We start from the raw sequence: 111,711 nt of genomic DNA on the forward strand, positions 1-111,711 counted from the left end.
TCTACGCAGACAACACCATTCTGTATACTTCTGGCCCTTCTTTGGACACCGTGTTAACTAACCTCCAGACGAGCTTCAATGCCATACAACTCTCCTTCTGTGGCCTCCAACTGCTCTTAAATGCAAGTAAAACTAAATGCATGCTCTTCAACCGATCGCTGCCCGCACCTGCCCGCCCGTCCAGCATCACTACTCTGGACGGTTCTGACTTAGAATATGTGGACAACTACAAATACCTAGGTGTCTGGTTGGACTGTGGACTCTCCTTCCAGACGCACATTGGGCATCTCCAATCCAAGATTAAATCTAGAATTGGCTTCCTATTTTGCAACAGGGCATCCTTCGCTCATGCTGCCAAACATACCCTCGTAGAACTGACTGTCCTGCCGATCCTTGGCTTTGGCAATGTAATTTACAAGATGGCCTCCAATGCTCTACTCAGCAAATTGGATGCAGTCTATCAAAGTGCCATCCGTTTTGTCACCAAAGCCCCATATACTGCCCACCACTGCAACCTGTATGCTCTTGTTGGCTGGCCCTCACTACATATACGTTGCCAAACACACTGGCTCCAGGTCATCTACAAGTCTCTGCTAGGTAAAGCCCGCCTTGTCTCAGCTCACTGGTCACCCTAGCAACACCCACCCATAGCACGTGCTCCAGCAGGTATATATCACTGGTCACCCCCAAAGCTAATTCTTAATTTGGCAGCCTCTCCCTCCACGTCTCTGCTGCCAATGACTGGAACGAATTGCAAAAATCACTGAAGCTGGAGACGTATATCTCCCTCACTAGCTTTAAGCACCAGCTGGCAGAGCAGCTCACAGATCACTGCACCTGTACATAGCCCATCTGTAAATAGCCCATCCAACTACCTCATCCCCATATTTTTTTTTTTTTCTCCTTTGCACCCCAGTATCTCTACTTGCACATTCATCTTCTGCACATCTATCACTCCAGTGTTTAAATTGCTAAATTGGTGTTGAACCACAAATGGTGCATCATGCAAAATCATGCAAGGCTATTTACCACAACCACAAAGTCAAAATGGGTTATATCTTTTTTTTTTTTTAAGGATAATAAAATGTGATATTTGCTCTTAATTTAAGGTATACTGTTAGCAGTGTCGTTAGGGTTATGTTCAAAATCACATTTTAAGAAGATAAATGTTTTACTTTGTGGCTGTGGTAACTAGTGACGACCAAGCCAAAGGAAGGACTGTCCCAGAGAGGAAGACGCAACTGACCCAAAATGAAGGAAAGCTTTGACTATGTACAGACTCAGTCAGCACAGCCTTGCTATTGAGAAAGGTCGCCGTATGCAGACCTGACTCTCAAGAGAAGACAGGCTATGTGCACACTGCCCACAAAATGAGGTGGAAACTGAGCTGCACTTCCTGATCTCCTGCCAAATGTATGACCATATTAGAGACATATATTTTCCTCAGATTACACAGATCCACAAATAATTCGAAAACAAATCCAATTTTGATAAACTCCCATATCTACCAGGTAAAATACCACAGTATGAAATCACGGCAGCAAGATTGGCCGACCACTTGTTGCCACAAGAAAAGGCCAACCAGTGAAGAACAAAAAAAACATTTTAAATACAACCCATATTTATGTTGATTTATTTTCCCCTTTTAACTATTTGCACACAATATGACATTTGAAATGTATTTTCTTTTGGCACTTTTGTGAGTGTAATGTTTACTGTACATTTTTTGTTTATTTCACTTTTGTTTATTATCTACTTCACTTGCTTTGGCAATGTTAACATATGTTTCCCATGCCAATAAAGCCCTTAAATTGAATTGAATTGTATCCAGCAATCCAAAGGAAGGATAGACGCTAGGTAGACAGCCCGCCGTGCCGCTTTGTGGACAACGACTCTCATCAGTGTATCGATCATCTTTTAATGTACGTTTTGTTCTTTGGTGACGTAAAAGAGGTGCGACAAATACTTCCGCACTTCTGTGCGTCCCACGTGAACGGTATTTGTAAAAGCATGGCATCTCTCGGTGCCTGTGGAGAATGGCTTGTTTCAACCTATGAAAAAAAACTAATTGCAATACACACTAAAAATAGCAGGTTTGTACGAACAGATGTGGCTAATATTGTATTGTTTGTACAATAATGCGTCGTATAAGCTAAGCTAGTAGGCTAGTAGCGATGAGAAAGAAATAAGATAGCTAGGATGATACGGAGTTAACGTTAGTTAACTGGCTAACGTTATTAGCTAAGTTAGTCCATTCATAGACGGTAACGTTATACAGTGAGAGTACAACATATTTTCCATCACAGAATGACCAGGTGAACGCTATGACCCCCTTTTGACGTCACTTGTTAAATCAACTTCAATCAGTGATGATGAAGAAGGGGAGGAGACAGGTTAAGCCACTAGACAATTGAGACGTGTGTGTGTGTGTGTGTGTGTGTGTGTGTGTGTGTGTGTGTGTGTGTGTGTGTGCTAAGACAAAATATTGAACTGCCTTTGAACGGGGTATGGTAGTACGTGCCAGGCGCACAGGCTGCAACTCCAATATTAGGAAGGTGTTCCTAATGTTTTGTACTCAGTACAAAACAGGCTACTTTAGTACATTCTTGGGCTAGCCAGCTATGTGTATTAAATCACAAGTCCACATTTTAAATCATCAATGATTAAATGCTCCTTCCTCTTTTTGTACCAGAGAACCATTTGTGTTTGACTGCAGCGCAGCAGAACAGAAGCCAAAGGACCCAGAGGCCGACAACAAAAGGTAAACAACATTAGCTAACGATGTCTTTTCAGCCAACTGACCTCTCAGGAATGTATAGTATGTGTTGCCAACCCCTTGCGGTGTACCCATCATTGCTGAGTTATCGTCAGACTTGCTCGACCTAGATATGTGACTGAACTGCGTGTCACTTGTTTGATTTGAAATGTGTGTGTGTGTGTGTGTGTGTGTGTGTGTCACCGTGTGGTAAGAAGCAACTGTTTTCAAGGGATACGATTTCACCAGAAATGTACTGATCCCTTTCATCCTGGTTAGTGATGGATCAGAAGAGACAGGAAGTGACAAGATCCTGGCGTTTGCCGTTTCCTCCTCTGCGAAGCTGGTCGCGCTGACAGATGACACCAAACGCCTGGTTCTGTTCCGCTGCGAGCCCTCGTGGCAGGTCATCAGTACAAGGTATCCATAGGACAAGCAGATAAAAGCAAATATCCCACTTAACTGAAATCGGCAACAAACAAAAAAATCTTAATGTGTCGATTTGTCGCTCTCTTTGAGATGTTGAGTGAGACCGCTGTATTCTTTTCAGGTGGGTTGTGCGGAGGTGCACGTCTCTTGTGTTCACCGAGGCTGAGGATGAGGTGTGGGCAGCAGACAAGTCAGGTGACGTCTACTCCTTCTCTGTGGTGGAGCCCCAGAAGACAGGAGAGTTGAAGCTGGGACATCTATCCATGCTTCTATCAATGGTAATTCATTCACATGATACTTTCTTATTAAAGGGTAGGTTATTTTTCATAGTTGAATGTTTTTAAAGGGCATTTTCAGAAGATGGGATAGCCCTTACTTAGTCCCGTCTTACATCTCAGATTTGGCAGAGTTTGATGGGGTTCGACGCCTTCAATGGTTGTACATTTTTCACAATAGTAACATCACGATCAATGGCTCGCTTCAAGTGAACAACTCTTGGTGAACTGCCAGTCAGTTTGGGATATCTCCCCCACTCTTCTCTTCTAGACCCTGACCCCCAACGACAAGTATGTCGTCACAGCTGACCGCGATGAGAAGATCAGGGTCAGCCACTTGAGGTCACCACACAACATTCAGGCATTCTGCCTGGGACACTTGGAGTGAGTACAGCTGGCCTACCTAGCAATGAATGGCCACAGAATTTAAACATGAATTCATGTTTAACCAGTCGGTTACCACTCCAATTTCCTGATATTTCAAGTTTTTTTTCTCCATAGATTTGTCAGTTCTCTTTTGGTCCCACCAGGACACCCACAGTGGCTACTCTCTGGATCAGGGGTGAGAGATCTAGACATATTACAATTCTGCTGAATTGAGTGATATTACATACCGCTGGATGATCTTTCAGATAGAGGTATCACTTGTACCGGTTCAGATTAAGCTCTACTACTGCACACACACACAAAAATTCAATAGAGACTGGTGTGTCTGACTGCAGGTGTGTGTTGACAGGATGGGACCATGAAGCTGTGGGAGTATGAGTCAGGTCGGAGGCTCCAGAGCTGGGACCTGAAGCAGCTGAGGGACATGCCGAACTCGGACACAGAAAAGGAAAAGGTGACCACTTTACTTCTCACCCTATCAGTCCTGAGATACCAGCTAGTCAGTGACAACTGTTTGGAGTTTGTGACAGCGACTATGTGAGCTTATTACAGAGTTAAAGACGGTATGTCCTGGGATTTCCTACGATCTTCTATGTAGAAGACACCCCTTACAGTATCATAGACACTATGTCCTGGGGTCCTACAAGGGTAGAAACTCCAATAACATTTTAATTGATTATGATAGAGACATGAGGTTTGGACAATTGCTTTTCTTATAGGAGTTGTCTACACAATTAACATTTTACCCATTGGTCAAAATATCAGTTTCTGATTGGACAACCTGCATACTGTAGATGGCTATTAATACTTTTATCTCAAACCGTTTGGGCTCTATAGACGTTTAAACCCCCCGGGCCCCTTCAGGATCCGCTCTTGTCTTACTGAGTTGTAGCTCACACAGACTAATGGTTGGTGTCAGTGGATCAATAATATATGGACTTATCCAATAGTACAACCCCAAGAAGTCTGTAGTTCAAACACAATGTTTTAAAGGGGTCTGAAGTCTGAAATGCGCCGGCGTGAGACTGTAGCAGTTAACCAAGCCGCTGATACATGGAGTCATTCCTCTTCTGGGTGTGCATTTAGCAACAACTAGCAAACGTTGTCATTCATACTGTTACAAATAAAAATGCAATTTTAAACTCTTTGCAAAAAAAGGAACTGAGACCAGAAGTTTCAAGTGGTTATTACCAAGAAGCTGAGTGCACATTTTAGAACGCTCAAGTCTTATACTCTCCCCTCCCTCTTTCCCTCCCTCTTCCCCTCCCTCTTCCCCTCCCTCCCTCTTCCCCTCCCTCCCTCTTCCCCTCCCTCCCTCTTCCCCTCCCTCTTCCCCTCCCCTCCCTCTTCCCCTCCCCTCCCTCTTCCCCTCCCTCCCTCTTCCCCTCCCTCCCTCTTCCCCTCCCTCTTCCCCTCCCTCCCCCTTCCCCTCCCTCTTCCCTTCACCTTCCCCTCCCCCCTCACCTCCCCCTTCACCTCCCCCTTCCCCTCCCTCTTCCCCTCCCTCTTCCCCTCCCTCTTCCCCTCCCTCTTCCCCTCCCTCTTCCCCTCCCTCTTCCCCTCCCTCTTCCCCTCCTTCTTCACCTCCTTCTTCACCTGCCTCTTCCCCTCCTTCTTCACCTGCCTCTTCCCTCCCTCTTCCCCTCCTTCTTCACCTGCCTCTTCCCCTCCTTCTTCACCTGCCTCTTCCCCTCCTTCTTCACCTGCCTCTTCCCCTCCTTCTTTACCTCCCCGGCTATACATGTTATGACCCCAATGAGTTTCCCTCCTTTCCCCTGTGGAATGTCCATGCTCCTCTCTTGTTTACCTAGATGTCAGAATCCCAGCCCGTCCATCTTCAGGTCCTGACCTTGCTCTCTGATCCCATGCAATTTCCTCTTATCTGGTTTAGGTCAACCTTTTTCTAAAATTAGCATACACACAGTTTCATGACCTAAACTCCATTATTACTCACAGTAATCATTCACTAAACAGGAAACAAACAAAACTACAGTTTAACTTGAAACATGTTACATTTGAAGAGAATCCATCAATATGTATACTGAGTAGCTCTCCTTGTCGTCACTCTTGCGAAGCTTCAATCCATAGAGCTGGCTGTTTGTAGGTCACAGCCCCCTCTGTGTATACAGTACTGTGATAAAGTATCTGTCCCCTTATTTTCTCTATTTCTGCATGTTGTTTTTATCCTGAATGTTATCAGATCTTCATCCAAAACCTAATGTTAGATAAAGGAAACCTGCATTTACAAATAACAAAATAAATTGATACTTATTTAATTAAGAAAGTTATGCAAACACCCTAATTCCCAAGTTGGAAAAGTTATTGCCCACTACTCAAACGGGGCGGCAGGTAGCCTAGTGGTTAGAGCATTGGACTAGTAACCGAAAGGTTGCAAGATCGAATCCCCGAGCTGACAAGGTCAAAATCTGTCGCTCTGCCTCTGAACAAGGCAGTTAACCCACTGTTCCCCGTGTTCCTAGGCCGTCATTGAAAATAAGAATTTGTTCTTAACTGACTTGTGTGGTTAAATAACATATATATTTTTTTAATTCAACGACTGCAACCAAATGCTTCCTGTAGTTGTTGATCAGTCTCTCACGTCGCTGTGGAGAAATTCTGTCCCACTCTTCCATACAGCACTGCTTTAACTCAGTGACATTTGTGGTTTTTTTTAACATGAACTGCTCATTTCAAGTCCTGCTACAACATCTCATTTGGGACTAGGTCTGGACTTTGACTACACACCATTCCAAAACTTCTGTTTTGTTACTTTTTAACCATTTACATGTAGACTTGATTGTGTGTTTTGTATCATTGTCTTGCTGTATTACCCAGCTCCACTTTAGCTCACAGACGGATGACCTGGCATTCTCCAATTCTGATACAGAGCACAATTCATGGTTCCTATTAAAGCAACTCGTCCAGGTCCTGAGGCAGCAAAGCATCCCCAAACCATCACACCAGCACCACCACCATGCTGGACCGTTGGTATGAGGTTCTTACTGTGGAATGCAGTGTTGGTTTTCACCAGACATAATGGGACCCATTTCAGCAAAAATGGGGACTCAAGTTTGCCAAAAGAGCACCTGGATGATCTTGGAAGACTCTTGGAAGAATGTTCTATGGACAGATGAGTCAAAAGTATAACTTTATGGATGACATGGGTCCCATTTATGCCTGGCAAAAACCCAACACTGCATTCCATAGTAAGAACCTTATACCAACGGTCAAGTATATTTGTTCACTCAGGTTCTCTTTATCTAATGTTAGGTTTTGGTTGAATATCTGATAACATTCAGTGTCAAAAATATGCAAAAGTAGAGAAAATTAGTAAGGGGGCAAATAGCTTTTCACTCCACTGTATGTGGCTGTGTCCTGTATAGAAAGGCATAGAACTGTTCCCGAGAGCTGGTCCGTAGCCCGCTAATTAACTTCAATATATTTATGCCTAATTGTTTTTTATAACTCCAGAGTAGTAGGCTATTCCATGCATAAAATAATTTTGTCTTCAACATTTGGATAAAAGGAAAACCATGATGCCATGAATTAAGAACGATATGTTCTTTTCACAATGCGTTGGGGCACATTGGCAACTCAAACTGCTTTGAAAAAAAACTTTCTAACTAGCTTTTTTTCTTACCTAATGAAAGCCTATAGCTGACATAACCAAACAATACCTTTTGTTTACATAATCAAATGGTTTAATTGAGACTTAAGTAAACAATTCCCAGAATCTAATAGGCTGTAACAGGTTACCTTTTATTTAGCCTAGATTTATTTAGTAGGTGATTTAGATATCAGTCGTACAGGTTTAAACTTTCTATTGCCTGTATATGGTCTAAATTAACAAAAACCTACATTTTAATGTAATAATGAACTGTTAATAAACCTCATCTTAAACAAATACCTACTCGCACTTTTGCAGGCAGTCTATCCAGCTACCTGGTTGTTGTCCTCCTTGTCTACAATGACGCCAAAATCCTTCCAAACCGGGGATTTTACTCAGGCAACACCTGTTTCCATGCTGGTGTAATTTCACCATCATAACCTTTCATATTTTCTTCTCTCTCTTTTTACATTAGCCATTTTTTAGTGAGCTATAGAACATGGCAACATATTGTTGCCTGGTTGAAGTGAATATAAAGCTCTGCATGCTGAAACACAGGCCTACTAATGGAAAGTTCCCTGCTCTACTCTCTGGTGGCGTGGCTGGTAGCCTGGCTATGTCTGCCTCACCGCTAACATAGCCTAATGGGATTCGCAACATAATTCAACACAACAAGGATTCCTGGATTTGTAAAAAATAAATAAATAAAAATGATATTAATTGAAAACGTTTACAACCCGAAATATAATTGTTCTGCACCCGCCAGCCAACCCACGAGTTGAAAGAATGTTTTCATTCCACCTGCCAGTGAATTATTATTTTTAATGTTTTTTTTTATTTATTTTTTTAGGGTCAACTGTTGGTATTTGACCTGATGCAAGACCATAGCGTGTCGTCAATTCCCCCCCCCCCCCCCCCCCCCCCCCCCCCCAGTTATGTTTGTGACATCATCATAATTTGTACCTTTTGTTCCCAGAGGTCTGCAGTCAGTAGGATCGCTGGATCCCCCGGTGGACATCATGTGGCGGTGCAGTGTGAGAGGTCGGTGCATATATCAGGAGTTGACAGTGTACTGTGCACATAAATTACCCTAGCTATGTAGATCAGTGTATGTGGGTAACCTGTGACATAATATTTGTCCTGTGTTTTCCAGAGTTCCCTCGGTGCAGTTGTTTGGGATGGAGCAAGGGACAGAGGAGCGACTGATGCCCTCCAGCAGGTTGACCCTACCTCACTGTCCTCTGGATTTGACCTTTGACCCCCAGGGTCGGCTCTGGGTCCTGCTGGATAGCCGAGAGACGCCGTTCCTCGTGTACACACACACGCAAGACAGCTGGCAGGTACTGCTGTTCGTTGACAACACCGTAGTACCCTCCAAGCTCATCTCACACAACAGTATACTGTTCTTGTTTAGTAAACAAACACACCAGTGTTTGTGTTTTATCCCTTATGTTGCCACTGGGGTGTTTTGTTCTCTCTCTCTTTCTCTCTGCAGTGCGACAGTGAAAGCCCAGAGCTGAAAAGAGTGACGGAGGCCCTTCAGCCGCATTGGGAGGCACTTCAGGGTGAGTCATCACACGTACGGCACAACACTGTGCCCTCACATTACCCATCATCCTTCTACTCACTCAGTAAAGAGCAGTTCTAACCTGGGTTGTTTATGCACTTGGCTCCATGTCTGCCTCCTCCATGTTCCCCCGAGCTAAGTAGTTCTTAATGCGAAGTAGTCAGACTACAAGGAGACTTTACATGTCGTTTTTTTTTACTCTGTTATTTAGTGGATGCTCAGAGATACCTGCAACATAAACTTGGATCAAGGCTTAGAACAAAGGCTTTTGATTGGATATTCTAATAGTAATCAATCACCTGAACGAACTGTGCTACAATTTCTCTCACCGTCTCTGACCCTGCTTCTCCCTCCTTCCTGTTTCTCCTCACAACAGACTCAGCAGGGTTAGAGAGCCGGTTCCAGCACCTGTACAAGGGCAACTTTGACAACATGGCGTCCTACAGAGAGAAGAAACAGCAGAGGCTCCAACAGCAGAAGGATCAAGGAGGCAAAAAGAGAGGACCAGGGAAGGGACAGCAGTCCAACGGAGCTAGTAAAAAAGCCAAGAAAGGCAACCAGCCTGGGCCTGTGACCAAAGCCTCGAGCTGAAACGGATAGGACAGACAGATTCTATATTTTGGTTTAAAAAGCTATCTTTGTTTGGAGACGGATAGACTAACCATTTGAGTTGTGTACATTTATTATGATTTGTGATTTACCGAGAATTAGCCATTTCTTTTATTTTTAAATAAAAAATTATGACCGTTTGATGCTTAAGTGTCTCTTGCGCTCCACTAAATGTATAGTCCTCTCCAGTTGAACAAGAGCCAAGCACTGACCACTGGGGATTATCTTGGTAAAAGAGAAACGGTTACTAACAAGTCCTTCCACTGTCAGAAAGTGCATATCTGACCCAATTCAGGATCGGGGGCATTTGATTACATTTCCTACTTCACTTCAGAAATACTTCCTTGAACATTAACTTTCATATGCCTTAATTACCAACTTATACAGAGTCTGCATGTGAATAAAATGTTTAAATTATGAGCCTAATTTAGCAGAGGAAGCACTGAGCTATTTAATGAGAAAGGCAGGACCTGTGATTGGCTGAGATGTCTCCAAAGTGGGATAACAAGTTTTTTATCAAATTTCAGAGGTAAAAATGTCCCCTTGCATTAAAAAGCTTAAGGTGTTTCAACGCCACACTGACAGCTCTTCAAACCTTCAGAAGTAAACAAGGATGACTACTTGTTGCTCACCATCCATTCAGTCTGGCTTAATCACATGAACCATAACGTCTCCACAGGTAAGACTACTCAGTGAGCACTGCTGGGTTTGAATTTATATACTGAACAATAATGTAAATGCAACATTTTGAATGATTTTACTGCATTAGTTTATACAAGGAAATCAGTCAATTGAAATAAATTCATTAAGCCTTAATCTATGGATTTCACATGCCTAGGCAGGGGTGGAGCCATGGGTGGGCCTGGGAAGGCATAGGCCCACCCACTCAGAATACATTTTTTCTCACAAAAGGGCTTTATTACAAATATAAATATTCATCAGCTGTCCGGGTGGCTGGTCTCAGACGATCCCGCAGGTGAAGAAGCCGGATGTGGAGGTCCTGGGCTGGTGTGGTTACATGTGGTCTGTGGTTGAGGCCAGATCAACGTACTGCTTGTGGTAGAGAAATGAACATTACATTCTCTGGCAATAGCTTTGATGGACATTCCTGCAGTCAGCATGCCAATTGCATGCTCCCTCAACTTGAGACATCTGTGGCATTGTGTTGGGTGACAAAACTGCACATTTTAGAGTGGCCTTTTATTGTCCCCAGCACAAGGTGCACCTGTGTAATGATCATGCTGTTTAATCAGCTTCTTGATATGCGCCACACCTGTCAGGTGGATGGATTATCTTGGTAAAAGAGAAACGCTTACTAGCAGGGATGTAAACTAATTTGGCCACAAAATTGGAGAGAAATAAGCTTTTTGTGCGTATGGAACATTTCTGGGATTGGGACCAACACTTTACATGTTGCGTTTCTATTTTTGTTCAATATAAATAGTCTGAAACGCAAACAGTCCACATAAAAGGTTATATTTAAAATAAACATTTATTTTTGTAGGAAACAACAAAGGCAACAAAAAATCTGTACATCCTGGAAAGAAAAAACCCCATTTAAAAACAAAAGGCTAGACATAGAATCAAAATATTGTTCACTGAAGTAGTCCGTGCTGTTCAAGTCGACATTCCCTGATATAAGCTTTGGATTGTCCATCCAGCCAGTCAGACAGGCTTGGTCGGTTTCCCCTCTTCCTCAGAATGCCATACTGACTCGTCTCCACCATAGGACGTTTGAGCTGAAATAGAGGAACATACATTCATTTAAACACCACACCCATATTGTTTATAGAAGACCTTCAATGCAGCCCGTCAAAACACCTACCGTCGAGCTCTCATTTCTTCTTCCCCATAGTCAGGTTCTCACTTTTATTTTTCTGCACCTGAAGGAGAGAGACATTCGCAGCACTGTTCCAGTCTCTGCTGCACATAAGATCATGCTGACGTGTCCTCAAAGAAAACAATCAAACACACACACACACACACAAATATATCGGACCTCACGCATGGCATCGTCAATCTGCTTGAGCTCCTCGTATCTGTCTCGTGACTCTCTCAGAGGCTGGATCATCACTTCGTCAATCTGAGGGAACAGCTGAGAGAGAGACAAGAGGCCGGGTTTTTATCGTCATCGTCACAGGTCGTATTCTCATTTTTACAGTCCCATCCATCCGTCGCTCACCTTCATTACGGTCTCAAACATGGGGATGAGGACGAACTTGATGAATCCGATCTGGGCGGTGGGTTTGGTGACCTTTTCTCTGTCCATGAAGGGGGCTACAGGCAGACTCTCTGCCTTCTCCCTGTCACTCTGATGAAAGAATGGAGAAGAGAGAGAAAGTTCAGTGCAACCCTTCATTTGTAATGCAAAACGGCACATACATGGGGTCCGGAAGTATTGGATCCCTTGATAACGATGATTAAAAAATATTAAAAAATCAGCAGGTTTTCATCAGAGATCTCTCTGTACTTTGCTCCGGTCATCTTTCCCTCAATCCTGAATAGTCTCCCAGTCCCTGCCACCACCATGCTTCACCGTAGGGATGGTGCCAGGTGTCCTCCAGACGTGACGCTTGGTATTCAGGCCAAAGAGTTCAATCTTGGTTTTATCAGACTAGAGAATCTTGTTTCTCATGGTCTGAGAATCCTTTAGGGTCTTTTTGGCAACTCCAAGCAGCTGTCATGTGCCTTTTACAGAGGAGTGGCTTCCGTCTGGCCACTCTACCATAAAGGCCTGATTAGTGGAGAGCTGCAGAGATGGTTATCCTTTTGGAAGGTTCTCCCATTTCCACAGAGAAACTCTGGAGCTCTGTCAGTGTGACCATCGGGTTCTTGGTCACCTCTCTGACCAAGGCCCTTCTCCCCCAATTGCTCAGTTTGGCCGTGCAGGAAGAGTCTTGGTGGTTCCAAACTTCTTCCATTTAAGAATTATGGAGGTCACTGTGATCTTGGGAAACTTCAATACTGCAGAAATGTTTTGGTACCCTTCCCCAGATCTGTGCCTCGACACCATCCTGTCTCGGGGCTCTACAGACAATTCCTTCAACCTCATGGCTTGGTTTTTGCTCTGACATGCACTGTCAACTGTGGGACCTTATATAGACAGGTGTGTGCCTTTCCAAATAATGTCAAATCAATTGAATTTACCACAGGTGGACTCCAATCAAGTTGTAGAAACATCTCAAGGATGATCAATGGAAACAGGATGCACCTGAGATAATTGTCGAGTCTCATAAGCAAAGGGTCTGAATACTTATGTAAATAAAGTATTTATTTTTGTTTGTTTTTATACATTTGCAAACATTTCTAAAAAACTGTTTTCAATTTGTCATTATGGGGGTATTGTGTGTAGATTGATGAGGATGTTATTTGATACATTTTAGAATAAGGCTGTATCGTAACAAAATGTGGAAAAAGTCAAGGGGTCTGAATACTTTCCGAAGGCACTGTATATGGGGCTTTACACTGTAGGCTATGTACTGTATAAAAACGCATATACAGCACATATGGGGCATTACGTACCTGCATGAAGTACTCCTCCAGCAGACAGTCGACCCAGGGCTCAGCCACCTCCATGGGCCGCACCTCGTTAGAGATGTCACAGCACTTAATTAGCACCATCTTCAGCTAGGGGTCAAAGGTTACACAGAGCAGAGTTTAATATAGGGAGGGGGTCTACCAGATGGCCCACATAAATAGCAGCAGAAAGGACTAGCAAACACACCTAGGGAAGTTGTAAATATAGTATTACTGCATAGGGCAGTAGAACAAATACACAGATTTGCACAAACTGTAAGGTAGTGGAAAATATGTCTTCTAGGGGCAAATACATAGTCATGTGTATCCTTACACAAGTGACATGCTCTTCATCACTGAAGTCAAAGCGGTCCACTTTATGCTTGAATGAGTCCAGTATCTCGCCATGTCGTGCCATGTCTGTGGCCAGGATCAGTGTGATGATTCCCTAAGACAGAGAGAAAGAGATCAGTGTGATGATTCCCTAAGACAGAGAGAGAGAGATCAGTGTGATGATTCCCAAAGACAGACAGAGAGAGAGAGAGAGATCAGTGTAATGATTCCCAAAGACAGACAGAGAGAGAGAGAGATCAGTGTGATGATTCCCTATGACAGAGAGAGATCAGCGTGATGATTCCCTAAGACAGAGAGAGAGAGAGATCAGTGTGATGATTCCCTAAGACAGACACAGAGAGAGATCAGTGTGATGATTCCCAAAGACAGATCCGTGTGATGATTCCCTAAGACGGAGAGAGATCAGTGTGATGATTCCCAAAGACAGACAGAGAGAGAGATCAGTGTGATGATTCCCAAAGACAGACAGAGAGAGAGATCAGTGTGATGATTCCCAAAGACAGACAGAGGGAGAGATCAGTGTGATGATTTCCTAAGACAGAGAGATCAGTGTGATGATTCCCTAAGACAGAGAGAGATCAGTGTGATGATTCCCAAAGACAGACAGAGAGAGAGAGATCAGTGTGATGATTCCCAAAGACAGACAGAGAGAGAGAGAGATCATTGTGATGATTTCCTAAGACAGAGAGATCAGTGTGATGATTCCCTAAGACAGAGAGAGAGATCAGTGTGATGATTCCCTAAGACAGACAGAGAGAGAGATCAGTGTGATGATTCCCTAAGACAGACAGAAAGAGAGATCAGTGTGATGATTCCCTAAGACAGACAGAGAGAGAGAGAGATCAGTGTGATGATTCCCAAAGACAGACAGAGAGAGAGATCAGTGTGATGATTTCCTAAGACAGAGAGATCAGTGTGATGATTCCCTAAGACAGACACAGAGAGAGAGAGAGAGAGAGATCAGTGTGATGATTCCCAAAGAGACAGAGAGAGAGATCAGTGTGATGATTTCCTAAGACAGAGAGATCAGTGTGATGATTCCCCAAGACAGAGATATCAGTGTGATGATTCCCCAAAAAGACAGAGAAAGAGATCAGTGTGATGATTCCCTAAGACAGAGATATAGATCAGCACGCACGCAGACACACGCACACTCCTACCCCCTACCTGACGAATCTGTTTGAAGGCCTCAGCATCGAAGGTGGAGAAGATGTTGCAGTCAGGCTGGGAGAAGATCTGGAAGGCCACGGCACAGTGATGATTCTCCAGAGGAGAGATGTCATTGTAGCGTACCGCAAGCTCCGTCCGTGCGTTTATCTGGTACCTGAGAGAGAGAATTAGTCTCACAGGGCCATGCTTTCAAATCCCTTCTTGAATGAAACCTGGGTGTCTAGTTTCATTGAATTAGTATAGACAGACTGTGTACAGTTTCATTGAATTCGGATGGCCAGATGGCAGGGATAGAGAGAGAAGAGAAGCCTTACGTGTTGTTGTACCCGGGGTGCTGCAGATCGTGGCACACTGCAGCTGTCATCAGAATCAGAATGTCCACCTGGGTGAATATCTCCTGGGTGACACACAACACAGGCTCATTACGTCAATGAATGGGCCATCTGTGTACTGTGCGCACGTGTGTGTGTGGGTGTGTTTTCCCGGCATGCAAGTTTGCACAGGTAGGTAAATCCGTGTGGGGGGGGGGGGGGGGGGGGTGTGTGTGTGTGTGTGTGTGTGTGTGTGTGTGTGTGTGTGTGTGTGTGTGTGTGTGTGTGTGTGTGTGTGTGTGTGTGTGTGTGTGTGTGTGTGTGTGTGTGTGTGTGTGTGTGTGTGTGTGTGTGTGTGTGTGTGTGTGTGTGTGTGTGTGAGTGTTTGTGTGTGAGAGATCTTATTAGCACGTCTTTAACATGGCCGCCTCATAATCACTCATTATAGCCTTTGATGATAAATAAACCTCTCATGAATGGTTGATCACGACAACAGAGAGAGGATGACATAGCGTCTCCAAGGGAGTAGAATTTCTCTTCCAAACTCGTCTCTCAGCGTCTCTCTCTCTCTCTCCCTCCTCTTCAAGAAAAAAATGATTCCTCCTCACCAATCTCTCTTTCTCATCACTCCAGTATTATTGATGCCCTTTTATAGAGCTGAGGTTTATAGTCTTACTGTTGAATTACTATAGTGTTACTGTGAATTACAGAGGGCACGACAAAGCCTATTCATCCTCGGGAAACTAAAAAGATTTGGCATGGGTCCTGAGATCCTCAAAAGGTTTTACAGCTGCACCATCCTGACTGAGCATCACTGCCTGGTACGGCAATTGCTCGGGCCTCCGACCGCCAGGCACTACAGAGGGTAGTGCGTACGACCCAGTACATCACTGGGACCAAGCTTCCTGCCATCCAGAACCTCTATATCAGGAGGTGTCAGAGGAAGGCTCTAAAAATTGTCAAAGACCCCAGCCACCCCAGTCATAGACTGTCCTCTCTACTACCGCATGGCAAGCAGTACCGGAGTGCCAAGTCTAGGACAAAAAGGCTCCTCAACAGTTTTTACCCCCAAGCCCTAACACTCCTGAACAGGTAATCAAATGGCTTCCCGGACTATTTGCATTGTGTGCCCCCCCCCAACCCCTCTTTTACGCTGCTGCTACTCTGTTTATCATATATGCATAGTCACTTTAACTATACATTCATGTACATACTACCTCAATTGGGCCAACCAATCAGTGCTCCAGCACATTGGCTAACCGGGCTATCTGCATTGTGACCCGCCACCCACCAACCCCTCTTTTACGCTGCTGCTACTCTCTGTTCATCATATATGCATAGTCACTTTAACCATATCTACATGTACATACTACCTCAATCAGCCTGACTAACCGGTGCCTGTATATAGCCTCACTACTGTATAGAGCCTCACTACTGTATAGAGCCTCTCTACTGTATATAGCCTCTCTACTGTATATAGCCTCTCTACTGTATATAGCCTCTCTACTGTATATAGCCTCTCTACTGTATATAGCCTCACTACTGTATATAGCCTCACTACTGTATATAGCCTCACTTCTGTATATAGCCTCTCTACTGTATATAGCCTCTCTACTGTATATAACCTCTACTGTATATAACCTCTACTGTATATAGCCTCACTACTGTATATAGCCTCTCTACTGTATATAGCCTCTCTACTGTATATAGCCCCTCTACTGTATATAGCCCCTCTACTGTATATAGCCCCTCTACTGTATATAGCCCCTCTACTGTATATAGCCCCTCTACTGTATATAGCCTCTCTACTGTATATAGCCTCTACTGTATATAACCTCACTACTGTATATAGCCTCTACTGTATATAGCCTCACTACTGTATATAACCTCACTACTGTATATAGCCTCTACTGTATATAGCCTCTACTGTATATAGCCTCTACTGTATATAGCCTCTACTGTATATAGCCTCTCTACTGTGTATAGCCTCTACTGTATATAACCTCTCTACTGTATATAGCCTCTACTGTATATAACCTCACTACTGTATATAGCCTCTCTACTGTATATAGCCTCTACTGTATATAGCCTCTACTGTATATAACCTCACTACTGTATATAGCCTCTACTGTATATAGCCTCTACTGTATATAGCCTCTACTGTATATAACCTCACTACTGTATATAGCCTCTACTGTATATAACCTCACTACTGTATATAGCCTCTACTGTATATAGCCTCTACTGTATATAGCCTCTCTATATATAGCCTCTACTGTATATAACCTCACTACTGTATATAGCCTCTACTGTATATAGCCTCTACTGTATATAGCCTCTACTGTATATAACCTCACTACTGTATATAGCCTCTACTGTATATAACCTCACTACTGTATATAGCCTCTACTGTATATAGCCTCTACTGTATATAGCCTCTCTACTGTATATAACCTCTCTACTGTATATAGCCTCTACTGTATATAGCCTCTCTACTGTATATAGCCTCTCTACTGTATATAGCCTCTCTACTGTATATAGCCTCTCTACTGTATATAGCCTCTCTACTGTATATAGCGCCTCTACTGTATATAGCCTCTACTGTATATAGCCTCTCTACTGTATATAGCCTCTCTACTGTATATAGCCTCACTACTGTATATAGCCTCACTACTGTATATAGCCTCTACTGTATATAGCCTCTACTGTATATAGCCTCTACTGTATATAGCCTCTACTGTATATAGCCTCTACTGTATATAGCCTCTCTACTGTATATAGCCTCACTACTGTTGTTTTTATTTATTTACTTACCTATTGTTCACCTAATACCTTTTTTGCACTATTGGTTAGAGCCTGTAAGTAAGCATTTCACTGTGAGGTCTACTACACCTGTTGTATTCAGCATTTCACTGTAAGGTCTACTACACCTGTTGTATTCGGCGCACGTGACAAATAAACTTTGATTTGATATTACTGTAGTATTACTGTGGTATTACCTGTAGTATTATTGTAGTAATATTACAGTGTTACTGTGGTATGACCTGTAGTATTACTGTGATATGACTGTGTTATTACATGTAGTGTTACTGTAGTAAATATTGTAGTATTACCCATAGTATCACTTTGGTATTACCAGTAGCATTATTCTAGTATTATTCTAGTATTACTGTGGTATAACCTGTAGTATTACCCATAGTATTACTGTAGTATTACCCGTAGTGTGACTATAGTATTACTTGTAGTATTACTGTAGCATTACTTTAGTATTATTACTGTGGCATTACTATAGTACTCCCTGTAGTATTACTGCAGTACTACCGGTAGTACTCCCTATAGTATTACTGTGGTATTACCTATAGTATTACTGTGGCATTATTATAGTATTACTGTGGTATTACATGTAGTATTACTGTAGTATTGCATGTAGTATTACTGTAGTATTACATGTGGTATTACCTGTAGTATTACCTGTAGTATTACTGTAGTATTACTGTAGTATTACTGTAGTATGACTGTAGTATTGCCTGTAGTATGACTGTAGTATTGCCTGTAGTATTACTGTGGTATTACCTGTAGTATTACTGTAGTATTACCTGTAGTATTACCTGTAGTATGACTGTAGTATTACCTGTAGTATGACTGTAGTATTACCTGTAGTATTACCTGTAGTATTACTGTAGTATTACTGTAGTATTACTGTAGTATTGCCTGTAGTATGACTGTAGTATTGCCTGTAGTATTACCTGTAGTATTACTGTGGTATTACCTGTAGTATTACTGTAGTATTACCTGTAGTATGACTGTAGTATTACTGTAGTATGCCTGTAGTATTACCTGTAGTATGACTGTAGTATTGCCTGTAGTATTGCCTGTAGTATTGCCTGTAGTATTAGATGTGGTATTACCTGTAGTATTACCCGTGGTATGACTGTAGTATTGCCTGTAGTATTACTGTAGTATTACCTGTAGTATTACTGTAGTATTACTGTGGTATTACTGTAGTATTACTGTAGTATTACTGTAGTATTACCTGTAGGCTGCAGATGCAGATCATGCTGTACATCATCTGGGTGACACAAAAACAGTGACGGAAGTTATGGAAGGGATTCACCTGGTAGTTGTCATGGATACAAAGCTGCAGGGAGGTAGAGGGGAAGGAAGACGTGAGACCATCAGACCATCTACAACAAACCTGACACTAGTAACAAGTGGTGCAGCAATATATGAACAACAGTTGTAGATATCTCCAGATGTCTTACCAGCCAACTCTTCAGTGTGATGGGGTTCATGTTGAAGCCCTTGACCAGGTCCAGGTCATTGTACATGTGCTCCAGGCAGCTCAGCATCTGACCACATGAAGGAAGGTGGAGAAGTGAGACAGAGTGTGAGCAACAGTTCTATGGTAGTTGAACCTCTATGACAGTTGAACCTCTATGGTAGTTCAACCTCTATGGTAGTTGAACCTCTATGACAGTTGAACCTCTATGACAGTTGAACCTCTCTGGTCCAATCCCCTGTCCTCACCTCATTGGGCTCCCACTGCCACACATCAAAGGTGGGATGTCTGAGAGCTTCCACTGTCTCCTGAGATAGGTGGTACTACACACACACACACACACACACACACACACACACACACACACACACACACACACACACACACACACACAGATATAGAGAGAGGCACAGAAGAGGGGAGAGGGAAGAACAACAATGTTTTGGTGAAGTCAGCGTCGGACCTTGTTGGCCTCCCACAGCCAGAGGTCAAAGGGCAGGCTTTCTGAGGACGTCTATGGTCTGCTGCGAAAACATGTACTGCAAGCCACAGAGCTCCCAGTTTACCCAGTCTGTCTCCAGTGCGAGTTATGGGCTTACCTCTACATACCTGACCTCACCTGACCTCACCTCACCTGACCTGACTTCAGGTGTTAAACCAGCGCCGGAGACAGATGCTGGCTGTAATTCTTTAGGCGAGGCAGCTAGGGCCTTTGCACTCCGCAGCCACCTATGAAATCTAGGGGAAACACTAGCACACATGACATGGGTGCACTTAACTAGGGGCATGTTGTTTCTGACAGGGTGGAGGTACATCTGTCATACAACTGACTCAGGACCTACAGGTGGTGTTCTGACACTATGGGCCTACAGGTGGTGTTCTGACACTATGGACCTATAGGTGGTGTTCTGACACTATGGACCTATAGGTGGTGTTCTGACACTATGGGCCTACAGGTGGTGTTCTGACACTATGGACCTACATGTGGTGTTCTGACACTATGGACCTACAGGTGTTGTTCTGACACTATGGACCTACAGGTGGTGTTTTGACACTATGGACCTACAGGTGGTGTTCTGACACTATGGACCTACAGGTGACACTATGGAACTACAGGTGTTGTTCTGACACTATGGACCTACAGGTGACACTATGGACCTACAGGTGTTGTTCTGACACTATGGACCTACAGGTGGTGTTCTGACACTATGGACCTACAGGTGGTGTTGTGACACTATGGACCTACAGGTGGTGTTGTGACACTATGGACCTACAGGTGGTGTTCTGACACTATGGAACTACAGGTGACACTATGGACCTACAGGTGGTGTTCTGACACTATGGGCCTACAGGTGGTGTTCTGACACTATGGACCTACAGGTGTTGTTCTGACACTATGGACCTACAGGTGGTGTTCTGACACTATGGACCTACAGGTGGTGTTGTGACACTATGGACCTACAGGTGACACTATGGACCTACAGGTGTTGTTCTCACACTATGGACCTACAGGTGACACTATGGACCTACAGGTGTTGTTCTGACACTATGGACCTACAGGTGGTGTTCTGACACTATGGACCTACAGGTGGTGTTGTGACACTATGGACCTACAGGTGGTGTTGTGACACTATGGACCTACAGGTGGTGTTGTGACACTATGGACCTACAGGTGGTGTTGTGACACTATGGACCTACAGGTGGTGTTCTGACACTATGGGCCTACAGGTGGTGTTCTGACACTATGGACCTACAGGTGTTGTTGTGACACTATGGGCCTACAGGTGGTGTTCTGACACTATGGACCTACAGGTGGTGTTGTGACACTATGGACCTACAGGTGACACTATGGACCTACAGTCCCTGGTAACAGGCTCACTGATAATGACAAAACACTTGACACAATGAAGTAGGAGTAATTTGCAGACCACTGCCTTTACCTTGGGGTAAGAGGGCACGTCTCTCCGAGGTGTCAGCTTCTTTTTGTCATCCAGGAAATTACTACTGTACAAAGCAAGCAGCAAACAATAAATCAGACAGTGTGTGACCTTATCAGACGCCGTAGGTCATTAATAACACCGTATGACGCGGAACAATGAGCTTAACTAAATCCTTTCATAATGGTCCAACCTGATCCCATTGTTATGCCACTGATCTACCCTGATCCGTCAATACTTCCTCTACTAACTTACACTAACTAGGAGCTCAGATAGGGCTGTTCAAATGTCAGATGCAGAAAACACCATTCAGGCGTTAGACAACGTTATCGGGATTCAGGTCGCAGCTAGAGGTAAACGTTCAAAGATGACGACGTAATAAGGTGACTAACCTGTTGTTCAAGGAGGCCATGTCCTCCCTGAGCTTCTTGATGTCGCTGTCACACTTCTCTATCTCCACCACTTTCATCCCCTCCACTGCAGAGAGAGAGGGAGGGAGGGGGGGAGAGGGAGGGAGGGAGGGGAAAGAGAGAGGGAGAGGGAGGGAGGGGAAAGAGAGAGAGAGGGGGAGAGAGGGAGGGAGGGGAAAGAGAGAGGGGGAGAGAGGGAGGGAGGGGAAAGAGAGAGGGGGAGAGAGGGAGGGAGGGGAAAGAGAGAGGGAGGGAGGGGAAAGAGAGAGGGAGGGAGGGAGGGAGGGAGGGAGGGAGGGAGGGAGGGAGGGAGGGGAAAGAGAGAGGGGGAGAGAGGGAGGGAGGGGAAAGAGAGAGGGGGAGAGGGAGGGAGGGGAAAAGAGGGAGGGGAAAGAGAGAGGGGGAGAGGGAGGGAAAGAGAGAGGGGGAGAGGGAGGGAGGGGAAGAGAGAGGGAGGGAGGGATGGGAAAGAGAGCGGGGGAGAGAGGGAGGGAGGGGAAAGAGAGAGAGGGGAAAGAGAGAGGGGGGAGAGGGAGAGAGGGAGGGGAAAGAGAGGGGAGAGAGGGAGTGAGAGAGGGAGGGGAAAGAGAGAGGGGGAGAGAGGGAGGGAGGAGAGAGAGAGGGGAAAGAGAGAGGGGGAGAGAGGGAGGGAAAGAGAGAGGGGGAAAGAGAGAGGGGGAGAGAGCGAGGGAGGGAGGGAGGGGAAAGAGAGAGGGGGAGGGAGGGAGGGAGGGAGGGAAAAGAGAGAGGGGTAGAGAGGGAGGGAAAGAGAGAGGGGGAGAGAGGGAGGGAGGGAAGGGAGAGGGAGAGGGAGAGAGGGAGGGAGAGGGAGAGGGAGAGGGAGAGGGAGAGGGAGAGGGAGAGAGGGAGGGAGAGAGGGAGGGAGGGAGGGAGGGAGGGAGGGAGGGAGGGAGGGAGGGAGAGGGAGGGAGGGAGAGAGGGGGAAAGAGAGAGGGGGAGAGAGTGAGGGAGGGGAAAGAGAGAGAGAGGGAGGGAGGGAGGGAAGGGGAGAGAGGGAGAGAGGGGGAGAGAGGGAGGGAGGGGAAAGAGAGAGAGAGGGAGGGAGGGAGGGAGGGGGGAGAGAGAGAGAGAGGGGAAAGAGAAAGGGGGAGGGAGGGAGGGGAAAGAGAGCGTGGGAGAGAGGGAGGGAGGGGAAAGAGAGAGAGAGGGAGGGAGGGATGGGGGAGAGAGAGAGAGAGAGGGGGAGGGAGGGAGGGGAAAGAGAGAGAGAGGGAGGGAGGGAGGGAAGGGAAAGAGAGAGGGGGAGAGAGGTTAATGTATCCTATGATACCAATAGTTTGGTGCAACACCTATTTCCTCCTTGTCTGACATCAGAAACACCTGTTCCAGGCCTTCTGTACTGTAAAAACTATTAATATCGACTAAGTCTGGGATCTATATCAGTCAGATGACCTTATTGATAAACATGACGATGAGAAACCCTTATCAGGACTCTTTGGACTCATCGCCACATCTTTCATCTTTACTCCGTACACAGAAACGCATACAGAGCTCTCCTTCACCCTCCACTTGGCAAATCTGACTTTATCCTCCCGATTCCTCCTTACAAGCAAGAGTCTAAAATGGGAAGTACCAGTGACGTAACCAATAGAGAAGTTGTCCGATAAAGTGGATGATAAGCTACAGGACTGTTTTGCTTAGCACAGACTGGAATATGTTTCCCGGGAATCTTCCAATGGCATTGAGGAGTTTACCACATCAGTCACCGGCTTCATTAATAAGTGCTGCGATGACGTCGTCCCCAAAGTGACCATGCGTACATACAGTACCTTCAGAATGTATTCTCTCCCCTTGGACTTTTTCAACATTTTGTTGAGTTACTGCCTGTATTTTAGATTGTTTTGTCAATGGCCAATACCCCATAATACCCCACAATACCCCACACACAATACCCCATAATACCCCACAATACCCCACACACAATACCCCATAATAACCCACAATACCCCACACACAATACCCCACAATACAATACCCCACAATACCCCACAATACCCCACAATACAATACCCCATAATACCCCACAATACCCCACAATACCCCACAATACCCCACAATACACCACAATACAATACAATACCCCATAATACCCCACAATACCCCACAATACACCACAATACAATACAATACCCCATAATACCCCACAATACCCCACAATACCCCACACACAATACCCCATAATGTCAAAGTGGAATTATGTTTTTTGAAAATATTACAAATTAATTCAAACTTAAAAGCTGAAATGTCTTGAGTCAATAAGTATTCAACCCTTTGTTATGTCAAGCCTAAATAGGTTCAGTAGTAATAATGTGCTTAACAAGTCACATAATAAGTTGAATGGACTCACTCTGTGTGCAATAATAGTATTTGACATGATTTTTGAATGACAATCTCATCTCTGTACCCCACACACAATTATCTGTAAGGTCCCTCAGTCGAGCAGTGAATTTCAAACACATATTCAACCACAAAGACCAGGGAGGTTTTCCAATGCCTCGCAAAGAAGGGCACATGTTGGTAGATGGGTAAAATAAAGCAGACATTGAATATCCCTTTGAGCATGGTGAAGATATTAATTACACTTTGGATGGTGTATCAATACACCCAGTCACTACAAAGATACAGGCGTTCTTCCTAACTCAGTTGCCGGAGAGGAAGGAAACCGCTCAGGGATTTTCACCATGAAGCCAATTGTGACTTTAAAACAGTTACAGAGTTTAATGGCTGTGATAGGAGAAAACTGAAGATGGATCAACAACATTGTAGTTATTCCACAATACTAACCTAAATGACAGAGTGAAAAGAAGGAATCCTGTACAAAACAAGACACTAAAGTAAAACTGCAAACAATGTGGCAAAGTAATTAACTCTTTCACCTGAATACAAAGCGTTATGTTTGGGGCAAATCCAATACAACACATTACTGAGTACCACTCTCCATATTTTCAAGCATAGTGGTGGCTGCATCTTCAGGATAAAAAAATAAATGGAATGGAGCTAAGCATAGGCAAAATCCAAAAGGAAAACCTGCTTCCTTCAGTCTGCTTTCCACCAGACACTGGGAGATCAATTCACCTTTCAGCAGGACAATAACCTAAAACACTAGGCCAAATCTACACTGGAGATGCTTACCAAGAAGTCAGTGAGTGTCTGAGTTACAGTTCTGACATACATTTACTTGAAAATCTATGGTAAGACCTGAAAATGGTTGTCTAGCAAAGATCAACAACCAATTTGCCAGAGCTTGAAGAATTTTGAAAATAATAATGTGCAATTATTGCACATTCCAGGTGTGGTAAACTCTTAGAGACTTACCCAGAAAGACTCGCAACTGCAATCGCTGCCAAATACGCTTCTACAAAGTATTGACCCAGGAGTGTGAATACTTATGTAAATTAGATATTTAATTTTCAATACATTTCTCTCACATTTCTAAAAACATGTTTTCACTTTGTCATTATGGGGTATAGTGTGTAGATGGGTAAGAAAAATTGAATCCATTTTGAATTCAGGCTGTAACACAACAAAATGTGTTATAAGTCAAGGGGTATGAAGTAATACTTTCTGAAGGCACTGTATCCCAACCAGAAGCCTTGGATTACAGGAAACAGCCACACTGAGCTAAAGGCTAGAGCTGCCGCTGGACTGGGACACAAGTGTTGGTCCCATGTTTCATGAGCTGAAATAAAAGATCCCAGAAAAGTTCCATGTGACCCTGGGTCTCGACCCTGCCCTGTGCAACTGGGTCCTGGACTTTCTGATGGGCCGCCCCCAGGCGGTGAGGGTAAGAAACAACATCTACCCCCCTCTGATCCTCAACACTAGGGCCCCACAAGGGTGCCTTCTCAGCCCTCCCCTGTACTCCCTGTTCACCCATGACTGTGTGGCCATACACGCCTCCAACTCCATCATCAAGTTTGCAGACGACACTACAGTGGTAGGCTTGATTACCAACAACGACGAGACAGCCTACAGGGAGGAGGTGAGGGCCCTCGGAGTGTGGTGTTAGGAAAATAACCTCACACTCAACGTCAACACTACAAAGGAGATGATTGTGGACTTCAGGAAACAGCCGAGGGAGCTCCCCCCTATCCACATCGATGGAACAGTAGTGGAGAAGGTGGAAAGTTTTAAATTCCTCTGCGTACATATCACAGACAAACTAAATTGGTCCACCCACACAGACAGCATTGTGAAGAAGGCGCAGCAGCGCCTCTTCAACCTCAGGAGGCTGAAGCAATTTGGCTTGTCACCGAGAACACTCACAAACTTTTACAAATGCACAATCGAGAGCATCCTGTCGGGCTGTATCACAGCCTGGTATGACAACTGCTCCGCCCATGACCGTAAGGCTCTCCAGAGGGTAGTGAGGTCTGCACAACGCATCACTGGGGGCAAACTACCTGCCCTCCAGGACACCTACACCACCCGATGTCACAGGAAGGCCAAAAAGATCATCAAGGACAACAACCTGCCTGTTCACCCCGTTATCATCCAGAAGGCGAGGTCAGTACAGGTGCATCAAAGCTGGGACCGAGAGACTGAAAAATAGCTTCTATCTCAAGGCCATCAGACTGTTTAACAGCCACCACTAACATTGAGTAGCTGCTGCCAATATACTGACTCAACTCTCTAGCCACTTTAATAATTAATAATTGGATGTAATAAATGTATCACTAGTCACTTTAAACAATGCCACTTTATATAATTATTACATACCCTATATTACTCATCTCATATGTATATACTGTACTCGAATACCATCTACTGCATCTTGGCTATGCCGTTTGGCCATCGCTCATCCATATAATTACATGTACATATTCTTATTCCTTCCTTTACACTTGTGTGTAAAAGGTAGTTGCTGTGAAATTGTTTGATTACTTGTTAGATATTACTGCACAGTCGGAACTAGAAGCACAAGCATTTCGCTACACTCACATTAACATCTGCTGTATGTGACCAATACAATTTGATTTGATTTGCACAAAAAGCTTATTTCTCTTAAATTTTGTGTACAAATTAGTTTACCAATCTGTTAGTGAGCATTTCTCATTTGCCAAGATAATCCATCCACCTGACAGGTGTGGCATATCAAGAAACTGATGAAACAGCATGATCATTACGCCGTTGCACCTTGTGCTGGGGACAATAAAAGGCCACTCTAAACTGTGAAAGTTTTGTCAAACAACACAAAGCCACAGATGTTTCAAGTTTTGCGGGAGTGTGCAAATGGCATGCTGACTGCAGGATTGGTCACCTGTTGCCAGATCGTTCAATGTACTGTACATTCCACAACCAAAAGTCTTCTCCAACATTGTTTTAGTGAATTTGGGACTACATCCAATTGGCCTCACAACCGCAGACCACGTGCAACCATGCCAGCCCAGGACCTCCACATTCGGCTTCTTCACCTGCGGGATCGTCTGAGGAGGGGGAGGAGGGGTGCTCAGGAGTATTTCTGTCTGTAATACAGCCATTTGTGGGGGAAAAATATTCTGATTGGCTGTGTCTGGCTCCCCAGTGCGTGGACCTGGCTCCCAAGTGGGTGTGCCTATGCCCTCCCAACCGGCCTCACAACAGCAAACCACGTGTATGGCATTGTGTGGGCGAGCAGTTGTGAACAGAGTGCTCCATGGTGGCAGTGGGGTTATGGTATGGGAAGGCATAAGCTACAGACAACGAACACAATTGCATTTTATCTATGACGATTTGAATGCACAGAGATACCGTGACGAGATCCTGAGGCCCATTGTTGTGCCATTCATCCAACGCCATCACCTCATGTTTCAGCATGATAATGCAAGGTCCCTTGATGTAAAAATCATGTATATTCTCCAAACATGTCAACCATTGAGCATGTTTGGGATGCTCTGGATCGACGTGTACGACAGCATGTTCCAGTTCAGGCCAGCAACTTTGCACAGTCATTGAAGAAGAGTGGGACAACATTCCACAGGTGACAATCAACAGCCTGATCAACTCTATGAGAAGGAGATGTGTTGCGCTGCATGAGGCAAATGGTGGTCACACCAGATACTGACTGGTTTTCTCATCCACGACCCTACCTGTTTTTTAAAGTTTCTGTGACCAACAGAAGCATACCTGTATTCCGAGTCATGTGAAATCCGTAGATCAGGGCCTAATATCTTTATTTTCTGCACTGTGCTTTTCTGCAATGCAAATTGTTCTGCGATGCTCCTCTGCAAATTGCGTTTGATAGAAGCATGTCCCAAGTAATCTCGCCCTCAGACGTCTCTCTCGAACCTGGGGACAAGGTTATGTCCCGAGTAGATAAAGAAATCCCTGAATCAATGTCTTTGATTGACGCCTCTCCAAGTCCCATTAGTATATGTAGCCATTAGGCTGACCTCTTGGGGGAGAAAACAAAAAATAATGTAGAGCAAAGGGGAGGATGAATCTTTGTGGACTGAGAGCTCAGTCTCCATGGGAGACCCGTCCGCTCGTACGTTGTCTCCGTAACAACCGTGGGGTTGCCACTGTGACTGAGAGATCAGAGAAGGTTGTTATGAGGACACGGGACCATTATGTGTTAAAGTGTGTATTAATGTAATGTTGCCTGTCAGTGTACATCATTTGCCTGTTAGCAGCTGTTGGCTTGTTTCCTGTTTTACGTAGGTGTCATTGTGAAATCTGCTGTTTGTAGTTCAGAATGTGGGGGATGAAGGGGTGAATTGAGTCGGAAATCTCACACACACACACACACACACACACACACACACACACACACACGCACACGCACGCACTCACACACAATTTCACAATGGTTTAAATCTGGGTTCAGGGTGTTCCACCAAAGACCTCGAGGCATCCAGTCAAACACCACGCGGCCATGACAGTAGCAGTACTTTACAGTGAAGGACGACGACGTAATGATTAAAGATTGATTACTGATTAAATGTTCCCACTGGACTGCACGGCGAAGCTGTGTACGGAACAAATTGTGACAGAACAGCTGAAGGCCGTAGAGGCCTCTGAAACTGTCATGTACTGTCATGTTGTCTTGTCTCTGTCCTTTCCCTTCACCCTGTCTCCCTCTGCTGGTCGTGTTAGGTTACCTTTTCTCCCCCGCTTTCCCCCAGCTGTCCCTTGTCTCCTCTAACTACCCATTCACCCCGTTCCCCACCTGTTCCCTTTTTTCCCTCTGATTAGGTCCCTATATCTCTCTCTGTTTCTGCTCCTGTCCTTGTCGGATTCTTGTTTGTTTGTGTCATTCATGCCTGAACCAGACTGTCGTCATGTTTGCTGTAACCTTGTCCTGTCCTGTCGGAATCTGCCGGTCCATCTGAGCCTACCCATGTTTGGTAATTAAAGAAGCTCTGTTTAAGTTGATTCGCTTTTGGGTCCTCATTCACGCACCGTAACAGAAGAATCCGACCAAGAATGGACCCAGCGACTTCGGATCCTCTCCACTCAGCCGTCGAGATCCAGGGAGCGATGCTAGGCAGACACAAGCAGGAATTGTCTGCTGCTCGACATGCCGTTGAGACCCTGGCCACCCAAGTCTCCAACCTCACAGAACAGGTTCACCATCTCCGCCTCGATCCACCGGCCACTTCCAGGGCTTTCGAATCTCCGGAGCCCAGAATCAATAACCCGCCGTGTTACTCTGGGGAGCCCACTGAATGCCGCTCGTTCCTCACCCAGTGTGATATTGTGTTTTCTCTCCAGCCCAACACCTACTCCAGGAGCACTGCTCGTGTCGCCTACGTCATATCTCTCCTTATTGGACGGGCTCGTGAGTGGGGCACGGCAATCTGGGAGGCAAGGGCTGAGTGTACTAACCAGTATCAAGACTTTAAGGAGGAGATGATACGGGTTTTTGATCGATCTGTTTTTGGGGAGGAGGCTTCCAGGGCCCTGTCTTCCCTATGTCAAGGCAATCGATCCATAACAGACTACTCTATTGAGTTTCGCACTCTTGCTGTCTCCAGTGGCTGGAACGAGCCGGCCTTGCTCGCTCGTCTTCTGGAGGGTTTCCGCGCAGAGGTAAAGGATGAGATTCTCTCCCGGGAGGTTCCTTCCAGCGTGGATTCCTTGATTGAACTCGCTATTCGCATTGAGCGACGGGTTGATCTTCGTCACCGAGCTCGTGGAAAGGAGCTCGCGTTCTCCGTTGCCCCCCTCTCCGCATCTCGACTAAGGAGAGGGAACGGAGAATCACCAACCGCCTCTGTCTCTATTGCGGTTCCGCTGGTCATTTTGTCACTTCATGTCCAGTAAAAGGCCAGAGCTCATCAGTAAGCGGAGGGCTACTGGTGAGCGCTACTACTCCTGTCTCTCCTTCAAGATCCTGCACTACCTTGTCGGTCCATCTACGCTGGACCGGTTCGTCAGCTTCCTGCAGTGCCTTAATAGACTCTGGGGCGGAGGGCTGTTTTATGGACGAGACCTGGGCTCGGGAACATGACATTCCTCTCAGACAGTTAAAGGAGCCCACGGCCTTGTTCGCCCTGGATGGTAGTCCTCTCCCCAGGATTCAGCGTGAGACGCTACCTTTAACCCTCACTGTTTCTGGTAATCATAGTGAAACCATTTCTTTTTTAATTTTTCGTTCACCTTTTACACCTGTTGTTTTGGGCCATCCCTGGCTAGTTTGTCATAATCCTTCCATTAATTGGTCTAGTAATTCTATCCTCTCCTGGAACGTCTCTTGTCATGTGAAATGTTTAATGTCTGCTATCCCTCCTGTTTCCTCTGTCTCTTCTTCACAGGAGGAGCCTGGTGATTTGACAGGGGTGCCGGAGGAATATCACGATCTGCGCACGGTGTTCAGTCGGTCCAGGGCCACCTCTCTTCCTCCACACCGGTCGTATGATTGTAGTATTGATCTCCTTCCGGGAACCACCCCCCCCCGGGGTAGACTATACTCTCTGTCGGCTCCCGAACGTAAGGCTCTCGAAGATTATTTGTCTGTAGCTCTTGACGCCGGTACCATAGTCCCCTCCTCCTCTCCCGCCGGAGCGGGGTTTTTTTTTGTCAAGAAGAAGGACGGGTCTCTGCGCCCCTGCATAGATTATCGAGGGCTGAATGACATAACAGTGAAGAATCGTTATCCGCTTCCTCTTATGTCTTCAGCCTTCGAGATCCTGCAGGGAGCCAGGTTTTTCACTAAGTTGGACCTTCGTAACGCTTACCATCTCGTGCGCATCAGGGAGGGGGACGAGTGGAAGACGGCGTTTAACACTCCGTTAGGGCACTTTGAATACCGGGTTCTTCCTTTCGGCCTCGCTAACGCTCCAGCTGTCTTTCAGGCATTAGTCAATGATGTCCTGAGAGACATGCTGAACATCTTTGTTTTCGTTTACCTTGACGATATCCTGATTTTTTCACCGTCACTCCAGATTCATGTTCAGCACGTTCGACGTGTCCTCCAGCGCCTTTTAGAGAATTGTCTTTTTGTGAAGGCTGAGAAGTGCACTTTTCATGCCTCCTCCGTCACATTTCTCGGTTCTGTTATTTCCGCTGAAGGCATTAAGATGGATCCCGCTAAGGTCCAAGCTGTCATTGATTGGCCCGTCCCTAAGTCACGCGTCGAGCTGCAGCGCTTTCTCGGCTTCGCGAACTTCTATCGTCGTTTCATCCGTAATTTCGGTCAGGTGGCAGCTCCTCTCACAGCCCTTACTTCTGTCAAGACGTGCTTTAAGTGGTCCGTTTCCGCCCAGGGAGCTTTTGATCTCCTCAAGAATCGTTTTACATCCGCTCCTATCCTTGTTACACCTGACGTCTCTAGACAGTTCGTTGTCGAGGTTGACGCGTCAGAGGTGGGAGTGGGAGCCATCCTTTCTCAGCGCTCCCTCTCTGACGACAAGGTCCACCCATGCGCGTATTTTTCTCATCGCCTGTCGCCGTCGGAACGTAACTATGATGTGGGTAACCGCGAACTGCTCGCCATCCGGTTAGCCCTAGGCGAATGGCGACAGTGGTTGGAGGGGGCGACCGTTCCTTTTGTCGTTTGGACTGACCATAGGAACCTTGAGTACATCCGTTCTGCCAAACGACTTAATGCGCGTCAGGCGCGTTGGGCGCTGTTTTTCGCTCGTTTCGAGTTCGTGATTTCTTATCGTCCGGGCTCTAAGAACACCAAGCCTGATGCTTTGTCTCGTCTCTTCAGTTCTTCAGTAGCCTCCACTGACCCCGAGGGGATTCTCCCTGAGGGGCGTGTTGTCGGGTTGACTGTCTGGGGAATTGAGAGGCAGGTAAAGCAAGCACTCACTCAAACTACGTCGCCGCGCGCTTGTCCTAGGAACCTTCTTTTCGTTCCCGTTCCTACTCGTCTGGCCGTTCTTCAGTGGGCTCACTCTGCCAAGTTAGCCGGCCACCCTGGCGTTCGGGGTACGCTTGCTTCCATTCGCCAGCGTTTCTGGTGGCCCACCCGGGAGCATGACACGCGTCGTTTCGTGGCTGCTTGTTCGGTCTGCGCGCAGACTAAGTCCGGTAACTCTCCTCCTGCCGGCCGTCTCAGGCCGCTTCCTATTCCCTCTCGACCGTGGTCTCACATCGCCTTAGATTTTGTCACCGGACTGCCTTCGTCAGCGGGGAAGACTGTTATTCTTACGGTTGTCGATAGGTTCTCTAAGGCGGCTCATTTCATTCCCCTTGCTAAGCTTCCTTCTGCTAAAGAGACGGCACAAATCATCATCGAGAATGTTTTCAGAATTCATGGCCTTCCGTCAGACGTCGTTTCGGACAGAGGTCCGCAATTCACGTCTCAATTTTGGAGGGAGTTTTGCCGTTTGATTGGGGCTTCCGTCAGTCTCTCTTCCGGCTTTCACCCCCAGTCTAACGGTCAAGCAGAACGGGCCAATCAGACTATTGGTCGCATCTTACGCAGTCTTTCTTTTCGCAACCCTGCGTCTTGGTCAGAACAGCTCCCCTGGGCAGAATACGCCCACAACTCGCTTCCTTCGTCTGCGACCGGGCTATCTCCTTTTCAGAGTAGCCTCGGGTACCAGCCTCCGTTGTTCTCATCTCAGTTCGCCGAGTCCAGCGTTCCCTCCGCTCAGGCTTTTGTCCAACGTTGCGAGCGCACCTGGAAGAGGGTCAGGTCTGCACTTTGCCGTTATAGGGCGCAGACTGTGAGAGCTGCTAATAAGCGTAGAACTAAGAGCCCTAGATATTGTCGCGGTCAGAGAGTTTGGCTCTCCACTCAGAACCTTCCCCTTAAGACGGCTTCTCGCAAGTTGACCCCGCGGTTCATTGGTCCATTCCGTATCTCTCAGGTCATTAATCCTGTCGCAGTGCGACTTCTTCTTCCGCGATATCTTCGTCGCGTCCACCCGGTCTTCCATGTCTCCTGTGTTAAGCCCGTTCTTCGCGCCCCCGCTCGTCTTCCCCCCCCCCCCCCCCCCATCCTTGTCGAGGGCGCACCTATCTACAGGGTCCGTAAAATCTTGGACATGCGTCCTCGGGGCCGTGGTCATCAGTACCTAGTTGACTGGGAGGGGTACGGTCCTGAGGAGAGGAGTTGGGTTCCCTCTCGGGACGTGCTGGACCGTGCGCTGATTGATGATTTCCTCCGTTGCCGCCAGGTTTCCTCCTCGAGTGCGCCAGGAGGCGCTCGGTGAGTGGGGGGGTACTGTCATGTACTGTCATGTTGTCTTGTCTCTGTCCTTTCCCTTCACCCTGTCTCCCTCTGCTGGTCGTGTTAGGTTACCTTTTCTCCCCCGCTTTCCCCCAGCTGTCCCTTGTCTCCTCTAACTACCCATTCACCCCGTTCCCCACCTGTTCCCTTTTTTCCCTCTGATTAGGTCCCTATATCTCTCTCTGTTTCTGCTCCTGTCCTTGTCGGATTCTTGTTTGTTTGTGTCATTCATGCCTGAACCAGACTGTCGTCATGTTTGCTGTAACCTTGTCCTGTCCTGTCGGAATCTGCCGGTCCATCTGAGCCTACCCATGTTTGGTAATTAAAGAAGCTCTGTTTAAGTTGATTCGCTTTTGGGTCCTCATTCACGCACCGTAACAGAAACAGCAGGGTGCAATCAAAAATCACTCTACTACCAGGACTTAACTGAAATGAATAATAGCAAACGATCTTTATCGATTTTATTTTAAAGGCCTGTTTACAATGTGATTACAGACAATTAATACATTAAATCAAAGAAAAGCCTGTGAGCACAGTGTAGGACAGTGTGTAAACTAACTTCCTGGCACACAACAAAAAAGGACAGAAATGGATTAAATGGGTAGAACTAGGAAGCAGCAGTAGCTTTAACTATAGGGTCAAGAACAGCTAGCATAGCCTTGATTTAGCTAACCTCCGTTATTATGGTGTTTAGTGGAGGCTAGCCATGTCAAGGCTACAGCTAGCGTTGTATACGTCTATGACAATGCATATCTCCCACTAATTCCACGGTATTTCTATGTGAATCCTGCATGTTCAATGTACTGGCAAATAACACGAGTCCAGAAGCCTGTTAAACTATAGTAGAGAACATAGCTAGTAACATGTGACCTAGTTTTAACTTCTCTAATCCAATAGTCTAGACCAGTGTTTCTCAACCCTGGTCCTCCAGTACCCCCAACAAGCACACCTGATTAAATTTGTCAACTAGTCAGCAAGCCCTCAATGAGCTGAATGAGTGGTGTCTGTCCAGCGCTACAACAGCAATGTGTACTGTTGGGGTTACTGGAGGACCAGGGTTGGAAAACACTGGTCTAGACAAGAGGAGAATAATAGGGGTATAAATGGATCGGGAGACAGGCGCAGTAATGCGTAATAGGGGATTTTATTGATCCAAATTACAGCGTGCCATGTCAAGGCACGGGGACGAAGACAAAAAACACGTAACAAAACACAGGGTTGAAACCCAAAACAAAAGAGCGAGGAGTACCTCAAATAAATAAACGGGGCGAGACCCGAAAAAAAACACAAGTACACAATGATACAACACGGGACGAGACCCGTAATCATTTGCACAATACACAAAACACGCGGCACAGAAGCTGAAACGACGCATAGCTACTCACACAACCAAACGGACCATTGGAACAATAAATCAACAGCCCAATGGTGAACCAAAGGGCACACTTATACAATTACTAATCATTGAGAAATGGGCACCAGGTGTACGTAATCAACAGTTCAGTTCCTTGAGGCCGGTGAAGTAGACCTCTGAAACTGGTGCACGGAATGAGCAACAGTACTGGAGGGGTCCGTGACAAGGGGAATGGACTCTAGAGAATGTATGACGTCAGGGGCAGGCATCTACCTGATATGTCAGTCTATTGTGTTACACAACAGGACTCAAAGATCAAATTAAAAGACCCAGATTCAGTAAGTTAGTGGAAGGTTTTGTTTGTAAGACCATTTGAAATGTCAAAATCACTGTATAACAACCACTAGACACAAGTAAGTTTTAAAGCTGAACAAAGTTGCATCGCTAAATATCTCAAACCTGATGACTGTAAAACTCAACAAAGAGCTGCAGTTAGTTTCAGAGTGGGTGGCAAGGAATAAGTTAGCCCTAAATATATCTAAAACTAAAAGCATTGTATTTGGAACAAAACACTCACTAAACCCTAAACCTCAACTAAATATTGTAATAAATCATGTGGAAATTGAGCAAGTATCTCAACTGCTTGGAGTAACACTAGATTGTGAACTGTCATGGTCAAAACATATTGATGCAGTAGTAGCTAAGATGGGGAGAAGTCTGTCCATAATAAAGTGATGCTCTGCCTTCTTAACAGCACTATCAACAAGGCAGGTCCTACAGGCCCTAGTTTCTACCTTCTTAACAACACTATCAACAAGGCAGGTCCTACAGGCCCTAGTTTCTACCTTCTTAACAACACTATCAACAAGGCAGGTCCTACAGGCCCTAGTTTCTACCTTCTTAACAACACTATCAACAAGGCAGGTCCTACAGGCCCTAGTTTCTACCTTCTTAACAACACTATCAACAAGGCAGGTCCTACAGGCCCTGGTTTCTACCTTCTTAACAACACTATCAACAAGGCAGGTCCTACAGGCCCTAGTTTCTACCTTCTTAACAACACTATCAACAAGGCAGGTCCTACAGGCCCTAGTTTCTACCTTCTTAACAACACTATCAACAAGGCAGGTCCTACAGGTCCTAGTTTCTACCTTCTTAACAACACTATCAACAAGGCAGGTCCTACAGGCCCTAGTTTCTACCTTCTTAACAACACTATCAACAAGGCAGGTCCTACAGGTCCTAGTTTCTACCTTCTTAACAACACTATCACCAAGGCAGGTCCTACAGGCCCTAGTTTCTACCTTCTTAACAACACTATCAACAAGGCAGGTCCTACAGGTCCTAGTTTCTACCTTCTTAACAGCACTATCACCAAGGCAGGTCCTACAGGCCCTAGTTTCTACCTTCTTAACAACACTATCAACAAGGCAGGTCCTACAGGCCCTAGTTTCTACCTTCTTAACAGCAATATCAACAAGGCAGGTCCTACAGGCCCTAGTTTCTACCTTCTTAACAACACTATCAACAAGGCAGGTCCTACAGGTCCTAGTTTCTACCTTCTTAACAACACTATCAACAAGGCAGGTCCTACAGGCCCTAGTTTCTACCTTCTTAACAACACTATCAACAAGGCAGGTCCTACAGGCCCTAGTTTCTACCTTCTTAACAACACTATCAACAAGGCAGGTCCTACAGGTCCTAGTTTCTACCTTCTTAACAACACTATCAACAAGGCAGGTCCTACAGGCCCTAGTTTCTACCTTCTTAACAACACTATCAACAAGGCAGGTCCTACAGGCCCTAGTTTCTACCTTCTTAACAACACTATCAACAAGGCAGGTCCTACAAGCCCTAGTTTCTACCTTCTTAACAACACTATCAACAAGGCAGGCCCTACAGGCCCTAGTTTCTACCTTCTTAACAACACTATCAACAAGGCAGGTCCTACAGGACCTAGTTTTGTCGCACCTTGACTACTGTTCAGTCGTGTGGTCAGGTTCCACAAAAAAGGCTACAGGAAAATTGCAATTGTCTCAGAACAGGGCAGCATGGCTGGCTCTTGGATGTACACAGAGAGCAAATATTAATAATATGCATATCAGTCTCTCCTGTCTGAAAGTGGAGGAGAGATTGACTTCATCACTACTTTTATTTATGAGAGGTATTGATTGACATATTGAAAGCACCGAGCTGTCTGTCTAAATTACTGGCACACAGCTCGGACACCCATGCATACCCCACAAGACATGCCACAAGAGGTCTCTTCACAGTCCCCAAGTCCAGAACAGACTATGGGAGGCACACAGTACTACATAGAGCCATGACTACATGGAACTCTATTCCACATCAAGTAACTGTCGCAAGCAGTAAAATTTGATTTAAAAAACAGATAAAAAACACCTTATGGAACAGCGGGGACTGTGAGGCAACACCAACATTGGCACAGACACACACACACACACACACACACACACACACACGATAACATACTCACTATACATACACATGGATTTAGTACTGTAGATATGTGGTAGTGGTGGAGTAGGAGCCTGAGGGCACACAGTGTGTTGTAGATATGTGGTAGTGGTAGAGTAGGAGCCTGAGGGCACACAGTGTGTTGTAGATATGTGGTAGTGGTAGAGTAGGAGCCTGAGGGCACACAGTGTGTTGTAGATATGTGGTAGTGGTGGAGTAGGAGCCTGAGGGCACACAGTGTGTTGTAGATATGTGGTAGTGGTGGAATAGGAGCCTGAGGGCACACAGTGTGTTGTAGATATGTGGTAGTGGTGGAGTAGGAGCCTGAGAGCACACAGTGTGTTGTAGATATGTGGTAGTGGTGGAGTAGGAGCCTGAGGGCACACAGTGTGTTGTGAAATCTGTGAATGTATTTTAGTGTATTTAAAAGTGTATAAACTGCCTTAATTTGGCTGGATCCCAGGAAGAGTAGCTGCAGCAGCTAATGGGGATCCATAATAAATACAAAACACTTCATTGAAACGCTACCAAATAGTTAAATCCCTCCTCTTTCAGGGGTTACATGACCTTAACATCCTCTCTTCATGACTCCATCTCCCGGGCTACCATTTCTATTTCCCATCCAGTCAAGTTAATGAGTGGCGAGTGAACCTATTAAAAAATGCCTCTCACATACATCAATGTTTACCGCACACTTTACTGCAGTTTCAGTGAGGGTTCGATTGCCCCATACACCACCGCGGGCACCACATACAGTTACTGAACAGCTAGGTTACTGAACAGCTAGGTTACTGAACATCTAGGTTACTGAACATCTAGGTTACTGAACATCTAGGTTACTGAACATCTAGGTTACTGAACATCTAGGTTACTGAACAGCTAGGTTACTGAACATCTAGGTTACTGAACAGCTAGGTTACTGAACAGCTAGGTTACTGAACATCTAGGTTACTGAACAGCTAGGTTACTGAACAGCTAGGTTACTGAACAGCTAGTTTACTGAACAGCTAGGTTACTGAACAGCTAGTTTACTGAACAGCTAGTTTACTGAACAGCTAGGTTACTGAACAGCTAGGTTACTGAACAGCTAGGTTACTGAACAGCTAGGTTAATCGCTGAATTAAAAAGGTGAGATTACTCAAATGTAAATGTAATACTGAATACGGTTTCAGGGCATCTGCTTGGTATTACGGTTTCAGGCCATCTGCTTGGTATTACGGTTTCAGGCCATCTGCTTGGTATTACGGTTTCAGGGCATCTGCTTGGTTCTCAGGGCATCTGCTTGGTTCTCAGGGCATCCGCTTGGTTCTCAGGGCATCTGCTTGGTATTACGGTTTCAGGCCATCTGCTTGGTATTACGGTTCTCAGTGCATCCGCTTGGTTCTCAGGGCATCTGCTTGGTTCTCAGGGCATCTGCTTGGTTCTCGGGGCATCCGCTTGGTTCTCGGGGCATCTGCTTGGTTCTCGGGGCATCTGCTTGGTTCTCGGGGCATCTGCTTGGTTCTCGGGGCATCTGCTTGGTTCTCGGGCATCTGCTTGGTTCTCAGGGCATCTGCTTGGTATTCCATTTGAGTTATTTTGAAAAGTCTCCTAATAACCAAAGCATCTTAAAGGACTATATTGCATTCTTCTATTGTCTGCATTTCAGGGTATCTGCTCTGCGGTCCCCTTACTATTCCCTGTGGCAGGTAACTGGACATGCACTGTGATATAAGAGGCTGCTTCCTCTCTGGGGAGAAACTCACTGTGATGTAAGAGGCTGCTTCCTCTCTGGGGAGAAACTCACTGTGATGTAAGAGGTTGCCTCTCAAAGGGAGAAACTCACTGTGATATAAGAGGCGGCTTCCTCTCTGGGGAGAAACTCACTGTGATGTAAGAGGTTGCTTCCTCTCTGGGGAGAAACTCACTGTGATATAAGAGGTTGCCTCTCAAAGGGAGAAACTCACTGTGATATAAGAGGCGGCTTCCTCTCTGGGGAGAAACTCACTGTGATGTAAGAGGTTGCTTCCTCTCTGGGGAGAAACTCACTGTGATATAAGAGGCTGCTTCCTCTCTGGGGAGAAACTCACTGTGATATAAGAGGCTGCCTCTCAAAGGGAGAAACTCACTGTGATGTAAGAGGCTGCTTCCTCTCTGGGGAGAAACTCACTGTGATATAAGAGGCTGCCTCTCAAAGGGAGAAACTCACTGTGATGTAAGAGGCTGCTTCCTCTCTGGGGAGAAACTCACTGTGATGTAAGAGGCGGCTTCCTCTCTGGGGAGAAACTCACTGTGATATAAGAGGCTGCTTCCTCTCTGGGGAGAAACTCACTGTGATGTAAGAGGCTACTTCCTCTCTGGGGAGAAATAAAAACACAGACAGACACAGTACTGTGTGACTCACGCTCAACTCTCTTCTCCAACATCGCCACGCGGTTTGTCACCTCCGTCTTCAGTTCGTTGATTTTAAACGCTCTGCAGAGACAAAAAAGTGATGGACAGAGAGAGCAAGAGAGAGAGATGGATAGAGAGAGAGAGATAAAAGGAGAGAGATGTACAGAGAGAGAGATGGACAGAGAGAGAAAAGGAGAGAGGAGGACAGAGAGAGAGAGTGATGGACAGAGATAGACAATGAGAGAGATGGACAGAGAGAGACAAGGAGAGAGATGGACAGAGAGAGACAAGGAGAGAGATGGACAGAGAGAGAGACAATGAGAGAGATGGACAGAGAGAGACAAGGAGAGAAAAGAAAAGGCAGATAGAGAGATGGAAAATAGAGAGAGAAAATTAGTAGAAGGATAGAGATAGCAAGGGAGGGGGGGAAGGGGAGAGAACAAAAGGGACAGAGAGCATTGATTATCTGAAAGCAGCACACGCATTAATATAGTAACAGACAAATAGCAAGCATTTATGAAAACCAGAGAGAAAAAAAGCATTTACGAAGACGCAAAATGTCCATGAAAGCAATATCAGTGCTCTTACCTGGAAAACTGCTCTGCCACCTGTGTCAATACATTCTGGAAGAGTTCCTCTTTATCTGTGGGAAGGAAGGTGTAGGATGGTACTACACAGAAAAGCTCAAACTCATACCACTTCACTCTGTGTTATAAAGACAACACTGCACACAGGTCTGATACACTCAAATATCTGACTGAAGCCTTCACTCAACTATCTGCCTGAAGCCTTCACTCAACTATCTGCCTTTCATTAGAACTGAGCCTGGCGGTGTAACAGATATTGATTGGCCCTTCTCTCACACTCAAACACACACACACACACACACACACACACACACACACACACACACCTTATGTAAACCAGTGGCAACGAGAGAATGAAAGCGACACAACAGATGGCAAAAGAAGAGGGAGTAATTTTTTTTTTTGTCTAACTACTGAATACAGTAGTGGTGTTTGGTGATGGTGCCAGCTGAATACAGTAGTGGTGTTTGGAGATGGTGCCAGCTGAATACAGTAGTGGTGTTTGGAGATGGTGCCAGCTGAATACAGTAGTGGTGTTTGGTGATGGTGCCAGCTGAATACAGTAGTGGTGTTTGGAGATGGTGCCAGCTGAATACAATAGTGGTGTTTGGAGATGGTGCCAGCTGAATACAGTAGTGGTGTTTGGTGATGGTGCCATCTGAATACAGTAGTGGTGATGGTGCCAGCTGAATACAGTAGTGGTGTTTGGAGATGGTGCCAGCTGAATACAATAGTGGTGTTTGGAGATGGTGCCAGCTGAATACAATAGTGGTGTTTGGAGATGGTGCCAGCTGAATACAGTAGTGGTGTTTGGTGATGGTGCCATCTGAATACAGTAGTGGTGATAGTGCCATTTGAATACAGTAGTGGTGTTTGGAGATGGTGCCAGCTGAATACAGTAGTGGTGTTTGGAGATGGTGCCAGCTGAATACAGTAGTGGTGTTTGGAGATGGTGCCAGCTGAATACAGTAGTGGTGTTTGGTGATGGTGCCAGCTGAATACAGTAGTGGTGTTTGGAGATGGTGCCAGCTGAATACAGTAGTGGTGTTTGGTGATGGTGCCAGCTGAATACAGTAGTGGTGTTTGGAGATGGTGCCAGCTGAATACAGTAGTGGTGTTTGGTGATGGTGCCAGTTGAATACAGTAGTGGTGTTTGGTGATGGTGCCAGCTTGATATCTTAACAAGACACTTATAACTAACTGACAAAAACACAGCCCTGCTATTGTTGCAGAGCAAAGTGGTGGCCAAAGTTCACCTGAGAGGCCAATAAAAGTGCAGGTATGTGAACTAGTAAAACCACCGGTTGGCCGGGTCCCATTGTACACCATGTCACATTAACGCCATCCCGTTGTACACTATATCACATTAACGCTATCCCGTTGTACACTATATCACATTAATGCCATCCCGTTATATACTATATCACATTATTGCTATCCCGTTGTACACGAGTGTCACATAAACGCTAGAACACTGTTTCACCAGGGGTCAGAGGTTAGGACCATCCTAAGCCTCGCCTCCACGACAGCCACAGATAGTGTGTGTCTGTATCACTACCCAGAAGGTTACATCGTTGTAATAAAACAACCCATTTGAGTGATGTGGAATTGAAACAGGTGACTGCAGTAAAGATTGGGGACAAAGACAAAAACCTGTTGTTTATGGACTTTTTCCCTCCCAGATGTTGAGCTGGTCTGTCTGTGTGCTCTTGTGTTTGAGTGATGAGGACAATATGTTGTTGTAACCAAGCAAGACAGTTAATGAAATAGTGTGTGTGTGTGTTTGTCTAAGTGTGTCTATTGCCTAAACATGTTATTGATTATGCTCTTTTACATGCTGTTTGCACGTCAGGTATGTGGGTAAGTGTGTGTGTTACTTTCGTAAATATATTTGTCAAACACCTATATTTCAGTGGCATTTGACGAGATGATAACTGACTAAATAGTCCCAGATAAACAGATTTTTTATTTCGGCTGACTAGATTTTGTCTGTGACAAGATGTTTAACTAGTAAATGGACTGGACAAGATGTTTTAGAGAGATTGAGAGCTTTTCAGTGTTATTTGTTTGGTCCAATCAAAAGCATGCATGGCAGAACTGTAAGGCTTTCTCACTGCAATGTTGCAATGCTGTAATTGGTGGAAAATAAATACCACGCCCAGGTTACAAATCACTGATGCAAATAAGGCAACGCCATGGCTACTCTCCTGGTGGTACAAGCACCCGGTAGAAACAGGAGCCACTTCACTTATCGTGTCGATTCAAACAAGACCGAATGCAATGACTGATAGGGGCGCTATGTTGAAGTCACCGTGCCTCCATCTTGGCTCTCCCTCACCAGTGTGTTGAAGTCACCGTGCCTCCATCTTGGCTCTCCCCCACCAGTGTGTTGAAGTCACCGTGCCTCCATCTAGGCCCTCCCCCACCAGTGTGTTGAAGTCACCGTGCCTCCATCTTGGCTCTCCCCCACCATTGTGTTGAAGATACCGTGCCTCCATCTTGGCCCTCCCCACCATTGTGCTAAAGCCACCGTGCCTCCATCTTGGCCCTCCCCCAACATTGTGCTAAAGCCACCGTGCCTCCATCTTGGCTCTCCCCCACCAGTGTGTTGAAGTCACCGTGCCTCCATCTTGGCTCTCCCCCACCAGTGTGTTGAAGTCACCGTGCCTCCATCTTGGCTCTCCCCCATCAGTGTGTTGAAGTCACCGTGCCTCCATCTTGGCTCTCCCCCACCAGTGTGTTGAAGTCACAGTGCCTCCATCTTGGCTCTCCCCCATCAGTGTGTTGAAGTCACCGTGCCTCCATCTTGGCTCTCCCCCACCAGTGTGTTGAAGTCACAGTGCCTCCATCTTGGCTCTCCCCCATCAGTGTGACACCTCATTCACATAGGGTTTATCAGGCTGTTGATTGTGGCCTGTGGAATGTTGTCCCACTCCTCTTCAATGGCTGTACGAAGTTGCTTGGATATTGGCGGGAACTGAAATACGCTGTCGTACACGTCGATCCAGAGCATCCCAAACATGCTCAATGGGTGACATGTCTGGTGAGTATGCAGGCAATGGGAGAACCGGGACATTTTTAGCTTCCAAGAATTGTGTAAAATGGTCTGGGAAGAACATTGGTATGGCAATTCAATAATAGCCAATAATGTATTGAGCCTCTAGCCTACTACACAAACCTAATTGCTACAGTACTGTTTTTAATAGGTTCACGATTTTTATTCTGAGCGGTAGATCTCGACCTGCATTTTGACCCAGAAAATGATCTCGGGCTCAGAAAAGGTTGGTGACGACTTCCTTAATATATACTATTATATTATGTGAGCTAAAACATATAAAAATAAGAAATGAAAATATGTAAAAGCATTTTCCTCAAAGTATAATGTTTTTGAGATGACTATTGTTACTGTCCCCACGACAAAAATAAATAAATAAAAATACATACATGTAATTTTGTCTTCGAAACATTGAATTGAAATACTGAGGAATGCCAATATGGCCGACCGGTGGATTCAAAGCCTCTCAATGACCAATAAATAGCATCAGCAATACAGGGTTTAAATACAGAGCCTTCGGAAAGTCTTCAGACCCCTGGACGTTTCCCACATTTTGTTACGTCTAAAATGGATTAAATAAAACAATTTCCTCTAGAATATACATACAATACCCCATAATGACAAAGCAAAAACAGGTTTTTAGACATTTATGCAAATGTGTAATAAAAACACCTTTGCTATGAGACTAGAAATTGAGCTCAGGTGCATCCTGTTTCCCATTGATCATCCTTGAGATATTTTTACAACTTGATTGGTGTCCACCTGTGGTAAATTCCGTTGATTGGACATGATTTGGAAAGGCACACACCTGTCTATGAGGTCCCACAGTTGACAGTGCATGTCAGAGCAAAAACCAAGCCATTAGGTCGAAGGAATTTTCCGTAGAGCTCTGAGACAGGATTGTGTCGAGGCACAGATCTGAGGAAGGGTACCAAAAAATGTCTGCAGCATTGAAGGTCCCCAAGAACACAGTGGCCTCCATCATTCTGAAATGGAAGAAGTTTGGAACCACCAACACTCTTCCTAGAGCTGGCCGCCCGGCCAAACTGAGCAATCGCGGGAGAATGGCCTTGGTCAGGGAGGTGCCCAAGGCCCTGATGGTCACTCCGACAGAGCTCTAGCGTTCCTCTGTGGAGATGGGAGAACCTTCCAGAAGGACAAACATCTCTGCAGCATTTCACCAATCAGGCCTTTATGGTAGAGTGGCCAGACGGAAGTCACTCCTCTGTAAAAGGCACATGACAGCCCGCTTGGAGTTTACCAAAAGGCACCTAAAGACTCTCAGACCATGATAAACAAGATTCTCTGGTCTGATGAAGGGGGCAGGGACTGGGAGACTAGTCCGGATCGATGAACAGAGCAAAGTACAGAGAGATCATTGATGAAAACCTGCTCCAGAGCGCTCTGGACCTCAGACTGGGGTGAAGGTTCACCTTCCAACAGGACAACTACCCTAAGCACACAACCAAGACAGCGCAGGAGTGGCTTTGGGACAAGTCTCTGAATGTCCTTGAGTGGCCCAGCCAGAGCCCGGACTTGAACCCGATCGAACATCTCTGAAGAGACCTGAAAATAGCTGTGCAGCACCACTCCCCATCCAACCTGACAGAGCTTGAGAGGATCTGCAGAGAAGAATGGGAGAAACTCCCCAAATACAGGTGTGTCAAACTTGTAGCATCATACCCAAGAAGACACAATGCTGTAATCACTGCCAAAAGGTGCTTCAACAAAGTACTGAGTGAAGGGTCTGAATACTTATGTAAATGTGGTATTTCAGTTTTTTTTTTTTTATGAATTATGGGGGTATTGTGTGTAGATTGAGGAAAAAAACACTGCAATACATTTTAGAATAAGGCTGTAACGTAACAAAATGTGGAAAAAGTAAAGGGGTCTAAGTCACTGTACATCATTGGGAAAAATACTACCAACCTGGAGAGACATCTGAAACCTCACTATATATCGTCGACCCCATCCACGCCACACAACACCGAGAGGTAGGTGCTGTCCCATTCACATTTAGAGCATAATACGCTCAGGTAATAACAGATAGATAATTCAATACCTTTATTTAACTAGGCAAGTCAGTTAAGAGCAAATTCTTATTTTCAATGACGGCCTAGGAACAATGGGTTAACTGCCTGTTCAGGGGCAGAACGACAGATTTGTACCATGTCAGCTCGGGGGTTTGAACTTGCAGACCACTACCACTGACAGACCTTTGATTACAATACAGCTACAGTCTGTCAAGGGACAGGGCTCCAGACTGCAACCATTTAGTGGCATTTTGCGACCCATTGACTTGGCTGTGCGAGTTACATTTTTAATTTATTGGTCGTATCAGTGTGAGCTGAACATTCATTACACGGCCACCACACTCAAAAGTTTCAAAAACATTCAGGATCCTTATTTTAACAGTAACAATAATAAGGGTTCTAACTGGAAACAAAAGGGTTCTTCAAAGGGTTCTCCTATGGGGACAGCCGAAGAACCCTTTTAGGTTCTAGATAGCACCTTTTTTGTTTTAAGAGTGTAGGACAAGGCGATGTGTGTTTGTGCTCATGGAAGTCAGTGATTTGTGTTTAATATAGGTTAATGAGGCAATACAAATGTGATGTGACTAAAATAAAAGGGCATTTATTTTAGGAGCCCGCGCGCTCCCGAGTGGCGCAGCAGTATAAGGCACTGCATCTCAGTGCTGGAGGCGTCACTACAGACACCCTGGTTCGAATCCACAACTGGCTGTGATTGCCCCGTAGGGCGGCGCACAATTGGCCCAGCGTCGTCTGGATTTGGCCGGTGCAGGCGGTCATTGTAAATAAGACTTTGTTGTTAACTGACTTGCCTAGTTAAATAAAGAAAAAATATATGCTAATTTGGTATGTGCTTGTCAGCCTATGTGTGTTTATTTGCGTAGCGTGTGAAAAACCCCTGGCCCACTAGGACTCACCAGCTAGCTGTCCACCAGTCAGGGGCACCACGCTGTACGGTGACCTTTAACACACACACACACACACACACACACACAAGTTTAGACAGGAAGTGGTGCGGCACTCAAATACTGTACATCCGCACCCCTTCCTTCTAATTAGACGTGCTGTCAATGTCCTCTCCTCTTCCTCCCACTGTCTTACTCAGCTTCTGAAGTGTGAGGACACGTTGGTGGATGTGTGTGTGTGAGAGTGAGCAGTATCTGGCTCACTGTTTCACCCTGACATTGGATCTGATAGTGTTTTTTTTTTTTACTAACCCTGGGCCATAGGGCACAATCTGGGATATGTCCTTCTGTTCAATGGACATTTCAATGATATAACCATTAACCCTTGAAGAACATCATTTATTATGCTTGTGAGCTTAGGCTGCTGAAATTACAGATTGTACCTTCACGGACCAATGTGTAATGTTTTTCTATAAATGTGAACGCGACAGCTTCTACCTCTCGGTGTTGTGTGGCATGGTGGGGTCGATGGACACCATGGCTCCTGTGGAGTCCAGCAGAGACAAGGTGGTGTTCCTGTCCAAAACAGACAAAGCAGGAACACTCTCTCTGAGGATGTGTCCCACTAAAGTTCAATGAAGAGGGTGTAGGCGTTTGGCACATTCCAAAAATATCAATCAAAGAAACCAAGCGAGAGATAGTCAAGACTACTGGGACCTATGACCTTGTATCCTTTCATTATGGTTGTGTACTCATCTAATAGAAGTGATTGTCAAAACAACAGAAACTGGGTGGTTTGAGCCCTGAATGCTGATTGGCTGACAGCCGTGGTATAGCATTATTACTGCTCCAATTACATTGGTAACCAGTTTATAATAACAATAAGGCACCTTGGGGGGTTTGTGGTATATAGCCAATATACCACGGCTGCGGTCTGTATCCAGGCACTCCGCGTTGCGTCGTGCGTAAGAACAGCCTTTAGCCGTGGTATATTGGCTATATACACCACAAACCCCCAAGGTGCCTTATTGCTTAAGTAGAAAACCAGTCAAGAGGAAAATGAAAATGAAAGGATCAAAGACAAATACTTAAGACTAAAGAGAGGAAAAAGAGAGCTGATTTGATTTGATTTGGATTTGATTTGATGTGATACCTTGGGATACCCAGAACGGTGCAAAACAACACTCTGATATCGTACGGGCTGCAGAACCTGCTGAAGACCACCTACGGGAACAGTAGCCAAGACATGACATGCAACAGAGTGAAAAATATATAATGATGTAAAATGTAAACAGAGTCCGCACTTAGTACATCATGTTTGGCACGTGAGGCAAAACGTTCATGTTCATATAACAACCATCATGCGTGTGGATATAAAGGGAGAAAGCATTTCTAGAATATATTGAACATGCTGACACATACAGTGTTATGTAAATAGATGTTGGAGATGCTGATGCTGTTTCTAGATGTGGAATACTTTCCTAATGATCAGGGTGGTACAGAAAACCAGTGTATTTAGTCAGCTTGTTCTACAACAGTCCTCAGAGTACGTTGTGAGAGAAAATGGACAAAACCCACCATCGGTAGCCCCTGTAAATAACCTCATTATTGTTGTGTTCTTGCGTTACTTTTTAAAATGTTACTTGAGTTTATTTAGTAAATATTTTTTTTAACTCTATTATTTCCTTAAAACCGCATTGTTGGTTGTAAGCATTTCACGGTAAGGGTAGACCTGTTGAATTCGGAGCATGTGACAAATACAATTTGATTTGATTTGACTCTGCCTGGTGTCTGCATTGGCAGGTCTCCCATTCTGGGCTTTTCTTTTAATGACAAATATGCAGATTCCCCCTATCACCCTTCTTCTTTTAATGACAAATATGCAGATTCCCCCTATCACCCTTCTTCTTTTAATGACAAATATGCAGATTCCCCCTATCACCCTTCTTCTTTTAATGACAAATATGTAGATTCCCCCTATCACCCTTCTGCTTTTATTGACAAATATGCAGATTCCCCCTATCACCCTTCTGCTTTTATTGACAAATATGCAGATTCCCCCTATCACCCTTCTGCTTTTATTGCCTTCCAAACAAGGTTGAGCGCCGTCATCAACAGTGACAAGTCAGTCAGTCATCTCTAGTGTCAACCCCAGCCCCGAGCTTCTCTATCTCTACTGTCAACCCCAACCCCAACCAGCTTCACCAAGAGAGATGACTTTGACCCAGAATTGTTTTTATGCGTTGCTTGTTTATATAAATTGTAAAGACATTATCATTTGCTTTTTTTTTTTTTGACAAATTTGTTCTGCAGTTATCGGAGTTATATGTGTTATATGTGATTCTATGTTTAGCGGAGATCTTCTGTGTATAAAGTGATGCGGGAGGGGGAGAAAAAAAAGCATACAATGACGCACTTAGCTGTTCTATAAGTCAGGCGTGAGATCAAGAGCGTTTTCAAGTGCAACGTTAAAGGGCAATTCCGCCACTTTAAAATCTCATAATTGTTATCTCCAGAACGAAACCAGTGTCTACATATGTGAAAACAGCGCGTTTCTATAATATGAGGTTATAAAGATAAGGTCCTAGAAAATGCTTCTCTGTGACATCACAGGGTAGGATTAAAAGAAGAAAAAAAACTCAGGTGATTTTCCAAACGTACAGTTATGAATATAACTATTGTTCTCTGAAGAAGGGAACGAGGTATAGCATACTATGGGGAGTCAACGACCAATCATATTCACCTGAAGAAACAAATCACGCCCAACTAGCCAATGGATGCCGAGCCCACCATCGGAAGCCTTGCCTTCCTGGCTATAAAACCGTGGCTTGCATTAATTTCCTCAATTCAGTACCGCTCTTCAGCGAGCCCAAACCCCAAAATGTGCTATACCCAGTGGGGATTTTAGCGTGTAAATCTTGGTGGGGAAAACTTTTTTTTAGATGCATGCCAGCAAAGCCACTACACAACAAAACACTAAACGATACATGAATTGCACTATAACGGTGACAAACGGTGCCCACAAACTGTTAGGGCCACATAAAGCTGTTCCAACAGCAGAGTCCCAACAGCAGTCCCAACACCTTACCACTACTACAACTGGCTATCAGCAGAGCCTTGTCTGGCAGAGAAACAGTTCATTTAGTCTCATTTACTGCCTTTTAAAAAACATAGCTGATATGGCTGACTTGCTTAAACAAATGTGGTTTCTACTGACAATTGAGATGTACAAACTATGGCATAAGGGAACGATGAGGGGATAACAGGCAATCCGTAATTTTGATTACGACATTAATGAGCGAGCTAAGATGGACGTTGTCAATATAACTATTTGTTCAGCACTTTTGAAATGTACCGCGACAGAATTCAGAACATGGGCCGTTCTTACAGTGTTCTCCCTGTACACCAAGTCAGAACAGTATTATAAATAAAGGGGCCATATAAGCAGACAATGAAAGCTCTTACAATATTCAGTGATTCAATTTCACTAAAACAGGCTATAGGCTACATGTGCACCACCAAGTCAGAACAGGGACCAAATTATTAGGGGGAGGCACATGGGCTACTAGCGTCTTACTACACAACATACACTGAGTATTACATTCTTAGCCACAGTAACATATCTCCCTGTCATATTACATCATTTAAGCAGCAGCATACAAGATGTTTTTGGACTCACCTTGTTGTGCTGTGCTCACTTGAACAGGAAGGTGGCACGGCAGTCCTTCGTGGGCAAATTCTGTCATCAAAGTCTGGCTGGCATTCTCTGTATTTATGGTGCTTTCAAGACAACTGGGAACAAGGAAAAAAAACAAGGTCGATTCATGATGACATCAGTGATCTTCAGGTCAGAGCTCTAGAAGAGGCCAGAATTTCCAACTTGCAATTCCGAGTTGGAGGACCGTTCAAAATGTATTTTCCCAGTCAGAACAATTTTTTTCTGAGTTCCATTGTCTAGAACTCATGGAAGTCAGATTTCCCAGGTCTGAGTTTACAGTTGTTTTGAGCACTGCAGAAGTTATGCTGGATTGACAGCATTGCCAATGTTGAATGTTTATCCTTTTAAGCTTGGAAAAGAGACCCTCAAACCCAAACTTGGGACCACACACCCACTCCACTGAATAGCAGGCTAGTGATGGCTTTCCAATGCTTGCCACTAATTCCTTCTAAACCACTCATTGTTGAATTTGTGATTTCCAAATTGTTGTCCAATGAGCACCAATATGTTATCTACAATTTATCTTCATTATTTATCTTCATATTACAAGGATTAAAAAGCATTTGCCAGTAGATTGTCGACTTGATTCATGATGATAACTGCTAGATTGCTAGCTAAGATTTTGAAAGTATCATGTTGACAGTCCAATTTTATCTGTGGCCAATGACCTTGAGCCTTCTTGGATGGGCACTTCTAATGTAACTCTATGGCAGCACCCAAGGGGCTTGAATTTTCGAGCTCTACCCTTAGACTTGGTGGTGACGTAGTGTCCCCATGAGTGACAGAACACTGAGCCAATCACGGCGCAACTAGAGAACATTACCCAATCACGGTGCAACTGAAAACATTACCAACCCCTGCACTGTGTATTTTCCGCTGGCTGCCCCACCATCACAGAAAGCACTGAGCGACGCTGAAACACCTGTATTTTGGAGCTGCCTTACTCAAGAAAGCAAAAAAGAGAAGTTTGTATGCCGCTTTATTACATTGTTTGCAAATTGGTATGTGACACGTATTAATGTCAAAATAACATGCTAAAAAGGTGGGGCTCAAAACAGGTGGGGCTCTGAATGAAGGGTCGCCACTGGTTATACCTCATTCTCTCCTTCAGGGAACAGTAGTTATATTCAGAACTGTGCATTCCCTTTCAGTCCTTCACTCTGTAAAACATACTATGGGGGACATACAATCACACCTCAAGCCGGCTCAGAGGGTACCAAACTAGGAGGCCCACAGCAGCCCAAGCACACACAGGTTCCACGGGCTCAAAATAGGTGTGACAGAAGCCACCTTTTTCACTAATACTTAGCCGAGAAGCCTGAACTTTCAGAGCCTCATAAAGTGAACCAAAACCTACTGCAACTTGGCTATGCGGACTGACACGTTGCCACTGCAGCTCAAGTCCATGGACACCACGGTTCCAAGGACAGTACTTACCTTGCGAGCCTGAACTGTCAGAAACCGCAAGCTGCTGCAGGTGGGGCTGAGATGTTGGCCGGGCTAGGGGTAGCCAGGTGGAAAGCATGGCCGTAGAAAAATGCTTATTGATATTATCAATTATCGTAGATTTATTGGTGGAGACAGTGTTTCCTATCCTCAGTGCAGTGGGCAGCTGGGAGGAGGTGCTCTTATTCTCCATGGACTTCACAGTGTCCCAAAACTTTTTGGAATTAGTGCTACAGGAAGCAATTTCTGTTTGAAAAAGCTAGCCTTAGGAAAGGAGAGAGAGACAAAGGAGAGAGAGAGAGAGAAACAAAGGAAAGGAGAGAGAGAGAGAGAGAAAGGAGGGAGGGAGAGAAAGGAGGGAGTAAGGGAGAGAAATAAAGGAGAGAGAGAGAGAATGTGGGTGTGAGAGATTGATACCAGTAACAGTATGAGAAAATGAAGCGTCACATAGACAAGCAAAAGAGAGAGGGAGAGAAAATGACATCAGGAGAGAGAAAGAGAGAGAGAAAGGGAGAGAAAATGATATCAGGAGAGAGAAAGAGAGAGGGAGAGAGAAAGAGAAAGAGAGAGGGAGAGAAAGACAGCAGGAGAGAGAAAGAGAGAGAGAGAGAGAGAGGGAGAGGGAGAGAGCGGGAGAGAGAGAGGGAGAGAGAGAGAAAGACAGCAGGAGAGAGAAAGAGGGAGAGAGAGAGAGAGAGAGAGAGAGAGAGAGAGAGAGAGAAAGACAGCAGGAGAGAGAAAGAGGGAGAGAGAGAGAGAGAGAAAGAAAGAAAGAGAGAGAATGACAGCGGGAGAGAGAAAGAGAGAATGACAGCGGGAGAGAGAAAGAGACAAGGTGCCATATTTTTTCCCAAGCAACAACTGACCAATGACAAATTGGAACAAACAGATCAGCATCAGAAAGAGAACAACAGCTCAAACACAGAAATAAATGAATCTCTCTCTATGAGCTCACAGATGTGGATTCACAGACTACTAGCCTATACACCACAGCATATCCTATAACAACTGGCCAAACAAGCTCACAGAGAAACATCAAAGAGAGACCTATAGAAAAACTGTAGAAAAAGTGACACGAACTGCAATAAATGCAAAGAGCCATCGGAGCATCATAAAAGGTGTTTATATGGCTTCTTTATGGTCCTGGTCTTCAGTCTCCTCTACTCCACTGGGTGTAGGCCTAAGTGTAAACAGACCTCTGGACGGGGTCTACACCCACTATACCGGCTGTGTTTGCGGAGGGTAGTTCACATGGAGTACAACAGATACAGACTGGATGAGATTAGGGAGTTCATGACCACATTATCAAAATTTGGTATTTCTGCCAAACCCCAAATTAGATGCATGCATGTCATATAGCAAGTATTCCAAGCGATTTAATCAAAGGTTTTAGATGTATCTCAAGTTAAGATTTGCTGAGGTTTTGCTCGAGTAAGAAACCGGAATAATCGATGCCTAGAATCCAGCATGGCGGGTATAATAAAGAGATGTACACTACATGTGTTTTAAAACGACAGAAGATGGGCTTAAAGTATGGTAGAGGCAGTCTACATAGACAGTTGCAGTACATTTCCAGAACTGTCCCAGATCTATTCCAGAACTGTCCCAGATCTATTCCAGATCTATTCCAGAACTGCCCCCAGATCTGTTCCAGAACTGTCCCAGATCTATTCCAGAACTGTCCCAGATCTATTCCAGAACTGTCCCAGATCTATTCCAGAACTGTCCCAGATCTATTCCAGAACTGTCCCAGATCTGTTCCAGAACTGTCCCAGATCTATTCCAGAACTGTCCCAGATCTGTTCCAGAACTGTCCCAGATCTATTCCAGAACTGTCCCAGATCTATTCCAGAACTGTCCCAGATCTATCCCAGAACTGTCCCAGATCTATTCCAGAACTGTCCCAGATCTATTCCAGATCTATTCCAGAAGTGTTCTAAAACTATACAATGGTCCAGCAAAGTAGACCCAGTAAAAAGCTGGTCATCTCATGTTAATCCTCAACGGAGTTATTCTTCAACCTGTACTCCCTCCCTCTAAGCAACCGCAAAAACTATTAGCTCTAAGACTGCCCACTTAAATGATCATGCTGTCACCAAAATGTTACTCTATATCTACAAGTAATTTTGCCATTCCACGCAGGTTCCTAAACATACTGCAATGTTTCAAAACGTGATTTGCTGAAGAAGCAACAGAAAGAGAAAGTGTGTGTAATGTTTACAGTACATGTTTTATTGTTTATTATCTATTGCACATGCTTTGGCAATGTACACATATGTCTCCCATTCCAATAAAGCCCTTAAATTGAATTGAAATTGAGAGAGAGAGAGTGTAAGGGCGTTTCCACACAGTTTTGAGTGGCAGTAGGAATCACCATTTGTCTCATGCAGCGTGACACATCTCCTTTGCATAGAGTTGATCAGGCTGTTGATTGTGGCCTGTGGAATGTTGTCCCACTCCTCTTCAATGGCTGTGCGAAGTAGCTGGATATTAGCGGGAACTGGAACACGCTGTCGTACACGTCGATCCTTAGCATCCCAAACATGTTCAATGGGTGACATGTCTGATGAGTATTCAGGCCATGGAAGAACTTGGACATTTACAGCTTCCAGGAATTGTGTACAGATCCTTGCGACATGGGGCGGCATCATGTTTCACATCATGCTGAAACATGATGCGATGGAGGCGGACGAACGGCACGACAATGGGCCTCAGGATCTCGTAACTGAGATTTATCTGTGATGAGCACACTTCTCCAGCGCTCCAGTTGCCATCGAAGGTGAATATTTGCCCACTGAAGTCAGATACAACGCTGAACTGCAGTCAGGTTAAGAACCCTGGTGAGGACGACAAGCATGCATATGATCTTCCTTGAGACCGTTTCTGACAGTTTGTGCAAACCCACAGATTCATCAGCTGTCTGGGTGGCTGGTCTCAGACAATGCCGCAGGTGAAGAAGCCAGATGTGGAGGTCCTGGGCTGGAATGGTTACACGTGGTTTACGATTGTGAGCCGGTTCTACATAATGCCAAATTCTCTAAAATGACATTGGAGGGGGCTTATGGTCGAGAAATTAACATTAAATTCTCTGGCAACCGCTCTGGTGGACATTCTTGGAGTCAGCATGCCAATTGCACGCTCCCTCAAAACTTGAGACATTTGTGGCATTGTATTGTGTGAAAAACTGCACATTTTAGAGTGACCTTTTATTGTCCGCAGCACAAGGTGCACCTGTGTAATGATCATGATGTTTAATCAGCTTCTTGATATGCCACACCTGTCAGGTGGATGGTTTATCTTGACAAAGGAGAAATACTCACTAACAGTTATTATGTAAGCAAATTTGTGCACAACATTTTAGAGAAATAACCTTTTTGTGCATATGGAAAATGTCTGTGATGTTTTATTTCACATGAAACATGGGACCAACACTTTAGATGCTGCGTTTATATTTTTGTTCAGTATAAAATTCCAAAACAAAACCACGTGTTCATGCAGGTAATTTGTTTATTGGACAAATATGCTCAAGTTAAATAAATTTATGATTATCATGAAGTATCACTTGTGTGTCCCAATCTATTATTTCACTTTGGTCGTTCAACAACATGATGTACTCATCGTCATACTTTGACATCTCTGAAACATTATGTGAGTTGCAGCGCATAGATGAGCGCATCCGATACAGATTAGGGGAGAGCTATATCAGGGATAGGCTACTGAATATAGACTATTTACGTCGCATTTAGAGCGGCTATTGCGCAGTTTCCTCCCGCATGTTGTTGGAAGACCAAATCGAAAGTTTAAATGAAGTGATGCTTCGTGATAGTCATACATTGATTTAACGTGAGCACAGGCCTATTTGTCCAAGAAACAAATTACTTGCATGAACACGTGGTTTAGTTTAGCAATTTTTGTTCGTTTGACATTTGGCAACGTGAAACCAGCCAGACCTAATGACAAGAATACAATGTAACACAGTCAAACTCGGACTAGAGCTCAGAACTATGAGAACTCACCATAAGAAGCTAGAGATTACTGTGAATGTGTCCAATGTACAGGATTTTCAGAAAATGTGTTTTTATGTTTTTCTATATGCATCAACATGTGCGAATAGTTTCATTGAATTATTATTAATAGTATGATAACTGAGGTTATCCTATATAAAGCAAAACTATCATTGCACCTTTCTTCCTAATTTTTCTCATGCAACATTGGACCTCTTACAAGGTACATGAAAGGGTGTAGTAGTTGATGATGAAACAGGCTGACACGATATAAAACGGTTGATTGACAGTTTACCTTCTGAATTCTGCCATCGACGTCCAGGTTGAATACTCGGTACACCGACGAAGCTGATCCCATCTCTCTCTTTCCTCCCCTCTAGCCTGTCTCGCCGTCACCTAGGTCGAGGACTCGGAATGTGAGATATAGGCTACCGCTCCGCTCCGTCGGTGACCGAGCTGGAACCCCCCCACCCGAGAGCGGTCGGTGCGTCTCTGAATGGGGAAATTAAATTAGCGTTTCAACATCATCTCTCTCCGTCACTTACCTAGCTCTCTCTCATCTCATAAACTCCCTTTCTTCTCCCCCTCCCGCCCGTCTCAGCCTCCCTCAACAATCGCACATACACTGGAGAGCAGGAATTATAGTTTCCCTCTGAGCCAAAACTGCTTGAATCAACGTTGTTTCCATGTCATTTAAACCAAACAATTTCATGTGATGACGTTGAATCAATGTGGAAAACCGATTGGATTAGCAAAGTCATCAATTTAAGAGAATTTCGTATCTAAAAAAAATACTTTTAACCTAAATCCAATGACAGGGTGAAATGTTTGATTGATTTCACGTTGAATTCACGTTAGTTGACAAGTCAACCACATGAAGGCCTAAGTCAAAACTAGACGTTGAACTGGCATGTGTGCCCAGTGCGTTTTTTCGCTCTCATCGCCATAGTTACTGGGTCTCCTGAAGGATGCAGGCGCGGCTGGTACAGGTTTGCCTGCAGGTCGCCCACTCAACCCCCAGAACGCAGTCGATCTGTCTGTCCGCTACGTCCATTCAACTTTTAAAAACACAGGCTAAATTCTACCCTGAGTATGGCTATTAAAATCATCTAACTAAACTGTATTTATTTGTCAAGGAATTTAAAAAAATGATGAGCTAAGGAGAGATAACCAAAGCCGGGAGCAAGCACTGTGAAAAGGGAAGTTTCAAATTGAATTTAGTTTCTTGCGTGGGCACCCGCCTGTGAGATTCACTCGATAACATATCCAGTTTTGCAGACTCGAGTCAGCTCAGATGTTTTGTGATGCATGTCAGATGAGTCATCGACGATCAAAACAATATACTAATTATACCTTCAATAAAGACTAATTGAATTTAGCCATATAATCCTGAATAATTACCTTCTGGTTTATTTAGGCACAACATGTGCAGCTAACCACCAGTTATGACTAATTTGTTAAGGACTGTTAATGTTTATTACAGGACGGTTTCAGAAAATAATAAATCATGTGATTTGTCCTGCGAGAGGAGAGAGAGAGATAATGTGTCAGTTCAGTGGAGGACTAGTTGTCAATAGTGTACAGTTTTTTTTGTTTACATCTGCCCCCCCCCCTCCCCCCAGCTGAGACAGCTAGAGACTTCAGACCACTCTTCACCCTGACTGGAACACCTTTAGCTTGGTTGACAAAACAACTCAACATTATGCTTCAAAACCAAGATTGAGATATTTAGCTTTGGTTATAGAGGCTTCCAGAGAATTTGGTAATACAGACATGCCATCATTTTTTATTTATTTACCAAGAGGTCATTACAAATCTACAATTGTCACCAAGACCATGTAGCTATAGTGATCAAGTAAGGCTCACACATACGTCACTGAACGAAGCAACTGCCTGACAAAACAACAAAAGGCACACAGTATTTCAAGTACTACCACTGAAGAACTTAGATGAACGTTTTATCTTCCTCCACGATGTGCTCTATCTTCACATAAATAAAATGGACATGTTGTTGGATGGGGTCTATTCCACTTGAATTCTGTTTAACACAGGAAGTTAATTGGAATTGACCACAGCCTCTGCATGTGCCATCATGAAAGTTAAGAATATATATATTTTCTTATAAAGATGATTATCACCTACATTTCTTCACTCATTTGGCATTTTGTGCTTTTTACACTCTAAACGGGACTTGAGTTAGCAGGCATTAGTCAAAAAAGAACACATTCAAAATGTTCACATTGTAGAGGCAGAATAAATGAACTCACTTTTATATGATCATTTAAGGTTTGGGACGATGGTATTTGATATTTTCTACATCTACATAAAACATCATCACTAACGTTTTCAACATCGCACTGCCTAAAGAAAAGCTTATTCAGAAATTATTGATCCTCCTCATCAGTTTGAGTATGAAATTCTACATACCAACTCTAACACAAAATGTTACATTCATAGGATTGAAGTCACCAAACATAATAAACATCATTTGTTGATCATATACAAATACAACATAGCAGTACCTGAATATACTTCATTTACAGAGAAAATACACCACAGAACAGAATATTATAATGGCAACTTTAAAAAAATTATAATAATACATTTCATATAAATTATAATGCATTTCCACACAATCTTTGGTTCCATAAGGCAGACCTGACAGTAAAATATATATATATATATATTTAAGGCCCAGTGTGCTGTAGAACAAGTAAAACAAAAGTTATAGTGGTACGTGCTCAGAGGAACTTTGGATGGCTTGGTTGTTTGCTTATTATCTTGTAACCGAATCTTCAATCGGCTTTCATTCGGTTCTAAGGAGGTGCTGCTTCACACTAGCTCAGTTCAGTTACTGGACGGAGGTACAGGTTAGTGGCATAAGATGCAGCGTGTGTGTCTGTGCTGAGGGACAGTCTGTTCACTCCTCTGTCTGGAGTTAGTGCAAAGTGCTCAGTGCTCTTTCATCCTACAAGAGAGAAACAGAAAAACAGACTTTGATCAGGGACTATGATTTATTTATTTGCATGAGGTAAAAAAACAAAAAAACAAACAAGAGATGCTCGTTAAGGCACTTCTCACTTTCAAATGTTTATAGAACAAAATCAAAAAAGTATCCTGATATAAGAAACAAATAGATTTACAGAAAGAATAAATGAAAACATGATGAACCAGATAAAAAAAAAAAAGAGGAGGTTCAAATTAAATAATAACAATTATTATTATTATTACGGGACAAAGATAGGCAGAAGGTTATTTAATAATAAGGCACGAGGGGGTGTGGTATATGGCCAACATACCACGGTTAAGGGCTGTTCTTAGGCACGACGCAATGCGGAATCCCTTGATACAGCCCTTAGCCATGGTATATTGGCCGTATATCAAACTCAGAGGTGCCTTATTGCTACTATAAACTGTTACCAACGTAATTAGAACAGTAAAAATAAATGATTTGTCATACCCGTGGTATATGGTCTGATGTACCATAGCCATCAGCTTTCCAGCTCGAACCACTCAGTTAATAATGGGATTTATACAAAGGGTGGGGTCTCACCCTGGAGGACTATTGGTTAAAAACACATTCCAGCCCAGTGTCTATTCCACAAGTTACCACCAGCTAAATCCATGATGCTGAAATGGCTATTTACTCTGTTCCATCTCACTGTGCAATCCACTGTCTCATCAGCCCAGCCAGGCAATTTATAAACTTGAGCTCCACTATAAAAAGCATTGAGACATTATCTCCCATTTCTTTCAGACTAGCAGTTGGTTTACAATAGTGGAGATTTGTATAAACCTTGCTTTCTCTCTCTCTGACATTTGCAACATTGTTTCAATATTGAAATTCGATCTCCAGCTGTGCCATAGTAATGAACGTGTAGGGGTCGGGATTCTGGACAAGACAGACAGGCATGCAGCTTTTCTCAGCCAGTCAAAATCACGAATCAGCATAATTATTATGGACATATGGCAGAGGTTATTGGGATGAGTCATTGTATGGAATGTCTAGTAGATATTCCTTCATTTTGTATTTGAAGGAATTGAAGGTGTTGCAGTGCATGAGGTGGTTCCAATAACATATACATATACATATATATAAATATAAATAACACACTAGATGACTAATAGTGGGCGCTGTTTTGAAGCCACCGTTCCTCCATCTTGGTATTCCCCCACCATTGTAAAAACATCTATTACATACACCATAATGCACACTTTTAAATTATATTATGTGAGCTAAAGCTAAATATAAAAAATAAAAAAAATCTATTAAAAAAACATTTCTTAAATTTTAATTCTTTGAGATTACTAGCGTTATTGTCTCCACTACAGCAAAAACAATACTTAAATCCTTGTAATTTTGTCTTTGAAACATTTAATTGAAATACTGTACAATGCCATGCGTTCACATGGAAGACTGCTCCTACTGTGGAGCGCCAATATGGCCGACTGGTGGATTCAAATGGCCCATACTAAAGCACCAGCAATCCAGGGTTTATATACATCATTGGGTGGTCTGGGAGACTGTTCCAAAAAAACAGATGTGATGGAAGATTAGGTCAATCTTGTACGGAAAAAATGGATGTGGAGATCTCTGGCAGTTCTCGTAGAATAATGAGGAACCTTAATATTGAATTTGAATAGTGTTTGGAAAGAAACGGAGAATACAAAAACAGAAACACTTGAAGATGGTTGACATAAATATTGAGGATTTAAAAAGGCGAGGAACTGGCACGACTGTCTCAGTGAGTTGCTATCCTCACAAAAACGTTTTTGGAGAAGGAAGATGTTATTGAGGTTGTTTTTAGAAGTAGTGGCCCAGACTATATTGCAATCTGATATAAAATAATAGATTAATGGGTATTAGGCTACAGATAAAAACTAATATTTTCTTGGGATGAGATGTTGAACTCGTCCCATGACACCCGGTAGCTTTTGCAATTTTATCGGAGAGAATTTAAATACGATCTTTTTCCTCAATAAGGATAACTAGGAATTTGGTGGGATAGTAGATCATTTAATATGGATTTCCTCTTCCTCTTTGTTAAAACATTTTCTAATAAAAAGCATGTAAGATTCTGGCAATTAAGCAGTTTATCTACTTAGCCAGATGAACTCGTGGGATAACACCTCTTCATGCATACGCTAACGTACCTCATCTTCAAATAATATTTTTGCAGGAATCTCCTTGCGAATGATTTTGCCGAAGATTGTATCACCTTATAGTTTTGTGATTTTTATTCGTTTTTATTTCTATTTGAAATTCAGTTTAGTTTCAGTTCGTTTTCAGACTTGATTTACCTGTTCCATTTCAGTTTGATAAAAGCATTTATTATTTAGTCTTTATATGATTTAGTTTCAGTTTTAGTGTTAGGGACAGAGTAGCCTTATGCCATGTATGTGTTGTAGGCCTATAGCAGGGGTACTCCAGTACTTTTTGAGATGGTTTGGTCACACATTTATTTCCTTGGTTGCAAAGTTCCAGATGGATATTGTCATTTATCGGCATAGTAACAAACCCCTGACCCACGCGACCCCAACTGTCCACACCCGTCTTGTTTGTTAATGCTAAATTCATGCAATTCAACCAATTTTCCATGTCTTATGTGTGTTCATATGATACTAGGAGTTGAATCCTGACCGAACTCCAAAAACTAAATAAACGTAATAAAAAAATGCCCGTCTCACCTCATCTTCATCCTGAAATTCTTTGTGGGTGCTGTTCAGATGAACTTGAAAATGTGTTTCCGCATGTAATTTTTTTTAAACCTTTATTTAACTAGGCAAGTCAGTTAAGAACAAATTCTTATTTTCAATTACGGTGTAAGAACTGCCTTGTTCACCCTCTGTTCTACACACGCTGCCATCTTTTGTCCTTTCCTGCAATGTACTCAAAATAATCCCATACGGTGCTTTGCCTTTTGCGATCGGCCACTTGCTGGTGTTGGGTTTGCTGCCGCCATTGTTCACAGCTATGGTCCGCGACCTCCCTCAGATTTTGTCCCTGTTAGCTAGTGACAGTGATGCACAAGCCAGGCCTATTTGAAAGATTGCCATCTACTGTCAGCATTTACCCGCCAGATTCAAAAGCTCACAAACCCCATTAGGAAAAAAAAAGGTTGAAAACCCGATTTGATTTTTAGAACGGGAGAAAAAAAAACTACAATTAAACAATGTAATTTTAGTTTGTTTCACAGTGAAATATAGTTTTAGTTTTTCAAAAGTTTTTAATTATTTTATTTCAGTTTACTAAATAGTTTCTCCAATTTTAGTTTCAGTTTTTGATTACTATAATAACCTTGAAGCATCCAATCATCGTACTAACGCTAATTAGCATTGACTAGCGAAACCACCCAACTTACGTCATAATACACACAGACATAAAAATGGTATCCACAAGTTCATCCGACTGATTTATCAGTATTTCTGTGATATACAGTGGGGTTTCCGAAATTATTGACACCCTTGATAAAGATGAGCAAAAACGACTGTATAAAATAAAAATAGAGCTATATTGTATGCTCAAAACATTTTGATAATTATATTATTTTATAGTAATACAGTGGGAAGAAAAAGTATGTGAACCCTTTAGAATTACCTGGATTTCTGAATAAATTGGTCATGTAATTTCATCTGATCTTCCTCTAAGTCACAACAATAGACAAACACAGTCTGCTTAAACCAATAACACACAAACAATTATAATTTGTCATGTCTTCATTGAACACACCGTGTAAACATTCACAGTGCAGGGCGGACAAAGTATGTGAACCCTTGGATTTAATAACTGGTTGACCCTCCTTTGGCAGCAATGACCTCAAACCAACATTTTCTGTAGTTGTGGATCAGATCGGCACAGCGGTCTGGAGGAATTTTGGACCATTCTTCTTTACAAAACTGTTTCAGTTCCACAATATTCTTGGGATGTCTGGTGTGAACCACTCTCGAGGTCATGCCACAGCATCTCAATCGGGTAGAGGTCAGGACTGACTGGGCCACTCCAGAAGGTCAGGACTCTGACTGGGCCACTCCAGAAGGTCAGGACTCTTGACTGGGCCACTCCAGAAGGTCAGGACTCTTGACTGGGCCACTCCAGAAGGTCAGGACTCTTGACTGGGCCACTCCAGAAGGCATATTTTCTTCTGTTCAAGCCATTTTGTTGTTGATTTACTTCTGTCTAATGGGTCGTTGTCCTGTTGCATCACCTAACTTCTGTTGAGCTTCAATTGGAGGACAGATAGCCTTACATTCTCCTGCAAAATGTCTAGATAAACTTGGGAGTTCATTTTTCTGTCGATGATAGCAAGCTGTCCAGGCCCAGAGGCAGCAAAGTAGCTCCAAACCATGATGCTCCCGTCACCATACTTTACAGTCAGGATGAGGTTTTGATGTTGGTGTGGCTGTGCCTTTTTTTCTCCACACACGGTGTTGTGTGTTCCTTCCAAACAACACAACTTTAGTTTCATCTGTCCACAGAATATTTTGCCAGTAGAGCTGTGGAACATCCAGGTGCTTTTTTACAAACGTCAGACGTGCAACAATGTTGTTTTGGACAGCAGTGGCTTCTTCTGTGGTGTCCTCCCATGAACACCATTCTTGTTTAGTGTTTTACGTATTGTAGACTCGTCAACAGAGATGTTAGAATCTTCCAGAGATTTCTGTAAGTCTTTAGCTGACACTCTAGGATTCTTCTTAACCTCATTGAGCATTCTGCCATGTTGCAGTAATTTTTGCAGGACGGCCACTTCTAGGGAGAGTAGCAACAGTGCTGAACTTTATTTATAGACAATTTGTCTTACCATGGACTGATGAACATCAAGGCTTTTAGAGATAGCTGTGTAACCCTTTCCAGCTTTATTCAAGTCAACAAATCTTAAATCGCAGAAATCCAGGTAATTCCAAAAGGGTTCACATACTTGCCACTGTACAATTGCTCAAAGAAAGAGATGTTTGTTTAACAAGTAATACATTTTGTCTTCTCTCAAAAAGTTACACGTCAAAATTGACACCTCTAAAGAGTCTTATAAATAAAGTAGTCAAAAGTGAAGTATTTGGTCCGGTTTTCCTAGAGCACAATGACTACATCAAGGTAGTGACTACAAACTTGTTGGATGCATTTGCAATTAGTTTTAGTTGCGTTTCAGATTATTTTGTGCCCAATAGAAATTACTGGTAAATAATGTGTCATTTTGGAATTACTTTTTAGTATAAATAAGAATATAATACATTTCTTAACATTTCTACTATGATGTGGATGCTACCATGATTACAGATAATCCTGAATGAATCGTGAATAATGACGATTGAGAAAGTTACAGAAGGTCAAAGATCATACCCCAAAGACATGCTAACCTCTCACTTTGACCAATAACAGAGGAGGTTAGCATGTCTTGGTGGTATGATCGTAGAACATAGATCATCAACATAGAACATGATCAGTGGCCTCAATCATGATTATCAAGCCTGGATACCACCCTAATACAATAAGTAGAATATACACCAAACAGAGAGAAGTCACTTACTCTACTGTGGTGCTGCCAGAACGAGGTTTAACCACGTTGGCAGAGGTCAGCTCCTTTGTCACCAGCCGCAGCAACAGCTACAGAGAAAGCACATTCACACACATTAAAACCTCATTCTATGAGATCTACACACATTAAAACCTCATTCCATGAAATCCACACACACATTAATGCACATTTCAGGTCAACTATTTAGAAGATTAGCATGCGCACACACCACCAGTGCTAGGAAGTCAGCTGCCATCAGCATGTAGAAGACCTGGTTCCATCCCCGTGACGACAACACTCCTGCCAGGAGGGGACCTATCGCTGCACCTGAGAAGAAAACACATCATCCCAGGACAGTTAGTAAGTCACAGAGATAGTCCTATGCTGAATTCGAAAGCAACCCGTGGTTGTTAGCTACCGCCTTGTGGAGCTAATTTATCATGTAGGATCTACTGGTGGGGCTGGAGGTGACCCGGAGAAGAAGGCGAGAGACTAACCTACTGATCCTGTGCCGTCGATGATGGCTGTGACAGTAGAAAGGGCTCTGGAGTTGCCCTTCAGGCTCTTGTGTGTTCCCTGGAGTCAAAAGGTCAAACAGAGAGAGGCGGGATTTGAGGTCAGAGAGAGGCGGGATTTGAGGTCAGAGAGAGGCGGGATTTGAGGTCAGAGAGAGGCGGGATTTGAGGTCAGAGAGAGGCGGGATTTGAGGTCAGAGAGAGGCGGGATTTGAGGTCAGAGAGAGGCGGGATTTGAGGTCAGAGAGAGGCGGGATTTGAGGTCAGAGAGAGGCGGGATTTGAGGTCAGAGAGAGGCGGGATTTGAGGTCAGAGAGAGGCGAGATTTGAGGTCAGAGAGAGGCGGGATTTGAGGTCAGAGAGAGGCGAGATTTGAGGTCAGAGAGAGGCGGGATTTGAGGTCAGAGAGAGGCGGGATTTGAGGTCAGAGAGAGGCGGGATTTGAGGTCAGAGAGAGGCGGGATTTGAGGTCAGAGAGAGGCAGGATTTGAGGTCAGAGAGAGGCAGGATTTGAGGTCAGAGAGAGGCAGGATTTGAGGTCAGAGAGAGGCGGGATTTGAGGTCAGAGAGAGGCAGGATTTGAGGTCAGAGAGAGGCGGGATTTGAGGTCAGAGAGAGGCAGGATTTGAGGTCAGAGAGAGGCAGGATTTGAGGTCAGAGAGAGGCAGGATTTGAGGTCAGAGAGAGGCAGGATTTGAGGTCAGAGAGAGGCGGGATTTGAGGTCAGAGAGAGGCAGGATTTGAGGTCAGAGAGAGGCCCACACACAGGAAATACTGAAATATTATGGCCACTCAAAGTTTAGGAAGATAAAACTAGGGAGGATTATAAACTGTGTAAAAGGATAGCGAGACAGATTCGCAACACACACACACACACACACACACACTCACCAGATCAGCAGACACTGCTGTTGTAATAAGGGCATATGGTCCATTCACTAGCCCTCCACACACCAGCAGCATACCTAGGAGGTACATGGCACATAAAAACACCATTCACTTGATCGTTGGTTGAATGTCAAAACCAACCAAGCTTGTGACATAACACTGTTCACCTGTAAGTCATTGACAGTCAAAATAGCACAGCCAATAAGTCAATGGGCTCAGGAGAGGATTCAGTCAATCCCTCAACACAAACTGGAGAATATGAGAATGTATCCCTACCGATGGTGGGTCCCAGTCCAAACTCACTGATCATAGAAAAGCCATAAAGCTGAAACAAAGAACAAAAAACAACAGCTATCAAATACACTGAGTGGACAAAACATTAAGAACACCCGTGTACACAAAACATTAAGAACACCCGTGTACACAAAACATTAAGAACACCGGTGTACACAAAACATTAAGAACACCTGTGTACACAAAACATTAAGAACACCTGTGTACACAAAACATTAAGAACACCTGTGTACACAAAACATTAACACCTGTGTACACAAAACATTAAGAACACCTGTGTACACAAAACATTAAGAACACCTGTGTACACAAAACATTAAGAACACCTGTGTACACAAAACATTAAGAACACCTGTGTACACAAAACATTAAGAACACCTGTGTACACAAAACATTAAGAACACCTGTGTACACAAAACATTAAGAACACCTGTGTACACAAAACATTAACACCTGTGTACACAAAACATTAACACCTGTGTACACAAAACATTAAGAACACCCGTGTACACAAAACATTAAGAACACCTGTGTACACAAAACATTAAGAACACCCGTGTACACAAAACATTAAGAACACCCGTGTACATAAAACATTAAGAACACCTGTGTACACAAAACATTAAGAACACCCGTGTACACAAAACATTAAGAACACCGGTGTACACAAGTGGACAAAACATTAGGAACACCTGCTCTTTCCATGACAGACTGACCAGGTGAATCCAGGTGAAAGATATGATCCCTTATTGATGTGACTTGTTAAATCCACTTCAAAATCAGTGTAGATAAAGGGGGAGACAGGCTGAAGAATGATTTATAAAAACTTTTGAGACAATTGAAATATACTGAACAAAAATAGACGCAGGATGCAACAATTTTAACGATTTTACAGCTCATATAAGGAAATCAGTCAATTGAAATAAATTCATTAGGCCCTAATCTATGGATTTCACATGACTGAAATACAGACATGCATCTGTTGGTCACAGATACCTAAAGGTAGGGGCGTGGATCAGAAAACCAGTTAGTATCTGCTGTGACCATCATTTGCCTCATGCAGCGCTACCCATCTCCTTCACATAGAGTTGATCAGGCTGTTGATTGTGGCCTGTGGAATGTTGTCCCACTCTTCTTCAATGGCTGTGCGAAGTAGCTGGATATTGGCCTGAACTGGATCACGTTGTCGTACACGTTGATCCAGAGCATCCCAAACATGCTCAATGGGTGACATGTCTGGTGAGTATGCAGGCAATGGGAGAACTGGGACATTTTCAGCTTCCAAGAATTGTGTACAGATCCTTGCAACATGGGGCCGTGCATTATCATGCTGAAACATGAGGTGATGGAGGAGGATGAATGGCACGACAATGGACCTCAGGATCTCGTCACGGCATTTCTGTGCATTCAAATTGCCATCAATAAAATGCAATAGTGTTCGTTGTCCATAGCTTATGCCTGCCCATACCATAACCCCACTGCCACACCATGGGGGTCTCTGACATCAGCAAACAGCTCCGCCCACACGACACCATACAGGCTGTGTGCCATCTCCCCGGTACAGTTGAAACTGAGATTCATCTGTGATGAGCACACATCTCCAGTGCTCCAGTGAGCATCGAAGGTGAGCATTTTCCCACTGAAGTCAGTTACAACGCTGAACTGCAGTCAGGTGAAGACCCTGGTGAGGACAACGAGCGCTCAGATGAGCTTCCCTGAGACAGTTTCTGACAGTTAGTGCAGAAATTCTTCAGTTGTGCAAACCCACCATTTCATCAGCTGTCCGGGTGGCTGGTCTCAGACGATCCCACAAGTGAAGAAGCGGGATGTGGAGGTCCTGGGCTTGCATGGTTACACGTGGTCTGCTGTTGTGAGGCCGGTTGGACGCACTGCCAAATTCTCTAAAACAAAGTTGGAGGCGGCTTATGGAAGATAAATTAACATTAAATTCTCTGGCAACAGCTCTGGTGGACATTCCTGCAGTCAGTGTGCAAATTGCACATTGTGTTGTGTGACAAAACTGCACATTTTAGAGAGGCCTTTAGTCCCCAGCACAAGGTGCACCTGTGTAATGATCATGGTGTTTGATCCGCTTCTTGATATGCCACACCTGTCAGGTGGATGGATTATCTTGGCAAAGGAGAAAATGCTCACTAACAGGGATATAAACAAATTTGTGCACAAAATTTGAGAGAAATAAGGTTTTGGTATGGAACATTTCTGTGATATTTTATTTCAGCTCATGAAACATGGGACCAACAATTTACTTTTTATATTTTTGCTCAGTGTAGATTTTGTATGTGTGCCATTCAGAGGTTGAACGGGAAAGAAAATATTTAAGTGTCTTTTGAACGGGGTACGGTAGTAGGTGTCAGGCGCACCGGTTTGAGTGTCAAGAACTGCAACGCTGCTGGGGTTTTTCACACTCAACAGTTTCCTGTGTGTATCAAGAATGGTCCACCACCCAAAGGACATCCAGCCAACTTGACACAACTGTTGGAAGCATTGGAGTCAACGTGGGCCAGCATCCCTGTGGAACGCTTTCGACACCTGGCAGAGTCCATGCCCCGACCAATCAAATCAAATTGTATTTGTCACATGTTTAGCAGCCAACTTGGTTAGCAGCCAATTGAAGCTGTTCCGAGGGCAAAACTGGAGGGTGTAAATTAATATTAGGAAGGTGTCCTTAAATGTTTTGTACACTCAGTGTACATGTCCTGTAAGGTTCATGATGCATGCTCATATTTTTATTCATTGAGATGATCAACTGTGATTCCTGTCCTGTACAACAGGGGGGAGTCAGAGAGAGAGAGGCGGAGACAAGACAGAGAGCAAGACCGAGAGAGAGACGGACCGACTCACAGTAGGAGCAGCCAGCAGCAGCATCACTGCACAGGTAGTGGCCCTCTTTCCCAGCTTATCAGATATGACCCCAGCCAGGATTCCCCCTGTACAGACAGACAGACTATGTGATGAGCACCACAATCAAGAAAATACGAGTGGTTTGAGGGTAGTTCTATTCCAATGATGCAGGAATGATGTCTATTAGTTTCCAATGATAATCTCGACAAATAAAAAACTATCTCTGACACAAAACACACAAAGGAGCAGAAACATCCAGATCATAAGACAGTTATATGGTTCGTTTTGACATCATGAAAACAGATGTAAAAACAACCTCTGGAAAAAAAAAAAAAAAAAGGGAACATACCCACAATTCCTCCCACGTCAAACAGAGTGGAGAGCTCTCCGGCCTTCTTGGCATCTAGGTGAGCTGAGACAGACAGACAGACAGCACATTATCTCAACACACCCTCTGGCAAACAAAACAAGTGACAATACTAATAATGCTACCTGGCAGAGCACGGGAACAACTACCTGGCAGAGCACGGGAACAACTACCTGGCAGAGCACGGGAACAACTACCTGGCAGAGCACGGGAACAACTACCTGGCAGAGCACGGGAACAACTACCTGGCAGAGCACGGGAACAACTACCTGGCAGAGCACGGGAACAACTACCTGGCAGAGCACGGGAACAACTACCTGGCAGAGCACGGGAACAACTACCTGGCAGAGCACGGGAATAACTACCTGGCAGAGCACGGGAATAACTACCTGGCAGAGCACGGGAACAACTACCTGGCAGAGCACGGGAACAACTACCTGGCAGAGCACGGGAACAACTACCTGGCAGAGCACGGGAATAACTACCTGGCAGAGCACGGGAATAACAACCTGGCAGAGCACGGGAATAACTACCTGGCAGACTCCCTACTGCCTCTGATCTGGCAGACTCACGAAACATAAAAAACTGTGTTTGTAAATGATGTCTGAGTGTTGGAGTGTGCCCCTGTCTGTCCGTAATTAAAAATAATAAGAAAACCGTGCCGTCTGGTTTGCTTAATATCAGGACTTTGATGTATAGCATTTACTTTTACTCAGGTATGACAATTGAGTACTTTTTCTACCACTGACCTTAAGTACATTTGAAACCAGATACTTTTAGACTTTTACTCAAGTAGTATTTAGCTGGGAAACTTTCACTTTTACTTGAGTCATTTTTCTGTTAAGGTATCTTTACTTTTACTCAAGTATGACAATCGAGTCATTTTTCTGTTAAGGTATCTTTACTTTTACTCAAGTATGACAATCGAGTCATTTTTCTGTTAAGGTAGCTTTACTTTTACTCAAGTATGACAATCGAGTCATTTTTCTGTTAAGGTATCTTTATTTTTACTCAAGTATGACAATCGAGTAATTTTCCCACCACTGCAACACACCTGCTTTCGTGATGTAGAGCGGCAACCAGAAGAGGAAAGTGTAGCTGACCAGCTTGGCAAACAGCAAACACAGAGAGAACTCGATCACTCCCTGGATGGAGAAAGAGAGAGAGAAGCCAGACTGTCAACAAATAAAAGCTATATAGTTGTCTAGAATAGAAAGGTACTTGGTTTATGTTTAGGGCCAGCGTTTTCCCCAGGTGCTTATACAGCACCTATGCAATTCTTTTTGATCTATTTAAGAGCCGGCAGGGTTCCGCTGGCCCTTGTACTTGATTTGATCAATTAAGGTCATTGATTAGATAGGAACTCCCCTCACCTGGTTGTGTAGGTCTTAAATTGGACTTGAATTGAAAGAAAATAACAAAAACCAGCCGATACAAGCCCTCCAGGAAATGAGTTTGACACCCTGGCTTTGGGGAACAGGGCCTGGGCATTGGTGTGTGTGTGTGTGTGTCACACGGGGTTGGTGGCACCTTAAAAATGGGGAGGGCTCGTGGTAATGGCTGGAGAGGAAACAGTGGAATGGTATCCATTTGTTCCGTTCCACACTATTATGAGCCTTCCTCCCCTCAGTAGCCTTTTTGTTTAACTATCCTTGTGGGTACCAGAAGTCTTCATAAGGATAGTAAAACAAGGACAATTCTGACATGTTGGGAAATTTTGCTGTTCCCTACAAGTAAAAATGCTATTTTAGACTTGAACATTACAGTTAGGCTTAGGTTTAGTGTAGGGGTTAGGAATAAGGGGTTAGGAATGAAGAGTAAGGAGTGAGGGGTTAAGGGTAGGTTTAGTGTTAGGAGTTAGGGTTAGTGCTAGGGTTAAGGGTTAGGTGTAGTTTAAGGGTTAGGGGTTTAGGGTTAGGTGTAGTTTTAGGGTTAGGGGTTTAGGGTTAAGGGTTAGGTGTAGTTTTAGGGTTAGGGGTTAGGTGTAGTTTTAGGGTTAGGGGTTAGGTGTAGTTTTAGGGTTAGGGGTTAGGTGTAGTTTTAGGGTTAGGGGTTTAGGGTTAAGGGTTAGGTGTAGTTTTAGGGGTTTAGGGTTAAGGGTAGTTTTAGGGTTAGGTGTAGTTTTAGGGTTAGGTGTAGTTTTAGGGTTAAGGGTTAGGTGTAGTTTTAGGGTTAGGTGTAGTTTTAGGGTTAAGGGTTAGGTGTAGTTTTAGGGTTAGGGGTTTAGGGTGAAGGAAAAAAGGATGTTGGATGGGAATCAATTATTTGGTCCCCACAAGGATATCAATACATAAGTGTGTGTGTGTGATATGGGTGGTGTGAGAGCTCAGGTGACTGACCGGTATGCGTAATGCTCCCATGAAGCTGATGGCCGAGGGCTCCGATTCACTTTTCACCACTACCACCTGCTGTACAGGGAGCAGCAGCTCTGTGTCCCAGTTCTGAGAGGGAGACCAAGGGTTAATAACACAGATCTAGATAAAGACATTAACCAAAAAACACAGACAAACTCAGATAAAAACAGACACACACCTGAGATTTGCCTCCTTGTTTGTACGAATGATAGAGCTGGTTATGTCCATTCACCCCTTTCCAGCTATTGGTCAGCTTCTATATTAGAAAACAAAACCAAGTACAACACCATTTACCATCATGTTACAGAATCCACATGAAGCTACATTCAGTTTTCACCATCATGTTACAGAATCCACAGGAAGCTACATTCACTTTTCACCATCATGTTACAGAATCCACAGGAAGCTACATTCAGTTTCCACCATCATGTTACAGAATCCACAGGAAGCTACATTCAGTTTCCACCATCATGTTACAGAATCCACAGGAAGCTACATTCAGTTTCCACCATCATGTTACAGAATCCACAGGAAGCTACATTCAGTTTCCACCATCATGTTACAGAATCCACAGGAAGCTACATTCAGTTTCCACCATCATGTTACAGAATCCACATGAAGCTACATTCAGTTTTCACCAGCAAGATGCAGTGTTCCAGCAGCCACCAATGTAAACATCTGTAACGCAGTTCAAAGTCATGTGGGAGGATGAAAACATCACCTGTCAATCAAGAATAACCCTAAATAAAGATTTTACAATGAATCCACCCACATTGTAAACAATTATGTTTTGTTTCCCTTTTGGATGTGTGACACTCAGGTACTCTGCTGCTACCAGTGGGATAAAGTGGGAGACAGTTGTTATGGAAACAATGCTATTCAGGCAAGTTCTGAAGACGTGGGCTACGCACAATGAAACCACTCATGGCTCACAAAACCAAAAAAACAATGTCCACAACACATTTCCAAAATGGCACTTACACTCGGCATAGGACAAAAACAAGGGGGCTTTGTCTCAGATTCATACCTCTGAAATGTCATCCCCATATTATGTCTATACTAAGAGATGCTTTGAGGGACGCCCAGAGAGACATGATAAGTACTCACAGTGTTGCTGGAAGCAGGGTTCTGTACATCATGGATGCTTTTCAAATCATTTGGATCTGCAGACAAAACCAGGTCAGATTAGATGTCAGCATGCAAACGTTTTACCATTCCAAAAATCATGCACGGAAACTTCTCGGAGGTCAAGGGGAAGAAAGTCCCGTCCCATCTTCCTACAACCAGTCACAGAGCAGTACTCACGTTCGATGAGGAAGAGGAAGCAGACGACGCCCATAGCAGCGATGACGAGGCCGGGGACGATGAAGGACAGGCCCCAGTTGGAGGAGACCCAGTAACCTGCGATCAAAGAGCCCAGGATGTTGCCCACTGAGGTATGGGAGTTCCATATGCCCATGATCAAACCCCTCCTGTAGGGAACACCGGTTAAAACAGGGTTAGGATAATGTTCTGATCAGTTAAAACAGAGTTAGGATAGTGTTCTGATCAGTTAAAACAGGGTTAGGATAGTGTTCTGATCAGTTAAAACAGGGTTAGGATAGTGTAGTGTTCTGATCAGTTAAAACAGAGTTAGGATAGTGTTCTGATCAGTTAAAACAGGGTTAGGATAGTGTTCTGATCAGTTAAAACAGGGTTAGGATAGTGTAGTGTTCTGATCAGTTAAAACAGAGTTAGGATAGTGTTCTGATCAGTTAAAACAGAGTTAGGATAGTGTTCTGATCAGTTAAAACAGAGTTAGGATAGTGTCCTGATCAGTTAAAACAGGGTTAGGATAGTGTTCTGATCAGTTAAAACAGGATTAGGATAGTGTTCTGATCAGTTAAAACAGGGTTAGGATAGTGTCCTGATCAGTTAAAACAGGGTTAGGATAGTGTCCTGATCAGTTAAAACAGGGTTAGGATAGTGTCCTGATCAGTTAAAACAGGGTTAGGATAGTGTCCTGATCAGTTAAAACAGGGTTAGGATAGTGTTCTGATCAGTTAAAACAGGGTTAGGATAATGTTCTGATCAGTTAAAACAGGGTTAGGATAGTGTTCTGATCAGTTAAAACAGAGTTAGGATAGTGTTCTGATCAGTTAAAACAGGGTTAGGATAGTGTTCTGATCAGTTAAAACAGAGTTAGGATAGTGTCCTGATCAGTTAAAACAGGGTTAGGATAGTGTCCTGATCAGTTAAAACAGAGTTAGGATAGTGTTCTGATCAGTTAAAACAGGGTTAGGATAGTGTTCTGATCAGTTAAAACAGAGTTAGGATAGTGTCCTGATCAGTTAAAACAGGGTTAGGATAGTGTTCTGATCAGTTAAAACAGAGTTAGGATAGTGTTCTGATCAGTTAAAACAGAGTTAGGATAGTGTTCTGATCAGTTAAAACAGGGTTAGGATAGTGTTCTGATCAGTTAAAACAGAGTTAGGATAGTGTTCTGATCAGTTAAAACAGGGTTAGGATAGTGTTCTGATCAGTTAAAACAGGGTTAGGATAGTGTTCTGATCAGTTAAAACAGAGTTAGGATAGTGTTCTGATCAGTTAAAACAGAGTTAGGATAGTGTTCTGATCAGTTAAAACAGGGTTAGGATAGTGTTCTGATCAGTTAAAACAGAGTTAGGATAGTGTTCTGATCAGATCCCTCCTGAAGGGAACACCAAATAACATAGTTAAATTCCTATTGTAACTTCAACGTATCTGAACTATAGCGGAATCATCAGAATAATAACAACAACAACAACACATCTTGTGGCTTACCTTCCCTTCCCAAACCAGTTCCCGATGCACGTGACCACACTGGGCCAGCCAGTGGTCTGAACCAAGCCATTGGCCACCTGAGGCAGCGGAGAAACACGCAGAGGAGTATGTTGTGTTAGACTTGGGAGCAACGAGAGCAGCTAGAAAAACATTCAGAATACAGAATAGTTGTTCTCTGATTTCTCCAACATTTGTGTGTGTGTGTGTGTGTGTGTGTGTGTGTGTGTGTGTGTGTGTGTATATATATATATATGTGAGTGTATGGCATTCTATGTATGCGTTTGATTCACCTGGACAAATATATAGAAGCTGAGGTTGTGGATGTTGTAGATGCGGCCCAGACCAAACAGACAGGTGAAGAGGCCACTCATCAGCATGCCGAACGTCAGGTACAGACGAATAGGCAGGCGCTCGCCGATGATGCCACTGCGGGACGCACAATGATGACACAATCATAGGAATAGACACAATCTCCTCCCAGGTTCAGGTTCATCACTAGGCCTCTAATAGAATACAAACTGTCACCAACTCAGATCTTCAGCGTTGACACTCTTGCTCAAGTTAAAAATAGCAGCTACCAGTAAGATAATGGTGGGTATTCCTAATCACCTGACCTGTCCAGGATCAACTCCAAGACCTTTCTAGCTAATAACACAGCCAGAGATTTCCCCCTGGTCAGGTTAAATGGACAGCCTGGATGAGGCCTTACCTGAGGTACATTCCCACAGCGTAGGCACAGAGGAAGGAGTAGTCCATGGCTCCCAGAAGCTGCTTATAGTTGCTTTTATCTAGAAATGGTGAAAAAAAGTTTTTGCATAAGAATAACATCAATTCAACCAATGGCCACTTACAGTGGGGCAAAAAAGTATTTAGTCAGCCACCAATTGTGCAAGTTCTCCCACTTAAAAAGATGAGAGGCCTGTAATTTCCATCATACAGTGGGGCAAAAAAGGACAGAGGAGCCTCTTAAAGAAGAAGTTACAGGTCTGTGAGAGCCAGAAATCTTGCTTGTTTGTAGGTGACCAAATACTTTATTTTTCACCATAATTTGCAAATAAATTCATTAAAAATCCTACAATGTGATTTTCTGGATTTCTTTTCTTCTCATTTTGTCTGTCACAGTTGAAGTGTACCTATGATGAAAATTATAGGCCTCTCATCTTTTTAAGTGGGAGAACTTGCACAATTGGTGGCTGACTAAATACTTTTTTGCCCCACTGTATCTGAATACTGACCACTGGATTTGGTTATGGGGACCAACAAAAATGAGCGAATAGTAACAAGTGTAGGGAAGCTAGGTCGGTGGAATAGCTGGGAGGGAATGGGAATTGGTGTACGAGGGATTGAGAAGAAGAGGGTCATCATAGAAAGTGTGTCAGGCAGAGAAAGAGGGGGGAGAACGAGGGTTGAGTGGGGTCTCACCAAAAGGTTTCCAGCTGCAGTCTGTCTCTGTGTGGAAGCTGGGCAGCTGCCTACTACCAGCCGTGGAGAGCTCATGGAGAGCTGAGCAGTTCTTATGCAGCTCACTCTGTGGAGCAAGTATGATCTCCATGAGAAAACATATTCATTACCCTCATAGTGAGAAAAAAAACCCCACCTGCTACAGCATACATGTAGCTTGTCATTCATCCATCCCAATGTCAAGCAGCTTGCAGCTATGGTTCCAAAGTAAACAACGGTCGATGCGTTCTCTGGGAAATAATGAAGGATGTGGAGGGTGTGGTCCACAACGCGCTAGCAGAGAGGCATTATTTTCCAGAAAACGCATAGAGCCCCGAGTTGATTATCCCTTTTTATACCAAGGCTATAATTTAAACACATTTACCACTATGAACTGTGTTCATTTACAGGTAGAAGAAGTGTGTTCAACATCCACTGAGGTAGCTAGCAAGTTTACTTGATAGTCACAGTAGTTGCCTTGGTAACCTAACACACTTGCTAGTTTAGCAAACCAAACATCAGTCCTAGCTTTCTATAATGAAAATCGAATTCAACAATGCCAATCATGTTTGACCTCAAGCAGCTCAAACTGAACATCTAAGAATGAACTATAGCCATTGAATTTTACCATGTAAATATACCGTGCCTTATAGGGAAATAATGCACACTCTAGAATGCCCTTCAAGTCAATCAGAAAGGAGTATTCAACAATGCCATGGTATAATTAAGCAATTAGGCACCTCAGGGGTTTGTGGTGTAGGGCTAATATACGGTTAACATGTTGACCAGACCGGACATGTCGCATTTCAAAATAAATTTAGAAATCCATGTTATTCAATTATTGCGTGCTCGCCAACAAGCGTCTGCGATGCCATGGGCTAAAATATAAGTCCTTTCTATTTCTGACGCAGATCACGCTGCAAGTCCTGCCTCTCCCATCTCCTCATTGGTTTATTGAAGCAGGTACCCACGTGCCATCTCCTCATTGGTTATACCCAGGTGGGTGATTGAAAGACTAACTGTTTTGCCGGTCGTTGTGGTAATACTATGAAAGTTTAGATGCCAATCACCATATAAGTTCAACGATGAAAAAGCCTGGAAGGAGGAGAGATGACTAGAAATTATTCGGTTGGCTGTTTTATGTGTGGATTAATATGTCTGAGTAGAGGTCCTTGTGCAGTTCAGGTAAAATAACTCAATGTTAATATCCCAGGACAAATTAGCTAGCAACAGCAAGCGAGCTAAGTAGGACAAATTAGCTAGCAAGTGCAAGCTAACTAGCTAAATTGCCATACATGTTTAATGCTTTTCGATCGGTCCCCAAATGAATGTCATTGGTTCAGAGTTTGTTTTGATATTTTAACCTGCGTGTCGGGATCGCGTTTGGTGTAGGGGGACAAAATAAATGTATGCACGATAGCGCACGATGGCGCATGCGGGCAGCCGGTTTGGGTTCCGTGTCAGGGCTGCTGTAACGCACAACGCATCACGGAGTGCCTGAAAACAGCCGTCATAAATTTGCCATATACCACAAAGCCCCGCGGTGACTTATTGATACTAGCGTATCTTTTCCTATTCATACCAGTGGTATACGGTCTGATATACCACAGCTTTCATCCAATTAGCATTCAAATCAAATTTTATTTGTCATATGCCCTGAATACAACAGGTACAACAACCTTACCTGAAATTCTTACTTACAAGCCCTTTACCAACAATGTAGTTTTACGAAACAATAAGAGTCAATTTTTTTGTAAATATTTTCTTATTAAGTAAGAAATCAAATAAAAAGTCACACAAGAATAAAATAACGAGGCTATATATAGGGGGTACCGGTACCGAGTCAATGTGCGGGGCTAAACCACATTGAGGCCATGCTGACCAGGTTATAGTAGCAGGCTGAACCACATAGAGGTCATGCTGACCAGGTTACAATACCACCTGTGCTGATAACATGTATTTATAGTGTGTGGAAACGAGTGTATAGTAAGTAAGTCTCTGTTTATGCAACATGCCAGTGTAGTACAGTGAATTCCCTATAGGAATACATCAGTGTCTGTGTGTGTTACCTTGACAATGCTGATGGGTTTTCTGGACAGGTGGAAGCTGGTGTACAGCAGGAAGGTGAGGCCAAAGGTGAAGGCTCTGTACCTACAGGGGGACAACACAGGGGGCATCAGTAAGGGACTGGAGGCTCTGTACCTACAGGGGGACAACACAGGGGGCATCAGTAAGGGACTGGAGGCTCTGTACCTACAGGGGGACAACACAGGGGGCATCAGTAAGGGACTGGAGGCTCTGTACCTACAGGGGGACAACACAGGGGGCATCAGTAAGGGACTGGAGGGGAGGAGGAGGTAGTAAGTGGGTGGCATTCATCCACTGATACAGGGTGAGATATACAGTGCATTTTGAAAGTATTCAGACCCCTTCCCTTTTTACACATTTTGTTATGTTACAGCCTTTTTATAAAATTCAATCAAACATTTCTGGAGAGACCTGAAAATAGCTGTGCAGCGACACTCAATCCAACCTGACAAGGGTTAAGAGGACCTCCAGAGAGTAATGGGAGAAGCTCCCCAAATTACAGGTTTGCCAAGGTTGTAGCATCATACCCAAGAAGACTCAAGGCTGTACTAGCTGCCAAAGGTGCTTCAACAAGTACAGAGTAAAGGGTCTGAATACTTATGCAAATGTGATATTTCATTTTTTTTTTTTTGTGAAAAAAATCTTAAGAACTGTTTTTGCTTTGTCATTATGGGGTATTGTGTGTAGGTTGATGAGAGGGAAAAACGATTTAAATAATTTTAGAATAAGGCTGTAACGTAACAAAACGTGGAAAAAAATCAAGGGGTCTGAATACTTTCCGAATGCCCTGTACACCCACCGCCCATCAGCGTCATGAAAAGTTGTGCACGCAGTTCTTCATCAGAAAGCTCTCTGTTGACCTATCCGTGGATCACAACTTCAAAATGCTGCTCATGCAGGTTAACCAACACGAAATCAGATGGTTATCGTCTACGACATCGCAGATATCAGAGGATTGATGACCTAGATGTCAGCAAGGCATGGTCAAATATCTCAAATAGAGCTGGATAAAACCAGAAGAATTGTATACATGTTGAACACACAGTAGCTACAGTTGAAGTCAGAAGTTTATATACACCTTAGCCAAGTACATTTAAACTCAGTTTTTCACAATTCCTGACATTTAATCCTAGTAAAAATTCCCTGTCTTAGGATCACTTTATTTTAAGAATGTGAAATGTCAATAACAGTAGAGAGAATGATTTATTTCAGCTTTTATGTCTCTCATCACATTCCCAGTGGGTCAGAAGTTTACATACTCTTAATTAGTATTTGGTAGCATTGCCTTTAAATTGTTTAACTTGGGTCAAACGTTTCGGTAGCCTTCCACAAGCTTCCCACAATAAGTTGGGTGAATTTTGGCCCATTCCTCCTGACAGAGCTGGTGTAACGGAGTCAGGTGTCAGCCTCCCTGCTCACACGCGCTTTTTCAGTTCTGCCCACAAATGTTCAATAGTATTTGACGTCAGGGCTTTGTGATGGCCACTCCAATACCTTGACTTTGTTGTCCTTAAGCCATTTTGCCACAACTTTGGAAGTATGCTTGGGGATCATTGTCCATTTGGAAGATCCATTTGCGACCAAGTTTTAACTTCCTGACTGATGTCTTGACATGTTGCTTCAATATATCCACATAATTCATTTCCATAATTCTTTCCTCATGATGCCATCTATTTTGTGAAGCGCACCAGTCCCTCCTGCAGCAAAGCACCCCCACAACATGATGCTGCCACCCCCGTGCTTCACGGTTGGGATGGTGTTCTTCAGCTTGCAAGCCTCCCCCTTTTTCCTCCAAACATAACGATGGTCATTATGGCCAAACAGTTCTATTTTTGTTTCATCAGACAAGAGGACATTTCTCCAAAAAGTACGATCTTTGTCCCCATGTGCAGTTGTAAACTGTTGTCTGGCTTTTTTATGGTGGTTTTGGAGCAGAGGCTTCTTCCTTGCTGAGCGGCCTTTAGGGTTATGTCGATATAGGACTCGTTTTACAGTGGATATAGATACTTTTGTACCTGTTTCCTCCAGCATCTTCACAAGGTCCTTTGCTGTTGTTCTGGGATTGATTTGCACTTTTCGCACCAAAGTACGTTCATCTCTAGGAGACAGAACACGTCTCCTTCCTGAGCGGTGTGACGGCTGTGTGGTCACATGGTGTTTATACTATTGTTTGTTCAGATGAATGTGGTAGCTTCAGGCGTTTGGAAACTGCTCCCAAGGATGAACCAGACTTATGGAGGTCTACAATTTTTTTCCTGATGTCTTGGCTGATTTCTTTAGATTTTCCCATGATGTCAAGCAAAGAGGCACTGAGTTTGAAGGTAGGCCTTGAAATACATCCACAGGTACACCTCCAATTGACTCAAATTATGTCAATTAGCCTATCAGAAGCTTCTAAAGCCATGACATACATTTCTGAAATTTTCCAAGCTGTTTAAAGGCACAGTCAACTTAGTGTATGTAAACTTCTGACCCACTGGAATTGTTATACAGTGAATTATCTGTCTGTAAACAATTGTTGGAAAAAATGCACAAAGAAGATGTCCTAACAGACTTGCCAAAACGAAATTTCTGGAGTGGTTGAAAAACGAGTTTTAATGACTCTAATCTAAGTGTATGTAAACTTCCGACTTCAACTGTATAACCAGTCTGGCATGTTTTCATGGTCATTACTCACATCACCGGTGAGCATAATAAACCCAGCGAGAGCAGGTGAGTATAATAAACCCAGCGAGAGCAGGTGAGTATAATAAAAACCATGAAGTCCTGTTCTTGTAGATCTCCCACTCATCAGTTATTTCCTGGTGGACTTGTGCAAAGGGCAAACAAGTCGAATTCGACAGACCCTGACGTGGGTTCAACCCTGACCTAACCAAACACAGCCACCCCGACGTGGGTCTTCCCCTGACCTAACCAAACACAGCCACCCCGACGTGGGTTCACCCCTGACCTAAACAAACACAGCCACCCCGACGTGGGTTCACCCCTGACCTAAACAAACACAGCCCCCCCGACGTGGGTCTACCCCTGACCTAACCAAACACAGCCACCCCGACGTGGGTTCACCCCTGACCTAGCCAAACACAGCCACCCCGACGTGGGTCTACCCCTGACCTAACCAAACACAGCCACCCCGACGTGGGTTCACCCCTGACCTAGCCAAACACAGCCACCCCGACATGGGTTCACCCCTGACCTAACCAAACACAGCCACCCCGACGTGGGTTCACCCCTGACCTAAACAAACACAGTCACCCCGACATGGGTTCACCCCTGACCTAACCAAACACAGCCCCCCCGACGTGGGTCTACCCCTGACCTAACCAAACACAGCCACCCCGACGTGGGTCTACCCCTGACCTAGCCAAACACAGCCACCCCGACATGGGTTCACCCCTGACATAACCAAACACAGCCCCCCCGACGTGGGTACACCCCTGACCTAACCAAACACAGCCACCCCGACGTGGGTCTACCCCTGACCTAACCAAACACAGCCCCCCCGACGTGGGTTCACCCCTGACCTAACCAAACACAGCCATCCCGACGTGGGTCTTCCCCTGATCAAGCCTGAAACAGACACTTATGGCAGGTAAAGTCACACCACCATAAACCAGCCCTAGAGACCAGTTGCTAAGGGGAGGAAAGCAGTCAGAGGGAAGAATCCCTGATTGCCTATGTACACTCACAATAGCTGGGCAGCATGTGCATGTTTATATCTCTGTGTGTGTGTGTGTGTCTCTCTAGTGGAAAGGGGGTTGTGTTCTCTCCCAAGGCAGGACAGAAATTAGACAGTTAGGACACTGGCAGTGTCTTCCCTGTCAGCAGTAATTTAGTGTAAAACACGTCAGTGGCTCTGTGAAAACACAGAACACCACCACTGTCCCAGCTCCACCGCTCTGAGAACACCAGACAGAGAGTGGCTACAGCCACAAAGGACAAAAGGTTTACAACCTTGACTTCAGCATGCCACTCACACGGACTAACTGTCAGTCGGAATGCAATGGAATGTGGGAGAGTTCAAGGAAATACTTCATAGTGTAATACCCCTATGAAGATTCAGGTTAACAACTTGGTTCTCCGCTCTTTTTCAGTTTGACCTTTGACTATAGTTCTACTGATAATAGAAGTAATCACGTGACTTGACAAGGAACAATTCCTGGCCCTAATAATGAATGGGATAAGCAACAGGTGTAGACTAGACAGTGAAATGCTTACTTACAGGTCCTTCCCAACAACAGGTGTAGACTAACAGTGAAATGCTTACTTACAGGTCCTTCCCAACAACAGGTGTAGACTAGACAGTGAAATGCTTACTTACAGGCCCTTCCCAACAACAGGTGTAGACTAGACAGTGAAATGTTTACTTACAGGTCCTTCCCAACAACAGGTGTAGACTAGACAGTGAAATGTTTACTTACAGGTCCTTCCCAACAACAGGTGTAGACTAGACAGTGAAATGTTTACTTACAGGTCCTTCCCAACAACAGGTGTAGACTAGACAGTGAAATGTTTACTTACAGGCCCTTCCCAACAACAGGTGTAGATTAGACAGTGAAATGTTTACTTACAGGCCCTTCCCAACAATGCAGAGAGAAAGAAAATAGAGAAATAATAGAAAAGTAATAACACGTAATAATAAATGAACAATGAGTAACGATCCACAGGGTACCAGTACTGAGACAATGTGCATATAACTAGGATGAAAGTGACGAGGCAACAGGATAGATAATAAACAGTAGCAGCAGTGTGTGATGAGTTAGTGTAGAAAGGGTCAATGCAGATAGTCCGGGTAGCTATCTGGTTAACTATTTAACAGTCTTAAGGCTTGGGGTAGAAGCTGTTCAGTAATCATTAACCTGCCTGCAGGTATCCTGGGCCAACGTCACATAGATGGTGCTTACCTATCATTTACAGCTGTAAGCCCTATACATTATATGATCTATGTGCTGTCTGTTGTTAGCACAGTGCTCTCTCTCTCTCTCTGTCTGTGGCACGGCCAATTCCCTGTCTCGCACACATAATTATATTGGACGAAATATAAAATTGATAGCAGCACAAGACAAGGCAGTACACTGACACTAGGGTCACACACACAGGCATCGTATGGCTTGAGCCCTGATATAATAAGTCATCAACAATTTACAACTAAGTCCAAGTGTGAGCAAGATCCCGCAGAGGCAAAATCCCCATAAACAGAGTAGCACAAACCAACAGAATGATGGGCTGTGTATCCTTCACTCACTTTTCACCCTAAAGAATGTCAAGACAAGCACACAACCCAAGTGGACAGACAGGACTCTGTGGAATTATAAAACAGAAACACGAATATCTGGTTTGATTAGAAGAGGGACATGAATAGTCGGCTTACTTGTCAGAGGACGACAGCCTGCTTCTTGAACCAAATGCCACCAACCAAAAAGCAAGGCGTTAGCCCTGACCCACTCATATTGTTCTGACAACACCGCCATCTTGATTAATTAAATTGATGAACTACTTATGACCGAGTGCATTTTGATCTGAAAGACAGAGACAAAAAGACAGACAGGCAGATAGACGTACAGACAAGACAGACACAGGCCAGAAGGTGGACAGACGGGCGGGATAGAAGGACACACACAGGCCAGAAGGTGGACAGATGGGCTGGCAGAAGGACAGACACAGGCCAGAAGGTGGACAGGCGGGCGGGATAGAAGGACAGACACAGGCCAGAAGGTGGACAGACGGGCGGGCAGAAGGACAGACACAGGCCAGAAGGTGGACAGACGGGCAGGCAGAAGGACAGACACAGGCCAGAAGGTGGGCAGACGGGCGGGCAGAAGGTCAGACACAGGCCAGAAGGTGGACAGACAGGCGGGCAGAAGGACAGACACAGACAAAACAAAACTCACCACTGATCTCTGTTGAAGGATGCCAGGAAACGGATGCCAGGTGGCACGGGGGCCATGATTTGTCGATAACAGGCACTGGGCAGTCAGATGGGCAGGTCTCACAGCGATGATGATGATGATGATGACCAACACGCAGACCTACAGCTCCATTCTGTGAGCGTAATGCAAGGCCCAGGAGACATGGCCAAGAGGCTGCAGGAACATCCCCTCAGAAGCTGTATTCTCCTGTACGGGGCAAAAGAATTCAAGAGTTTTAAACACAGCAAGCATCTCTCTCCGTTCCATTTCTATAGCGTACGTTCTCAAACGTATACTTTGTGCATGTATCTGTCCAGGGTCCTTCCACCTCAAAAATCACAAGAAAGAGGTTTGACACCAACCATCTCAGATTGTTCTGAGATTGTTTTTGTAGTTAGTAACCGATACAATGACCTTTTTGTGAAACATTATTTTGTTGAAATATAATTTGATCTCTGAGAAACAAATTATGTTTGACAAGTCATATGAACCTGCGGCTTGGAGTATTGCTTCTCCATATTATGTAATCTATTCCCTGTGAATCTGGAGATGTCCTTTTTTTTTCCCTGTTCAGAGAAATTTGTCATTGAAGTCACTTGCATTATTTACCATTAAATAGTGTGAAAGTACCAGGTTTTTATCTGTTGTGTGGTCATCCTCACATTTCAAGCTAGTCCTTGACGAAAGCAATTCAGTTTTATCCTTCTTTATTGTTATTTTGTTGAAATTACATTTTTTTCCTCAGGAATGTCAATATTACCCGTTTCTAACTACAGAAACTATTTCTGAATTTTCTGAGACGGTGGGTGTGATAGCTTGTTGAAATGACACGGAACAACTCTCCATAAAGGCGTAGTAGGATACAGTAAACTTTCCATAGCCACTCATCTCATTGGGGGTATCAGAGATATTGCTCACATTCATACAACTTCTGCTTAATGCATGTAGCATGAATACCAGTACCCTTCTATGCCAGAATCTTGGTCTGGGAACATGACGTTGCCAAGCACTGAACCACCAACTGTGTATATCGACAGCTTGGCTTGCTAAACTATGCATACTAGTTAACTCTGTCATGAGCCTCTGCCACGACATTAGTCATTTACACTACTGATATGGTCACGGTCATCATTTTGTAAGTTGAATTGATTAATTCTACATACTAAAACTTTCAATAGTTTCCCATTCCCATGGGAGACAAGTAGTAACATGTATTCACTCACTAAGGTAAATCGCTCTGTATAAGAGCGTCTGCTAAATGACTAAAACTTAAACAACATTTCCCCCAAAAAGATTTGGCCTATACAGTACAGCGGCCTACAGCTGGCTACAGTTTATAGCAAAACCTCATACGTGGAATATTGGATGGCACATCAACTGGACCAGGCTTTTCATTCAGATTGTGACAGAGCCTCAAATCCAGTTACTGAAGTTGATTACTGAAGTTCATTCAACAATAGGTATCTATCTTCCTTATTTTTATCAATTTTTCCCCATATATGAACGCATTACCATCTAACATCCTGTAGATTAAATCGAGATTGTTATACAGAGCCCAATACTGTTGTTTTACCATTTTCTTGGACTGTGGCAAAAACAGTGAAAGCACATTTGACTTCCCAGTGTGGCAGACATCAAAGAGAGAGAAGCCTGCTGTAGGACATTTGCCAGTTTGCTTGAAAGTCACACACATCAATGTTTCCAATCATTATGATCATCAGCAACATTGTAACCAAATCGATACTCCAGTCGAAAGACACACTGGTTTTAGATGAAGAATCCTCCTTACAATGTATCCGACAGCTCTTTGTTTAAACCATTGTGTTCAAATATCCATGGCTTGCTCGCTTCACTTTCTGCTCATCCTCGTGCCCTCGATGCTAGACAAAAACAGCGGTATATCTGTGGAAAATCGCCGACCTTATCAATTCACACACATGGAGGGATAAATGATCAAACTTACCGTGGCTGAAATCGCGGAAATTTTCAAAAGAACCGTCTTGTTTCTCGTCCAACTCGGGCGGTATAGCTATCACTTCCTTGTTCTTTCACAGAGCTTCGTGGAACTGTCATTCACAGTCACACTGGTCGCCCAACCTCCACTTTGGTCTACAAATGACGTCAGAACAGTACATAGAAACTGGTGAGCGTTTGATGGCCCTACCTAATTATCAAAAAATGCCTTTGGTGTGGCCACAAAGTAAATCAACAAGGAAATTAAATACAATAGTTATGTGCTACTAAACCGGTTTCCATCCAACCTTTTTTTATGCGACTAAAGTACATATCGGATTATAGAAAACATGTAATAACACAAGGAAATCAGATACAATATGTATCTGTTACTAACCAGGTTTCCATCCTTTTTATGCGAGTAAAGTAACGTTACATGTCATGTAATGACAGGCCTGATGGAAAGAGCAACATTTTCGGTAAACTTTCCAAATGTCGACAAAACAAAATATGCTAGACAGGGTGGAATATTTTTGTGTCGGTAAAGGTAATGTCGGTGGAAAGGCTTTTATGCGAAAATATTGATATAATAACCATTATATCGAAGTAAACTTGGAGTCACGCGTTGACATGTTGTGTGGTCCTCCAACTAGGACTTGTCGGAAAAGCATGCAGTTTTTAGGCTGAAAGTTAGTTTTTTTTACAGATGAAAGTTATGTTAGATTTCATAGGGTGGTGAAAATGCACGATGATGAGCTTGATGCTCCTTTCAAATAAATATCGAGAGTTTTATTCTGGTGACATGATAATCGATGCTTGGCTGCCGTTGGACAAATAAAAACAATCTCGCGCTTTTGTCCATATTTTTGTTGTTGCTTTCTGTCCATAACAATTGTGCTTTCAAGACAACTGGGAAATCGGACAAATACGAGATCAAATCATGACGTCAGTGATCTTCAGGTCGGAAAGTAGTTCCGGAGCTCTAGTTCCCGAGTTGAATTCTTAGTTGGATGACGGTTTAAAACGATATTTCCAAGTCCGGGCTATTTTTTTTAAGGAGTTTCCAGTTGTTTTAAAGACGCTGTGGTCCGAAGTCGGAGATTTAAAAGTTGCCAGTTTCGAGTTCCTAGTTGTTTTGAACGCGGCATAACCAACAGCGCACAACAGAGCGCTTTTGGCTAGAGTACACGTGCCTGCTACAGAGTGGGCACACTCGCTATAATATAACGCAGACATTGTTGTGAGAAAACCATCAGTAGAGTTGAAAATGCGATGGAAACCCATTTGATTAAGTTATATTTTTTATTCAGTACACGGGAATTTAACAGTAAAAGTTATTTTTATGAGTACTGCGTCATCAAGCAAAGTCAACTTGATAAAAAACACATATCTTCTGGAAAAAAATGCGCATATAATCCTTCTCCAATTTCGATGGAAACCTAGGTACTGGAACACTAAAATTCTTATAGTTGCTCTATTTCAACAGGAATTTCTGAGATATCCTTATCACCAAACGATAAGGCTGAACAGCTTTTACATGGCACAGAATAAATTAGGATATAAATGTTAATAAATGTACATCTAACAGTTTTGAAGATATTGACTCTTGTTTATAATATTTTCGTAGGTTTTGCTACGTTTATCCATGGGTCAAGTGTCTGCGCTCCAGTCCGTCATTGTCATGGCAACGGTAAACAGAGGAAGAGGTGAGTTGAAGAGGCGAAACTTTATAGTTTACAGGAGCCAAGAGAAACGACTAGCAAAACATGTCGGATGTTGGATCAGAGGATTTTGATGATGATCAGGGTTACCTTGGAGTGAGTAAAAGTGTGCTGTAACTTGGTAAAAAAAAAAACTCAACAATCCGATTTTGAGCTAGCAATGCCAATTGAACGTTAGCTAGCTAACTTTAATAACAGCTAACGTTACTTGCGCCTACGCAACATTGACAGAAAGATGTAACTGACTGACACAGGAATATGAAGGGGACCGAAATGAAGCTGGAGAGAGACATGGGGTCGGGAGAGCTGTCCTACCCAATGGAGACACTTACCAAGGAATGTATGAAAACGGGAAAAGGTCTGGCCAGGTAACTGTCACCATAAATAATAGTATTGGTTGATTCCAAATATTTGTTGTTTCCTTTGACCATTTCCTTGACTATTTCCGTGTGCCCCAGGGAACATACCGATTTAAGAATGGGGCCAGGTACATTGGAGAATATTACCAGAACCTGAAGCACGGACAGGGTATCTTCTACTACCCAGATGGATCCAAATATGAAGGTCTGTCTGTCTGTCTGTCTGTCTGTCTGTCTGTCTGTCTGTGTCTGTCTGTCATATACGCCCCTACCCTCTCTCTCTCTCTCTTTCTCTCAGGCAGCTGGGTTGATGACCAGCGCCAGGGCCATGGCCTCTACACTTACCCCAACCAAGACACATATGAAGGAGAGTGGTTACACCATCAAAGGTAGTTAGAGTTGGGCGCTATCCAGATTCTCATACCTTCATACCGTTTCTGTATTTTGGCAACAGGGTAGAGCTCTGCTACCCAACCTGAGCCCGACATTATGCATCGGGTAGGACCTGTTTTTCATCAATAACTAGGATAAGACCTGTTTTCCATCAATAACTAGGATAAGACCTGTTTTTCATCAATAACTAGGGTAGGACCTGTTTTTCCATCAATAACTAGGGTAGGGCCTGTTTTTCATCAATAACTAGGGTAGGACCTGTTTTTCATCAATAACTAGGGTAGGGCCTGTTTTTCATCAATAACTAGGGTAGGGCCTGTTTTTCATCAATAACTAGGGTAGGGCCTGTTTTTCATCAATAACTAGGGTAGGGCCTGTTTTTCATCAATAACTAGGGTAGGGCCTGTTTTTCATCAATAACTAGGGTAGGGTCTGTTTTTCATCAATAACTAGGGTAGGGCCTGTTTTTCATCAATCACTCTATTGAGAAATATAGCAGACTTGTTGAAAAATATGTTGTTGATCTCCTTAAGAACAAACAGGAGTACAAATCTTTACATAATTTACCTCAGGATGAAAAACAAGCTTTGCTTGATTTACAATCCGATAGGTCAGTCCTTACAGGGCGGGTCGGTTGTACTCATGGATAGGACAGTTTATGTAAATGAGTGTCATAGACAACTATTTGACAACACCTTTTACAATAAACTCAGAAGTGACCCCACTGTCCAATCTCAGAACATGATCTTTACTGTCCTAGATGAAGTTCAGGTCAGATATCCAAAACAGAACACGACTTTTTGGCTATTCAACACTAAAATTGCCACTTTTTATACTTTGAAGAAATTACACTAGAATGTTACACAACCTCCAGGGCGCCCTATTGTAGTGACCATTGATGCAGTAATGACCCCTCTATTGACTTTTGTTGACTTTTTTATTAGACCACTTGCAGAACAGCTCCCCGTTGTAAAGGACACCAGCAGTATGATCTCAGAACAGCTCCCCTCCTAAAGGACACCAGCAGTATGGTCTCAGAACAGCTCCCCTCCTAAAGGACACCAGCAGTATGGTCTCAGAACAGCTCCCCTCCTTTGTAAAGGACACCAGCAGTATGATCTCAGAATAGCTCCCCTCCTAAAGGACACCAGCAGTATGGTCTCAAAACAGCTCCCCTCCTTTGTAAAGGACACCAGCAGTATGATCTCAGAATAGCTCCCCTCCTTTGTAAAGGACACCAGCAGTATGATCTCAGAACAGCTCCCCTCCTTTGTAAAGGACACCAGCAGTATGATCTCAGAATAGCTCCCCTCCTAAAGGACACCAGCAGTATGGTCTCAGAACAGCTCCCCTCCTAAAGGACACCAGCAGTATGGTCTCAGAACAGCTCCCCTCCTAAAGGACACCAGCAGTATGGTCTCAGAACAGCTCCCCTCCTTTGTAAAGGACACCAGCAGTATGGTCTCAGAACAGCTCCCCTCCTAAAGGACACCAGCAGTATGGTCTCAGAACAGCTCCCCTCCTAAAGGACACCAGCAGTATGATCTCAGAATAGCTCCCCTCCTAAAGGACACCAGCAGTATGGTCTCAGAACAGCTCCCCTCCTAAAGGACACCAGCAGTATGGTCTCAGAACAGCTCCACTCCTAAAGGACACCAGCAGTATGGTCTCAGAACAGCTCCCCTCCTTTGTAAAGGACACCAGCAGTATGGTCTCAGAACAGCTCCCCTCCTAAAGGACACCAGCAGTATGATCTCAGAACAGCTCCTCTCCTTTGTATAGGACATCAGCAGTATGATCTCAGATCAGCTCCCCTCCTAAAGGACACCAGCAGTATGGTCTCAGAACAGCTCCCCTCCTTTGTAAAGGACACCAGCAGTATGGTCTCAGAACAGCTCCCCTCCTTTGTAAAGGACACCAGCAGTATGTTCTCAGAATAGCTCCCCTCCTAAAGGACACCAGCAGTATGATCTCAGAATAGCTCCCCTCCTTTGTAAAGGACACCAGCAGTATGGTCTCAGAACAGCTCCCCTCCTTTGTAAAGGACACCAGCAGTATGGTCTCCGAACAGCTCCTCTCCTAAAGGGCACCAGCAGTATGGTCTCAGAACAACTCCCCTCCTAAAGGACACCAGCAGTATGGTCTCAGAACAGCTCCCCTCCTTTGTAAAGGACACCAGCAGTATGATCTCAGAATAGCTCCCCTCCTAAAGGACACCAGCAGTATGGTCTCAGAACAGCTCCCCTCCTAAAGGACACCAGCAGTATGGTCTCAGAACAGCTCCCCTCCTAAAGGACACCAGCAGTATGATCTCAGAATAGCTCCCCTCCTAAAGGACACCAGCAGTATGATCTCAGAACAGCTCTCCTCCTAAAGGACACCAGCAGTATGGTCTCAGAACAGCTCCCCTCCTAAAGGACACCAGCAGTATGGTCTCAGAACAGCTCCCCTCCTAAAGGACACCAGCAGTATGGTCTCAGAACAGCTCCCCTCCTAAAGGACACCAGCAGTATGGTCTCAGAACAGCTCCCCTCCTTTGTAAAGGACACCAGCAGTATGGTCTCAGAACAGCTGTCCCCCTTTGTAAAGGACACCAGCAGTATGGTCTCAGAACAGCTCCCCTCCTAAAGGACACCAGCAGTATGGTCTCAGAACAGCTGTCCTCCTAAAGGACACCAGCAGTATGATCTCAGAACAGCTCCTCTCCTTTGTAAAGGACACCAGCAGTATGATCTCAGAACAGCTCCTCTCCTTTGTAAAGGACACCAGCAGTATGGTCTCAGAACAGCTCCCCTCCTTTGTAAAGGACACCAGCAGTATGATCTCAGAACCGCTCCCCTCCTAAAGGACACCAGCAGTATGATCTCAGAATAGCTCCTCTCCTTTGTAAAGGACACCAACAGTATGATCTCAGAATAGCTCCCCTCCTTTGTAAAGGACACCAGCAGTATGGTCTCAGAACAGCTCCCCTCCTTTGTAAAGGACACCAGCAGTATGGTCTCAGAACAGCTGTCCTCCTTTGTAAAGGACACCAGCAGTATGGTCTCAGAACAGCTCCCCTCCTAAAGGACACCAGCAGTATGGTCTCAGAACAGCTCCACTCCTAAAGGACACCAGCAGTATGGTCTCAGAACAGCTCCCCTCCTTTGTAAAGGACACCAGCAGTATGGTCTCAGAACAGCTCCCCTCCTAAAGGACACCAGCAGTATGATCTCAGAACAGCTCCTCTCCTTTGTAAAGGACACCAGCAGTATGATCTCAGATCAGCTCCCCTCCTAAAGGACACCAGCAGTATGGTCTCAGAACAGCTCCCCTCCTTTGTAAAGGACACCAGCAGTATGGTCTCAGAACAGCTCCCCTCCTTTGTAAAGGACACCAGCAGTATGATCTCAGAATAGCTCCCCTCCTAAAGGACACCAGCAGTATGATCTCAGAATAGCTCCTCTCCTTTGTAAAGGACACCAGCAGTATGATCTCAGAATAGCTCCCCTCCTTTGTAAAGGACACCAGCAGTATGGTCTCAGAACAGCTCCCCTCCTTTGTAAAGGACACCAGCAGTATGGTCTCAGAACAGCTCCCCTCCTAAAGGGCACCAGCAGTATGGTCTCAGAACAACTCCCCTCCTAAAGGACACCAGCAGTATGGTCTCAGAACAGCTCCCCTCCTTTGTAAAGGACACCAGCAGTATGATCTCAGAATACCTCCCCTCCTAAAGGACACCAGCAGTATGGTCTCAGAACAGCTCCCCTCCTAAAGGGCACCAGCAGTATGGTCTCAGAACAGCTCCCCTCCTAAAGGACACCAGCAGTATGATCTCAGAATAGCTACCCTCCTAAAGGACACCAGCAGTATGATCTCAGAACAGCTCTCCTCCTAAAGGACACCAGCAGTATGGTCTCAGAACAGCTCCCCTCCTAAAGGACACCAGCAGTATGGTCTCAGAACAGCTCCCCTCCTTTGTAAAGGACACCAGCAGTATGGTCTCAGAACAGCTCCCCTCCTTTGTAAAGGACACCAGCAGTATGATCTCAGAACAGCTCCCCTCCTAAAGGACACCAGCAGTATGGTCTCAGAACAGCTCCCCTCCTTTGTAAAGGACACCAGCAGTATGGTCTCAGAACAGCTCCCCTCCTTTGTAAAGGACACCAGCAGTATGATCTCAGAACAGCTCCTCTCCTTTGTAAAGGACACCAGCAGTATGATCTCAGAACAGCTCCCCTCATAAAGGACACCAGCAGTATGGTCTCAGAACAGCTCCCCTCCTAAAGGACACCAGCAATATGATCTCAGAACAGCTCCCCTCCTAAAGGACACCAGCAGTATGATCTCAGAACAGCTCCCCTCCTTTGTAAAGGACACCAGCAGTATGGTCTCAGAACAGCTCCCCTCCTTTGTAAAGGACACCAGCAGTATGATCTCAGAATAGCTCCCCTCCTAAAGGACACCAGCAGTATGATCTCAGAACAGCTCCCCTCCTTTGTAAAGGACACCAGCAGTATGATCTCAGAATAGCTCCCCTCCTAAAGGACACCAGCAGTATGGTCTCAGAACAGCTCCCCTCCTAAAGGACACCAGCAGTATGGTCTCAGAACAGCTCTCCTCCTAAAGGACACCAGCAGTATGATCTCAGAATAGCTCCCCTCCTAAAGGACACCAGCAGTATGGTCTCAGAACAGCTCCCCTCCTAAAGGACACCAGCAGTATGGTCTCAGAACAGCTCCCCTCCTAAAGGACACCAGCAGTATGGTCTCAGAACAGCTCCCCTCCTAAAGGACACCAGCAGTATGAACTCAGAACAGCTCCTCTCCTTTGTAAAGGACACCAGCAGTATGATCTCAGAACAGCTCCCCTCCTAAAGGACACCAGCAGTATGGTCTCAGAACAGCTCCCCTCCTTTGTAAAGGACACCAGCAGTATGATCTCAGAACAGCTCCCCTCCTAAAGGACACCAGCAGTATGGTCTCAGAACAGCTCCCCTCCTAAAGGACACCAGCAGTATGATCTCAGAACAGCTCCTCTCCTTTGTAAAGGACACCAGCAGTATGATCTCAGAACAACTCCCCTCCTAAAGGACACCAGCAGTATGGTCTCAGAACAGCTCCCCTCCTAAAGGATACCAGCAGTATGATCTCAGAATAGCTCCCCTCCTAAAGGACACCAGCAGTATGATCTCAGAACAGCTCCCCTCCTTTGTAAAGGACACCAGCAGTATGGTCTCAGAACAGCTCCCCTCCTTTGTAAAGGACACCAGCAGTATGATCTCAGAACAGCTAGCCTCCTTTGTAAAGGACACCAGCAGTATGATCTCTATTATTGAATCTCTTGATCCTCTCCCTGAGAATACCTGGTTAGTTACGTTTGATGTTGAGTCGTTATGCACAAATATTCCACAGGAGGGCGGTAATTGAAGCTATGGAACATTTTCTTCTGCAACTTGACCCTAATGAACTACCTTCCAGTGCATGCATTATAACATTGGCTGAAATAGTACTCACACACAACTACTTCATGTTTCTAAATTATTTCTTTATTCAGACGGAGGGTACTGCTATGGGATCCCCCATGGCTCCTAACTTTGCTAATGTGTATGTGGGTTACATGGAGAAACAGTCTATTTTCAATCCTCTCAAAAATGTTTTCTTGCCTCACATCATTATTTGGAAACGGTATATTGATGATATTTTTGTTCTATGGAGGGGTGATGCAAAACAGCTCCAGGCGTTCCATGCTTTTCTTAACTCCTGTTCTGAGCATCTGAGATTTACTATGCATTCTGATACACGTCAAATCAGTTTTCTTGATCTTCTGATCTTGTGTGAAGATAATGTTCTATACACTGATCTTTACAGGAAGCCTACTGATCGTAAACAGTTTGTTGAGGACCGATAGTTGTCACCCACTTCCCTTGAAAAACAGTCTTCCCTACAGCCAATTCTGTCCAATCAAAATAATTTGTAAAAACCAACCCGATTTTGACAGACAAATGGCTTAGACTCAAATAATATTCAAGGAGACAGGGTGTAGCAATATTGATGTTACACAGGAAACGGAAACCAGTTGTTACTTACGTTATTAATGTGCTGGTTGACAACATGCCTAGTAAAGTTTGTGACTACAACAAAAAAGCATATTGAAACAGAGGGTACAACATTGGTCAGATTAATACTGCCATTGAGAAAATTCAAAACATAACATGACCTTTTTCCAAGGTCAGTCTCGCAAAAATAAGCATTCTTGCGTTCTAACTACCCGCTCGCTATTCAAAGTGCTCTGATCAAATTAAGGGAATCGTTCACAAACATTGGCACATTCTAAGATCCGATGATAGTCTCGGTAATGTGTTTTGGTGGCAGCGGTGCTCAAAAGAACCTGGATCTCATCGACGTAAATGAAGAATTACATCACAGGCGGCAGTTTGAAAAAGTGCCGCGTTTAAAGGCTAGTCGTCTCGCCGAACGTCAACGTTAGCTAGCTATCGTGAGTGACTCTATGCTAAACTCTAGCTGGCTATTGGATACAAGCAGATTCGTGAGTAGCTAATGTTCCATTCTACAACTAAATTGCCATGGAAAATGCACTGAAACCTCCGGGAAAAATATACACTGCTCAAAAAAATAAAGGGAACACTTAAACAACACAATGTAACTCCAAGTCAATCACACTTCTGTGAAATCAAACAGTCCACTTAGGAAGCAACACTGATTGACGATAAATTTCACATGCTGTTGTGCAAATGGAATAGACAACAGGTGGAAATTATAGGCAATTAGCAAGACACCCCCAATAAAGGAGTGGTTCTGCAGGTGGGGACCACAGACCACTTCTCAGTTCCTATGCTTCCTGGCTGGTGTTTTGGTCACTTTTGAATGCTGGCGGTGCTTTCACTCTAGTGGTAGCATGAGACGGAGTCTACAACCCACACAAGTGGCTCATTTAGTGCAGCTCATCCAGGATGTTATTTTAATAACACATCCTAGATCTGAATGAATGAAATATTCTTATTAAATACTTTTTTTTTTTTTACAAAATCACACAAAAATTATCAATGGAAATCAAATTTATCAATGGAGGTCTGGATTTGGAGTCACACTCAAAATTAAAGTTCTGTCCAGGAAGTGAGGGTAAACGGTATATCCCAGGCTCTGTTCTGTCCAAGAAGTGAGGGTAAACGGTATATCTCAGGCTCTGTTCTGTCCAGGAAGTGAGGGTAAACGGTAGACGTGTTCTCTGCCACCTACTTCTGTTTTTAATTATTATTTTGGGTGTAGGGGAGAGTCACTTGTTTTGCTTTTTTCAAGCGATCAGGGAGAGTTTTGGTCAAATATATTTTTCTGAAGGGAGGGCCATCCATTTTCATTTCAGAGAGCTTCATTTTTCTCCATGTAACCTTTTTTTATTATGAATATAGTTAACTCCCTTACATCATCAACGGTAGTTACTGCTGTGACAATAAAGTTAATTGTGTAAGAAATAGGGCAACTGTACATGACAGAGGTCAAACCTTTTCCTTGTACCTGTAATAGGAATTTACAGGTGAACTAAAAGTTGAGCAGTCGTTGGTAAAGCCAATCTAAATCATCCCGGTTTAATTATAAGTTGCAACAGGGAGACACCATCCAGCACAGAAGCAGAGGAAATATCGAACTGGCCTCTTGGTAACAGGCCTGTTACAGTATATTACAGGAACATGGAAAAGGTTTGACTCTGTCAAGTTCATATCCCCCGAGCTGACAAGGTACAAATCTGTCGTTCTGCCCCTGAACAGGCAGTTAACCCACTGTTCCTAGGCCGTCATTGAAAAGAAGAATTTGTTCTTTAACTGACTTGCCTAGTTAAATAAAGGTCAAATAAATATACTAATCAAATATACTGTATTTGCCAAATGCTTCATAAACAACAGTGACATGCTTACTTACAGGTCATTTTCCAACAATGCAGAGTAAAATAAATTGAAATAGTTACAAAAGGAATAAATACTTAGTGAATAACGAGTAAAAAATAACATGGCTATATAGAGGGAGTACCAGTACAGAGTTGATGTGCAGGGGTAATTTAGGTAGCTATATACATAGAGGTAGGGGTAACATGCCTAAGCAACAGGATAGATAATAGGGAGTAGCAGCAGCGTGAGCGTGTGTGAGTGGTGTCAGTATGCATGTGTGCGTGTGTGTGTGTGTGTGTGTGTGTGAGAGAGTGTGTGGGTAGAGTCCAGTGTGTGCGCATAGAGTCCGTGCAAAAGGGTCAATGCACGTAGTACGCTTAGCCATTTGATTAACTAATTAGCAGTCTTAACACCCCTGAGGGGCCCCCGTGTTGATGGTCAGCATGGTGGATGGGTTGTCACCTTGGCGTTCTTGGACATGGGGTCTATGGTAGTCTGCCTTGAAACAAGTTGGTTTTACAGACCGGATCAGGGATAGGTTGAAAATGTCAGTGAAGACACTTGCCAGCTGGTCAACTCATGCTCAGAGTACGTGTCCTGTTATTCCATTTGGCTCCGTGGCCTTGCTAATTTGAACCTGTTTAAAGGTGTTACTCACCTTGGCTACGGAGAGCGAGATCACACAGTCGCCCGGAACAACTGATGCTCTCATGCATGGTTCAGGTTTGCTTCCCTCGAAGCGAGCATAGAAGGCATTCAGTTTGTCTGGTAGGCTCGCGTCCCTGGGCAATTCGAGGTTGGGTTTCCCTTTGTAATCCATGATCATTTGCATGCCCTGCCACATCCGTCGTGCGTCAGTGTTGCCTGTTTGACGGCTCATTGGAGGTCGTAGTGGTATTTCTTATAAGTGTCCGGATTAGTGTCCCGCTCTTCGAAAGCGGCAGCTGTGGCCTTTAACTTCTCACAGTGCTGTTGTTGCCTCTAATCCATGGCTTCTGGTTGGGGTACTTACGGTCACTGTAGGGACGTCGTCGTCGATGCACTCTTTAATGAAGCTGGCGACTGATGCAGTTAACTCCTCAATGTTATTGGCTGAATCCTGGAACATATTCCAGTCTGTGCTAGGGAAACAGTCTTGTAGATTAGCATACTTTTAATTGGACCCCTTCTGCATTGAGCATGTCACTGTTACTTCGTGTTTTGAGTTTTTGCTTGTAAGCAGGAAGCAGAAGGAGAGAGTTATGGTCCGATTTGCCAAAGGGAAGGTGAGGGAGGGCCTCGTATGCGTTTCAGTGTGTGGAGTAAAGGTGATGTAGAGTTTTGTCGCCTCTTGTTGCAGAAGTGACATGCTGGTAAACGCGAGGTAAGACGGATTTCAGTTTCTCCCTGCATTAAAATCACCGACCAGTAGAAACGGCCTCTCTGAATGTGTATTTTCTTGTTTGCTTACGGTGCTTTACAGCTCGTTGAGTGCGGTCTTAGTTACCAGCATCGGTTTGTGGTGATAAATAGACAGTTTTAATCTATATTTTTTAAAAAGCTATCTTGGTAAATAGTATGGTCTGCAGCTCCTCATGAGGTTATCTAACAGGCAGCTGTTGTCCTCCCTTCGTCCTCCCTGAGTCTGCCGTCGGGTCATGACGACGCATAGAAAACAGCACCAAGTGTACTGTAAACATCCGTACTGTAAACACCAGCTCGAGAGTCTTGTAAGAAGTTTTTTTTTTTAAGTACAGGGACTTTGTCAGTGTCACGTTCTGACCATAGTTCTGTTATTTTATTATTGGTTTTAGTACGGTCAGGGCGTGAGTTGGGGTGGGCAGTCTGTTTGTTTTTCTGTGTTGGTTTTTGTGTTCGGCCTAGTATGGTTCTCAATCAGAGGCAGGTGTCGTTAGTTGTCTCTGATTGAGAATCATACTTAGGTAGCCTGGGTTTCACTTTTGGTTTGTGGGTGTTTGTTTTCCGTGTGAGTGTTTGTTGCCACGCGGTACTGGTTCGGTTTCGTTTGTTTCACGGTTATTGTTTTGTATTTTGTAATGTTCAGTTTATGTCTTAAAATAAACATTATGGACACTTCCCACGCTGCGCATTGGTCCTCCGATCCTTCTCGCTACTCCTCCTCAGAAGAGGAGGAAGAATGCCGTTACAGTCAGCTGCTACAGAATCACATTGTTTCACAGAATACAATATTAATCCGTGTGTCCTCGGTCCTCCAGTCAGGTGTCAATCTCTATCAACAGATGTGAGTTTAATCCATAACATTACGTGTAGTGACTGTCAACCAGTGTTACAAACAACACTGAACATAATGTGTATTACATAAAGGGGAAATATATAAATGGGCAAAACATTATGTTAATCATTCTTAAATTAATATTGAAGCGTTTATTTACAAAACGCATTTGTGTTTTTTTCATAAGTAATGAAAGCTTATGTGTACCTTTATGTGTGTGTAATATTTTGTATTCGTAGATTTTAGATGTGTGTTAAAATGGGTTTATATATATCCAAATCCAAATACAAAATCGAAACCATCATAAATCTAGCCTCATGCTGTAGTGTTTGGTTGGAGTTAAGGCCTCTGGATTACTTTTGAACAGAGTCCAGATCTCATATTACTGTACTTATTTTTTTTTTTTAAATGTAAATAGATATATATTTTTTTTAAATGTTGATGTCACAAATTTATAATTTGTACAGTTCTTTATTAAAAACAGTATGTGTGACGTTTGACTGTCTAAAGTAGTGGCCCCTTTTTATGCCGGTGATGTACATGTTGGATAAAAAATATCACGACGGGCCTGATGGAAAACAGAAAATGTGTCGGTAAACTTTCCAAATGTCGAAAAAACAAACTACGCTATAGAGAAAGTGGGATGTTTTTGTGTCTGTAAAATTAATTGTGCGAGAAATTTCGGTGGAAACGCTTTTATGCCAAAATATTGATATAATAACCATTATATCGAAGTAAACTTGGGAGTCACGCGATGACATGTTGTGTGGTCCTCCCAGTATGACACATCGGGAAAGCATACAGTTTATTAGGTTACAGAACTTCACAGGGTGGTGAACGAGCACGGTGATGAGCTTGATGCTCCTTTACAATAAAATGAGTCTTATTCCGATGACATGAGGATCGATGCTTGACTGCTGTTTGACAAATAAAAATATTCTCGCTCTTATCCATAATAATCTCATCATGTAGACTAGCCTACCTGCGCACAGTACCTGCGAGCTGTAGTTCGCACGTGTCAATACCAGAGTGGGCACGTTCGCTATTTAACGCAATATGCTTTGTAACAGAACCATCAGTAGGATTGAACATGGGATGGATGTTTTTATGCGGATTTTTTTGAAATTTTCGCATTAAAATACTTCGCCAATTGGATGGAAACCTAGCTACTCAGGCAAATATATCGAATTTTGCAACAACAACGTGATTGTTTGTCTCTGAAATGATACCATCAAGTGATAGACATGTATTTGTTTGACATCTATCATTGAACAACCCCATTCCATGATTAGGTGGTGAAAAAACACATCTCTTTAAACCAAAAAAAAGTGAATTTACCAACATTTCTGATAATGGTTATACATATAGAATGAAACGTATTCATATGAAATATTCCTATTACAGTCCCCCACCTGATCTTACCACTCTTTGTCTTTATAATACCAGAAATGGACAAGGTATATACCACTACAACGACACAGGTTCCAGGTACATGGGAACGTGGGTGATGGGCAAGATGGAGTCAGCAGGAGAATTCATCCACCTGAACCACAGATACCAGGGCAACTTCCTCAACAACAATGTAAGTCAGCCCAGAAGGAATCTGACATGATTAAAGGAAAAACACGGACTTAAATGAAAACAATAACCACATAACACAGCATGATCAAATCAAATATGACATGTTTAGTTACAAGTTTATCAGCATACAACAAGATCGTTGTGTACTAGCATATATAAACGGTCACTGTCAGCCATTTGTGTTTCAGCCGTCAGGCCCAGGGAAGTATGTGTTTGAAATTGGCTGTGAGCAGCATGGAGAATACCTACAGGTGGATCAGGTATGACCACTACCACATATTTGCATATGCAGAAATTGCAATGATATGATAAAATAACCTGTACAAGAGCAGAATGTCTCTCTAGCAAATGTTTGTTGTTTGATGTATCTGGAAGAGATCATGACAAAAGACACTTAACAGAGAGCTGCTTCTCTCTCTTGACTAAAACTCCAGCCTGCATCAGATGAGGGGAATGGTAAACATGGGAAAGCCCAGAAGTCCAGGTCTCCCTACCCTGGCCACGGGGAGGGCTATTTCTCCATAGGGGCTTCAGGAGAGGAGGTGCCACAGCAACAACTAGAGTGCTGCTGTGCTGTCCCTTTGTTGTAGAATAGTAGTTCCACTTCCTGTGTCCATTTGTTGCATGACGCCTTTTAGTGGTTGATTGATGCAAAGATAAAGCTTTTTTTCCCCTCAACAATTCTCAAAATGCTATTGGGCTTAGTCTGTTAAAGTGCATACACCTAGATACAGTGCCTTGCGAAAGTATTCGGCCCCCTTGAACTTTGCGACCTTTTGCCACATTTCAGGCTTCAAACATAAAGATATAAAACTGTATTTTTTTGTGAAGAATCAACAACAAGTGGGACACAATCATGAAGTGGAACGACATTTATTGGATATTTCAAACTTTTTTAACAAATCAAAAACTGAAAAATTGGGCGTGCAAAATTATTCAGCCCCCTTAAGTTAATACTTTGTAGCGCCACCTTTTGCTGCGATCACAGCTTTAAGTCGCTTGGGGTATGTCTCTATCAGTTTTGCACATCGAGAGACTGACATTTTTTCCCATTCCTCCTTGCAAAACAGCTCGAGCTCAGTGAGGTTGGATGGAGAGCATTTGTGAACAGCAGTTTTCAGTTCTTTCCACAGATTCTCGATTGGATTCAGGTCTGGACTTTGACTTGGCCATTCTAACACCTGGATATGTTTATTTTTGAACCATTCCATTGTAGATTTTGCTTTATATTTTGGATCATTGTCTTGTTGGAAGACAAATCTCCGTCCCAGTCTCATGTCTTTTGCAGACTTCATCAGATTTTCTTCCAGAATGGTCCTGTATTTGGCTCCATCCATCTTCCCATCAATTTTAACCATCTTCCCTGTCCCTGCTGAAGAAAAGCAGGCCCAAACCATGATGCTGCCACCACCATGTTTGACAGTGGGTATGGTGTGTTCAGGGTGATGAGCTGTGTTGCTTTTACGCCAAACATAACGTTTTGCATTGTTTCCAAAAAGTTCAATTTTGGTTTCATCTGACCAGAGCACCTTCTTCCACATGTTTGGTGTGTTTCCCAGGTGGCTTGTGGCAAACTTTAAACGACACTTTTTATGGATATCTTTAAGAAATGTCTTTCTTCTTGCCACTCTTCCATAAAGGCCAGATTTGTGCAATATACAACTGATTGTTGTCCTATGGACAGAGTCTCCCACCTCAGCTGTAGATCTCTGCAGTTCATCCAGAGTGATCATGGGCCTCTTGGCTGAATCTCTGATCAGTCTTCTCCTTGTATGAGCTGAAAGTTTAGAGGGACGGCCAGGTCTTGGTAGATTTGCAGTGGTCTGATACTCCTTCCATTTCAATATTAGCGCTTGCACAGTGCTCCTTGGGATGTTTAAAGCTTGGGAAATCTTTTTGTATCCAAATCCGGCTTTAAACTTCTTCACAACAGTATCTCGGACCTGCCTGGTGTGTTCCTTGTTCTTCATGATGCTCTCTGCGCTTTTAACGGACCTCTGAGACTATCACAGTGCAGGTGCATTTATACGGAGACTTGATTACACACAGGTGGATTGTATTTATCATCATTAGTCATTTAGGTCAACATTGGATCATTCAGAGATCCTCACTGAACTGCTGGAGAGAGTTTGCTGCACTGAAAGTAAAGGGGCTGAATAATTTTGCACGCCCAATTTTTCAGTTTTTGATTTGTTAAAAAAGTTTGAAATATCCAATAAATGTCGTTCCACTTCATGATTGTGTCCCACTTGTTGTTGATTCTTCACAAAAAAAATACAATTTTATATCTTTATGTTTGAAGCCTGAAATGTGGCAAAAGGTCGCAAAGTTCAAGGGGGCCGAATACTTTCGCAAGGCACTGTATTTGCATGATTATCATCCTTCATGATATTGTAACAGTAGTCATGGATCCACTGTTTGTCTTCTAGTCTCTCTGTGTGTTTTTTTGGCTGAGTTGTGCACTGGAGTTTTAGATGTTTTGAGGCTTGCCGTGCTTTAGAAGGAGCTGTTTTTGAACAATTTAACCATCTAATAGGAAGCACTACACAGATCTAACACAAGGACAGCGAAACACTTACAGCACGGCATTGCACTTAAAACATCCCAACTGTGTCCGTAGAAGAGGAAATTAAAATAGATGCATAAAGGTGCTTTAGGCAGAAATGGCCGCCCCTTTTCTTGACCTCTGTTACTGCTTCTCCATGGACAACAGGACAGAGGGGATGCCGAGGAGGATGAGACAGTATCCACCATGGTCCTAAAGTGGAAGCCCAAGGCTGTCACGGGCCTGTCCCTCTGGACCCCAGCCAAAGATCCATCCTCGGGTGAGCAGGACCCTTTACGTATCCTGTAGTAGTGTGTATCACGTGTGACTGTGAAGAGAGTACCTTGTCTGAGGAATAATTATTATTATTATTATTTTTTTTACATGTATCAATTAAAATAGTTTTTCTATCAACAGACGGAGAAGGACTGGCCTCTGCAGACGAGAAAGGGGGATCCAAACCTCCCACTCCAGAGACCTGAGACCTTGCCAGATTCACACAGCAAACACACATTTCAATAATAAAGACATCTCTCTCATAATTACTGGGCTGATTAATAAGAGTCACTGAGGAATTATTTGAGTATGAAAAGGTTTGATGTGATTATAAAACATCTCCAATTGACTGTGGTTTAGCCAGGGTAGAAAATATGGGTAAAAGTTTAATGAATATTGCCACCCGGTGGGGAAATCCAGAATAACGACCACTTAGTTTAGGTGTTACGTCATCATCATGCGACGAGCGGAAACGCATGCGGAAAGCGCAGAGAGGAATGTGTCTCTGCTAGGCAAAACGTGTTTCTACGTTAATTTGTTGGAAACATGGCGCCGGTACAACAAGAACCAGAGATCCAGTTCGCTCAAAGATTGGCTTCTAATGAGAGGCCCATGCGAACAAAAGCCATCAAGAAGCTAAGAAAATATATTCGTGTTAGGTCACAGAAAATCCAAGGTAAGGCTAACGAGGTTACCAGGAAAATGGACCACGCGCTTGGCTTCCACACACGCAGCTTGTCTGCCTCATCTCTTCGTGATCCTAGCTTAGCTACCTTCGATTCGTTTGTGCACGTTAAACCAATTTGATTTATATAGTTTTAACAATACAATAGTGGACTCGAGCACGAAAAATGATATAAAAGAGCTTAGAATGTAACACATCAAAGAAAATGATCACATTTGGTCGGGAATACAAATTGTATGCGCCCAGTGACGATGCGAGCAACAATGTTGCCATCTCTTTTCATAGTTGTGATTTTTGTCTCTAGTTGTTTGACCGGCACTTGCCTTCTCTCCAGGTGGGTTTGAAGGTGACGAGTTACTCAAACTATGGAAAGGCCTCTTTTATTGCCTGTGGATGCAGGACAAGCCACTTCTTCAGGTAAGTCGTAGCCATTGTGACCCAACTTATTTGCATTCACGTTTCTAAAAAAAAAAAGGTTTAAACTAGAAGAGTTGATACACAAAATACTCGGACTATAAATTGCTTGATTATGATTTTTGCCAACAGGAGGAGCTGTCGAATCAGATCTCTGGCCTGATACACAGCTTCCAGAACATCCAGAGCCGTAAGGCCTCATTTTTATTACGTACTACTATGTATCCAATATTGTCTTTAAAAAGTTACCCACGGGTCTGGGAACAAATGTTCTGAGAGTTTTGACAGACCGTATACAGAACGTGTACACCAATTTCAATATCTGTTCCTGTTTTTACATCGCTTTTTTTTTAATCCTTTTTTTGTAGAGTTTATGTTTCTGGAGACCTTCCTGCAGACCATCAAAAGAGAATGGACCGGCATTGACAGGCTTCGCATGGATAAGTTCTTCCAGGTCAGCATATTCATCCAATCAAATATTATCAGCATTTCCTTACGCAATAAATCATCATGTATCGTTTTGGAGGATAAACGGAAAATATTTTGTACGTGAAAGAAATTACAAATCCTTTTTTTTGTCATTCTCTCCGACGGACAGCTGGTTCGTTTCGTGTTCAGGAACACTTTTGAGATGATGAAGAGGAAAGAATGGGAGACCAGGTGGGTGACGCTTTGACCCTTGACCCGTTTAAAAAAAAAAAACTTGAAAACACTTGACAAACGTTAATTTTGGGGGTGTACTGTCCCTTTAAGTCTTTGTGCATCCATGCTTCCTGTGACGTTAGAACGAGTCGTTCTGTCTTTCTACAGTGTGGTGACCAGGTTTCTGGAGCTCCTGACTGCCCAGGTCCTCCACAGCTCCAGCGGAGCTCCCTGTGGATTACAGTTCCACATACTGGACATCTATATGACTGAGCTGGCTGCAGTCGGCTCAGCTGAGGTATCAACTGGTTATTTTAATGACCCAAGAGATGCGTTAGGTTCACTTTGTTGTTTACGATTAGAGTTATAATTGGGAGGTAATAAATCAACCAATAAATCCACATTTAAGGACAGGGAAGTAATGAGACTTAAGTTTGATGAAGATCTGTCATTTTGATTGGGTGTTAGGTGGTCCTATTGGGTGAGTGAGCTGGTCGTATGCTGATTTGTTCCATTTCCACCACAGTTGAATGACTGGTTGTGGTTTGCTTGTGATTACAGCTCACAGCGGCTCAGAACATGACATTCATCGACCCTTTCTGCAAAACAGCGTCTAAAACGAAAGAGTAAGTTTCCCAGACGTTTTTTGGGGGAGGGGTCAAGATAATCACCTCTACCTTTTATATTGAGTTTCAACCCTTCCTGCACATTCCCTCTGTCTCAGTCGCATCTTGCTCAAGGCTATCTGCAGCAGCATTTTCAGCGCCATCGTGGACCAGGCTCCCTTTGCCATCGAAGACCTGTTGAAGGAAGTGAAGGCTACAGGTGGAGGGGCTGAGGAGTCCGACTCGGGACAGGCTTCTGAAGAGGAGGGGCTAGAGAAGGATCCCCCCAAGGGCAAAAAAACTGCAAAGGAAGCCCTCAAGAAAACCACTGGAGGGCAGACCAACGGTAGGCATTGAAATCCTAAGAGCCATAATTTATGGATCAGCTTTAGCTTGAATACCACAAGTATTGTTGCATTATATGGAAGTATCTTATTAATGACACAAAGCCTGTATTTACAAATGTCCAGATATAATCCATAAGTCTTGTTCTCATCTTCATTTGTGGTTATAGGTACTGTATCAACTGAGGAAGAAGATGATGATGATGAAGATGGTCTGGGCGATGAAGACGATGACGAAATGCTTCATATGGAGAGTGACTCTGAGTCTGAGATGCCAGATGACGCGGGGATCGGACCTGTTCTCCAGTTTGACTACCTTAGCCTGGCAGACAGGCTGTTTGGGCTAGCCAGACGCAGCAACACCCCTAGCCACAACAGACAGAGACTGTACAAAGTCGTCAAGACGTAAGTAAACACACACACACACACACACTCATAAATTAGAAATCCTTGATATGGACACTGATGAAGAGGAGTTGGTTCAGTTTGTGTATTGACTGACACCTCTTCTCTCCCTCTGTTCTCCTGCAGTCTCCGGGATCTCAGTGAAGGTAGGAATCCCGATGGTCATAAATTTCATCAGCGTGTCCCCATGATAGATGTGCAAGGAAAGCTGATGTCTCTCTCTCTCCCTTTGTCTCCTCTCTTTCTCTCTCTCAGGAGTCTTTCCACAGGATGAGTACCCAGAGGAGGTGTCGACAGATGAGGATGATGATGAAATGTTTGGCAGCAGAAAGAGGATGAAACGAGGACGAGGCTTCGGGGAGGAGGAGGAAGAAGAGAGCTCACCAGCCAAGAAATGGAAAGGTACCTAAAACCCCTCTTATTTAAACGATCGCCTTTGATCTTCAGCTTATTATTTTACTGCATCATTTATTTGTTGTTCTTACATCATTGATATCTTGTACTTAAGGCAAGAAAAAAGACTCCAAAGCAAGAACGTCTGACCAGACTGCCGCAACAGATGACAGCAAACCAGCAGAGACTCCCGGAGACTCCAATAACAAGAAGAAGAAGAAGAAGAGGAGGAAGAAGACGACTGGAGAGGTGAAGACTGAAGAGCAGAACGGGGTGGCGGCGAAGTCGGAGGTTAAGGTTGAGAAGGACACAACTCCTGCTTCTGTACCGCAGATGACAGACTCTAAAGAAGCAGAGACGGAGCCCTCTATCCCAGCCAAGGGCACCGATACAGGAGCGTCTCTCCTGAAGGAGAAGGCAAAGGTGGTAGCCATGGAGACAGGGGTCCAATCAGGAACTCCACAGGATGTAGTGGTAGGTAACCTGTCATCTGTCACAGTCATGGAGGTAGACCAGAAGAAACAATCAGAAACTCCGGTACCAGACGCCACATCTTCCAAGAAGAAAAATATCAAGAAGTCCAAAACGCCTGCACCGAAGCAGAAGGAAGAGGTAGCAGAACCAGCAAAGTCTGCCCCTGAGACTGCTACTACCACCCCAAGCAGGAGAAAAAATACCAAGCAGGAGCCTGAGGAGCAGACCACCGTAGAGGAAGTTGAAATGGCGTTAGAAACAGTAGACGAGACCACGGCCACCCCACCGAAGAATAAGAGGAGGAGGAGGAGGAACAAGGTTAAACGGAACGCTGAGACAGACACAACACAGGTGGACCTTGAACCAGACTCTACCCCAGCCGAGGAGCCTCCAGTTGACCTCCGCATCGCTGCCACTCCCCTGAAAAAGAAGAAACTAAAGGTGGCAAAGGCGGGAGAGGAGGGCGCCGGGGGTGAAACACGGCCAGGAACTGAAGCAGACGTCCTTGTTGTAGACACCAAGGTGGAGCCGGCGTGTGTCGCTACATCAACCTCGCTCAAGAAGAAGAAGAAGAAACATGCCACGGCCGAAGAACAGAGTGTAGAGGCCGAATGTCAAACCCCGCCGAAAGCAGACGCAAACCTCACACTGATCGACGCTGAGGTACAGACGCTGGAGGCCGCCACACCTACCCCACTCAAGAATAAGAAACATGCCACGGCTGAGGTACAGACGCTGGAGGCCGCCACACCTACCCCACTCAAGAAGAAGAAACATGCCACGGCTGAGGTACAGACGCTGGAGGCCGCCACACCTACCCCACTCAAGAAGAAGAAACATCCCACGGCTGAGGTACAGACGCTGGAGGCCGCCACACCTACCCCACTCAAGAAGAAGAAACATGCCACGGCTGAGGTACAGACGCTGGAGGCCGCCACACCTACCCCACTCAAGAAGAAGAAGAAGAGCTCTGGACTGGTAGCGCAGGAGCTAGAGACCACGACAGTGGAGGAGAGCGTGTCAGAGGAGCAGCCTACAGATGCTGACCTGGACACGTCCCTGAAGAAAGGGAAGAAGAATAGGAAGGTCCCGGTAGTGATAGAGTTCGAGGCTGAGGTCAACGGGATGGCTGGAGGCAAGAAAGCCAAACTGAGCAACGTGAGTTTTAAGTTAACATTAACTTCACTTCCTAGGCCCAGGTTGAGTCAGCCTGACACATTTGATAGCTGTCCCCATCCATCAAATATGCAAATAGTTAGAAAGTTAGTAGCTACACTAAATGCGTACCATTTTAGTTAGATGAGCGCTAGTTAGCTGTGTTCGCTAGCAGCCATTGAACAGGTTTCCAGTTAATGAGCTTGTTTTAACTTTTTGTTTCCTCGTCTCTTCAGGACAGCAGAGAGCTTTCCACGCCGGTGAGCGCCAAGAAAACAAAAAAAATGACGCCCAAGAAGGCAGGGGCGGAGTCTGACTTCATCACGTTCCAGAACCATGCCACCATCCCTACTCCCCTTTTCTTCAAGACCACCAAGGGAAGTCCCAGCACACCGCTATCCAGCAAGAAGGTACTGCTTCAAAACCTACAGTCTTATTATTTCAGCAAGTTACTCCCTCACCATCTGTCCTTGACTTCCGTTTACATATGGGAATTCCTCGTGATATTTTATCTTTTTTTTTTTCCACAGAAGAAGTGTCCGACTCCAAAGTCCGAATCCAAGAAGGTTACCTTCGGACTCAATAAAAACAAAACCGCAGGTATTCGAGGGCAGGATAGCACCTTATTTGGACTCTATAATTACCTTATAATGACCTATATATCTTCTGTTATCAGCGATAATCTAGTTTCCAGGTCCTCATTTCTTTGTCGTTCCATAGTTTTGATGAGACTTTCCTATTTGTTCTTTTGCCCATTCATGATCCCCAGAGTTCAGGAAGACTGACCGCAGCCTGCTGGTGAGTCCAGAGGGGTCGTCCCGAGTGCCCTTTGACCCCCAGCAGAAGCCCCTGTTTGGGGTCCTGAAGTCCCCAGAGGCCTCTCTTACCAAAAGCACTAAGAAGACCAAGAGCACCCTGAAAACCACCCCCAAACGCCCCACCGCGGCTGACTTCTTCTAGTCTTCTGTGAGGAGACTGGCGAGACAGATGACCGTCCCACCCCAACTGTTTGTCTGCCAGGAATATATAATTATAAACTGAATATCCACAGATTCCCCCGTTGGGAAGAGAGTGATCTTGATATACAAATGTTTTTTTTTGTTTTTTTTGTCATTTCAAATTTTCCGTGTTTTGCTGTTCTGTGGGTGAGCAAGTTTTCAAATAAAGACTCACTTCCTCATTTTAGTGAACCTGTCGAACTGTGGGTGTTTCTTCTTCCGCCAGTCTTTTAGTTTTGAGCCAGACTGCATTTTTTTTGTGTGTTAAACAGCACTACGTTCTTGCTTTGCCTGAAGAATATAAGATTTGGTTGTTGGCGTGGGGGCTTATCGGATTAATTATAGAAGGAAAGACCACGAGTCATACATATCCCAATCAACATTTGTATTTCTTAATTTTTTTCCCAAAGGAAGGGTTTGGAAACAAATTTAAACACGCACACACTTCATCAGCACAGTCATACACTTTGACTTATTCTACATTTAGTTGTTAACAGCCTGAATACACAATACCGCATTAGGACAAAGTGAAACATGTTTGAAATGATTTACATGTGTGTATTCACACCCCTTTGCTATTAAACTCCACATTGAGCTTGGGTACATCCAAATTATTTTGCTCATCCTTGGGAAAAGGGAAAATTCCTTTGCTCATCCCTGGGAAAATCCACTACAACTTCATTGGGGTTAACCAGTGGCCAGTTCAGTTGGTTGGAAATGATTTAGAAAGAAACAGCTGTCTATATAAGGTTCCACCGTTGACACTGCCTATCAGAGAGATGCAGAATAATCTAGAAGACGTTAAACATGGCGTTCCTGGATGGGGCAAGAACGAGTTGTATGTTAAGTACACTATCATCATTAGGAGACGTGCCGTTGAAGTCCGAAGTTTACATACACTTAGCCAAATATATTTAAACTCAACTTTTTCACAATTCCTGACATTTTAATCGTCGTAAAAATTCCCTGATTTTGGTCAGGTGGGATTAACACATTTGAAGAATGTGAAATGTAAGAATAATAGTTGTTTATTTCAGTGTTTATTTCTTTCATCACATTCCCAGTGGGTGAAGTTTACATGCACTCAAATAGTATTTGGTAGCATTGCCTTTAAATTGTTTAACTCGGGTCAAATATTTTGGGTAGCCTTCCCACAATAAGTTGGGTAAATTTTGGCCCATTCCTCCTGACAGAGCTGGTGTAACTGACTCAGGTTTGTAGGCCTCCTTGCTCGCACATGTTTTTTCAGATCTGCCCACAAATTTTCTATGGGATTGAGGTCAAGGCTTTGTGATGGCCACTCCAATATCTTGACTTTGTTGTCTTTAAGGCCATTTTGCCACAACTTTGGAAGTATGCTTGGGGGTCATTGTCCATTTGGAAGACCCATTTGCGACCAAGCTTTAACTTCCTGACTGATGTCTTGAGATTTTGCTTCAATATATCCACATCATTTTCCTCCCTCATGATGCCATCTATTTTGTGAAGTGCACCAGACCCTCCTGCAGCATAGCACCCCCCAACGTGATGCTGCCACCCCTGTGCATCACGGTTGGGATGGTGTTCTTCGGCTTGCAAGCCTCCCCCTTTTTCCTCCAAACATAACGATGATCATTATGGCCAAACAGTTCTATTTTTGTTTCATCAGACCAGAGGACATTTCTCAAAAAAATACGATCTTTGTCCCCATGTGCAGTTGCAAACTGTAGTCTGGCTTTTTTATGGCGGTTTTGGAGCAGTGGCTTCTTCCTTGCCGAGTGGCTTTTCAGGTTATGTCGATATAGAACTCGTTTTACTGTGGATATAGATACTTTTGTACCTGTTTCCTCCAGCATCTTCACAAGGTCCTTTGCTGCTGTTTTGGGATTGATTTGCACTTTTCGCACCAAAGTACGTTCATCTCTAGAGGTAATGGTAGATAGGACTAGATAGGTTTATATAGCGGGGTAGAGGTAATGGTAGATAGGACTAGATAGGTTTATATAGTGGTGGGGGTAGAGTTAATGGTAGATAGGACTAGATAGGTTTATGTTAATATATATTTATTGATTTATTTCCCTTTTTTTCCAAGCAAAGTATAAGGGATTTATACTCCAGTCTAGTAGGTGCAACATTTATTGTATGCTAACCACTGTTAAACCTCATCGGGAGAAGAAGTGCATGTCAGAGCAGAAACTGTACCATCAAGTCCAAGGAACTGTCCGAAGGTCTCCCGAGAACCTGCCAGAAGAACAACAGTCTCTACAGCACTTCACCAATCTGGGCCCGGTTTCTCGATAGCGATGGAATTTAGGTTTTAACGATGCATCTTTCCTACAACGGGCAGATGATGTAACAAACGTTTCCCTGAGAGAATGTTCGCTAAGTGTGACGTTGAGGCGTATGACGATACTGATAGGATCGAAAGGGAACCGCTGCTCTCAGATCAGCTTTATCCATTCAAATCTTACCTAAAACATTCAAATTCTTTCACGATAGTTCTGTGTGTAAAGTGACGCTGGAAGGCAAAAAAAAGGTATCTAACGACACACTTAGCTGTTCTGCAAGTGGTCTGAAGCAAACCGTTAGATTACGAGCGTTTTCAAGTGCAACGTTAACAATGGTTTTGGGAAATAGCTTGGAGATTTAACAATACTCCTTCGAAGGTTCTAACAATGAACTTAGCCCTGGGCTTTATGGGAAAGTGGCCAGATGGAAGAAGCCACGCCTGAGAAAAAGGCCTTTTTTCACGAGAAAGACTGAGAACATAAGGCAAAATATTCTGTGGTCTTATGAGTAAGAAATGGAACTCTTTGGCCTGAATGCAAAGAGATATGTCTGGAGAAAACCAGGCATAGCTCGTCATCTGTCTAACACCATTCCTACCGTGAAGCATGGCGGTGGCAGCATCATGCTATGGGGATGCTTTTCAGCAGCAGGGACTGGGAGACTGGTAAGGATAGAGGGAACAATGAATGGAGCCAAATACAGGCAAATCCTTGATGAGAGCCTGCTTCAGAGTGCAAACGACCTTAGACTGGGGCGAAGATTTTACATTCCAACAGGACAATGACCCCAAGCATACAGCCAAAGCAACGCTGAAATGGCTTTGGAACAAAAATGTGAAACTCCTTCAGTGACACAGCCAAAGCAACGCTGAAATGGCTTTGGAACAAAAATATGAAAGTCCTTCAGTGACACAGCCAAAGCAATGCTGAAATGGCTTTGGAACAAAAATGTGAAAGTCCTTCAGTGACACAGCCAAAGCAATGCTGAAATGGCTTTGGAACAAAAATGTGAAAGTAATTCAGTGACACAGCCAAAGCAATGCTGAAATGGCTTTGGAACAAAAATGTGAATGTCCTTCAGTGACACGGCCAAAGCCCAAAATCTGTAAGGGAGAAAAGCTGAAACACACATACGCCTCCAAAAGTGCTCCTACAAAGTATTGACTCTTATGTAA

General features: G+C 44.0%; 5 protein-coding genes across 8 annotated transcripts; 3 read left to right on the plus strand and 2 right to left on the minus strand.

Moving 5' to 3' along the window:
- The first annotated feature begins 1,937 nt into the window (after positions 1-1,937).
- wdr4 (WD repeat domain 4) lies at positions 1,938-9,765 on the plus strand. Its single transcript, XM_036975264.2, has 11 exons — positions 1,938-2,093; positions 2,693-2,761; positions 3,035-3,175; positions 3,306-3,462; positions 3,731-3,843; positions 3,961-4,021; positions 4,196-4,300; positions 8,430-8,494; positions 8,607-8,793; positions 8,949-9,018; positions 9,397-9,765. The coding sequence occupies exons 1-11, from the start codon at positions 2,011-2,013 to the stop codon at positions 9,609-9,611; spliced, it is 1,266 nt and encodes a 421-aa protein (XP_036831159.1). The 5' UTR covers positions 1,938-2,010; the 3' UTR covers positions 9,612-9,765.
- Positions 9,766-11,094: 1,329 nt separating this feature from the next.
- LOC110520629 (high affinity cGMP-specific 3',5'-cyclic phosphodiesterase 9A) lies at positions 11,095-55,847 on the minus strand. 2 transcript variants are annotated; one of them, XM_090230452.1, is made up of 19 exons: positions 55,478-55,649; positions 47,168-47,238; positions 46,513-46,623; positions 46,027-46,070; positions 40,026-40,080; positions 39,448-39,518; positions 21,589-21,673; positions 21,200-21,263; positions 19,508-19,582; positions 19,243-19,329; positions 19,014-19,118; positions 14,984-15,066; positions 14,667-14,823; positions 13,480-13,593; positions 13,152-13,256; positions 11,812-11,940; positions 11,629-11,724; positions 11,455-11,512; positions 11,095-11,368 (listed from the first exon to the last, which is right to left on the minus strand). In XM_090230452.1, exons 1-18 carry the CDS (start codon positions 55,538-55,540, stop codon positions 11,465-11,467), a joined length of 1,563 nt encoding a protein of 520 aa, XP_090086578.1. In that variant the 5' UTR covers positions 55,541-55,649; the 3' UTR covers positions 11,095-11,368; positions 11,455-11,464. The 2 variants fall into 2 exon arrangements, with proteins under 2 accessions (XP_090086578.1, XP_090086577.1); XM_090230451.1 differs by lacking the exons at positions 46,027-46,070; positions 46,513-46,623; positions 47,168-47,238 and adding an exon at positions 49,694-49,806 and having other exon boundaries at positions 55,478-55,847.
- Positions 55,848-56,940: 1,093 nt separating this feature from the next.
- LOC110520630 (glucose-6-phosphate exchanger SLC37A1) lies at positions 56,941-85,322 on the minus strand. Its single transcript, XM_036975284.2, has 20 exons — positions 85,175-85,322; positions 83,194-83,418; positions 77,284-77,365; positions 75,197-75,302; positions 74,484-74,562; positions 74,065-74,200; positions 73,775-73,851; positions 72,278-72,444; positions 72,080-72,135; positions 71,151-71,228; positions 70,958-71,059; positions 69,673-69,763; positions 68,601-68,663; positions 68,252-68,337; positions 65,372-65,420; positions 65,099-65,172; positions 64,190-64,268; positions 63,922-64,019; positions 63,705-63,781; positions 56,941-58,150 (listed from the first exon to the last, which is right to left on the minus strand). The coding sequence occupies exons 2-20, from the start codon at positions 83,247-83,249 to the stop codon at positions 58,135-58,137; spliced, it is 1,572 nt and encodes a 523-aa protein (XP_036831179.1). The 5' UTR covers positions 83,250-83,418; positions 85,175-85,322; the 3' UTR covers positions 56,941-58,134.
- An 800-nt stretch (positions 85,323-86,122) lies between these two features.
- rsph1 (radial spoke head component 1) lies at positions 86,123-102,420 on the plus strand. 2 transcript variants are annotated; one of them, XM_036975285.2, is made up of 9 exons: positions 86,123-86,607; positions 86,792-86,870; positions 87,140-87,253; positions 87,344-87,449; positions 87,543-87,633; positions 99,199-99,334; positions 99,522-99,593; positions 102,047-102,158; positions 102,296-102,420. In XM_036975285.2, exons 3-9 carry the CDS (start codon positions 87,224-87,226, stop codon positions 102,358-102,360), a joined length of 612 nt encoding a protein of 203 aa, XP_036831180.1. In that variant the 5' UTR covers positions 86,123-86,607; positions 86,792-86,870; positions 87,140-87,223; the 3' UTR covers positions 102,361-102,420. The 2 variants fall into 2 exon arrangements, with proteins under 2 accessions (XP_036831180.1, XP_021453714.1); XM_021598039.3 differs by having other exon boundaries at positions 86,149-86,607; positions 86,792-86,981.
- Positions 102,421-102,598: 178 nt separating this feature from the next.
- LOC110520631 (uncharacterized) lies at positions 102,599-108,461 on the plus strand. 2 transcript variants are annotated; one of them, XM_036975279.2, is made up of 15 exons: positions 102,599-102,830; positions 103,174-103,256; positions 103,386-103,443; positions 103,622-103,707; positions 103,852-103,913; positions 104,064-104,193; positions 104,457-104,521; positions 104,620-104,846; positions 105,015-105,249; positions 105,376-105,395; positions 105,505-105,651; positions 105,758-107,274; positions 107,508-107,681; positions 107,802-107,871; positions 108,032-108,461. In XM_036975279.2, exons 1-15 carry the CDS (start codon positions 102,701-102,703, stop codon positions 108,229-108,231), a joined length of 3,204 nt encoding a protein of 1,067 aa, XP_036831174.2. In that variant the 5' UTR covers positions 102,599-102,700; the 3' UTR covers positions 108,232-108,461. The 2 variants fall into 2 exon arrangements, with proteins under 2 accessions (XP_036831174.2, XP_021453711.3); XM_021598036.3 differs by having other exon boundaries at positions 108,041-108,461.
- The last annotated feature ends 3,250 nt before the right edge of the window (positions 108,462-111,711 follow it).

Source organism: Oncorhynchus mykiss, chromosome 3 (genome assembly GCF_057628025.1).
Source record: "Oncorhynchus mykiss isolate SJ-2025 chromosome 3, ASM5762802v1, whole genome shotgun sequence".
Classification (NCBI taxonomy): domain Eukaryota; kingdom Metazoa; phylum Chordata; class Actinopteri; order Salmoniformes; family Salmonidae; genus Oncorhynchus; species Oncorhynchus mykiss.

What these genes read in the sequence shown, in the direction of transcription:
- wdr4 (XM_036975264.2), top strand. Translation starts at nt 2,011, where the DNA reads ATGGCATCTCTCGGTGCCTGTGGAGAATGGCTTGTTTCAACCTATGAA. An exon ending in CGGACACAGAAAAGGAAAAG is followed by an intron (nt 4,301 to 8,429) that starts GTGACCACTTTA and finishes TTTTGTTCCCAG; the next exon opens with AGGTCTGCAGTCAGTAGGAT. An exon ending in ACACGCAAGACAGCTGGCAG is followed by an intron (nt 8,794 to 8,948) that starts GTACTGCTGTTC and finishes TTCTCTCTGCAG; the next exon opens with TGCGACAGTGAAAGCCCAGA.
- LOC110520629 (XM_090230452.1), bottom strand. Translation starts at nt 55,540, where the DNA reads ATGGGATCAGCTTCGTCGGTGTACCGAGTATTCAACCTGGACGTCGAT. An exon ending in ATGAAGAGCATGTCACTTGT is followed by an intron (nt 13,257 to 13,479) that starts GTAAGGATACAC and finishes TTTGACCCCTAG; the next exon opens with CTGAAGATGGTGCTAATTAA. An exon ending in TGGAGGAGTACTTCATGCAG is followed by an intron (nt 11,941 to 13,151) that starts GTACGTAATGCC and finishes TTCTTTCATCAG; the next exon opens with AGTGACAGGGAGAAGGCAGA.
- LOC110520630 (XM_036975284.2), bottom strand. Translation starts at nt 83,249, where the DNA reads ATGGCCCCCGTGCCACCTGGCATCCGTTTCCTGGCATCCTTCAACAGA. An exon ending in AACCCATCAGCATTGTCAAG is followed by an intron (nt 75,303 to 77,283) that starts GTAACACACACA and finishes CTTGCTCCACAG; the next exon opens with AGTGAGCTGCATAAGAACTG. An exon ending in TGACGTGGGAGGAATTGTGG is followed by an intron (nt 68,338 to 68,600) that starts GTATGTTCCCTT and finishes CTGTCTGTACAG; the next exon opens with GGGGAATCCTGGCTGGGGTC.
- rsph1 (XM_021598039.3), top strand. Translation starts at nt 86,931, where the DNA reads ATGTCGGATGTTGGATCAGAGGATTTTGATGATGATCAGGGTTACCTT. An exon ending in ACGGGAAAAGGTCTGGCCAG is followed by an intron (nt 87,254 to 87,343) that starts GTAACTGTCACC and finishes CGTGTGCCCCAG; the next exon opens with GGAACATACCGATTTAAGAA. An exon ending in AATACCTACAGGTGGATCAG is followed by an intron (nt 99,594 to 102,046) that starts GTATGACCACTA and finishes CATGGACAACAG; the next exon opens with GACAGAGGGGATGCCGAGGA.
- LOC110520631 (XM_036975279.2), top strand. Translation starts at nt 102,701, where the DNA reads ATGGCGCCGGTACAACAAGAACCAGAGATCCAGTTCGCTCAAAGATTG. An exon ending in AGGAAAGAATGGGAGACCAG is followed by an intron (nt 103,914 to 104,063) that starts GTGGGTGACGCT and finishes GTCTTTCTACAG; the next exon opens with TGTGGTGACCAGGTTTCTGG. An exon ending in ACCAGCCAAGAAATGGAAAG is followed by an intron (nt 105,652 to 105,757) that starts GTACCTAAAACC and finishes CTTGTACTTAAG; the next exon opens with GCAAGAAAAAAGACTCCAAA.